At 52.1% G+C, this 140,058-nt stretch overlaps 2 protein-coding genes across 6 annotated transcripts; both read left to right on the top strand.

Moving 5' to 3' along the window:
• On the top strand, positions 25,410-88,871 carry MYT1 (myelin transcription factor 1). Of its 4 annotated transcripts, none has more exons than XM_018057465.1 (23): positions 25,410-25,707; positions 43,037-43,137; positions 51,765-51,819; positions 52,825-52,855; positions 57,975-58,037; positions 58,743-58,990; positions 60,199-61,017; positions 62,236-62,370; positions 62,840-62,930; positions 63,960-64,073; positions 67,198-67,412; positions 69,348-69,472; positions 69,952-70,221; positions 73,180-73,334; positions 74,238-74,300; positions 74,415-74,483; positions 78,635-78,697; positions 78,993-79,076; positions 82,608-82,829; positions 83,888-83,979; positions 84,537-84,640; positions 86,565-86,708; positions 87,023-88,871. In XM_018057465.1, exons 3-23 carry the CDS (start codon positions 51,765-51,767, stop codon positions 87,161-87,163), a joined length of 3,303 nt encoding a protein of 1,100 aa, XP_017912954.1. In that variant the 5' UTR covers positions 25,410-25,707; positions 43,037-43,137; the 3' UTR covers positions 87,164-88,871. The 4 variants fall into 4 exon arrangements, with proteins under 4 accessions (XP_017912954.1, XP_017912953.1, XP_017912956.1 ...); XM_018057464.1 differs by having other exon boundaries at positions 69,285-69,472; XM_018057467.1 differs by lacking the exon at positions 74,415-74,483.
• On the top strand, positions 102,372-120,755 carry PCMTD2 (protein-L-isoaspartate (D-aspartate) O-methyltransferase domain containing 2). 2 transcript variants are annotated; one of them, XM_018057462.1, is made up of 6 exons: positions 102,372-102,495; positions 106,520-106,850; positions 110,758-110,860; positions 111,696-111,867; positions 115,782-115,905; positions 118,021-120,755. In XM_018057462.1, exons 1-6 carry the CDS (start codon positions 102,409-102,411, stop codon positions 118,398-118,400), a joined length of 1,197 nt encoding a protein of 398 aa, XP_017912951.1. In that variant the 5' UTR covers positions 102,372-102,408; the 3' UTR covers positions 118,401-120,755. The 2 variants fall into 2 exon arrangements, with proteins under 2 accessions (XP_017912951.1, XP_017912952.1); XM_018057463.1 differs by having other exon boundaries at positions 102,412-105,292.

The raw sequence follows: 140,058 nt of genomic DNA, 5'->3' as shown, positions 1-140,058 counted from the left end.
GAACAACCCACTCATTCCAGATTGCACATGGTTGTGTCCTGCCTGTGCCTTTAGATCCATCTGGGCGGTCCAGGCCAGTCACTGAGAGACGGGGCCTCCTCAGGGGGCGCTGGGCGCGGGCAGGGGGATATCTCTGGCAGGGGGATCCGTGATGGGGAGGTAGCAAGGGCAGGCCAGAAGCCCCACGGTCACGCACCTGTTGCACGGGTATGGTGAACACGTGTGTGCTCCATGCCCCACGCTTGCAGCGTGCTGCTGGCACATGCTGTGTTTATGTTCTCCCCTCAGGCTGACACACACAGGCACACGTGGCTCGTTAATGCACCTCTGGGCCCCCTTAGGTCTGCACGTGGCAGCAGCCCTCCGCCCTGCTGCGTCTCGTTGGTGTGTCCAAGGCTCTCCCACGAGGTTCAGAACCTGGGGAGGGGCCCTTGCCAGGGCACTGCCCACTGCCAGGCCCTCTTTGTGGCCTCTGGGGTCCTGCTGTGAGGGACCCTGGAGAGGCCTGGTGTCTGCGGGGCTCTGAGGACCTGCCAGACTCACGGCTGGGAGAGGTTCTGAGTGTCCTGTGGGAGGATCTCAGAGCAGCATGTGGGAGTCTTGGAGGGGCCACACCTAGGGTTGGGGGGGGTGCAGTTCAGAGGGGGAAGTGCTGGAGTGCTGGGAAGGAGGTAGGGCTTGGCTGAGGGTGCCCAGGGAGGCGGCATCCAGGACTCTGAGCAGGGCTGGGCCAGTACCTGAGCAAGGGGTAGGGGTGGGGGTGGGGATTGCTTCCAGGATGGGAAGGAGACAGCCTCAGCTGTGGGTTGTGGGCCTCCTAAGGGTGGGGTTGCCCTGGACCTCCGCTTAGCCCTGCTGGTCCACGGAGCAGTGATGCCCTTCTGGGGGCAGAGGCTTTGTCCAGGGCTCTTGGGGGGCCCTTTTGTTATCACCCTGGCAGTGGTGTCAGGAGGGGCTGCTGCGACCCAGTGGCCCTGTTAGGGCAGTGACTCTGCCCAGCCTGGAGCCTTTGGCTTGGGGCGGCGTGGAGTTTCTGTCCAGGGACTGAGCTGGTTGGAGCTGTGAGTGATGACTCGGGTCTGGGAGCCCTTTGTCTGGGCCCTTTTGGCCATGTGTCCTGTGGGACACACATCTCTCCTCCCTGTCTGCCCTCCAGAAAGCGCTGGGCTGGAGTCTGGGGCCATCCCGTCAGCGTCACAGTGCACTCAGCTTCATGTGTCCTTAGGGACAGCGGTGAGAGGAGCTTCTAGCAGGAGATGAAGACCCAGAGCAGATTTGCAATCTAGAGGTTGCTAGAGCACAGGCCTCCCACAGCTGTGGGCGTGGAGGCCATGAGGGTGACTCTGGGTTGGCGCAGGGCACAGGTGAGGCCTGGGGCCTGGACACAGCTCAGCTTCCCTTGCCTGGGACCTCAGCCCCCATCCACCTCTAAATGTGGGCCACGGTAGGGAGGGAGGGATAGCCTGCTGACCTGGTTGGCCTGGCCTACGGGGTCCTACAGCTCTGTGGGGACAGTCCAGTTTCAGGGCCCTAGGCACTGTCTTTTTGGTGCCAGGAGAGGACAGAGATTTGAACCCAGACAGGTAGCTCCCCTTACCTCGCCCACCACAATTTTAGCTTCAGTTGGCATCAGCGGGGAACACGGGTGGGTGGGGGCTTCACCTGTGCAGACTGCTCCCTTGTGTCGCAGGTGGTGGACTTGGCAATGGGAAATAGGAGGTCAGAGGCCAGGCTGGGTGAGGGTGTCTTGGGAAAGCCAAGGCTGTATGGGAGGGTCCCTGAGGGGAGATCAGGGTCAGCAGGGGCTGTGGGCATGGCGTTCATGGCTCCTGCCTTGGAACAGAGCAGAGCCCAGGCCACCTGGGGATGTGTCGGGGGTCAGCCGGGACCCGGCTTCTTGGCGGCCTCTCACCCTGGTCAGGGCCACCTTCCTGTGCCCAGGAGGCCCTGTGGGTGCTCCATGGGCTTCTCTCTCCTCACGGGACTGAGGCCCATAGTGTGATCAGTGGCCTCGGAGCTGCCTGTGAAGCCCAGGACCTGGGGGTCCTTCCTTCCCAGACCTATTCTTAATGCTCCAGGAGCAGCCGGGTCTGGAGGAGGTGCGGGCCCCATGCCCAGCCCTGGTGAGTCAGCGTCAGTGCCAGCTCCCACCTGCCCCTGCCCCCGTGTGGGTGCTTCTGTCACCATGGCGACCCTGTCCCAGCAGTTCTCACTCAGGCACATTGCCTGGTGTCCACTTCATGTCCTCTCGAGAGCCTCTCTGCCTGTGCCTCTGTGACCTCCAGTGTCCCCTTTATGGAGGGAGGCTGGCCGGCCCTCCCAGATTACCTGTGACTGTCCAAGTTTCACCCCTAAAGATCCGCATTCCAGGAAACCCCTTGGTCCTGGACGAACCACTCACCAGGGGTGGGGTGGCCTGCCCGGATGGACGTGAGAGGACACTTTCCCCAGAGGGAGGGCTGCATGGTGTGGCCAGAAGACAGTCCTGTCCCCCACCTCCACCTAGCCTGTCCCTGTCACCATGGCGACCCTGTCCTAGCAGAGGCCCCTCTGCTGATACGTTTGGCCTGTCTCTTGTTTCAATGCCGGCTGTGTGCCAGGCACTGGTGGAGCCCTGGGGGTTCGCGCTTCTCCACTGCACCCCCCCCCCCACCTTGCTGACTACTTCTCAGGTGAGGGCAGGGGCTCTGGCGGATATCCCCCTGGTGAGTGCTCACTGTCCTAGCACAACAGGCAGGTTAGCTGCTGCTGAAGCTGCCACCATCAGTAGTGTCCATGGGAGGACATCCAGGCGGCTGGCCCCAGTGCCCATCCCCACTGGTGCTCCCAGGAGCCTGGCAGATGCCGGAGCAGCTGAAAACTCACAGCCCAGCTTCATTCCCAGCACGGAGGAGCAGGGACTTGAGCAGAGCTGGTGCTCGTGCTGTGGACACAGGTCTCTCCTGAGGTCTGTCCACACCTCTGGGTGGCAGTTGGGAGTGTGGGTGGGAATTAGAGTGTTTGAGCCTCAGTGTGCAGAGGTTAGCTGAGATGATGGGGTGAGGGCTCTGTGATGTTGGAAGGAACCCCATCCAGTGCCCCCTGCCCTTGTTGCCCTGGGCCTGGTCCGGGCTTCCAGCTTTGGGCTCAGATGGCTAGGTGGGTGCTTGGAATGAACGCTGGCTTTGCGTCAGCTGTGAGGGAGCAGAGGCTACTGACGGGTCAGGAGCTGCAGGGGAGAGAACTCCCCAGAGGTCTCGGGGTGTGGGGAAATCATCGCCTATGCAGGGAACTGGGAAACCAGAAGGCCACTAGCCCAGGCTGTGGAGCTCTGTTGTAAGGGAAGCTCCTTGAAGCCCTCTTCTTCCAAGAGGCCCTCTTGGATCAGCTTTGCCTGGTGGCCACTGGAGCTGTAGCCATTTCCCCAGGGCTGGGTGGGTGGGTGGGTGGGAAGGGTCTTTCTGTTTCCTGCAGTGCTGGGTTCTCTTCATGCAGCTCAACCCTGACCCCCAGTGTCCAATTCTGAGCACTGCTGCAGAGGACTTGGGATCGATGGCCTGGGGGGTGACCCGGGGGAAGGTCCTGTGGCCCTGGCCCAGGAGCCCAAAGTCTGGCCTGGACATAGCCAACCAAGGGCCTGTGGTGGAACCCTAGGCTTGGCGGCAGGACTTCATTCAACACAGGAGTGAGCTCCTGTTGAGGGGCGTGACTCTGGGGGTTCCGGGGCAAGTGGACCCACCCCCAGGAATTCCCATCCAGAGTTGATCTTCCTTGTGCTACAGGCTTGTCTGGATGGGCCAGCCCTGAGAGGTGGCCTTCGAGCTGTGGTCCTAGGATTGGGGAGGAGTGGAGGAGTGTGACGGGGAGCAGGTGAGGCTGGGGGTGGGGGAGGGGTGAGACACTGCACTGGAAGGAGACTAGCCTGGGGGCCCTTTCTCATCCTGTGGGGACCCTCTCTTCGCCCACCCTCATAATCCCCCAGCCTGAGCTCTGTCTGTGCCAGTGGAGCCCCAGGGACTTGGCCACATTTCTTCCCTGGGGTCCATGGCCATTCCAGAAAGGGCTGTCAGCCCGACCACACAGAACTGGGCCCAGATGGCCCTGACCCGTCCCACAGGGTCCTGGGGACCCCCTCCCTGTGTCCCCAGACCTCGACTGCCCACTCAGCCTTCAGAGGGATTCAGTGTCTCCCCGAGTTTGCCCTTATGATGGCTGCCACAGTTCTTGTTGGGGTGGGTGGAAGACACCCACAACATTCTTAGAAGGGCTGTCCCCAGCCCTGGTCCCCCAGCGTTTCAGAATTACTTGGGTGTTCCCACCTCCAGGCCCCAGGGTCAGAACCTCTTGTCCTGAGTGGATACACTGCAGGATTGGGGGTTAAGCAATTAAATATTTTAATATATTTTATTATTACTTTTTTGGGAGGGACGCTAGGCCATTAGCGCAGATGATTCAGGAAGAAAAGGGTACAACAAGGAGGGTTATGGTTGAAACAGACCTCCCTCCCCAACTTCTCCACTGCCCCTCCCACCCCGCTTCTCTCTCCCCTACTTCCCCGACGCCGCACTTCTCCCACCCCCACACCTGCCACCCCTCCCCTGCTTCTCAGCCCAGGGACCTGTGGTCCCTCCGTCAGCGGCCTGTGGAGCCCCAGGCTGTCCTGAGCATCACAAACAATAAGGCTGTCCCATCCACGGTGCTGGTTAGTCCTCGTTGATGGACATTTCACTGATCTTTTTTTCATGGACAGTGATGTCCCTGAACCTGCGCCTTTTCAAGTGGCAGGTGGGCTTCAGGACAGAGCCATGCACGTGTGAGTAGGCTTTGCTTTGAGGTCTGCCACTGTGCTTCACAGAACACCTTCACAGAGTTCGCCTGATACCTGCCCATGTCAGTGGGTCAATTGCTTGTCCACCACACCCTCCCAACATAACCATGCTAGGAAAGCTTTGCATCTTTGCCAATCTAAGAGCAACCCTGCTCTTCAGAATTCCATTTCCCCTACCATGAGTCGGGTTGAACAGTTTAATTTATTTTAAAGTTGTGTTTTCCCTTGTTCTGTAACAGCCTTGACTCATTTTTTTACTGGGTGGTTGGACCTTGTCTTATTGATTGGACAGGCTCTTTACATAGTGAGGCTTTATCCCTAAATACTTACAAACACTTTTCCTCACTTGTTATTTGACTTTTGCTTTGTTTATTTATCTGAGTTTTGCCATGTAGGGAATTTTAAATCAAGTGAGGTAAGCAGTCTTTCACGATTTGGGCTTTGTGAGCTTGTGGTATGCTCTCCATGCTCCCTCCTAGTACTTTTATGGTTATTTTTAAACATTTACATCTTTGACCCATTTAGAATTTATTTTGGTCCAAGTTAGGGATCTGTGTCAGGGTCCAGTTAGAGACATGTCATCCTGAAATTGGGAAATTTGAGGAGAGCTGAATAAAGGGATTAAGATGTGGTCAGGGTATAGAGCAACTACTCAGGAGAAGTGGGGTCCACCCTAGACCCGAGGGGACCTGAGAAGCCTGCCCAACAGGAGCTGAGACCTGGGAGCGAGGCCTGTGCAGAGAGGGCTGTGGGGCTCCCGGGGGCTCCCTGTTAGCCAGCCCCCACCAATAGCCCACTGGCCCACCTGAGGTCACGCTGGCTCTAGGCAGGTGGGACTGGCTGGACACCGGACACAGCACAGGGCGGTGCACCGATTATTGTGGCTACGCACTGACTTGCCTGGTGGCCTTGGACAGAGCACCCCTAGGGTGCAGGATGGAGTTAGGGGCTAGAGGGCTCAGAGACCAAGGGAAGGGTCCATGTGGAATGAGCTGACCACGAGCTGTGCCCGCCTGTGATGGCCTTTCCTGCTCTGGGCTCCCGGGTGAACCAGTCTTTGGAGCAGTGGAGGCCCGAGGCTGGTGTGTGAAACTGAACAGAGCAGGGTGTGTTGGGGTGGGGAGGGGTCCCTGTTCCTCCCAGGGAGGTAGTGCCCTGTGCTGCCCCTTGAGTCATACTCTCCTTTGTTCGTTTGCTCATTCAGCACACTTGTGTCGAGCCCTTGCCAAAAAGTTATGCTGCTCCTTGACATAAAATTCAACAGGAAAACAACGTGAAGCCCCGAGCACTGGTAGTTTTCCCCAGGGTGACTGTTTGCCTCCTCCTGGGAAAAAAAAAAGCCAAATTCTTAAAACAATTGTTTTGGCTCTCTGCTTTGATGATTCCCTAACGTTGGCCCTGACTGTTAGAAATTCAGTGTCTAGGTGAGGTCCTCATGGGAGGGGCCATGAGGTGCAGATGTTGCGGGGGGAGGAGGAGCCTGGGTCCAGTGATGATGACTGATCACTGGCTGATGACTGCACCCTGGTGTCCCGGGGAGGGGGACCCCAGGGCCATTGAAGGTGGCAACGAGCAGAGTGGGGACAACGTGAGATGTGGTGCATAAAGGAGTGCCCCCCACAGTTCCCGGCCAGGTCAAAGGAGAAGGTTCCCTGGGCCGCCCGTGGGAAAGGTCCAGGATCCACAGGAGGCCGCCAGTGCGCTGGCTGGGGAGGGGACCTGAGGACAGTGTCTGGTCCTGCTGGTGACAGCTGCATTCGGGGAACCAGAAGGCGGCTGAGGGGCTGATCATGTTTTGCCTGGGCTGTACTGGACACCAGAACACCAGGACTGTGGGGCCTCCCTGGGGACAAACCTGTGCAAGCTGACCACACACTTTGTGTGTCGAGGCTGAGCTGAGTGGTAGCTGCCTACCTGCCCCCGCCCTGTGTCTGAGGGCCTGGGTCCCCTGCCCCAGACCAAGGGAGCCATAGACACAGAGGGCTGCCTGCTCCCAGGCAAAGTGTCTGCCTCCATCCTGTGGGCCTACTGCCACTGGGAACCCCCTTGTTCCCGACACAATCATCTGCACACCCTGGGCCTTAACTGTCCCCTGATTTCTATGGCGGCCATGGCCCGGTGTTTGGGGCAGGAAGGGTGTTTGGGGCAGGAAGGATCCATGCATTGTTTACCTAGAGTGAGGCTCCTAACTCCTTGCTCTGCATTTTCATGGTGAATTTGTTTTCTGAGTTGCTGTTGAAATTCTGGAAGCAGAGAAAATGCATTTGCTCCATCACTTTCCGGATGTGACAAGTCCTATAAAATCTATTAAAGCCTTTAATGAAATCCCTGCTCAGAGCTACTCTGTGAATGAATGTGGAATCAGAATTTAAATTAAAATGCTGTTTCTGTAATCTGGAGGCTTTGCCTGGGAAGAAATTAAAGGGACAGCTCACCTTTCTGCCATTGTTCAGGCTTGATGGGTGCTGTGTTTGGTGGCCCTCTGACCGGATGTTGGGGGCCTTCCTCCCACTCTTCCCACAGAGGTGAAGGTGGGTGCACCTGTGGGCCGGTAGCCACATGGGGCTGGAGATAACACCTTTACTTCTCAGCCCTGCACTGACAGAATCCAGCATAGGTGTCAATTCCCGGAAAGCAGAGTGGGAGCATTGCCAGGCTACAGGGGGGTGGGGGGAAGCTAGGAGGGTCAGTCTGGGGTGGGAAGAACAGGGGCAGGGGTAGGATTGGGAGTGGCTGGACTGTGAGCAGAGGGCACATTCCTTCTCTCCCTGTCAGCTGAGTCCTGCTACCCTGGGGACTCCTAACACGATCAGCTCCCAGGTCTCTCTCAATCCCCTCCCCAACTCCATCCACCTCCAGGTACCCCTGCCTGGGGGGAGAGACACAAACTTGCACAGCCTGCCTCAGGACACCAAAAGGTACTTGTTTTTCCTGTTTTCTGTGTGGCAACATTGCCTGTTTCCTTCCGTGATGAAAAATTCTAAAAAACAGCCAGAACACATGCAGCAGAACCTAGGGGCAATTCTTCCAAGAGGAGGCCCAGGGACCCTGCGGTATGGGCAGGGGGCCTGCGTGGGGAGCAAGTTCAGGGGTTAGGGTGGAAAGTTTCATGACTGAAGGATGGAGGGGAGCCCCATCTGAATGTGGATACTCCAAGCGCGAGTGAGTAGACGTGAGTGGATGCTGCAGTGAGGGCCTTGCCCATGCACCTGGGCCACCCGAGGCACCCAGGGTCATCGGCTGCACCCAGCAGCAGGGAGACAGGGTCACTAAAAATGGATTCATTGTGACAAAAAGTGGACCTGAGCAAGAAAACACAGGTGTGGGTTAATGTGTGGGTAAAAATCAGCCAGGTCAGCCCTGATACACCTCAAAAATAATACTGAGCAGTAAAAGCAAGTTACAAAGGATTTTGTTCAGCGTGATCATATAAATGTAATCTGCAGGGAATGTTATGCATTGTTCTTGGTTATGTATGTAGGTGGTAAAACAATGAAAACACGCGGAGAGATGATACAAACCAATTTCAGATACGCTCCCTATGCGGAGGATGGCAGAGCCCTGAGTGTTTGTCATCATCTATGTGTTTGAATATTTTCATGCTCAAAGAGTATGGGGGATGGGACAAGGAGGCAGCATGCTGAAGGAGGTTGACCCCCAGGTGGTGGAGGGAGTGAACAGTCAATGGGGGCTGGGCAGAGGGAGGACTTTGGGGGTTCCAAGCAGAGTTAGGAAGGAAGAAGAGCTAAAGAGTCCAGGGCAAAGGCATCTGGAGGAAGTGGAGAGGGCCAGGTGGGTTGTGCTGAGTGGATCACATCCAGGCGGAAAGGGCACTTGGGAACCTGAAGCCCAGGCGGGATGTCATGTGCCCAGCACTGGGAGCAGAGGCCACAGGGGCCCTGGGAGGGATCACTGGCTCTTGTCCAGGCTTTGGAGGTCTGGTACCTCTCAGAACAGGACTGGGCACAGAGAGATGGGTTTGAGAGGGCTGGAGAGCTGAAGAAAGATTGCATTCCGAGGCTGAGAGGGCCCTTAATTATGCATTGTACACAAGACGTTTCACCAAGTAAACAGAGTTTTAAAGGCTGGCTCAGTCATGGAGAGCTGTTTCCTATGGCTCAACAAGTTTATAATAAACACAGTTAAACTTTTATTTATGGCGCAGCTGCTAATTGCACCATAAACATTTTTTCATCAAGCAATTGCTGTTTACTCACTTGCCAATCAGCTCCTTCTCCAGCTCCCTCTCTCTGTGTTCCCAATATCCCCACTTTCCAAATCTGCTGTTTGAAATGTCTGTCTCCAGGCCCGCCGGCCCCTGGGCCATGCCTGCCCCCCGCCATCCTGGGCAGCCTTGCCCCCGCCCCAGCCCACTCTGTCCTGCCATCCCTGCTCTGAGATTTTCTCATATCCGTTGGGACCAGGCCCAATGCAGGAGGCCCTACAGAACCGCCATGCTGACCTGTTCTGACATTTCCCCTCTCCTGGTTCCCTGACCTCAGAGCCCCAAGCAGACCTCACCTCTTCTCTCTCCCCGCCTTTATCACAGTCCCCCAGCGTGTCAGAGATCTCTCCATCCACCTCTCTACAAGACTGGGAATGACATAAACTGACACCTGGGTCCCCAGGGTTCACCATTTCCTTAACCAGTGACCCTGGTGTTCGGCTCCTGCCTCCATCCCCCCTCCATCCCCCTAGGAGACCTGCTAACACCTCTGTCCCATCCTGACCACCTCCTGTGTCCTGGGCAAGCTGAGGACCCTTCTCTAGGCTGGACCCTCAGGGGCTCAGGTCCCGCCTTCCTGTGGCCCCTCCATAGGCTGGCCCCAGGGTGAGGCTGTGTGGTGCTGAAGCAGAGTGGAACTGAGCTGTAGACTCTCTGAGTGGCCCAGGCCTCCCCGGCAGCATGCAGACATGCTGACCCCTGCCCCCAGCAGACAGCCCCGGGCCTCAGTGTCTGAATGCTCTGAGTGACCTTCTGGGTGGGGTTTCTAGAGTCCTCTCCAGGCACCTCAGGACAGACACTGGCTGGCTACATCCTGTGTGCAGATCCCCTAGGGCCCCCTCTCCATGCTGGGGGCCCAGCAGTGTTGCCAAGCCAAGTTGGGAGGATAGATTTGCATTATTGGAGTCTCTCAGGAGGAAAGGAGTGAACCATTCCCACCCCACCGGCCCCTTCATTTCTTAGATCCCACATAATTGGAGCACCTGGATGGCTGAGGGGGTTGTCCAAACTGAAGCTGGCTGGTGGGAAAGGACTCCAGGTCCACCGGCCCCCGCAAGAGGCTCACTCCATTGAAAGGGAAAGAGACAGGGCCTCAAGACCAGTGGGTATATCTGGTGGAGTCATGTGGGGAGCCCCCAGGCTTTGGCTCCATGCCATTCTTAAGCTGATCATAGTCATGACTCCTGGCCCCCCAGTGGCTGGGGCCGGGGCGGGGGTGGGGGGGTGGGGGCTGGGTCTTAGGGCTGTGCAGGTCCCTAGTTCTACAGCGATAGCTGGTGGCTGGGCTGGGGCATGACTGGCCCTCCCTGGACTGGGCAAGCCCACTGCTGTTTTGGGCAGCTGAGTGCATGTGTCAGAAGAGAGGCTTAGGAAGGAAATCATGGACTTTGTGCTGACAGAGAGTGTGGAGGCTTGCACACTAACCGGGGAAACAAAACCCCATGCCTGCCTTTGTGCTTTGAGCTGGTGAGGGGTCATTTCCTACCCACTCCCTTTCCCACTTGTGTCCCGGTCCCCTCTTTTGGGCTCCAGGGGACGGTCTAGGGCAAGCTGCTTTCCTTTCTTATTTTACTTTTGGCTGTGCTGGGTCTGCATTGCTGTGTGCAGGCCTTCTCTAGCTGTGCCGAGTGGGGGCCACCCCCTCGCTGGGTGGGGTTAACTCTGCAGTGGCTTCTCTTGTTGCGGAGCGCAGGCTCTAGGGCATGTGGGCTTCAGTCGTTGCTGAGCGTGTGCGCATGGGCTTAATTGCCCCGTGGTACGTGGAATCTTCCCAGATCAGGGATCAAACCGGTGTCCCCTGCATTGGCAGGTGCATTCTTAACCACTGGACCACCAGGGAAGTCCCAAGCTTCTTTTTGGCTCTCCTGGTTGGGTGGGGGAGCTGAACTGTCACACAACGCCAAGGTGCCCTGGTGAACAGAGGGCTGAGGGGTCTGAGGGTCCAGGAGCCCTGGTGCTCACCCCTGGGCCTGCGGCCGATGGGTGAGGACATGCTTGTCAAGGGTGTTGGTGGATGGGGGTTGGGCTGCATGTGGCCCCTGGGGCCTGATGTTTCACCTCAGAACCCCTCGTGGATTCTGTACGTGTAAGGACACTGGGTCCTGTCCTGTTCAGTCAGCTCTGTCCAGTCTGAGTTTGAGTCTGACCCCTTCCAATGTGGCAGGGGCTAGGGCTGGGCAGGGGGTCAGGAAACAAAGAGCTGCCCTGGCTACGGCCCTGGGTAGCTGAGGGGTTTCAGCTTGGCCTGGGGGATGGGCGCTGAATTCTCCAGCCCATCCTTCCTTTCCTTCACCCCCCAGGCTCTGTTTTCAATCAGTTCAATTAGTACAACTTTAAAGCAATTAGGGGGAATCAGCTGAATGAGTCCTGCTTGTCGTCCCCCAGCCCGGCAGCTGCTGCGCCAGCCTGGCCGGTCCTCTTCCTCAGAGACTCAGCTCCGGCCTCACATTCTCCAGAGGGTCTGCGGTGGGGTGGGGGTGGGGGCAGACCCTGAGACATGGCCGAGAGTGGGAGTGAATGGGGGCAAGGAGTAGAAAGGGTCCACCTTCCCTGGGACCTGGGGCCTGGGCTTGCTAACAGAGGGGCCAGAGTAAGCGTGCTGGTTAGAAGCTCAGCCCTTGAGCCAGGATGCTGGGCGCAAACTCAGGGCCCCTCCTCTTGCCTCTCCCGCCTCCTCCTCCCTCCCTTCCTCTCCCTCTTCTCTCTGGCAGTTGGGGGCAGCATGAGGGGGAAAAGAAGGGGGAGGAGGGGGAGGAGGAGCAGGGGGATTAAACCTCTGCTGAGGGTACTGAGTATGTGACATTCGTGGTCATCACAGCTGCTCTCACTTCTGTGTCTCTGGCTGAGGGAAGAGCCTGCAGCAGTTTTCTGAGGAGGGGGATGTACCAGCCTCTGCCCCCACTCCATGGACTCCAGGAGTTGCAGCTTGGCACCCCTTGGTGGGGCAGCCTCTGTTCAGGGCTCTGCCCTCTGCCTACAGGGCACTTTTGCCCCTGCATGTGTCAGAGGCCTTCTGGGCTCCAGGGGAGCTGCCTGGAGGAGGTGACCCCTCCCTGCTGGGGACAGCCTTCGATGGAGGCCTGTGCCTCCCCTCCAGGGTGTGTGTGGGGACAGGCCAGGTGCAGGGATCTGACTTTATAGACAGAGCCCTTTGTGTTGGTGCCCACCTAACCCTCCCCCCATCTCCTGACCCCACGCCACCCCTCAGCCTCTCAGCAAAGGCCTATCTGGGGAGCCTCTGCTGGGAGACCCCCCACCAGCGCAGCTCCCTCGGATGTGTATAGGGGTCAGCAGTCTACCTTCTGTCTACAGTGTCCTGTCTTCCTTCACCTGTTCACCCTGGCCCAAGACTGGGGCAGGCCCTCAGCTGGGCATTGGGTGAAACAGGCCCCTGTTGCCCCCTCGTGCCCTGGGAGCTGGATTCTGGACGAATGATGACACAATACTCGGTCATCAGTGATAAAGGCCCCCAGGAGGCGGGGCTGGGCCCAGGAGAACACTGAGGGTGCTGACATAGTCTGGAAGTGCCTAGGAAAGGAGCTGCGTGGGGCAAGGCCTGGCAGGGGAGAAGGAGCTACCCTCCTGTATGTGGCCCCACTCCAGGAAGGGTGGGTGGAGGCCTGTGCTTTACCCTGAAGTCCAGGGGCCTGGCAGGTGGTAGATGCTGTTGGGAGGGTGCAGGGAGGTGCTGGGCGTGGGCCAGGAGAGGGGTAACCCTCCACCCCGTTCTCCAGCTAAGGAAGGGCTGATAGGGTTCCCTGTGGACATGGGGATGGTCTGGAGATGAAGGCAAGTGGCCCACCCCCAGCTGCTAACCTGACATCTATGTCCAGCCACCCCGTCCTGCTCTGACTCTCTACACCCCTGCCACAAGCAGCCTTCTCTGGGCCCCATCAGGCAGGGCTGGAACGTGTCCTGTGTCCCACAGCTGCCACTTGAAGAAGGACGTGGCAGCCCAATCCAGTGTTCTTGCCTGAAGAATCCCATGGACAGAGGAGCCTGGAGGGCTACGATCCATGGGATGGCAAAGAGTCAGACACGACTGAAGTGACACTGGGAGGGCTCCCTAAAGCAGGGACGCTGAGAGGTGCAGGGTGCAGGGGAGCAGAGCTCACAACCCAGCAAAATTCTAGGGAAAAGCTGCGACCACCCGTGGAGCTCCTTTCTGACCTGCTGTGCCTGTTCTGGGGTTGAGGGCCTCGCGGTGGTGAAGGGCTGCTTCCTGTTCCCCTCTCCACTCCTCCAAGCCTCCTGCACAAACGCAGGAAGGTGGAGGGGTCTCCGGAGATGCCTAATGGCCAGGACATTCTCTCCCAGTGCTGACTATCCCCATTACAAGGTTTTCATTTCCTGATGAAGCAGTTTCCAACATACTGGCCCCATGTCACTGGGTGAATGTGAGGAACCATAAGGAGAGGCAAGGAAATGAGACACTTGGGGATATCGTCTGCAGAAGGCAGTCCGGCTGCAGGCACCTCTGGGCTGGGCCCTTGCATAGCCTCTGCTCAGGTTTGGGGGAGACCCCTCAAGCACAGACAGGCACCCAGCCTGAGCAGAGCAGACCAGACGCCCACCTCGCGTGGCTTCCCAGGGCAGGTGTTGGGTTGGGGCTCTGACTGGTGGCCTCAGGTTTGCGGCCTGTTCCTTGGTGTGGACAACTGTACCTGTCAGGAGGCACAAAGGCTGCTGGGAGCTGAGACCCAGAACACCTTGCTCTGGGAGGAGCTCACGGCCTGTGTGGAGGAAGGCCTCACAGTCTAAGGGGGGTATGTAGGCAACACGATGGGCCCTGGGTTGGGGGCAGTGGGCATCTGTGGACCTTGGCCTGAATCTGGACGCATACCTACTAGATGGCAGCTGATGGGGGTGGGCCCACATGGGGCCCTGCCATGGTGATGGGCTAGACCTGTAGCTTTTGTGCTTGTTTCCAGCCATGCCCCTGCACAGGGGCAGGAATGGTGTGTGCAGGCAGGTGTGCATGCACACGCACACGTGCACAGATATGCAAACACAGGTGTGCACACACACGCACAGATGCTCACACAGGGACTACACAGCAGGAGGCACACACGTGAGTGCACACACACTCATAAGTCTGGACTCACCCTTGTGCAAGGTGTGTACACTCTCGCATGCCCACAGACGTGCCCAGCCAGAGGTATGCACAGGTGGACACGCACATCTTGTACTCGAGTGTCCCTCAGGAAACACACAGGCTCCCAGTGTGGAGAATGAGTGAGCACCCTTCTAGGCATGAGGTATATCAGAGGTTGGGCAGGCCCTTTCCAAGGAGGTGCTGGAGGACAGTGGGCCCTGCCTTGTGGAGGGAGGAACATCCCATGGGACACGGTCAGGCCGACACACATAGCTGAGGTCACGGCTGGGGTGACTGGGCCAGTGACAGGGCTCTGTGTGGCCTTAGGACTCTGCGTCTGTCTGGCCCCCACCTCCCAAACCCCAGGTGTGCACGGCATGCACATGAGCATCTGTCTTGCACTCCTGCGCCCCGTGGGAGATGTTGGGAGATATTGGCATGGTTTTTGACTTTCCAAGGAGCCCATCTCGGCTGAAGCAGGACGGTGCACTGGGCTGTGGCTCCCCTGTCGCTTGATTCCACAACCCTCAGAGAAGCCCTCTGACCTCTGTGAGCCTACAAAGCAGGTCAGGTCAGTCTTACCTGAAGTACGGTGACATTGCACTGAGTAACTCTGTGGGCCTCTGCTGGGGGTGCTTACTGTTGCTGTTCTTCCTCCTGCCACTATTGGGCACAAACTCAAATGGGCCCATCATGGTGTTCTCGTGCAGCTTTAGCTTCAAGCTCAGCAGGGACTACTGTGCCAAGTCACAGCAAGCCCGCAGTCCGAGCATCCCGTCCCTCAGCCACAGGCTCTCCAGGCCCAGGGTGGGGACCACAGCCTCTGCTCCTGGGATCCTACTCATCCCTTTTGGGGTGGGGGCCTTTGGCCACTCCAAGCGCATGGATGTCACCTCAAGGTCTCCAGGGTCTTCCCTGAGGCTGCCCTCCTCCCTGGCCCTCCTCCCCAGCCCTCCCTCCCCCTGTGCTCTGCGGGATTTGCATACAGGTGCCCCCGCCTGGTGCAGCTGAGGGGTTGGGGGTGGAGCCAGCGGCCATACTGGGAGGCCAGCAGCACGGGAGCACAGGTGGTGGGACAATGGCCCCTCAGAAAGTGGGTTTTATTCCCTCGCTGCCAGCTTGAGCTGCAGCCGGGCCCCGTGCTGTGGAGGGGCGGGGGGGAGGTGGGCTCTGGTGTGGTGGACTCTGAGAGCCTTTCCACATCAGCCACTGTCCGAGCCTCAGCACCTGGTCAAAAATGGGGCAGGGGGATGGGGTACAGCCTGCCCGGGCTTGTGTGAATTGCCGCCTGTGTCTGCTTGCAGATGGACGGGTTGGGGGGGGTTCCCTGCAGTTGCTGGAGGACCCTTAGCCCAGTCTGCACTTTCACAAAACCTTCCCGTGAAGACTTCTGGGGCTCCCCCAGGTGGGGTGGCGCTCAGCCAGACAGGCTGGTGAGCTGGGCGGGTCAGTGGGCGACAGCACCATCTTGTCTGAAACATGGGTTAACCCAGCACTTATCTCATGAGAAAGCTGACTGTGAACGGGCTGAGATGTGAAGGCAGGTGTCGGCGCACACCCTGAGTTTTGTCACGCAGCTTTGGCATTCTCTGTCTTCCTACAGCCTGGAGGCCTCCTGGTCACCACCCGGGGGAAGGACCCGGCTGGCTCAGGGCTCATGGCCCCCCCTCCCAGCAGCCTCTTCTCCATCTCCTACCCGAGCTGTGCTCCTGGGGGTGGGGGTGGCCATGTTTGTCAGCCTGTTGCTCTTGTCTTGCAGACTCAGGGATGCCTGATGTGTGGGGTTCAGGTTGATGTTGTCACACGTGCCTCTGGCACTGGGTGGCCTTGCTTGGATGTGTCTCGGGCTCTGGAGGTGTGTGTAGTGGAGTCAGGGTCAGGGAGATAGGTCAGGGGCACACAGGGCTCTAGGGCCCAGTAGACTGTCACATTGTGGTCCCCAGTGAGATACGTCCCCGTGCCTGAGCTTGCACGTAGCCCTTCCCATTTGTACTGATCCGCACCAGCAAACCTTGTGCTCATCCATCCATTCATTCGTACATTTGCTGTCCCCCATCTGTCCATCCATGCATTCACCCACCTACCCACCCAAACTTCCATCCACCCAGCCGCCCACCAACCCATCCACCTACCTATCCATCTATCCACATACTCACCCACGCACCCACCCACTTTTCCCGCATCCATCATCTCCCCACCCACCCTTCCATCCACCCACCCACCCTCCCACCCTTTCACCCATCCATCCACCCACCTAACCATCATCTACCCACCCACTCACCCACTCATCCACCCATCCACTCACCTCTCCATCCACCCACCCACTCATCTGTGCATTCATTCATGCCCTCATGGCATGGACAAATCGAAGCCTCATCCGGTAGGTTCTGGGCTCTGCCCTTGTGTGCAGGAGGGAAGAGAGGACAGTACAGGGTTTGGAAGGTTCCCAATTGCTCTAACCAGTGAGAGGCTCTAACCAGATAGAATGTCTAGAGCGTGAATTTGGTTGGGGCCCAGGGGACGCTGTGGCCCTGGGACCCCCAGCATAGTTGCTAGGCCTGGCTTAGTCTAGATCACCTGGTAAGCTGGCCAGTCCTGGTTCTTGGAGGCTATGCAGTCGATGGTCCTTGGGGCTGCCCTAGGTGGATTTCCTCCCGGTGCCTGCCCAGCCCCCCGTGGCCATCTCCACTGCCTCCTGCCTCTGGCTCTTCTCATGCTCTGTCAGATGCCTTCTGCTCGCTCCAGGCAGGGACCAGGGTGAGACCTTAACACCACCCACTTTGTTACCTTCTCCTTGCCCCATTCTCCCTTGGGAGCCTAAGGTAGGACCTTCCTCACCCTGAAATTTTCCCCAGCTTGGGGAAGGGCCCCCGAGGCCTCTCCCTGTGGGGCTGAAAGCCCAGATCCAGGATTTGGCTCCAGACACTCCTGGGCTCCAGTCTTAGCTCTGCCCTGGGAACAACCAGGTCTGCAAGGGGCCCCCAAACTGTCAGTCCTGCACAGGGCGGGGCTGCATGGCTCCCCCTCCTCATGGGTGTCCTACCTGGCTCCTTAGATGGGATTCCTGTGCCTGTTGGGGTGATGAGTGTGGAGGGAGCTTCCACCAAGATCTGTCCCCTGGTAGCAGTCCAGGTGCCCCTTCTCCTTCTGGGCTCAAGGACCCTGGCCCTCATGCCAGGGCACTGTGTGTAGGGTGGGGCTTTACTTCTCAACTCACCAGGGAAGCCAGCTGGTTATACTAGAGTGTGGTGCTGACACCAGCTTGGGTTTGGTTTCCAATTCGGGGTGCAGCTGGAACCACCTGGCATCTGTGTCTGGGTCCAGCCCAGGCATCTCAGGGCTGAATCTTGGAGTGGGGGTCCTCAAGCCTCCCGGCCTGTGCCCAACCAGTGCCCACTGGTTCCTCCAAGCTCCATTCCATTCTTGCTGCTGTGGGGGCTGGATGTCCAAGTGAGGGTGTCTCCCCACTGGGACTCTCTGGGGGCTCCCCTCCCCAGAGCCCGTGTTGACATTTGTGGGCCGTGCTCTTGTGGCCGCTAATAAGCAGAGGCCACCGGCTCGGCCTACCATGGCAACCGCCAGGGCCTCGCTCTCACCCAGGCTCTCCGGCGGCTTTATCTCTGAGGCCATCTGTTCCGAGAGCAGAATTCCAAAGCCATTTAAACAGAGCCTGCAACTCTCTGTCCTCCTGCTCGTGTGCGCACACATGCACGCGCACATCAGATGAGACACGACCCCTGCAGGGTGCAAGCCCTCGAGAAGGACAGGATCAGGGGAGGCGCCTAGCCCACCCTCACTTTTTCCTGGGGCAGCTGCCAGCCCCGAGCCCTGGGGCCTGTCTCCCGCCTACCCCTTTGCAGGCACTGGACTTCTTGCTTCCCTCATCTCTGTCCATCTGTCTGAGCCCATCTGATTTCTGCCTCCTCTCTCTGCTGCTTCTCCCTTGTGTCCCTGTGTGTCCACCATGGTGCTCATCCCTAACCCTGGACTCCACCCCGCACTGCCTTGCACTCCTGTTCTCGCACTGTAGCTGTACGTCCTCCTCTTGCCCCTCGGTCCTGGCAGCGCTGAGCCCTCAAGAGGCTGTGGTCCCTGAGCAGCTGGACATCCTGCAGAGTCCATGGGCCAGTTGCTTGCTCCTTCCCTGATCTGGGTCCCTCTGTCTCCTCTCTTCTTTCCTCCCTTCCTTCCAGATGGCCAGAGTTGGCTGGGGGGTGGGGTGGGCAGGCAGGTGGCTACCAGACTCTGCTGTCAGCTTCCTAGGGCTACACACCTGGGGGTGGACGTTGAGCTGTAACTACACCCCCTTGCTGTCTGAGCCCCTTGCTCTCTGATGCCCTTACTCTGATCCCCTCACTCTCTGAGCCCCTCACTGTGAGCTAGCAGCCCTCTGATACCAGACTGCAGGGAGGGGACATGAGACCTCTCTGGGTCCATCTGGGCCCGGATAATGGGCTGGGCTGTGTTCCCCACCTCAGTTACCCCCCTGGCCTGAGCTGAATCTGCTGAGAGCCCCACAGACCCCAAGACCACTTGGCTCCAGCCTCAATCTAGAGGCCTGAGGGTCCTGCAACCTGCGATCTGGGAATAGCTGCTGTCCTTGCGTCAATATGCACAGAATCCAGCTGCTTCAGGGCCTGTGTCCCCAGGAGACTGCTCTTGCCAGAGTGCTGCCTCTTCTGCCTCTGAGCAGCAGGCAGGACTGTTCATGGCTCAAGTCATCATCTCTGGCGCCCCTCCGGCTTGTGGAAGCAGGGTGGTGCCTGGGCCCCTGCAGGTGCTAGCTATTAGCAGAGCCAGTAGGGGAACCACAGGGCACACCCCAGGGAACATCTGGGCACACACATGATGATCTCCTAAAGCATGACCAGAAACGGTGCTGCTGGCCACGGTGCCCACTGCCCTGCCAGCCCACTCACCTTATGGCCCCAGGAGCCCACGCCTGACCCTGGGAGCAGGTCCCGCTCCTGTGTCACTTTGTCCCGCAGGGCTGTGGCCTGTGTCAGTCTCCCTGGGAACATGGCCAGGGAGCCCGAGGGCTTGCCTGGGGTGGAGTGGCTGTGCTCAGCAAGTGACCTGGCTTCTGGTCAAGGGAAGGGAGGAGCTATAAGTGCCCCTGCTCGAGAGAGGCTGGGGTGGCTGCCATGCTTGACAGCCCTAAGGGCTGGGAGCCCTCCCTGGGGCCAATGCTCCTGAAATGCTAAGGGACCCGCAGGTCCCCAGGGGCCTGGTTGGAATGTGATTCTGACTCAGTCCTCAGAGTTCACGTCTCATGTTGGGACTCCTGTGCTGCTCCTGCTATTCCTGAGCACACTGAGTTGGGGGAGGCAGAACTAAGGAGTCCGAGGACCTCCTGCAGCCCCCAAGCCTTCAGAGAAGACACTGACTTTGTCTTAGCTGACTCTGCACTTGTCCAAGGGCTTTTGTCATGTGCTGGCTTACAAGGTCATTTGGTTTTATTAAGGGAAACATCGCAAGTGTTCCCAGGCTGCTCCTGTTATTACTCTGTCATCAGCCTTAGTTAACTCCATCCAAGGATGCATTTCCCCCAAGGTTTGGGAGCCTAATGGACTCAGAATCACTCACCACAGGGACTTGGTGTCTCTGGTGCTGGGAGGGAGCCTTTTGGTCTTCCTGGTGGTCTCCTAGGTTGGCAGGCCGGGGATGGGAGGTGACAAGAGACAGCAAGCAATGACTCAGCGCCAGCCAACAGGAGCAGCCCCATCTGGGGACCTGCAGGGCAGTGGGCAGTGTTCCTGATGCCCTTGCTTTACAGGGGAGTCACAGGAGGGTTGGCTAACTCAATGGAGGTAACTTCTCTGTAAGCATATCTCTCACTGCAGATGAGGGACCATGATAGACATGGAGGGGACCTCCCAGCCAGCCCCAGCCTCTCTTCCCTGTTTACCCCTGTTCCCCATGAACCCCTGTCCCTCCATCTGCCCCTGCCCTCCCCTCACCTTCCCCTCACTAGGCTCTAAGCACATTTGCCCTTCCCCTTGCTGCCCTCTAACCAGGTGACTCACCTTTATTTCTAGTCTCATTTGGCCCTGAGCCTCCGACTGAACCCATGACCTGAGGACAGTAGGGCTTTCAGTCCCCACACACCTGCTCTCCCTTGTCTGCCCCTTTCATTGCCCCTCCCAGGGCTCAGGCCAAACCCTGGAGTCCCCTGTGTCCCTTGATTGGACACAACAGACCCTCAAGGAGCCTGGTCCTTCACCCAGCCTCTTTCCTAGAGTGCGCAGCTCCCCCTAGGATCACATGCTTGTCCGTTTCCTGCCCAGCCGCCCTCACTGGAGGCCTCACAACAGGCGTGGAGACAGTTGGCTCTTTGCTGGTGGTCACAGGGCTATGAGGGAACAGGGGATAGCCTGGGTTCCGTCCAGATTTCCGTCCTCCTGTCTTCAGGAGAGTGAAGCCCGGCCCCAGCACCCACCCCTCCAGCTTGTGTGGTAGCCTGGGGCCTGTGACTCATCACCCTCGGGCTTCGTAAAGAGGGATCCACAACCCCAGGGACCAGATTTGAGGCCTTTGCCCTTGAGGAAGGTCAGAGGGGCCCCGGGTCTCATCTGCCCTTCCCACCTTTACAGGGGATTGTCCTCAGGCCCATCTCCTGGGCCTCCCATAGAACCTGAGTGTGGCCGCAGGCTGTATGGGCCTCACCTATCAGGGGCAGACAGCTGCGCACAGAGGGAAGTACTCAGGCTGAGGATGGGATGGAGACTTGAGCTGTCACCTGAGGGGTGAATGGGAGTTTCACCCAGCATCAGGGGAAGCTGGGGGCTTCAGCCAGGTCTGGTGATGGCTGAACTTGTAGCTCCAAAGACTTCCACGGGCATCAAAGGGTCACGGGCATGGGGTGGGTCATGAGGGGTCACCACAGAGAGGCCTAACCCACCCCCCACCCACATGTGCCCCCACCCCGCCCTGCTTCTGTGGCCCCCCTCCTGACCCTCCATCCCTGAGGGAGCTGCTCCTCTCTTTACCTTCCCTCCACCCCTCAAGCTCCGCACCTGGGGGGTGGGGCATTCATTGTTCAGGGGCCACAAGGGCCTGCCCTCTCATAGTCAATGTTTGTGTTGAGGAAGGTCAAGGCCAATTAGACCTGACCCCACCCACTTGTCCTGAGTGGTCTTCAGCCAGGTTTCTGACCTAACTTGGTCTGGGGTGAAGAGGAGGGAGAGGAAAGTGAGAGGACGAAGAAGGGTAGGGATAGAGGAGAGCCAGGCAGAAAAGTGGGGAGGGGAAGGGGAAGGGGAGCACCTTCAGGACGGCCCCTCCCCTCCCTCACTTATTGGTCCCTTAGTGAGAAGAGGCTGTGTCTCTGCCTCCTCCCACCTGCAGGCAGGGCTCATTGTCTGGGGCCTGGGGCCCCTTTGTGTGGGGAATGGAGCCTCATTGGCAGGGCATCAATTTGTGATTATTTGCTCCCTGGCCCCCGATTGGCTGCTCGAGAAGGGAGCTCTCCAGGGCCCTGGACACAGAAGTTTGTGCCACAACTTTTGCAGCATGAAGTGACCGCACGGGGCAAGTTTCTGAGTGAAGGTGTGCCCGCTCAGCCAAGATGACACTCTGCGGGACCTTCCTGGGTGCGTACCCCCACCCCCCCACCCCCGAGTACCCCTCCCCCGGCTTGTTCACAGGTTTCTGCCAAGACGCCAAAGGGACTAATTAGCTGTGTGTCCCCATCAGCTCTCAGTGCTCTTTTCTGGGCAGCTGAGGAGGTGACAGACACACGCTCCCTTCAGAGCAAGGCCAGGGCCCTCAGAGACTGATGGAGGGGCTTGCAGAGCCTGTGGAGGCTGCCCTGCCTGTGGGAGGTGGGGAGGGCAGTGGGTGGGTGTGTGTGTGTGACCTGCCTGTCCACTCGGGACTCACTGCAGCAAATGGTTCATTGGGGCTGCTGGTGCTTGTGTTTCCATCACACGCAAAGTTACTGTGTGTGGGGGAGACTTTAACAGTGTGATACTCTCCCAATCAAGTGTGTGTTTGTGTGTGTACGTGTGCACACAGTGTCAGAGGGTTGGTGTGTTTGCTGTCTCAGCACGAAACACTCTCCATGGTACAGCCAGAGTGTGTGTGAGTGTGTGTGAGTCAGCCCAGGATGCTGGTGAGAGTGTTCTCGGTTTTGTTTGCTCCATCTGCCAGAGCCTGCCTGGGGCAGCGCCCCCCCTCGCCCTCAGCTGTTCGTATACAATATTAATGCTGACCATCGCGGCTCCACACACAACGGCCCTAATTGTCGTCTGCAGCTTTAAGGCGGGCGCCCATCTGCAGGGACGCTTTCAGAGGGAAACAAGAAAACTCTCACCCCCAGCTGGTCACCGGAGAAGGTGGTGCCAATTACAGATGCAGAAAGTTTAGACCAAAATTACTTGAAAGAGTTTTTATGAAGCAAATGAACTGACACTTGGAATGTCTGTGTGCAGATTTGCACAAGTAATTACACTTTATTTGAAATGATCTTACTAGCTAAGCCATCTTTGAGCCTGCCTCCCCAGCTCCCACAAAACACTTCCTAAGCGAGCGCTGCAAGTTTGCTTTTGCAAATCTGCCCATTTTTCTCCCCTGTGGCATTTGAGAACCCGCCAATCAAGCAGAGGTTGCTTCCCTGTGGATCTTCCAAATTCTAAAATTACAAGTGTCCTCCTCACAGATCTTTTATGAAAGAAAGCTTAGAGGAACAAATGCGCTCCTTGCTTAGTTGTGGCAAAGGAAACATTTTATGATTAAAAAAAATCCTGACAGTTTCCCCCTGTGTAAGAGGGAAAGTTTTCATGACACCTTGCTGCTGTCACTTACACGCAAGGCTGGGAGACTTGGTTTGGAATCGCCTCTCCCGCCAGGCTTGGGGACTGTCGAGTGCCAGTCCTGACTGCGCAAACAAAGAGCCCTCGGGCGAGGGAGCGCTGTCCAACGTGCTGATCAGATCCAGGCGCGTCTGGACCCTACCACTCAGGCTGACAAAGCTGTGAAACCTTAAAACTTGCGGCTAAGTCCCTTCCTGGCTCCCTTCCTTTGTTCTCTTGGTGGAGTGGGAGGGAGAATTTGAACCTTTATTCATCAAAACCTGTCTTCTGAACCGGCTCTTGCAACGATGACCTCCTGGGCTGTGGGGAGGCTCCCAGGGCTTCTCCCAGGTTCTCGGAACAGGCAGCAATTTGAAGTTGCTGAGCTCCCTGAAGTTGGAACACTCCCTGAGCAGACTCAGGTGGATACCAGAGGCCGCACTCCGGACGACCAGGCTGCCTGCCTCCGGAGCCTGTTGTTCAGCGGGCAGGTGTAAGAGCTGCAGGTTCCTGAGTGTGTGAGCGGATGGAGTCTGTTACCTGCCATCCCAGGTCTTTCTGTCACACACACTGATCTCTCCCTATGTTACCTCTTGCTTGCTGCTGTTTCCTGCGTCTGAGTGTTCCGTGTCTGAATTACATGCTTTCATGAAACACTGGGTATTGTGGGGGAATCGGCTGATTCAGCACTGGCTCTCCCTTGATTCTGTCTCCAGCCTGGAACAACAGCGCGCAGGGTTGTCTGAGCCTGCAGTCTGCCGATAAGAGTTTAATAGAATTTCTGAATGCCAAAGGTTTGGGATATAAAATATCCCAGTTCTTGCAGTGTGTCCAGAGGAGGCAGGAAATGGCTTTTCAAAGAGCTCTTAACTGAATGTGTCCTTCTATGCTAATGGGTGTGAGCTTCGGAAAGAATAAAAACAACGTTAGGCAGTTGTGGCCGGGGCCACAAGCTGTTCTCATCTGGCTGATTAATATTTCATCCTCAGTTTGACCAGTGAGGGCTTGCCTTTATTTCCTATTGCTCAAATTAAGAAATTGCTTTGAGTGCATTTTGTTTTTTATTTGTTGAGAATAATGTGTGTGTAAGAACTGAACATACTTATTTTCAGCATGAATCTCCTTGGTTTACATGCAATGTGGGAGCAGCTCTGCAAGTTGAAAGTAACTGCTTGCGGAAGGGTTTTCCGCTGCCCTTCAAAAACGTTCTCTTAGAGAAAGCTAAATGTTTTGGTTCTGTCTCACTCATGCTTTTGGTGGCCCGAGCCCTTCAGTGCTGATTGATGTAGGACACACACACATTGTGTTCCCGCATAACATACCAAAAACTGATACCTGCTGTCTGTTGCAATCTCTGCACTGAATTTCTGGGCCACGGGTCTCTCTGGCCGTCTCACCGGCCTGTGACAGTCCATTCTGTGCAAGTTTCTGGAGTTTGGCGTGTGTCATGTTTCACAGTGCAGTTTCTGACAGTTGGGTTATGATAATGAACAATTGTTTGCTAGCTTTGTCTGTAAGAAGAGGGACTTCAGATAATAAGCAAGAATCCCTAGCTCCTGGGTACTCTCACTGAGGAAATTCCTACATTTATTCCTAAGTGCGGGGAAAAAAAAAAAAAATCAAGCCTAACACCTAAGAAAGTAGACAGTTGGATTACTTAAAGAGTGGGTGGGCACTTCCATTGTGTGTGTTATCAATTTTTTCTCTCCTGATTTTCATTGGCTAGCTCCTTGCAGACAGTTTGAAAAAAACACTCAAAAAGATGGAACTTGAGTGGTGTGCTTCCTTCTGGCTGGGAAAAACTCAGAGGTTTCAAGGTGTAGGATACATGTGTCTTCCAGAGTGCGCAGGCTTTCTGTGAGAGCGTTTTATGATTTTCAGACTGGAAACAAAAAGGAAACGTGTGATAAAGGCAAAGTCTCTTTTCCTCACCTGCTCTTTGTGTATATGACCCTTTTTTGGTCTGTGGCCATGAGAACCTTATGCACTTAAACAATATATACATATCCATTTAAGTCACTGATACTTAGATATGCAGATAAGCCACTGTGCACCCCTCCTGGCTCATCTGAGTAATAAATTCTGCAGTCTGCTCTTTATGATGGTAGGTCATATTCCTAACCACCAATAAATATTGTAAAGTACTTTCGCTGCAGCCGTGCTAACCCAGGGCATCTGTCATTCCGGTTGCTGCTATTAGGAATTATTGGACTGAACCACTGGTGGAGAAAGCAGAGGGGGGTGAGCCTGGTGGTTGTGATGCGCACTGCCCTTTTGTGTGTTTTGCATAAAAAACTCCAAATCGTGCTGCATATTAATTATGAATCAGTGTGGGCAAACGCGGGCACCTTCTGCTGGCTGAGGCTTGGAGCAAGAGACAGGGGCTCTGAGGGCCTGGGCACCTCTCGCTCCCCGTCAGCAGATCCATCTTTCTGATGCTATACTGTAAATTTATTTCACCTCGGAGAGTAAACAGATATATTGGAGCCCCAAGGGTTCATGGGTAGCGTATTTACAAAGGAGTCTCTCCGCCAGCCCGTGCCACCGCTGCTAATGAGAGCGGTCATTAAGTAAATGAGACGTCGCCTTCAGCTGGCTTAGGAGTTCGCACACTAAAGGGAGAAGATATTTAATTGAAACCCGCACACAGGCTTCCCCACATGTGACCGCTGGAAGCGAGGCAGCCGCCTCGCCTCTCCTCCCGTCCATCCGCACCCCCCATGTAAATTTCATGATTGCTTTCCGTGATGTCATTTTGAAAGAGGACAGACAATAGCTGTGGGGAAAGGTAAGTCAATGTTATGTTCTTTTGCTGACAAAGGCAGATGCCCAGTGCTTGGAGATGGGGAGAGGGCGCGCGCAGAGTTAATTTCTAAGATGAAGGCTTTCTTTGCTGGAAGAACAGGTCTGAGGATGGCTTTTTAAAGCCGCTCTGTTGGACCGAGGCTTTCTCCTCCTCCTGGGTCTGCCGGCGGCTGTTTTCCTCCGCGTTCTCTGTCCCTCCTTGGCTTGCTCACGCGCTTGGCTTCTCCGAGAATTTAGTGAACACATTGTGCGTCTGAAAGAAAAGACATTGGGGGACCTGGTGTTGAGACGAAAACTTTATGTGCTTTTCTGGAAGAGGAACACAGTTGTATCTGCAGCCAGGGGACCTAGCAGCTGGGTTCCCTGGGAGAACGCTGGCTCCTTAGGCAGAAGACCGCTCTGCAGCGGGGACGCCGTCCGGACCGCGTTTGTGCCCCCACCCAAGACCGAGTAGAGATGGTCATGTGAGCGCCCTGTCTTCGCGTGTCACGTATTTCTAAACTTAAGGGTGCGTGTCTGTGGGATAGACTCACTGTTCCCTTACGCTCCGTTTCTCGCTATGTGATCGGGGTCACGAGTGTGTTTGTTTATGGTGTTAGTAACTGGATTTTTGTATTTAAAACTACAAATCAGGCTTAGCCAAGAAGTCTCAGTGAGCCTTGAAAGATATGATGCCTTTGCCTCTAAGGTGATGTGTTCCGGGCCGTGGACTTTGTCCGCTGGGTTCACTTTCCTCTTTGTGAATCAGGAAGATAAACAAGCCGCCAGCAGCTCCCGGGTTATGGTGTGGTGTGCCCTTGTCGCGAGAGTTGCTCCTTCTAAGTCACAGAGGGCTTCTCTGCTCTGGGCATTACCTTTGCGTCCAGGGACATCATTGGCTGGTAGAGTTGGGCTTTAATTTCTGAGACAAAACCTTTGAGAGGAGGGTCTGGTAGCAGGGTATGGGCTCGGTCCTGAGCCATCAGACTGTGTCACTCTAGTGGCGATAACGGCTGTGATTGTTATGCTTTTGGGAGATGGAGTTGAGAAATTTTGCTCCAGTGGTTAAAAGAAAACAATCAGAGAGACCTGAGGACTGAGGCTAGTGGCTGAGTGAACAAAAGGCAGGAGAGCACTGGGGCGAACCTGGAGGAGGCAAACCTCAGTCTCGGGTGAGAGGATGTGCCTGGACTTGGCCTCCTGGCCCAGGGAGGCCGGGCGGGTGCTGGGGAGAGGCCCAGGTTCCTCACCACCAGATCTCCCCGCCCTGGCCCTGTGGCTGTGACTCTCACATCTTTCCATATGGCCCTGCTGATTAATGGTAAACAAAAGAACGGGGGAGCAGCAATTGGAGTTTTGTGGTGCTGGTGGGGAGGGCTGGACCGGAGTTGTTGGCTGTGCAGAGGAGGCTTGCTTAGGGTTTACAGGGCAGTTTGTTTGCAAAGAGAAGGAAGTAGCTTCATGACCCCTCTGTCCTGCAGAGCTGGAGATGGGGGCCCCGACCTCCTGGGCACTCACAAGGGTGTCTGCTGATCCAGAGGCCGAGTGGAGCCTCAGAGCTGGCCATGGAGACCTTTTATTCTGCAACTCCTTGGGTTCTGGCCCTTTTGAACTCACACAGGGCAGAGGGGCTACCTAAGTAGGCAGGGCAGGGGGGTGATGTCGTGGTCCTTGTGACCTCAGGCGTTTCCCACAGGCCTGGAGGCAGCCCCAAATACTGGGAGCCAATGCTCCAGGCTCTCTCGGGAGGTTCTGGCAGCAGCAGCGGTCACCTGTCACTCTGAATGCTTCTGATGCCTGAGGGAGGAGGACCTGCTCTGAGATGCCCCCACACAACGGGCAGAGTCTTTGGGGTTGTTAAGAAGCTCTGTCCCTGGGGTCACAAAAGATTGTCCTGGAAAGTCTTGTCTGTGCCCAGAGGCATTAGGGAGAAGCCAGCAGAGAGAATGCTGGCACAGGAGTGTGCTCTGGGCACTCAGACCCCACCAGGGAGCTGACCTACAGCCACCCTTTCTGCATGAAGCTTGGCCTGTCCCCTGTCCTTGACTGGGGTGGGCATTCTCTCTGATGCTGCCTAGAGTCAGGGGCCTTCCTCTCTGGACCCCACTGTCCTCTTCTGGCCTGGAGTCACCGAATGTGCCCACAAGGACCCGGGCTACACTGTGTGATGGAATGGGGGCACAGGGGGTCTGAGCCAACTCTGGGAACTGGCTTGGGGGGCCTGGGGTGTGTGTGTGTGCAGCCCACCCCCCTGCTGGTGGTGCCTGGCCTGGGTGAAGGCTGCATGGTTTGGAATGCTGATTCGCATGGCTAAGCGCTGGGCAGAGAGGGCAGGATGAGGGGCCTGCAGACTGAGAGCGTGTGAGAAGCGCCCCTAGGCCTCTGGCTGCCTCCCTGATGGCTGGTGGGGGCTGAGGTGCTTCCGCTCTGGTGAAGAGAGGGTGAGGGAGGGTCTGCTCACACCCACCCCTCCTCCAGTGGCCTGAGCTAGGGAGGAGGGCCCGAAGCGACCAGAACACCCAGGTCAGCACTATGCCTGGAGTGGGCAGAGGGGTAGGGCCCAGGGTGGCTGCTGGGAGGGCGGGGGCTGCCTTGTCACCTGACCCCCCACTTCTTCGGAGAAGGGGATTGGGCGACCAGTGAGGCTTGGGTGCTAGAGAGAGAAACGCCATCCTGGGCTTGGAAGACCCGTCTAGACATGCTTCTTGCTGGCTGTTACCCTGTGGAAAGCTGGGCCTGGGAGCCGAGAGGGGGCCTGGCCTGGGGCCCTCCCTCCACCAGCTCCCAACCCTCCTATCTTCTCCTTCCATATACACTCACTCATGAATAAACCAGAAGCTAGTTGTCTACAGAGGTAGTTTAACAGGACTTTTACAGGGACAGTCTTTGGGAGCGGGCATCATCAGGAGATTGGTCAGCCTGGGCGGAAAACGCTGTTTCTCAGGAGTGGGAGCAGTGCCCCGAGCTGCCCCCATGCCTGCCCTGCTCCCTGGAGACCCTGGCACCCTCTTGGGCCCCTCCTGGGTGCTGGCCAGGCTTTGGGATCCTCAGGGTACATCCTGCTCTTCACAGATGGCAGAATTTCCCCCAAATGTTGCTTAAAAACCCTCAAAACAAACCGGGAGGCATTTTCCACCTGACTTACAAAAGCTTTGCTCTCAGACGAGTTCTGGGCTGGCTCCAGAGAGAGCAGAGTGGAGACTGCTCGCCAGGAGGGAGCACAGTTCTCTTGGTCGGCCTCGCTCCTGTCAGAGCCTGCGTCTGGGTGTCCATCCTCCATCCCTCTTTCATTCTTATTTATGGTTTGTAAGCGCAGTGTCAGTTTAACCAGATGCACTGAAAGTAAGTCCGAGGAGGTGTAACCCGCCTCCATGAGGATTACTCCGGCATGGAGGGCCAGAGCCCTTGCCTGAATGCTGGCGCTCTGAGACCCCAGGACCCTTTCCGCTGCTCAGGCACCTGGAGGGCCGCGTGGGTCCTTGCGGACATGCCTGATGTGAGGGATTTCTCAGGATGGCAGCCTGGGAGCAGGGCCGTGTGCGTGTGGGGTGTGCCGGGGACAGGCCTTAGGCACCGCGGGGTTCAGGGTGGCGGGCAGGGCGCGGCGTGTGTCCATCCGGACGTGCCATCTGGCCGAGTTGCCGCCAGACAAGCCCTCACGCCTGGCTTCACACCTTGATCCTGGTTGACGTGGGTTTGAGGGCTCTGGTGGAAGCCACCTGGGGCCTCTCCTTTTCTCCTGTTTCGTGGCCTAAAAACTCCACACTAAAGCAGCGCTTGAGAGAGAGCTCCCCTGGGCTCCAGGCTGGACAGGCTGCCCTCCTCTCGGCCTGCACTCAGCACCCCTATCTCTCTCGGCTCAGACTCCAGACCTAGGGCCCTCCTGCCCCCCAGCTTCTGTCCAAGGGGGCAGGAGCTCACTGCTCTGGTATTCCTCACTCCTGTGCCCGCTTTCCATGGTCCGAGCCGGTCAGACACCCTGAGGTGCAGGCCCAGGCGGGACCCAGCTTCCCGCACATCAGGCTGAGTCTCCTGTCTTCACTTGACCACAGGCTATAAAGTGGCTCAGCCACTGTCCTTGCCGTGAGCTGCCCAGTGCTGTCTGAGTGAAGGCTGCCACAAGGCATCTCACAGACTCAGAGCTGACCTGGGACATAACTGAGGTGTTCGGGGACAGTGAGTGTCCTAGGGCTCCCAGACCCAATGGTTCAGAATGGCCTGCTTGCTCACTGGACTCCTCTGAGCAGTAAATTGGTTTGTTAACCAGTGATTTTCACGTGTAATTGTGCAGCGTCTCATATGAATTCCAGACCTGCACAGCTTGACTTCCCAGGACCCTAGACCTCCCGGGAGGCCATCCGGACCACACTGGCCCTCACTGCCCTTCTTGGTGCTTCCCAATTGCCTGGGAGATGTCCTTAGTCTGTCTTCCAACCTGATTCTCCATCCCCTATCCAGGCCACGCCGAGACCCCTGGCCCAGCTCCTGTCTCCTTTCACCTCCAGCTAGCTCCTCTTTCAGCCCCAAACAGATGCCATTCCGGTCCCTCAGTGTACCTCCCAGGAGCCACAGTCAAGCCCTAAGTGTTTCGTTGTTGAAACACCTCTGCTATCGCGTTGCATCAGCCTTGCGGGTGTTCCCACCTGCCTTGGAGAGGGGCCTGCAGGCCACCAGGTTCAGGGTGCCCAGCGGGCAGTGCCCCTGCACTTGGTTCTGGTCCACACACGGGTACTGGCCTGGGTGCCCTTGTAAACTTAGCCCCTGGGCTGTCAGTGCTGGACTGGACACAGCCAGAGAACCTTCTGAATCCAGGTGGGAAGAAGAGCTACTTAAGGGTCCACTTCTGAGTTTTCCCTCCAGAATCTGAGTGGATATGCTGTCAGCCAGGGTGGAAAGTTAGACTCCATTGTCTAGGCTGAGGGGTGTTTCTTTCTTTATTATTATATTTACCCTTCTTTTTATTATTTTAAATTAATTAATTATTCTTAATTGGAGGATAATTACAACATTGTGGTGGTTTTTGCCATACATCAGCATGAATCAGCCACGGGTATACATGTGTCCCCCCATCCTGAACCCCCCCTCCCACCTCCCTCACCCTAGAGGGGGTGTTTCTGTTATTACCTTCTAGTGATCTGGTTGTGTTCTGGCTAAATAACTTAGATTTTTGTGTATCTCCTTTTATTTCACGAAGCCCAGCCCCCAACCCTAGCTTCCTGAGGTCTCATTTTGCACCAGAGCAGGTTAGCTGTGAGGTCCCCTCCCCCAACACACATAAAGCAGCACTCTTCACGATGTGTGAGCGTCCTGAGGAGCTGTGAGCTCACCCGCCTTCCATCATCCGGAGGCTCTGATGCTTCCGGAAATGCCACTGAAGCCAGCAGAGAAACCCACGGAGACCTGAAGTCAGCACATCAGCCCAAAGGGAGAGAAAAAGTGGGTTGGATTTGACCTTGAATTGCAGCTAGCAAACTTTGTAGCCCCCTCAAAGGCTCCAAAGTGGTGTGTGATGGCACGAGTGAAGACTTCTGGGTCCTGGCTTCACTGAGCCAGCTGCAAGTCACACTTTGCGTTTCTTGGTTCAGAACCTGCTGCCTGGCGTGGGAGGCCTGCGCTCTCATGCTCAGCCTACACCTCTGGTGTCTGGGGGACCCGGAAAGGGCTCTGCTGTGACAGTCAGAGCCCCACTCCTGCCCTGATGCTGTCCCAGAGAGCATTCCGACAGCTCCTGAGCATGCGTGTCAGTGCAAGGGTGGGGGTGGAGGGGCACAGGGCCTGGAGAGGCTCTTCCCACCCCACCATGCCCCCTCCCGGTGATGGACCCCTTACTGCCCAGAGCGTTTTGGAGGCAGCTGCCTCTGGTCAGTGTGGTTTACGTTCTCTCCACATTCTGCCTTATTGACGTCCTGTGTGCTGTGCATGCCCATCCAAACTGGGAAGCTAGTGTGTGCAGCCCCCTGATATTTCTCACTTAAAGGCAGGAGAGAGGGGGCTGTCCCTGAGCAGTGCAGGAGGCTGATAGCTGGGCATCTCTGCTGGCCATGCCTACCCCGAAAACCAGCCACCGCCCGGGGGCCACTCCGAGCCCTGGGTCTGGGGCTACAATGTCAGCCCCCTGGGATCGCTGTCCGCCCCCAGACAGCAGTGCTTCCACGTCTCTAGTTAGAAGGATGGGGGTAGGAGAAGGAGAGTGGACTACTGTCAGAAACCCCTCCCTCTGGCTGTGAGGCTCTGGAGCTGCCAGGACCTCCCACCCTCCTGCCTGGTCCCCTCTCTTTCTGAACTGGACATGAGCCAGGGCAGAGACAGGCCTCAAGGGACCCTGGAGCAGCTTGGTTTTATTCTGTTTGTACAATGAGAGCCCGTTCTAGTCGAGTTAACTGCAGGAGCCTAAGTGTGTGGTTTCCAGCAAGGGAGAAGTGGCCATTTTCCCTCTCCTGGGCCGGACAGTTCTGACTCCTGCAGGGGAAATTCAGGGGACCCTGGGAGCTGTGGGTGGGCACAGGCCATGACTGACATCTTCCCTGGCTCCTCCCCAGCCTGCGTCCTGACTTGGTCGATCAGTGGGTCAGGGAGTGGGGAGAGGCCCCCAGCCCAGGGCCCCCATGCACCGAGTAGCATTGCTGTGCCTGTTTCCTGGGCTTCTCCAGCCCCCTGTCCTAGTCATTCCTCTTGGCCTCAGGGGTTGAGGGAGGGCAGAGAGCTTCCCATAAGCTGCCTGCCCCTGACTCCTCGTCCGGGGGTGAAGCGTGTGTGCCTGGATGGAGGTTGAGGTCGGGATCACTCGTCCTGACACCTGGTGTTGAATTCCGTCTGTGTGGGGAGGTTTTATAACAAATCCTGTGCGCCTGCCTGGGGCACACAGGCTGCCGCCCACGCTCCCACTCCCTTGCACCTGCCCGGGCGCCCGAGTCCTGGCTCCCACCATTGTGCCTCTCCCAGGACACTCAGCCCGCCCTGCGGCTGCGAGGGTCCCCACCCCTCATCATCTGGGGGCCCTCCCCTGCTGGCAGGCTCCCTGACAGGCCGCCTGGAGAGCCAGTCCTGTGATGGGGTTTGAAAAGTCATCATTACTGCCCGGCTGTTTAGCTGTTGTTTTTACAGCGTGGGTAAGTTTAAAAGAAATAATAATAATCATATAAGAAAGACTCAGCCACAGTCAGCCTGCAACATGCTATTTGCATTTTTAAGGAAACACTTCTTTGAGACAGCCTGGGTGAAAGGTCACTATTTGCATATAAATGGAAAAGAAAGTGTACGATGCTGGAAGTTACATCTATATTATTTTCTCAGCAGTGAGCTGCTGTTGGAGAGATTAGGGGACGTGGCTTGCGTTTGGCTTTTATTGAATAGAGAAAGCACCAGCGAGGCTGATTTAGAAGCAAAATAATGAGAAACGTGCAGAGCGATGGAACCGCCGACTCCCCTGCCCCCACTTCTCTCCTCTCATTTTCACCTAAACTCAGCAAAAGCAGGTCTGTCTTTGCCCCACTCAGCAAGTCTTCATTTTACTTCTCTCTGAATTCCAGCAAAAAAGAAAAAAGAAGAAAGAAAAAGAGCAAAACTTGCCCTCATTTCCCCATCAGTCCTGTTTGCATTTCCTGCCAAAAGCTGATCTGATGGGTGGTACACCAGTGCTGCCTCCAGACCCTGGAAACCAGGTCACAGACAGGCCTGGAGCAGAGAAGAGGTGGGGATTGGAGAGGGGGAGGGGCCACCCAGGTCAGCGTTCCTGGGGGCGCCAGGCACCCCACCCGCCTGCTCCCGCCCAGGACCTGCAGTGTCCAGGGCAAGAGTGCCACTCCCTTTAGGATTTCCAGGCTTGTCAGACTCCCCCGAGGGCCTGCCCTGCCCTGGCTGTCCCCAGCTCTCCAGCCGGTGCTGGGAAGCCAGCCTTGACCCAGGACATTTCAGCCTTGCTGTCTTCTAGGAACAGTCCTGGGACTTGGGAAGCAGGAGGGCCCTGAGGAGACCCTGGGGCTCAGCTTCAAGCTCTCGTCACAGATGCCTCCACTGACTGTCTGTTACTGAAATCTCACCCCCAACCATGTTATTTTAAAAATATTTGTTTATTTACCTGTGCCGAGTCTTAGTTGTAGCAAGTGGGATCTTTAGTTGCGGCACATGGGGTCTAGTTCCCTCACCAGGGGTCGAACTTGAGCCCGTTGCCTTGAGAGCTCAGAGTCTTAGCTACTGCACCACCAGGGAAGTGCCAAATGTAATTCACAGAAACTTTTCAGACACAAAACAAACTGTTTTTTTCTGACCCATTCTGGAGGTATATCTGCCAATCTGTGCTCTTCACCCAGAGGGGTTTCCAACGAAGAAGTTCTCTAGAACCACCATCACTTGGGGCGTCTGGTCCACGATAGCGTCTCAACAGTGGGCTCGGGACCACATGGTGTGTTGGTCTTGGTCAGGCGAGACTTGCCTTGGCGACGCCCACTGTAGTTCTTTCCCTGGTTTGGGTGTTGCCATCCCAGTGTCTCTAGCTGCAACAACACTTTCCCCTTTGCAATGAATAAGTATTGGGTTGGCCAAAAGCTCATTTGGGTTTTTCCGCTAACCCTAACGCCTTATGGAAAACCCAAGCAAACTCTTTGGCCAATCCAGTTATTTTTGGGGGGAAATGCCGAATTCTTCCTCAAGCCACCAATTTATTCATTTTTATTGATTTCTGAATAGACTGATGATTTATTTATCCAGTGGATTATAATCATTATTTTGGTGCTAAGATTGTCCAGTGCTGGCAACTGTGTCCTTCTGATGTGCATGTGATTCTCTGAGCTCTCCCAGACTCGGGCCTGGAGCCACCCCTGGACCTAGTGTGGACGTGCTCCCAGACTTTCAATGCACGTGTGTGTGACATGCACACACACCTGGATTTTCTTGAAAACCACAGGTTCATCCAGACAGCTCTGACTCCAACTACCCCCAGGATACATTCTAGATTTCTCCCTCTCCACATGTGTAACTAACTCCTCCCTCACTGCTGTGAGAAATCGGGCTCCTTAATATGCTTATTATTTGATTAGCCTGGTTTCTGTGCTGGGCTGCTCCTTACCCTTCCACATGCGCTTGCCCCGTCTGTGGGCTCTGGCACTCGCTCTCGAAGGGCGCCCAACGCTCCACTCCAGGCCGGGCCTTCAGGGGCCCCGTTTGCCCAGGATCGTAGGTTTATGGGATGTGGGGCAGGACAGACCTAGCAGGACTCACAGCCTCAGGACCAGACTCTTCTGCCCTGCCAGTTGCCCGCGTGATGCTGCCAGTCATCTTTATTCATTTATTTTCACTGCTAGGGTAATCACACACACCAGATTATTTCTCATACAAGCTCTGCTTTTCTTGTAGATAGTTTTCCCTGTCCCTTGCTAACTTTCTTAGTGTCCATTGGGGAGCGTGCTTTTGAGACAGTCTGGGAAGGGTTTTTATTCTGTTGGGTTGGTGAACGAGGATTGAGATGAAAGTAGGAGAGAATTTTCCTTTTGAGTGGGAGCTGTGTTTATTTAGTTGTCCTTGGGACTCTATGGGGGATGGGGTTCGGGACCGCCCATCCAGGATTCCAAAGTCCATGGATGCTCCAGTCCCTTGTATGGAATGCTGGAGTATTTCCTGTAACCTACACACATCCTCCTTAGATTTCAGACCATCTATCTCTAGGTTACTAATAACACCTACTACAATGTAAACGTGGGCTTCCCTAGTAGCTCAGGTGGTAAAGAGCCTGTCTGCAATGCAGGAGACCTGGAATCGACCCCTGGGTTGGGAAGATCCCCTGGAAGAGGGCATGGAAACCCACTCCAGTATTCTTGCCTGGAGAATTCCCATAGACAGAGGAGCCTGGCGGGCTACAGTCCGTGGGGTCAAAAAGAGTCGGACATGACTGAGCGGCTGAGCGCAGCACAGCACAATGTAAACGCTGCGCAAATCGTTGCAAATCAAGTATTCTTTTTGGAACTCTCTGGAATTTTGGAGGGAGTGTTTTCCATCCATGTTGGTTGACCCTATGGATGCAGACCCTGCAGACATGGGGAAAACTGTACTGGATTTCAGGGCCCAGGCTTTCAGTGGGTGTGGTCACTTCAGGCTTTAGAGCGAGGTGATGAGCTTCCAAGGGTGCCTGAGGCCTGATGAGAGCTGAGGAGGCTGGCCTCTCCAGGCCAGATACACAGGTGGGACACAGGGCCTGTCTGCCTGGTTGGCTCGTCGTGGGAGGAGGGTCCTGATGTGGTGGAGGGGGGCTGTGTGTTGTGCTCTGGGCCTTGGTGCCGCTGCTGTGCAGAAGCGCTGGTCTTCTCCTGGCCTGTGTCCCCAGAGTGGTTGTGGGGTGGGGTGGGGCCTGAGACACCTCTCCCTGCCCCCGACGGCCCATTCCACATCCTCTGCCTATACCCCTGGACGCAGCCCTACCTGGGCTGCAACTGGCTCTCCTGGTGGGCCCCAGATCACAGGCTCACAGACGCCAGGCTGGGAGAACTAAAGGCAGCCCACCAGACCTTCTTCCCCTACAAGATTCTCCGGGGGCGGGCGGTGGGTGGGGGGTTGGGGCCGGGGCTCGCTGCCCCTCCCCTGAGGCTCCGCACCACTAATCTAATTTCTGTTTCTATGGGTTTGCCATTTCAGGACATTCTGTAACTGAGGAAGGGTACAATATGTGATCGTTTTTGTCTGACTTCTTCTAATGAGCCCGATGGTGTTGAGGTTCACCCGCTTTTTATTCCTAAATACCATTCAGTCATATTTTATATTGTCCATTCAGCAATCAATGGACATTTGGGTTGCTTCCTATTTTTGGCTAGCGTAAATAAACCTATGATGAAGAGTTGTGTACAGGGCTTTGTGTGGACATGTATTTTCATTTCTCTTGGATCTGTATCTGGGAGTAGAACTGCTGGATTCTGTGGTAAGTCTATGTTTAATATAATGATGGACCACCAGACTGCTTTCCAAATTAGCAGTGCCATTTTATCCTCCTGCCAGCAGGGTACACGGGCTCCAGTGTCTCCACATCCTGCCCAATACTTATTGTCTGTTTTTTTTTTTTTTTTTAAAGCCATTTTAGTGGGTGTGTCGTAAGATCATGTTGTGGTTTTGACTTGCGTTTCCCTGATGACTAGATGATGAGCAGCTTTTATTGACCATTTATATGTTGTCTTTGGATGAATGACTGTTCAAATCCTTTGCTCACTTTGTTTTTCGGCCACACCCAATGGCTTGAGGGATCTTAGTTCCCCAGAAAGTGCCAAGTCCTAACCATTGGCATGCCCACTTTAAAACTGGGTTGATTTGTTTTATTCTGGAGTAGTATGAGTTCTTTCTGCACTCTAAATTTGTTATTGTTGTTTGGTCGCCAAGTCATGTCCGACTCTTTGTGACCCCATAGACTGTAGCACACCAGTCTCCTCTGTCCTCCACTATCTCCAAGAGTTTTCTCAAATTCATGTCCATTGAGTTGGTGATGCTACCTAAGCATTTAATCCTCTGTCGTCCCCTTCTTCTGCCCTCAATCTTTCCCAGCATCAGGGTCTTTCCCAATGAGTTGGCTCTTCCCAGCAGGTGGCCAAAGTATTAGAGCTTCAGCTTCAGCATCAATCCTTCCAATGAATATTCAGGTCTGATTTCCTTTAGGATTGACTGGTTTGGTCTCCTTGCAGTCCAAGGGACTCTCAAGAGTCTTCTCCAGCACCACAATTCAAAAGTATAAATTCTTTGGTACTCAGCCTTCTTTATGGTCCAACTCTCGCATTTGTACATGACTACTGGAAAAACCATAGCTTTGACCATGCAGAGCTTTGTTGGCAAGGCGATGTTTCTGCTTTTTAATATGCTGTCTAAGTTTGTCACAGCTTTCTGTCCAAGGAACAAATGTCTTTTAGTTTTGTGGCTGCAGTCACCATCCACAGTGATTTCGGAGCCCAAGATCTGTCACTGCTTCCACTTTTTTCCCCTTCTATTTGCCATGAAGGGATGGGACTGGATGTCATGATCTTAGTGTTTGGAACGTTGAATTTTAAGCCAGCTTTTTCACTCGCCTCTTTCACCCTTATCAAGAGACTCTATATTTCCTCTTCACTTTCTGCCATTAAAGTTATATCATCTGTATATCTGAGATTGTTGATATTTCTCCTGCAATCTTGATTCTAGTTTGTGATTCATCCAGCCCAGCATTTTACATGATGTACTCTGCACAGAAGTTGAATAAGCAGGGTGACAATATGCAGCCTTGTGGTACTCCTTTCTCAATTTTGAACCAGTCAGTTGTCCCATGCCCAACTCTGTTGCTTCTTGACCCACATTTAGGTTTCTCAGGAGACAAGTAAGGTGGTCTGATATTCCCATCTCTTTAAGAATTTTCCACAGGTAACATAGTCAATGAAGCAGAAGTAGATGTTTTTCTGGAATCTCCTTGCTTTCTTTATGATCCAATGAATGTTAGCAATTTGATCTCTGGTTTCTCTGCCTTTTCTAAACCCAGCTTGTACATGTGGAAGTTCTTGGATCACATACTGTTAAAACCTAGCTTGAAGTATTTTGAGCATTACCTTGCTAGCGTGTGAAATGAGTGCAACTGTACACTAGTTTGAACATTCTTTGGGATTAGAATGGGAACTGACCTTTTCCAGGCCTGTGGCCACTGCTGAATTTTCAAATTTGCTGACGTATTGAGTACAGCACTTTCACAGCATCATCTAGGATTTGAAATAGCTCAGTTGGAATTCCATCGCTTCCACTGGCTTTGTTTGTCGTAATGCTTCCTAAGGCCTGCTTGACTTCACACCCCAGGATGTCTGGCTCTAGGTGAGCGACCACACCATCGTGGTTGTTCTGTTCATTAAGACCTTTCTTGTATAGCTCTTCTGTGTATTCTTACCACCTCTTCTTAATCTCTTTTATTTCTGTTACGTCCTTGCAGTTTCTGTCTTTTATCATGCCCATGCTGGCATGAAATGTTCCTTTGATATCTCCACTTTTCTTGAGGAGATCTTTATTCTTTTCCATTCTATTGTTTCCCTCTATTTCTTTGCATTGTTCATTTAAGTAGGCCTTCCTAGCCATTCTCTGGAACTCTGCATTCAGTTGGGTATATCTTTCCCTTTCTCCTTTGCCTTTTGTTTCTCTTCTTTCCTCAGCTATTTGTAAAGCCTTGTCAGACAACTGCTTTGCCTTCTTGCACTTCTTTTTTGGGGGGATGGTTTTGGTCACTACCTCCTATACAGTGTTACGAATCTCTGTCCAGAGTTCTTCAGGCACTCTGTCCACTAGGTCTAAGCCCTTAAATCTATTTGTCACCTCCACTGTATAATCATAAGGGATTTGATTTAGGTCATACCTGAATGGCCTAGCGGCTTTCCCTACTCGATAAAAGTCCCTTATCAGGTATGTGATTGGCAAATGATTTCTCCCAGTTTGTGGGTTCTTTCTTCACTTGATTGGTGGTATTATTTGACTTCCAAAAGTGTTAAACTTTAATGATGTCCAGTTCATACATGTTTTTCTTTTGTTGCTTATGATTTCCGTGTTGTATTAAAGAAACCACTCCTAACTCTAAGTCAGGAAGATTTACTCCTGTGCTTTCTAAGAGTATTACCTGGGATGTTTAGATCTCTGATTTATGTGAATTTCTACGTATGATATGAGTTGGGTCCAACTTTATCATTTTGGCTTTTTTATGTCCCTTCATCTGCCATATCAATTTTAGAATTAGCTTATCAATTTTTGGACACAAATGAAACAGCCTGAGAGGCCAAAAGTGGCCAGATACTGGTGAAATTCAGAAAATAACAGGCAGAATTCTGGGCCAGGACTAGGAGCCAAAGACTGAGAGCAGGGAGGGGAGGAGTCAGAGGGGGCGGTGATAGGACGGCCAGAGAAGCAGAGGGAGGAGAGGCTGGGGATGGGGCTGGAGCACCCCAGGGGAGGAGGGAGGGCTGGGTGTGCATGCAGGTTGGGCAGGTGACCGGGACTTTACTGAGACTTTTCAAGGGTGCTGCTTTGGTGGAGGGCTGTGAGCTGGCGTGGGGCGTGGGGCCAGAGTCAGCTCGCCGGGGGTCACTTAAGAAATCAGATTGTGAAGGGTGTGGAGACGTGGAGCCCTGGGTCTGGGTGTGGAATCCAGACAGATTGAGCTCTGTGAATGTGGATGCTTCAAGCCTGTTGAAGAGTTGAGAAGCCCCAGGGAAGGGCCAGTGAGGGGGATGAGCAAGCATTTGAGAGGAAGACGGGCTATAGTTGCTACGCCGAGGACACTTGTTTATGAAAACAGCTTTTTTTGTTAACTGTCTATTTGCTGATGGTCTGCTTGGTTGTGCCAGGTCTCAGTCGCAGCACGAAGGACCTTGTGCCGCAGGGGTCTGCTCTGGTGCTTGGACTCTGGTTGTGCTGTGCTGGCTTAGTTGCTCTGCGGCCTGTGCAATCTTAGTTCCCTGACCAGGGATCGAACCTGTGTCCCCTGCACTGCACGGTGCATTCTTAACCCTGGACCACCAGGGATGTCCCTGAGGACACTTTAATTGGCAGTGGGAAAAAGAGCCTGTCAAGCCTGGAGGGAGAGGTGGACTCAGCCAGGATGGGACAGAGTGGGGAGAGAGGAAGGCAGGGGCTCAGGGTCTGACTGGTCCCATCCATGGGAGCATGGGAGAGCCAAGATGTGGGCTCCTTCCAAGCGAAGACTCTCCCCCTTTGCTTGTTGGATGAGAGGCAAGTCACCAGACACATAGAATCTAGTGAAGACCCTGAAGACATCTTGACAGGAGTCTGTCGTGAGCCCACAGGGTCTCTATTTCCAGAGCCAAACAGTCCACATGCCAAAGTGGCATGTGCTGGGGACGCCTGATCCGACCCTGACTGGCCCTGAGCATGTGCGTCCTTTGAGACTCTGGCCCCAGGAGGGAGATGCCCTGCCCCGCAGCTCTGATGAGGCTGCTCACAGGCCCTGGTGGCTTTTCTGAGCTTGTCCGTCTGCTGGAGTCCTGTGACACTGAGTTGGGTGGGGTCAGATGCTGGGACAACATGGAGCAGGTGCTCCTGAAGGGACATCACGGCCAAGGCCACTGTCCTCGCCACATGCTCCCATGTAGCCCCTTCGCTCCGTGTGTCTGGGAGCAGGGGTTCAGAACTCACTAGAGACCTCCTAGCCCAAAGAAAGGGATCTGGAAGAAAACCCTCCTCACTGCCGAATCCCGATAACGAGGACAGAGGCAGCCCTGCTCGCGGTCCCTGTGTGTCAGGCGCTCTGAGTCTCCGATGGCTCTCCTCTCACCCTGTGATGGAGACGGTGGCTGGCAGGGCAGCTGCAGGTGTGGGGGCTGCCTCCACGGGCTGAGTGTCCATCTTTGTTCTACTCCACGCGTCCATACACGAGGGGTCTGGTCTGTGGTGGGGACAGTCTCCCAGTGGGAGACCAAGAGGGCCCCCGGTTTCTCCCGGCAAAGGAGAAGCACTGTCACGTTTTACTGTAGTGACTGTGGTTTGCTCTCCAAAGATTCCCGGGAAAAGGAGGGATTGGTTGAAGGACTCCGTCAGTCATGGATCCTTGTGACATGGTTCTGGTCTTGTGTGTGCGCCTCCTGCAAATGTCTTCTGCATCCTGGGGCAGTGCTGTTGTGAGGGAGTGGTGCTGGGGCAGGCGTCCTTAAGCCCTTGTGTGAGCCCCGAGCAGGTGTGGGGCTATGTACACATGACATCCACAGGAACGTGGGTGAGGGGGAGAATTCCCTCAACGGGGCTTCTCCTGGGGAGAGAGCAGAGGCCCCTATGAGCGGGCTCTCTCCTGGCAGAACACAGAGGGCCCTTGGCACAGACTTGGCTCTCCCACTGCTGGGCTTCTCTGGGGTTGGAGTGCTTTTCAGACACGTGCTGGGGGTCTGTAAAGAGGGAACCATCCCTTTCAAAGATCTCAGGTTGCCCCTTCCCTCCAATTCCCAGGGAGGCCTGCCAGGGCTAACCACCGTTTACATATGTCACCATGACGAGGAATTTCACCAGAGCCTCGCAGATCAGCCCAGGGTGCGGGTCTCTCGTGGGAGGCACATGTGGAAAGGGAACCCCACTTGGGGCTGGGGATTCTGGCCTCCATTGTCACTCTGTCACGAGGAGCAGGGTCCTTGTCCCTGTCTTCAGGTGCGGCACATACCCCATGACCTGACCCATCCTTGTTGACTCATCTCCCGAGTTTCCTCCCTTCCCTCCCCTCTGACAGGGACTATCTGCTCCCTCCTCACCACCCTTGCTGTTTGCCGCACACCTCTTAGGGATCCAGGGCCCTAGGCAACTCCTGTCACGGTGTGGGTGAGCCTGTTTCCTCTCACCGTCTGCTAATAACCACGAGGTACCTGGCCCAAGATGTCCAGTTCCCAGCTCTCAGGCTGAGTTCAGTGCTCACCTGTTCAGGTCGAGTTCAGGGCCCTGCAGGTGACCCACAGCTCACTGAGGGTGAGGCACGCAGTAGGCAGTCACAGCAGGTGGTTTAACCCATTCCTCTGAAGGGGATGCATTAGGCTGTTTGCCAACCCATCTGCTTTCCTGTTTGTGCTACTGGAGTCACAGGAGGCCCTTAAATAGATGGAGGCATTTCCAGACAAGAGGACACTGTGGCCAAAGCCACAGGGCTGCCCGGGACAGGACCAGTAAAGTTAGAGGAAAATAGTGTTTGGGAATGCACGTCGAAAACGTGAGAAGACAGATGAGAGGTGTGACAGCACCCAGCTTAACCTGCCTTCAGCAGAACCAAACTCACCTCCAAGGAGAAGAAAAACGCAGGAACATTCATTTCCTGTTTTTATTGTTGGTTACTTCGTGACCTTCCTTTGAAAGCTGCTGTTGTAGAAAGCTGGTTGTCATGGAAACAGGGAGTGCCGTGCGGGGAATAGGTACACAATGCATCTCTTTGTCCGGTCCAGATGATGCCTTTAGCCTCTGCTTTGACGTGTGAATTTATGTGAGGAATTAAATATTAACTGGAGGTACTGCCCTAGAGAGAGGCAGATACAGAAGGAGAGGAAGGATGCTGGCCACCTGGGCAAAGCAGAGGCAAAGCTTTGGGCCTCACCTGACTGGCACTAGCCCCCCGTTCAGAGTGGCCATGTTAGAGGAAATCTGCCCCCACTCCCCGACATGTCCCATAAAAGAGTGCCACAGCCTATTTGGGTCTGAGGAGTGTCCCAAACAGAGAGTGATTTTCCCCGAAGAGCTCCTGTCTTTTGTCCCTGAAATAGCCATGGGGCCATGACCTTGGGTGTCTCTGCAGGACAAGTGCTGTGTACAAGAGTGGGCCAAGTTTCTCTATTTCTCCCCTTGAGCTGGTGTTCATTAGGTTTTCTTTTTCTGACTCTCAGAAAATGAGTTCCGGGGTGAGCTTCTGAGTCAGAGGTGGACACACGGAGACAAGGCCGACAACTGTAGGACCCCGAGACTCTTCCTGGGCGGACGCGGCAAGGTAAGGCACTCGGAGGGCAGCCCCTGGGCCTGGGCCCCTGGGTCTTGGCAAGAATCCTTCTAACTCCTCAGCATGGAGTGTGGACGTGACTTTTGGTCTAGTTGTTATCAGTCCAGCTTAGGCGAAGAGTGAGTAGGGGCTAGGACCATTGATGATCTGGACACTTTAACATTAAAGGAAGACAGGTGACTCCGAGTAGGCTAAAACTAAAATGTGATGGCAGGTCCCGTCTGCCAAGTCTCTGCCCTGAAGCCCTATCACACGCGGCTCTCCAGGCACACTAGTCCCTGCTCTCTGTTCTCCCTGGGCAGCCTTTGCCGCAGGAACCCCTGAGGTCTGCTGGCTTGGTTTACTGTCGTCTTCCCAAATGGGGCCTGTGGTGCCCTGCTCATACCTGCCTGGATCTGGCTGGTGGAGGTGGCCTGGAGTGTCCACTTCCCAGTGGTGCTCCAAGCCCAAATATCACATGCTCTTACAGCTGCACCAAGCCTGTAATTCTGGATGTCCTCGCTCCCCATGACATGGTCTGGCAAAGCCCCTCCCCAGGCTCAGGTGACCCTCAAAGATGGAAGTGGGGTGACAACAGGCTTGATGGGCATCCCTTCCCAGATCTCAGATTCCGACCTCTCATATACTCTGACATGAACACACTCTCCATCAAGGATCCAAGCCATGACCCAGAGCATGGCCACCAAGAAGTGGCGGCCCAGAGTACAGAAGGGCAGGGCTGTGAAGTTTGAAGTGGCAACTTCTTTTGAGGGTGCTTGCATTTTTTCTCTTAAAGCCCAACACTTTCCTCCTGAATCTGGGGACTGAAATGTACAGGGATGGGTTTGTCCTCGCATTGCCTCTGGCTCCTCCACTCACAGTTTTATCCCTTTGTGACCATCAGTGCTTTGCTGACCCATGTTTGAGTCTGGTGCAAAAGGGAAAGCCAGAAATGCTGGCGCAGTCTTTATTTACAACTTTGTTCTTTTGTTCCTCATGGAATATTTGCATTGACTTAGATGTTCTAATAAATAAATAAATAAATAAATAAATAATTTTAAAAAGTAAATATTTTAAAAAGCAAATGTTTTTAGAAACTATCACAGGCATTTATGTTCACCAATCTACAGAATATTAATTTGGAAGACATCATAATTGGTTACTTTCTCAGTTTTCACTAGAAATTAAGGTTTTTAAGAGTTGAGGACTCTATAATTTAAATATGTAATTAGGGAAGAATTTCAGTATATAGTAGGAAAGTAGGATGTGTGTTTTCAATGAACAAGGTATGAGGAATGGAATTGCATTTTATTAGGGGAAAAGACAGATAAGGCACTGGCAACCCACTCCAGTACTCTTGCCTGGAAAATCCCATGGGCGGAGGAGCCTGGTGGGCTACAGTCCATGGGGTCACAAAGAGTCGGACACGACTGAGTGGCTTCACTTTCACTTTTCATTTTCATGCATTGGAGAAGGAAATGGCAACCCACTCCAGTGTTCTTGCCTGGAGAATCCCAGGGATGGCGGAGCTTTGTGGGCTGCTGTCTATGGGGTCGCACAGAGTCGGACACAACTGAAGCAACTTAGCAGTAGCAGTAGCAGCAGATGTTCTAAAATGCTGCATTAAAATTGTTATCTAACTGATCACTTAGTTTTGTTTTCCCCTTAAATTTGCCTCTGACTGAATGTGCACTCGCCTCACCCATCCAGCATTCAGACATCACATGACCAAGAAGCTCCTTGATCTGAGGCCAGAGGCTCTGGGTGCTTTGTCTCTGTAGTGGTGGGTGCTGTGGATGTGATGGGCAGGAAGGCTGCACTTGCTCAGGCGTGACAAGACTGGAGGGTGTGGGACCTGCTGGGAAAAAGCTCAGTGGCCGTGCTCAGCTTCTCCCCCAGGGCCAGTGTTTCACAGCTGCTCCATTATGGTCATTTCCTCTAGTTTGGGCAGATAAGGCCCTAGTTACTGCTCTGAGCAGAGAGGCTAAGACCAAGAGTGGGCCAGAGGAGGAGGGACTGTGGGGCTGGCGCCAGGGGCACCGTCTGACTGAGGAGGTGGAGAAGGGGTGGGGGCACAAGAGGGCAGAACACATATAACAGAGGCCTGGCCTGAGAAGGAAGTGGGGAGCTGAGGAGCTCGTGCCTGGAGACATCCTGTGTGGGAGGCAGTCACAGCTGCCTGGACTCTGAGTTCAGCACCAGGCATGTGGACAGCTCACAGGTGGGTGTGGAAGTGGCCGATAGAATTATGTTGTTGTATGCTTGTGAAAGTGCTGGGCATTGGGCTTTTTTTCTTTCTCAACTTAAGGAGAAAAGGGTAGGTATTGGTCAACCGCTTCTTGACCTTGAAGAATGAAGTATTTGGGCCCCAGATTATGGGTGTTCAGTGGATGGCTAGAGATATGCAACCCTGGAGCATAGTGAATGCATGAGTGCTCAGCAGGGCCTCCTTACTGCCTTCCCTACTGGATGCTCCTGACAGGGGAAGGGGTAGCACTGGGTGTGCCCGCTGACCGGCCTCATTGGATGTGGCTAGATTGCTACCCCTCAAAAGTTGGCAATTCCATTTGTGTTGAAGTTTTAAACAGATGGGCCCAGACAAGGCTGCTTTATCAGGATGTCTATTACATAGCTATAATTTTAATGTAGGGGTTACAGTGAGCCATGATCTCATGCTTAGAGATGTCAGGAGAGTCCCTCCCAAGACGGGTATTAAATAATTCTCCATGGGGTGTCCTTTCTACAACCCAAGGAGAGGGCTGGTCTATGCAGCTGCTTATGGATTGAACAATGGGTGGAGTGTCAGAGAATTTCAGATACACACTGGGATGTTCCCAAGGGAGGGACACTGATAGGAACCAGAGAGGTGCTGTGGTGGTTGTCAGGAGGTGCAGGGGTGTGCCTGTGTGGTTTAGCCTCAGCTGACTGAGAATGGAGAGCAGGATGTGTGCTGAAGGGGAGGTCCCTGAGACAGTAGGACTTCTCCAAGCAGAAGGCAGCTCTTGGGGCTGCCTGGGCTGCAGGCTGGGGAGGATCCTGCTGGAAGGCTTGGTGGGGAGAGGGAGCAAGGGACATACTTGACAGCTGCTCTTATGTCCTTAGGGGAGCGTCTCCCCAGATGTGGGAATGTGGATATGCCCAGGATTCTGACCCGAGGCTATGCAACGGTGATGTGCCTGCTGGAGGCGCTCTTGGCTGTGCACACAGGACCAGATCGTGTCCTCCTCTGCCCCCTCCTTCCCCCACACCCCTTGGTTTCATTCGGTTAGGTATCTCTACCTTCCTCGTTGCAAAGTCATCCCTTCATTCTAGGCAGGTTGCTTGGTCTCGGGAGTCAGCAGAATTCCTTGTTTGGGTCTTCCCAGAGGAAAAAGAACTCTGTCACTCAAATAATCTTGTATGTTTAAAAAGTTGTCCCAAGTTCAGGAGAAGGAAATGGCAACCCACTCCAGTATTCTTGCCTGGAGAATCCCATGGACTGAGGAGCCTACTGGGTTACAGTCCACTGGATTGCGAAGAGTCAGACATGACTGAGTGACTTCACTTTCACGTTCACTTTGACATGGAGAGAGGGTGAAGAGGAACTAAAAAGCCTCTTGATGAAATTCAAAGAGAAGAGTGGAGGAGTTGGCTTAAAATTCAGCATTCAGAAAAATAAGATCATGGCATCTGGTCTCATCGCTTCATGGGAAATAGATGGGGAAACAGTGGAAACAGTGTCAGACTATTTTTGGGGCTCCAAAGTCACCGCAGATGGTGATTGCAGCCATGAAATTGAAAGACGCTTGCTCCTTGGAAGAAAACTTATGACCAACCCAGATAGCATTTTAAAAAGCAGAGACACTACTTTGCCAACAAAGGTCCATCTAGTCAAGGCTATTGTTTTTCCAGCGGTCATGTGTGGATGTGAGAGTTGGACTGTGAAGAAAGCTCAGCACTGACGAATTGATGCTTTTGAACTGTGGTGTAGGAGAATATTCTTGAGAGTCCCTTGGACTGCAAGGAGGTCCAACCAGTCCATCCTAAAGGAGATCAGTCCTGGGTGTTCATTGGAAGGACTGATGCTAAAGCTGAAACTCCAATACTTTGGCCAGCTCATGCGAAGAGTTGACTCATTGGGAAAGACCCTGATGCTGGGAGGGATTTGGGGCAGGAGGAGAAGGGGATAAAAGACGAGATGGCTGGATGGCATCACTCGATGGACATGAGTTTGAGTGAACTCCATGAGTTGGTGATGGACAGGGAGGCCTGGCACGCTGCGATTCATGGGGTCCCAATGAGTCGGACACGACTGAGTGAATGAACTGAACTGAACTGAACTTTGATATGGGCTGCCTTTTGGCCTTAGGGCCTCTATTGCTCTTTGTTTCCTTGATAACTTGTAAAGTCTGGTCTTTTGATCTTTATCTGAAGAAACTACCTTGTAATACAGTATTATATACTCACACAGAATTCAATAAGGCACCCTTGTTCCACCAGAAAAAGAAAAAAAAGTTGTCCCAAGTTCATTCTAATTCCCCAGCTTTGCAGGCTTTTGGATGTGTTCTAAGTAAAATGGAACATGGCCTGTTTCCTCCAGCCCAGGGCCAGCGTGGGTCCTCTGTGGCCTCAGGGGCCTGGACTCTCCTGTGACTCGGGGCTCTGGGTTCTGCTCTGTTGGTCTTAGCCACCTTCCCCAGCTCCAGGATCTCAGTAGACACTTCTGATTGTCCCCATTTGTCTGTCTGTCTGCCTGTTTGTCTGACCTTACATAATACACCCTGAGCAGTGAATGAGGTCTCTGCAGGGAGACACTGACCTCAAAAACATGAACCAGTGAGCTTATTTCAGATGGAGATGAGCAGGCACAGAGGGAGAGTGAGAGAGGGGGTGTGAAGAGGGAGGACACAGGCCTGGCCCCCAAGAGGTGCTGGTCACACAGGGGTGCACCTTCTCTGTGGGTCAGAGGTACTTGCTTCTTGAGGCCTTCCTCCCTGAAATGTCCTCAGGTCATCGCTGATCCATGGGGCCTCCCCACCCCTGCCTGGGCTCGTGGCTGAGCAGCTCCTTCCTCTTGACATCCCCCTTTCCCTGGAGTGAGACACCTGCTGCCTCAGGTCCCATAGCTGGTGCTGTTCAGGCCAGGGCTCCCTGCAGGGATGGGAGAGGCAGGTGATGTCCAGGGCCACACAGGGCCAGGCTCCAGCATGGAGTCTGTCGTCCAGCCCTTAGCTGTGTGCAGATGGGCAGGGACATGGTTCAGGGTGGAGAGATGGGAAGCTCTTCAGTTGTGAAGGCCTGGGAAGAACCAGGAAGAAAAGAGATTGAAAGAGAGAGAGTCAGAGAGAGACAGAGAGACAGGCAGACAGAGGGATGGGGGAGGCACCCCTCTAGAAACTACCACCAGGTCCCTGAACTAGGCAGGGGGTGGGCAGACTCTTTGGGGAAAAGGTGAAGTTTGGTGCAAAGCCTGCTGGGCCTGACTGGATGTTCCTGGGGGAGAGCCCACGCTGTCCTGTGTGTTCCTGGAGTCCTCACAATCACAGCCCAAGAAGCTGCTGGTTCAAGGTCACTCAACACGACCTTGGTCCCAGAGTGTGTAAACGTCCAGCTTGGGGAACTCAGGTTTGGCAAGGGTGCGGCGGGACAGGTCTGAAAGGGGCTGGTCATGTGAGAGCTGTTTACATTTAAGAAGAGCTTACATGGTTTACTAAAACATACAAAGCAAGGGACTTCCCTGGTGGTCCAGTGGCTAAGACTTCAGGCTTCTGCTGCAGGTGGTACAGGTTTGATCCCCACTTCGGGAACTAAGATCCCAGGTGCCACGTGGCACAGCCAAAAAAAATTAAAAATAAGAAAACAAACAAACAAAAACGCAGAGCCAAGCATCGCCACTCTCTTGAGCCCATCTCGTGACACAATAAGGCAGATTCAGAGGAAGGACAAAGAAACCGCTCTTGCTGGTCAAGAGATGTGGCTAGTGCTAGTGTTTGTAGATTGTTCTTCTGTAGTTTTCCTACTGAGGCCAGAATGACTGAAGTATTAACCAGAGCAAAGAGTGGGTTTGGGGAGCACGGGGCAGCTATGGACAGGCAGCCGGTGGCAGACAGCACAGACCTGTCCTCGCGAGGCCTCTGGCCCCTTGTGGGGGACGTCTAGGCTGCTTGGCCAGGACAGGGGCCTTTCACCCTCCAGGCAGGAGGCCACTTAGCTACGTGAGGGCTTTTCAGAAACAGGCATGGTTGGTTTGTTCTTGGAACAGGGGGAGAATTTTCAAAAATAAATCAGTGAAAAATTGGGAAGTGTTTCATTGTCTTAGCCTATCTTCCCGTGGTGGCAGAGGTGGTGCAGCCAGCAGCTGAGCAGTGCTGCCCACTGACACGTGGGCGCACGGGTGCTGCGGCCAGAGGACATGGACAGTCGCCCTTGGAGGAGGAAAGCAGGGTAAGTCCAGTGGAGCTAGTCAAATAGTTCAGAAATCCAGGTTTACCTGCTTGCGCGTCGGTGTGGCTTCTGGTTCTTACAGCTGATGCTCATGTTGAAAGGCTAACCCTAGTTCCTCCCCCCTTAGTTCAGTTTTTTTCCCTTTTACATCAAAACTCTGTGCACTGAGGAGAACTTCTCACTTATTGACCATTTGATGCAGATAAATTGCAAATGGAAAGGTGCTCAGCAGAATGAATGGCACAGCTGTCAGCTCGCCGACGTGAGCTCCCAGGGTGAGAGCAGCCTGCAAGCATCCTGCAGCCCTCTCCATTTTGTGCTCTTTGAATAATTTATCTGCAGGAAATCCAAATTGCCAAGGCCCGCTTTAACCCAGCAGAATGCTTGCCAATTTCCTTGGGAAAACTGACAAAAAAAAGAGGTGTAGATTGCATTTCGGCTGAGAGTGGCTGGGCAATCAGAGCTCGGCCCCTTTGTGCCGCTGCATCGGAAGCCACTGCGCTGGGCTCGCGCAGACGACATTTGAAGGCTCATAAATGTAATGAAGTCCCTTTGACACCTGCTCCTCTCTTCACTTTAAATGTGAGCCATTGGTCCATGGGGAACCTCCGCTTTAAAAATAGAAATTATAGTAATTGTCTTCTGTGCTGTCGGGAGGCTGTAAATGCATGGCTCTCAGCTCTACTGCCTGCAATCGACGGCTGCAAGGATTACCCCAGGTTGGGATTTTTTGTCCTTAACAAATCACATGTATGCTCATGCTGCTTGGGGGCAGGGGGGCTCACTTTGCAAGTTCCAACTTATGAACTGGGGGGTCCATGGGAAGGGTCCCTCTCTTCCTTCCTGGGTGGGACCTTAGATGCTGGACCTGTGTTGGTTTCTGGGGGACAAAATCCCTTTCTGCTGCTCCTTTCTGGGCATCTGGCTTTGCTCTGATGGCCATGCAGTGCAGGAGGGTGGGGGCGGCTTCCTCCCCTTTCTGGCCACAGGGCACACCTGCTGGGTAAAGGCCCCTCCTACCTCCTGCCCAGACCCAGGTTGAGGATTCTCTGTGATGATCTGTGCCCCTGGGGGCATCCCTCCCCTCCCAGGCTTCTGCCTCCACTCCCTGAAGGACAGTGTGGGCAGCATTCCCATGGAAGTGGGTCTGGGGCAGAGAATGGGGGGCGGGAGCTCTGATTGGCTCTGGCAAGTGGTTGGGTGACAGTAGGGTCTGGATTATGTCAGGCACCAACCCCCCTTGGGGGCTCCACTCACTCTTTCCTGGGGGAATTGGCATCTCTAGGAGGGTGACCTGCAGGTTGGGTCCAGATGACCCCTCAGCCTGCACCCCTACTCCAGCCTGGCTCTCATCCCTGACTCCTTCCCACCGCCAGAGCCAGCGCCGTGGCACATGGCTGATCAAACTCAGATGAGCTTTGAGTCCAGGAGATGTGCAGGATCTCTAAGAGTTAGCACTAAACAAAAATCCTAGTCATAATTTTTTCTATTGATACTGTTGAAATGATAATGTTTTGGATAAATCAAGCTAAGTAAGGTTTAAAATTAATCCCACCCATTTCTTTTTATGCTTTTAAGGTGGCTTTTAGAAAAGTTTAAATGATGTATGTGACTGACACTCTATTCCACTGGGCAGTGTTGCCTGAAAACCAAACTCCTGGCTGTGGGGAGTACCCCATCTCATGTAGGAGTGGCCAGGTCCCCAAACTCAGGCTGTGTCCCTGGGATTTCCCTGGACAGCACCCAATAGAGAGTGGGAGCCATCCACTCGAAGCTTTGTGGAGTTCTGCTCAGGTCCCAGGCGCCTGTTTCTAACAAGACAGCCCTCGTGTGCCAGGATCAACAGCTGTGGGTGGAAGCCGGGTTCTCAGCACGGTGGGGTCAGAGTCTGTGGCGGGCACTGTAACCAGGAGACCATGTGTTACGACATCGTGACGGTAACAAAGGTTTAGTGGGTGAGGCTTCCTCCTCGGCCGTGAACCTGGGGGCAGGGGGTGGGGGCACGCTCGGGCCCGGGGTCTCCCCCCAGAAGCACGGTGCCTCACCTGCTGCTCCTGGTTCTCAGCTCGTTCCTGCCCTGTGAACCATTCCTGGTCTCCTGGGTCAGATTCACAGGCACCAGCAACGCTGGAGCCAGACGATGGCGTAGGCCACACTGCAGACACAGGGGTGGTTCTGCTGGGTCCTGTTAACAGCGCAGTTGTTTTTACTTGCAGATGAGCTTAGAAAATGATGAAAAGAGAGCTCGTACAAGATCCAAGGCCCTTCGAGGTGAGTGCTGCCCTCCCCTCCCAGCTGACTCTGGCCAAGAGTCCTGGGTCCTGAAGCTATAAATGCCACTCCCAGCAGCTGTCCTCAGGAGAATAGAGTCCTGGAGCAGTGCCTTGGCCCTGGGATGTGCCTCCCCTGCTCTGGGCACCTGGGGCTACAGGTACCTGGTGGCTTCAGGCACCTGGTGGCTTCAGGCCTCCTCAGCCTTGGGCTGCCTAAGAGGGCTACCAGGGAGGCTTTAGGCCCAGAGGCACCTGCTGGGGTGGAAATGAGGAGCAGACCCAGCTCTCCAGAGGGGGAGGCAAAGCTGCGTTAGACCTGCTCTGTTTGGAAAGGAAAGGCCGCCAGCCTTGCATCACCAGTCTCTCTGCTCCCAGGATATTAGTCTTGGTGCTGGAGGGGGTGGGGATGTCATTGGTTGAACTGGCAGTGGGGTGGGGAGAGGGGCTGAGGCCCTTCTTGTTCTGCAGGGATCGAGCCCTGACCCCTTGGCCAGCCTCACCTCCCAACACCACGGGGTTCATGCTGCTTCTGTGTATGTGTGGCCCTCAAGGAGGGGCCGGGCGCCCTGAGCTTCCTGTGTCTGCCGGCCAGACTCCTGAAGTTTTTGCTCCAGTGGCCCATCCCTGAGGGGCCAGTCTCTCGGGCCACCTTCTCTTCTTTGTCCAGCTTTATCTGCTGGGGGGTTTCTGACCAGACACTGACTTCTGCATGCAATTAAAGAAAGAGACCCTGTCCTGCCTGGATGGCCCACAGAGCCTGTCTTGTGTAAGGCTTCCGTGAGTCTGTAAATCCAGGAGCCCCCAGGGAGGGTTTGGCAGGGGCACCGGCTTGGGGGACGGTGGATTCACTAGACCCCAGAAGATATTCCAGGAGGCTGGGGAACGTGGGGTTCAGGTCTCAGGGGAATTGCCTCCACGCTTCAGCCCACTTGTGCTGTAGGACAATGTGCCTTTTTCAATTCTACTTGCACACAAGTTTCCTCTTTCTTCTTCTCTCACTCAGCTCCCCTGGAGCCCACAGGAGCCGACCTCAGGTAAGATGTGGTACTCGCCGGTGACCCCCTTTGTCCTAAATGACCTGCCGGGCACTTGGAGTTGACCAGTTGCCCCTGAGCCCCCTGCTTTCTGTGACAAGGCACCTTCCCTCCTGGCCTGTATCCAGCTGTATTCACCCTGCCTTGTCCTCTTGCCCCGCGTCCTGGTGCCACCGTGCAGCCAGCCTTGCGCAGGGGCACAAAGGTGCTGACAGCTGGTCCCCAGGACTTCCTGGCACTGTGGTTCTCAGCCAGCAACAAGGTGCTGTCTTAGTGGCTCCTTGACCAGAGACGAGGGTCCAGCTGCCCCACGCCCGAGTCTTCCACTGGAGTGAGAGCAGCCGTGGCCTGTGTGTCGGCTGAGCTCTGTGACTTTCCAGATCCCGGGCCGGTCTCACGGGGCACATCCTGAGCAGGAGGGAGACAGATGCACAGGGCTTTGCTGGTTGAAGCAGGAGGAGCCGGCCCTCTTCCTTGGAGGCAGACTTCCCTGTCTGCAGGCATCCGTCCTGGGCTTGGCTAAGGCTTTGTGTGTGGGGCGTGGGGAGGGGCTTGGGGAGGCCAGAGAGACCACACCCCATCCCTCCGCAGTGTCTGCGTGTTGGGACACCCAGCACCACCCACTTGGCCTTTGGACCGGAGGCTCTGTGGATCTAGGCTCTTTCTCAGGTCTCCCCACCAGCCCTGGGCTGTTTTGCCCAGGCAGAGCTCCAGTGAACAGTGTCCAGTGAGTGGCCAATAATACCAGCCTCCCACACGCCCCGTTTTCTGAAGAGGGGTCGTGCCGACGCATCTGGGTCAGAGCACTAGAGAAGGAAGGGAGGGCCCCAGTGTACCTGGTCCAATTTTATAAACATCCTGGGAGCTGGGGCCAGACTTCAACTTGTGACCGAGGTAACCTGCCCAAGGCCACTTGGAGGGATGGAGGGACTCTGAATGCTCCCTCCTGCCCCCGGGGCTGCTCTGCCCATGAGGTAGGGTAAGGTGTGATACCCACACCCTGATGGCAGGTCTGTGGGCTTCCATACTGGTGGCTGGAGACAGCTTTCTAGACACTGAGGGAGGGGCTGCTCTTCTGTGGGGCCACTGCCCCTGTCTGGAGTGACTCTCTCCATGGAGCTGTGCGGGCCTAGAGCATTGGCCACGTCGATATTCTCAGGGGTGAAGTCTCTCACAGGACAGTGAGCACAGCTGGGGCTGGCCCATCTTATTCTTAACCAGGCAGTAGTCAAGTGGTTGGCCTTTGCCAGTCAGGAATATGAGGACCCCAAACATGCCAGCATGTCTCTAGCCTCTGAGGCTGTAACGTGGAGGCGGGAGGGCAGAGGGCCTGGGAGGGGTGCTCAGAGCCCCGCGGGTGGTATGCGCTGCAGTGGCTGTACCATGCCGTCTGAGCTCAGGAACTCTCATGGAAGCACCGGCGGGGGGTGGTATGGCCCCATGTGTGAAGTGGAGAAACTGAGGCTCAGAGTATAACAAACAGTTCATGCAGTCAGAAGAGTTAGTCACACACCCTCCTACATAAAGACTGGTTGTGGTTGCATGGCTGGACGGTGGGGTGGGTGGGGACAGAAGCCAAGCCAGGCCCCTGGGAGCTGCCTGGAGGGTCAGGGCCTGTGGGTGAGTTCCTGGAGGGACCCTGCGTGGTGCTCGGAGCAGCACAGGCTGGAGAGCAGGTCTCCCAGAGGACGCGCTGCTCCCCTGGGGCCATGTGATGTTCACCTGAGGACCTCCTGGGGATAGCAAGGGGGAGGAGGCTGTGCACAGGACTTGAGCTTCAGTAACAGCAGTTACGTTTGGCAGCAGATAGAGTAAGGGAGGAAGTTGGAAAGGCAAACCAAAGGGCTAGGTTTCTCTTGAAACTCTGAAGCCAAAGTGACCCCAAAACAGATTTGTCTTGAAATCTGTGTACACGATCAGTGTAAGGGATTGTGTGACCATCCAGGTTTTGTCCACTTTTGTTGATCTCGTGGTCTCACCCTGTTTACTTGGTAAGGGTGAGACCTGTATGCAATCTGATGGGGAAACTGGGGAGAAATGTTCTAGCAACAAATGTTCTCAGCAACCCTTCCCATTTTGAAGAATCGATGCTCAGAGGAAATGGCTCCTCTGTGCTAAGGAGCCATATGTGGTCCACCTGGAACTTGCCTCTCAGGCCTGAGCAATGCACTGAGATTGTGTGTTCAGCCCGTGGGCAGGGACAGGTGCTGCAAGCTGGACTCCTCCTCGGGGCACACCAGGTCCTGTGGTGGGACAAGCAGATGAGCCCCCATTCTGGAGGAGCCTTTGTGGTGGGGCCTTTATGGTGGGTGCTGGCATGGGGAAAATGACCCGTGGAGCAGATTCACCCCTGGGATGGCAAAGGAATGCTTTCGGAATCACCTGATGGGAGGATGGGTCACGGGGAAGCTGTCCCCGTGGGACTCACTCTGTGGACAAGGGACTTGAGCCTGCAGACCCAGAACCTGTGGGGCTCCTTCCCCCACCACAGTGGCCCCCTCCTCCGCTCAAGCAGCGACCCCGGGAGCAGCTTGCTCTCACATCGTGGTTGCTAGGACACAAGCCAGGTCTGAGCAGGACTCTCAGCTGCCCCCTCCCACCCGTAGCCCGTCAGTTCTTGCTCTGGTTTGAGGCGAGTCCCTGAGAGAAGATGAGAGGTCTGTTGGCCTTTCCCTTTGTACCAGTGGAGAACTAGTAGACCCTGGCCCTTGTCTCCACGGACTCATTTGCTGTCCCACAGCTGCGGGAGGCGGGATAGGACTGAAGGAATTGGGCGGGCCCCTCTCGGAGCACCCTCGGGGTGTCTCCCTCTTCCATGAGAGATGCCTATCTGTCCTGCCTGCACCCTGGTTCCCAGCCCGCCTGTCTTCACCTGAGGGCCTTCTCCTTGAGCCACCAGCTAGCTCCCACTAAGGGGACAGACAGGAGTAGGGAGCCCTCTACCTGCCTCCAGGGGCCGGAGAGAATCCAGTCCCTTAAAGGGCTTCCGCTGGGATGGGCTCCTCTGCCTTGGCCTGAGACCTAGTGTTTATGTTCAGAGCCCCATGGGCCGTTGCCTGACCCTACTCAGTGCTAACTGAGGGCAGGCCCCCCGGGAGCGCCTCTGCCACACTCGGAGCCAGGTTGGGAAGTTGGGGGAGGGCTCAGCATGGTCCCCCATGCTGGGGGGCTAGGCTCCAGAGGCCTGGGCCAGAGCTGGTGCTTCACCCCGCCCTCTGGCCCCAGGCACATGGAGGGCACCCTACGAGCACAGGGTGCTCACTTCAGTTTCCGTGGGTGCTCTCTTGGCTGCCGCGTAGGGAGCAGTTTCTTCCGTTTCTTCCCCCAGAGTGCCCCTTGGCAGCTCAACACATGTGGGCGCATGCCTGGCCTGCTGCCCTGGGAGGAGCTGGCCCTCAGGGCTGGAAGCCAGGCGCCTCTGAACTGGGGGGCGGAGGTGTGGCTTTGAGCAGGTGATGTGTTTGGGGGTAGTGCCAGTACCACAGCAGCTGGCATCTAATTGCCTGATTAACTCTGATTAATCGACTAATTGGGACCTCAGCTTCAAATCCCCAATAACAAGGAGCTTTTGTGGAGTCTTAACGCTAGTACTTGAGAAAGTGGCAGCAAGTGTGGGGCATGGATTTCAGAATGAGAGGCCATGGGCGGCAGAAGTCCTCTGGGTCTGGAAAGGAAACACACAGTAAAGTCTGCATGCTTCCCTCGCCCCTCCCCTTTCCTCTTCCTCTCCACCCTGTCTCCTTTCGTCTCTCCTTTTAAATGCCAGGAGATCAGCTTCAGTGGTGCCATCATGGGGGGCTGCAGGGTGTGTCCCCTGCAGAGACCCTGGCTCTCCCAAAGGCTGCCGCTGAGCTGGGGGACAGGGTTCTGCTTGAACAGATCATTTAAGCAGACTGTTTCTGTTTCTCGGTGGTCCATCAGCCAGGGTGGCCTGCCAGCTGGTGGGGCCCCATAGTCCTCTGTAGTCAAGTGGGTGATCAGTCAGTGTGTCTGGACAGAGGCCACAGTGGTGTACTCCTCTGGGCCCCAGGAGCCCACAGGTATCAGTGGCCACACAACTTTCCTTCCTTGGCTCTGGGAGAGCCTGATCGGAGGTGGGGGCTCAGACCTGGTGACAACAAGCTTGTCCATCCTTGGAGTGACCCCTCCCAGGAGGAGCTGGGGCTCCCCCTCCTCCCACCACGGCCTCTCCATCTCACCAGCATCCATCTGCTGCTCCACAACAAGGGTGATGTCAGCTCCTTGCTCGCCCGTTTCCTTGTACATGCCCTCGAGCCCACAGGACACTGGCCTTGAGCACTTCACAGTCCTGGAGAGCTAACTTGCAGGAAAATGGGTGGGGTGGGCTGAGCCATGATGAGCGGTTCCCAGAGTCTGGTTGGTGGAGAGACAGAAGTTGTGGAAGGAGCAGGACTCCTGGGCTCTCGTCTCTGTCCCCCGGGGTGCGAGCTGCTAGAGGCCAGGCATCGTCCTCCCAGCCCCCCACCCCTGAGGTGTCATGGCAGCTCCTGGGTCACCTGCCCTCATGGCTTCACCTCCTTTGCAGCAGGCTGCAGGTGCTGGAGTGGGGTCTTTGCCACCACACCGTGCCTACCTCCAGCGGGATCCTGTGACTTAGGTCAAGGCTGCATGTTGTGGAGTTGTTCCTGTCTGTGGGCGCCGCCTCAGTGAGCCAGCACAGGGCAGTCTTGTCTGGGCCTCACAGCCTCATGAAGGCCACGGAGAATCCCACGTTTGTGCTTTGTGCATGGGCCAGACTCGGGTGCTGGTTCCAGGAGCACCTTGAGGGCCCTGCTCCCCAGGCCCTGAAAACCTGGTGATAGCTTGCCTGCGGTGGGGAGACTCATCGTGGACAAAGGAATCCTGCCTTGATCTCGTACACACAGAGCTTTAATTAAACACACTCATGAAACTGTAACGAGCCATTCATTTATTTAAATGGGGTGAGTTATTTCATTATTTTTTTGCAAACTGTAAGCAGCCGTCCTAAGATGACCTGTTTGGAGACAATCTTCTACTCCCTGAGGGGACGGTCTGGGGTGGGCCCTAAGATTCTGACCCTGTCCCCATGCCACACGGGGCCGCCCCCAGGTGACTGCTCCTGCTTGTCTCCCCCCAGCTGTCCCACCCCTGGATGCACAGGCTCGGGGCATATCCGTGGCAAGTACTCCAGGCACCGAAGGTGAGGAGCTGGCGGGCCCTCAACGGGTTCCTGGGAAAGAGGTTGGGCTGTGGGGGGGTGGAGCTCCTCTCCTGCTCTGAGACCCTCTGTGGGTCTAGACCCTCTGCGGGCTGATGAGCTCCGGTGGCCTCCTGTGCAACCCTGAGCCTTTCTGGGTGTCTCCCCAGTGGGGCTGCTCTGAGGCCGGAGGAGGCCTTGTGGGCAAACCCGGAACAGAGCCAGCACATGGTGGGGTGACCGTTTTCACTGCTGTCTTCCTGGGGGTTCCAGGGTCCCACTGGACCTCAGGGGCCTCTGACTGTGGTGCCTGGTACAGGGGGTAGATGAGTGTGGGAAGGGTCTGGAGGTGGAAGAGGAAGGCCTGGGTGCTCCTGGGGGCAGTGGGCGCAGAGCAGAGTAGCTTGGGCCAGCCCCCATCCCCAGCCATCCCAGAGCAGGTGACTCTGGCATGGACAGGGCCCCCTGAGGTTGGGGGTCCCCAGACAAGCAGGAATTGAAATTTAAAACACAATCTGGTGCTTTTTAATGTGGACACTTACTGTAAAATTTTGAACACATCGATCTGCCAGTCTTGCTTTTGGATTTTGGTGGAGGGAGGTGATGAGAGGCAAAGAGAACTTTTCAGGATAGGGGAAGTGCTGCAGAGGGTGAAGGGTTGGGGGACTGGGAGATGCTGATGGGGGGGCCCGGCCTCCTCCCTCCCAGTTTGCAGAGCTGCCCTCTGGCCAAGAAGAGGAAGCTAGAGGGCCCCGAGGCCGAGCACCTGGGGTCCAAGCGGAAGGCACCCCCGCTGAAGCTGGCTCTGGACGAGGGCTACGGCGTGGACAGCGATGGCAGCGAGGACACTGAGGTGAAGGACGCCTCTGTTTCCGATGAATCGGAAGGAACTGTGGAGGAGAACGAGGCCGAGGCGCCGGCACAGGAGGAGATTCATCGCCCCGAGCCAGCTGAAGGTGCTTTGTTGCTCTGTCTCCCCTGAATAAAGGCGCTTAGTGTGGCCCTGGAGAATCGCAGCCTGTGGGCGGGCAGGGCTCCCGCGAGCCAGGAAGCCCTGCTGAGAACAAGTGCCTCTTGTCCAACATTTGGGACTTCCTGGGGAGGGGCCGGCTCTGGGGGCTCAGGGTCTGTGTGTGAACACTATGCATTTGGATGTGTGTCTATCTGCATGTGTGACAGACAGACGGACAGATGGATGTGGCTGTGGGTCTGTATGGGGTGGTCTTGGACAGACCTGCCCCACTTGGCCTCAAAAGAGCCACCTGGTAGGGGGGCAGGGGTCTGCTTGGCATTAAGGGAGATGGTGGGGGTGTCCAGCGAAGCTGGGCCGGGCAGTGAGAACTGAGGAGTCTCCTTGCTGTCACCTTTTTCTCTGTAGGGCCCCCAGATCTTGGCAATCACTAGTGTGAAGGTGGGGCATGTCTGTGTCCTGAGACCCTGGAAGACTGTGGGGTCCTGGGGGTGTGGCCGAGGCCGGAGGCCCAAACCCTCCCCTCCAATACATCCATGTTTCTGGTGTTCTCCCCTTTTGGGATCTGAGGTGGATTCTTACTTCACTTTAGAGCCACTGTAGGGGGAGTTCTTGCAACCCGCCTCCCTGCTGGGGACCTGGCTGTGCCCAAGAGTGTGCCAGGTCAGGGGCTTGGCCTCCTGGCTTCCTTACACAGGAGGGAGCTCTGTGCTCTGGCTCAGCCCTCCTGAAAGGGGAGTAGGCAGGCTGGCTCTCACATTCTGGGGTCCTTATCCACCACCCAGAGGGCCCAGGTATGGTGAGCACCCACTGCATCTCAGCCACGGCGATGAAATGACTTAACCTTTAAAAACAGCTTTTACTGCTTCTCAATTATGAAACAGTGCCTTACGCATTCTTTAGGCTCCATTTTATGAAACACAGATTTGCCTGATTTTAAAAAGTGCACATAACAGGGAGGACTGTTAATCAAAACTATCATTGAAAATCTTAGTTTCAAAAGTACAGCAGTGGTTTCTCCAGGCAGACAAAAATGGCTATATGGACCCTGTTTCTGGGGTCTGGTGTCCTCTGGCTGTGGCGGAGTGGGGTGAAGGAACAGGAGCCAGTGGCCTGGAGACACACTCCAGGTGACTCTCAGCTGCCCCTCCCCTGTTCCCATGTGCCTCCCATATGATTTCTGATTTTGTGTAGGAAGGAGCCCAGTAAAGGCGCATTTCGGATCCAATCCCATCAGCAGCCCCTCGGGCTCCTCCAAGGGCAGCTACAGCAGCTATCAGGAAATCATTGCAACTTCTCTCCTAAATTTGGGCCAAATCGCTGAAGAGACCCTGGTTGGCGGAGACTCAGGCCAGGTGGCCACGCCAGGTCTAGTTCAGGAGGCTGAGGAAGAAGCCACCAGTGATGAGGGGGAGAAGGAGGACTTTATTCAGCCGGAGGATGTGGAGGAGGTGATTGAAGTCACCAGTGAGCGCTCCCAGGAGCCGTGTCCCCAGTCTCTGGAGAGTGTGGCCAGTGAGGCATCCAGTAAGCAGAAAGTGATCCTGGGCAATGAGGAGGAAGACGAGGAGGACGAGGAGGAGGAGGAAGATGAGGAGGAGGAAGAAGATGAGGAGGAGGATGAGGAAGACGAGGAGGAGGCCCCTCCTGATGTAATCTGCCAGGAGGATGCCCCCCATGTCCCTGCCCCAAAGAGTCCTCAGCCACGGGGCCCAGTGCCTCCCAGCCCCAAGCCCGGGTACTCCGTCCTGGTGGAGGTGCGGTCCGATGACGGCAAGGACGAGGACTCGCGCTCCCAGAAGTCTGCGGTCACAGACGAGTCGGAGATGTACGACATGATGACCCGTGGCAACCTGGGCCTCCTGGAGCAGGCCATTGCCCTGAAGGCCGAGCAGGTGCGGGCTGTCTGTGAGCCGGGATGCCCACCTGCCGAGCAAGGCCCGCTGGGCCCAGGCGAGCCAGGGAAGGCAGTGAGGCCCCTGGACGCTGCCCGGAAGAGCTACTGCAGCAAAGGTAGGCTGGGCTCCCAGGGCTGGGCAGCCCGGGACCCGTGGACATGCCCTGAGGATTTCACTGGCTGGGGGTCATGGGAGGTGGGGAGTGTTGGCCTGACAGACACAGACTGTGCTCAGTGAGGCAGGAGGCAGGGCTGGGAGCACCAGAAGGGCATTGGCACTGGTCCTCAGGGACCCTGATGCTGAGGCACAGGTGCCCACGAGCCCTAGAGGGGCTAGAGGCCAGTGGCAGCGAACTCAGGAGGGTGGTGCCTGGGAGAGGCTTGTGAGCCCCTTAGGGTGCCTCTGCCTGCCTGGGGGTCAAAGGACAACCTCCTCCCATTTGAATCAGGCAGAGCCCCCAGGGGCCCTGTCCTCCCTGGGGTGGGCATTCAGAGCATGATCTGTGATTTCTGCGTTCTACCAAAGGGGATGACAGCTCCATTGGAAGTTTCCCTGGGTCACTGGCTATGCCCTGGGGACCATGTGTGTCCTGAGAGGTCTTCCCTTCTGCCCCCGGACTTGCAATGACCTCTCTGGCCTGTAGAGGCTTAATGAGGTCAGTAGCTGAGATTTGGGGTTAAGTTTCTGCCTAAGCCTTTATTAGCTGCTTTGATTCCCCGGTGGCTCAGACCTTAAAGAGTCTGCCTGCAATGTGGGAGACCTGGGTTCGATCATCGGGTTGGGAAGATCCCCTGGAGAAGGAAATGGCAACCCACTCCAGTATTCTTGCCTGGAAAATTCCATGGACGGAGGAGCCTAGCGGGCTACAGTCCATGAGTTCTCAAAAAAGTCAGACACTACTCAGCAACTTCATTTTGGGTGAGTTACTTAGCTTCTGTCTCCCCCTTTAGTGTCAACATGAAGGACGAGTCCTGGCAGGGGTGTTGCTGCCGAGCTTCACTTCTCTGTGGAGGCCTGGGGCTGTGCAGGACATTAGCAGGACAGGGCAGAGGGCACCAGCCGCCATCCCGGGGGTCTTCCTTGAAAAGCTACAGTCCCACTGTTTGGATTTTCACCATCTGTGGGCTTTTCCGCTTGGACACCTGGACGGTCCCTCTAGTATCCCCTTGCTGCCCAGCTCTGGTGCCTTTCGGGCTCTTGGGCGGTCTGGTCATCCTTCTCTCTGGACAGCCAGAGAGAAGGCTTGTGAGCGGCACTACCCCCTCCCTGCTCACCACTACCCACCCCCCCAGCTTCCTGGCTGCCCTCTGACCCAGAGGCCCTGTGTGTTTAGATCCCTCAAGAACTGAGAAGCGTGAGATCAAGTGTCCGACACCAGGCTGTGATGGCACCGGCCACGTCACTGGGCTGTACCCTCACCACCGCAGCCTGTCTGGCTGTCCCCACAAGGACAGGATCCCCCCGGAGAGTGAGTAGCTCTGCATGGCTCAGGCTGCCTCTGGTGTTTGGAAGGTGCCCACGATGGGGAATGGCCACACAGAGCCCTGTCCCTCTGAACCGGCGTGTCCTGAAGCCCATACTTGAGCCCTACAAGCATGGGGACGTGGAGCGTCCAGTGATTCTCCTGGAGATGGCAGCCTGGGAAGTCAGGGTCCCGGGAAGCTGGCCATGGACACGGGCACATGGGAGGGGAGGCTGGGCTCTGGAGCTGGGGAGGGGCCACTTTCTATGTGCTGGGGGCTCAGAAGGAGAAAGGCTGTCCCTGCTCCCGTGTGAGGGGCAGCAAGTTGAGAGGAGGGACATTGTAAGGCTGAAGTGGTTTCTGCCTTAGGGAGCCAGGGCCACCGTGGGAGGGCTTCTCTGACTGAGCTGAGCCCGGGGCCTCTGCATGCTCCATGGAGGGAGGTGCTCACTGGCTCCTCCCGGTTGTCTTGCAGTCCTGGCCATGCACGAAAACGTGCTCAAGTGCCCCACTCCTGGCTGCACAGGCCAGGGCCACGTGAACAGCAACCGTAATACGCACAGAAGGTATGGGGCTGGACTGGGCATGGTGAGGGCGGTGGTGGGGGCATGCTGTGGGTGCCCCAACCTGGCACATGTCTCGGGCTTGCCCTTTCCCCCTGTGTGCTGCTCTTTGGGGTGAGTGCAAGGTCAGGACAGACCTTTGGTGGGCGCAGAGCAGCACCTGGAGGGGTGGTCACTGGCGCCACTCTGAGGGGATCCTGAGAGACCAGAGTGCACCTGGAGGAATGGGCGCCTGCAGCCTGGGGGAGAGCCGGGTGGGGACCCTGCCCTGCAGAGATTCGGGAAGCCTCTGGACACTAGCTGTTGCTTAGGGCGCAGCCTCAGCATCTGGGCCTAAGCCTGGTTGCTCGGTGGGGTGCTGAGACCCTGGTGCTTCCATTGTCTGCCATCTCTGGCCACTGCTTCCGCGAGCCCTGGGCAGCTGTGGCTGTGGCAGCAGGTGCCTTTGCTCCAGTGAATGAAGCTCAGCTGAAAGGATGGTCAGAGTCTTTGAGGTCCAATCACTGAGAAGAGGCTGAGCTCCCCAGCACTGCTGTGATGACGTCACCACCCCTGGTTGATCAGCTTCTTAGTTCTAACAGTCGAAGCCGTATCCATGGTGTCTTGGATTAGGTGCTTTCCTGGGAAGGACCTGTGCCCTTCTGCTGTGACCCTGGTGGTCCGTGTCCTCCAGGGTCAGCACCCAGTTCATGGCCTGTGGGTGACAGAATTTGAGCAGCTCTGGTTGGTGGTAAGGCGAGAGGAGCAGGGTGAGAGACAGGCCCATCCCCCAGACCCATCCAGAAGAGAGGCCTTTGTCCAGAGCCTTGTAGAACTTTAGGATGCATTTTATCTCTGTGTGTCATTGGCTTAAAATTTCCAAAAACAGAAACTGAGTGAGCAGCAGGTGCTTTGAGGGCTGAGGACAGACCTGGGGAAAAGCCCCCTCTATAGGAACAACAGCCTTCCCTGGGCGCCTGCAGGTGTCTGGCTCCTGGCTTAGATGGGCAGGGCCTGGAGAAGGGCTCAGCTGTCCTCCTATCCTGTCTCTAGTTTGTCTGGGTGTCCCATTGCTGCTGCCGAAAAATTAGCCAAATCTCATGAGAAGCAACAGCCACAGCCGGGAGAGCCTTCCAAGAATAGCTCCAATTCGGATCGAATCCTCAGGTGAGTGACATGAGCCACAGACCCGGAGGGGTGTTCTTAGACCCAGGTTCATCTGCCTGACATATAGTGAGGCCAAACAAACCAAAACTGGGTTGGAGTTTGGAGCAGAGAAAAGTTTATTACAAAAGCCATGGAAGGAGAATGGGTGGCTGGTGCTCAGAGCATTCGACTTCCCATTGGCTTTCTGGTGAGGTCTTTACAGACAGTGTGAGGGAAGAGGGTTCGAGGTGCATAATAGCTTGTGGAGCTTCTTCTGATCAGCTGATGGTGAGGTGGTAGGTGATTTTTTTAGGAATCTCAGCCTTACAATTCCAACACTCTGGGGTCCACAGGCTTGTGGTCGGCATGTCGTCACCACCGGGCAAGTGTCTTAGTTTCTGCACAGCGACTCAGATACGTGTCAGATTGTTCCCTCTGTCTCTTCCAGAGGAGCTAGGAGCCCTGTTGAGCCTCTTAATTGACTGACTTGCTCTTTGGAGCTTGGAAGGTTGAGGGGGTTTACAGCCTTTTTCCTACAAACGAGAAATGGGGACACAGAGGGGCTTTTGTCCCAGGAAGGCCCTGTAAAGTTCTGCTTGATTTCAGGGGCTGCCTCCTGAAATGCCCAGGGAGCATCTAGTCTTTCTGCAGCTGCATGTGTGTGCATGAGTGCGTGCATGTATGTGTCTGCACACATGTATGTACAGCATGTGCGTGTGCGCATACGTGTGCGCAGTGTGTATGCATGCGTGCGCCGGTGCGCATGCGTGTACTGGTGTTTCTCAGCAATTTTGGAGGCGCCAGCACCTGCAAGGCTGCCCCTGCTTTGCCCTTTCTGAGGGTATTGATATCACTGCTGGATGATTCAGGATTTGTTTGTGGAGATTCTGGTTCTGTTTGGAGAGTGGGCTGCACCAGCTGAGGGCTAAAACCCTGGACTGGGAAGAGGTGCCCTCCAGAGTGCCACCCCCATGACCCCTGAGATGCTGTGTGTTTAGGTGTGTGTGTGTGTGTGTGTGTGTGTGTGTGTGAGTGTGTGTGCATCCATATGAGGTTGCAGATGTAGCTTATTGATGAGAGGGCTTCGAAAGGCCATTCAGAATGAATCTGCTTTGTGCAACCTCACCCACAAGCCCCCATTGGCGTGGGGCCAGAGGCTGGGGAACTTTCCTAAGGCCACATGTCCCCCCCATCCCGCCAGCCTACCTTCAGAATCTCCTCCCAGCAGGACCAGTTCCCTGGCGCCCACCATGCTGGGGGATTCTCCCTCACCGTGTCCTTGTTCAGTGGACTCCTTGCTCCCTTGTCTCCAAGGAGCTAGAACTCACAGGTCCTCTCCTCCAGACTCCTGTTCTACGTCTGTCATAGATACAAGAGTTTAGGAGACCAGGGCCACCACACCCTGTGCAAGCTCAGTGTTCAGCAATCATGAGCATGGGGCATGGCATAGACCCTGGTCTGGAGACCCACCTGTCCCTTCCCTGGCAGGTGCCTGGCGGACACTGAGACCGAGGATTGAGCTGCACACCTTGGCTTTGGAGGGTGGTGTGTGAGGAATCTCTGTGAGGGGCCCACCCTCCCACACTGGGGCTGCCCTTGCAGCCCAGTCCTTGGGTGCCCTGTACTCCATTTGGCTTCTTTCATCCAGGAAGCTGCTTCTTTTTTCCATCTTAATCCCTGTTTCTTCCATCTTCTTGATAATTTTCCTATTTTGAGCCAAGTCACTGACAAAATGTCAAACCACCAGGCGGGTAAGGCTTGGGAAGGCCAGTCTTGGGGCCAAACAGGTGCTGAAGGTGGAGGTGGTGTCCCAGGAAGGTGACTGCGTTTGTTCCCCTGTAAAAATGAGACAACAGTCTCAGCGACTTGAGTTTCTCACGAGGCCTGGATGAGGCCCTGCGCCCTTGGTGAGGAGCCCTGATGGTAGCAGCTGCGGCCAAGATCCTGGAGCCTTCCACCCAGGCTCCATGTGTTCCGTGGGGCCGCGTTTTGGGTATTGTACCCTGGGGTGTGCAGATAATCTTAAAAAGTTTTGCTGGCATCATAGACACCGAGTCTGCTGCTGGACGAAGCCCGGGCTGAGGAAGCCACCAAAACATGGTGCAGGCATTAAGTTTAGGCCTCATCTTCCCTTGAGGGTAGCTGAGAGCTCGCCAGCAACTTCTCAGATACATTGGCCAGTCCAGAGTGGAGGAGGAGAGCCTGTTCATGCTCTGGTGGTATCGTTTTCCCAAGACCCTTCAGAGCTGGCCTTTTCATGGTTTCAGGGTCTTCTTGGCAACAGGCTCCTCATTTCGGGTCATGCTTAAGTTCTTACAGTGCCTGGCACCTCGGGGCCTCTCCATTGGTCCTTCTTCATTCCACCCTTTCCAGAGTGAAGTCACTGCTTGGCTCTAGAGGCCTCCTCTGCTTTTCTTCTCTCCTAGCCCCTCACTGGAATGGTACAGACCCCATGGCCTTTCTCTTCTGCTGGTCTTGCTCCTGCCCCGGCCCCTGGGCTGTGGAGGCTGGTGTCTCCACACCATCTCTTGTACATTTAAAAATCTGAGCTCTTCCAGAGCTCTAGTAACAGTGACTGAATGCTTGCGGCAGTGCTTTCATGCCTGTCTTTAACTGGGCAGCAGCCCCTCCAGGGGCATCTTAAGCAACTTTAAGCAGAGGACAGTGGAGGGCTAGGCCACTCCCTTCAAAAAGTGGTGCTGCTGTGCCCTGAAGCTGATTCTCAGAACCACCCCCATATCCCCTCCAGGTGCCCCAGCTCCCTCCTGTCCGGGGAATTGTATTAACAAGTTATTCCACCACCAGAGTTCCACCTTGACTGCCCACCACCCTAAAGATGCTCCTCTGGGGCTCCCAGCCAAGGGCTCAGAAACCAGCTCTCCTTTTCCCCTCCTCTGGCTGATGCTGTCTGCAAGGGGATACGAGCTGTTACTTCAAGTCTCCTAGTGCTTCTTCCCCATGGCGGTTCTTCCTGCACATCCCGCGGGCAGCATGTAGTGGTGGGCAGGGGAGGGCCTGCCTGGGTCTCAGTCCACACTGGCCTCTGAGGGATGGCTGGGCTAGGCCATGGCAGAGGGTGCTGGGTTGAATAGCACAGGGTCCTGTGTCCTGTCTTCATGCTTCTCATCTCCATCCTGCACCCCAGGCCCATGTGCTTCGTGAAGCAGCTTGAGGTCCCTCCATATGGAAGCTACCGGCCCAGCGTGGCGCCCACCACACCCAGGGCCAACCTGGCCAAGGAGCTGGAGAAGTTCTCCAAGGTCACCTTTGACTACGCAAGTTTTGATGCTCAGGTTTTTGGTAAGCGCATGCTTGCCCCAAAGATTCAGACCAGCGAAACCTCACCGAAAGCCTTTAAATGTAAGTTGGGGAAACTGCTCCGCGAGCTGTAGGGTCTGAGGGGTGGAGGAGGAGGAACCCTTCCCCAGGAGCATGTAGGGACTCTCCATCTGGGGCCCCAGCTGTCCCAGTGGGGACATCTACCACGGTGATGTTCTCAGAGTCTGGGTCTCACCCACATTGCAGCCTTCACGTTCAGCACCAAACTGGATGTGTCTCCTCACTACACGTTGAAAACAAAACACAAGTGTGTTATGGCGTGCATGTCCAAAGAGTTAAGCCCAACATCGCTGACATGGTTTACCCTATGAGTGTGCCTCCCCTAGATGTCCTTTCCCAGGCAGTTTATTCCAGCTCAAGGGTGGAGGTCTAGGGGGAACCACTGTGCTGAGCCTGGACACCCAATAGATGCTTAGACAGGGACCATCTTGCTGGATACAGTATGCCATTTGTAATATTAGCAACAAAATTTCTGGGTGCTGGCACTAACAAAATTCATTCCTACAAACCTTTGAGAACAAGCTCTCCTGTCTTTCTAAAAAGTTATTCCTATACTTAGGTTGCACTGGGTCTTTGTTGCTGTGCAGGCTTTCTCTAGTTGTGGCGAGTGGGGGCTACTCTGTTGCAGTGCACGGGCTTCTCACTGTGGTGGCTTCTGTTGCGGAGCACAGGCTCTAGGTGTGTGGGTTTCAGTAGTTGCAGCTTGGGAGCTCAAGAGCATGTGCTCAATAGTTGTGGCACACCAGCTTAGCTGCTCCTCAGCATGTGGACTCTTTGATTCCCCAGACTAGGGATCAAACCCATGTCTCCTACACTGGCAGGTAGACTCTCAACCACTGGAGCACCAAGGAAGTCCCCTGTCTTTTTTTGGTCACTTATTACACTAATTTGTGAGTTGCAAGCCAATTAGCTTGCATAATACCTACAAAATGGAAAACTGCCCCAGTGTACATAAGATTGGAACTGGCAGCTCATGATGGATGTTCAGACGCCAAAATCAGCAATGATGAGTTTCCTACGAGTTCATACTAGAAACACTAATCAATACAATGGCCAGCTGGAGTGTTTGGCCAACTTGTTAGGAGAGGGCTTCATGCAAGGCACCCACTTATACTGGGGCACTGGAAATTTGCTGGTGATATCATAATTACTCAGAAATCATACCTGAGAGTGATCTTATGGTTACGACACGGTTATTAGAAAAGATGACATTTTATGCCTTCATGTTTCATGTTCTGTTGTTGTTCAGTAGCTAAGGCCTGTCCAACTCTTTGTAATCCCATGAACTGCAGCATGCCAGGCTCCTCTGTCCTCCACTAACTCCCAAGTTTGCTCAGATTCATGTCCATTAAGTGGGTGATCCTATCTAAATCTTATCCTCTGCTGCCCCCTTCTCCTTTTGCGTTCAGTCTTTCCCAGCATGAGGGTCTTTTCGAGTGAGTCAACTCTTCGCATCATTATATTTGAGCAACAGTGTTATTTACTAAAGCTGTGGCTGTTGAGGAGGTGATACCAAAATGAGCCTTTTGAGATATTGTGACAAAATTTGCCTACTTGAATGACACTGCAGACACTCTTCCTATTTACAGACTTTAGTCTCTCAATAAGCGTTCGGCAACAGATAACTTGTTTGCAATATCAGGGATGCTAGCCTGTCTTTGCCCTTTCTGCCCAAGTTATGGTCAAGACAGAAGTGGCCTTCTCAATACCTGACAAGGATGGGGGAGGATTGGGGGATGCGAGCTCATGGCAGTGGGTGGATGACCCAGCCGTAAACCTACCTCCACATAGCTGTGCTCAAAGCCCCCAGCCACCCTAAAGCTCCCCTGTGGGTCTTTGTGGCTGCCTCCCGTTCACGTTGTATATCAGCCTGCTGTTGTTCCCTTTTTGCAGCCAAACCTTTCCCAAAGGCCTCTCCCCCCAGGCCCAGCCCCTGCACCTCATCCTCTTCTGCAGGCTTCGACTACGCCCACGATGCAGAGGCCGCGCACATGGCTGCCACTGCCATCCTGAACCTCTCCACGCGTTGCTGGGAGATGCCTGAGAACCTCAGCACGAAGCCACAGGACCTGCCCAGCAAGGTGGGCGAGGGCCCTGCTGGGAGCCTCTTCTGAGGCAGAGAAGGCGGGTGGGGTTTGCAGTCAGGACTATATGCAGCCTGCACAAAGCAGGCTCAGCAAACCCAGCATCTATGAGGAGAGTACCACTCCTTTTCTCCCTCCTGACCGCTGACCCTGCTGCCCAAAGACACTGGATGGTTCACCTCCCTGAGCACCACGCGCTGTGCCTAGGGGCGCCAAGTGGGTGTACCGGGATGCGGGTTTCCACTGGCTTCCATTGCTTCTGCATGTTCCTGTGCCCACACAGGTGGCCACGTGCAGGGGCTGGTTTTACAGGCTGGAGGCCTTGAGGGAGTGGGTAGAGTGAGTCCACGTCAGCTTCAGGATACTTTCTTCTCAGAGGCTCTTCTCTTCTTTTTGGCCCTGTTCCCTTTGGAGGGAAAATAAGGCACATGTGGGAGGGGATGACGTCTAACCTAGATGTCACCTTTGCAACGCAGGCCGCGGACATTGAGGTGGATGAGAACGGAACCCTGGACTTGAGCATGCACAAGCACCGCAGGCGGGAGAACACTTTCCCCAGCGGGAGCAGCAGCAGCAGCAGCCCTGGCGTGAAGTCAGCTGACGCCTGCCAGCGCCAGAGCAGTACCAGCGCCCCCAGCAGCTCCCTGACCTCACCCCTGTCCAGCCACGCCTCCCGCCAGGATGAGTGGGACCGGCCTCTGGACTACACCAAGCCCAGCCGCCCACGAGAGGAGGAGCCTGAGGAGGTGGGTGCTGTCCAGGTGGGAGGTCCAGGGCTGTCAAAGGTCGGAGGAGGGGGGCGTTGGGCAGGCGCTGGCGGTCAGCTTGCCTTACCCAAGGGTTGGCATAAACACGCTGGCATTTCCAGGCAGAGGCGCTGTGGGTCCTACCCCTTTCCACACAGGGTTCTGCCTGCTCCAGGCAGCTAAGTCCACCTTCCTAGAGGTGTTTTTACCATTGGCTCAGTTTGTGGCCTTGTCCCCTCCAAGAGGGAAGTGGTCTCACCTCTGGAGAATTAGTGGTCAGCAGCAGTGTGGCTCTCCAAGAGTGTGAAGAGGACAGGGGTGGTTCAGGGGATGATTCGGGAAAGGCCTCAAATTCCTCAGTTTCGTGGGCCTCCCACCAGCCTGCTGTCCAGATGAGGGACACCCTGAACTCTGGTGACAGCCTCTCCTCACCATCCCCAGGACACTGCAGGCACCTGGTTCCCTGGACAGAGGCAGGAGAAAATGCCTGGCCTCAGAAGCACCTCTGGCAGCCAGTGGTCTGAGTCCCAGAGCAGTACTGCCTGCCTCTGTGTTGACCCATCCATAGCCTGGGGGCTGGTGGAACATTCCTTTCCTGATGACTCCACCCACTCGAGGTGGGGCTGACTGGGGGCTTCCAGAACAGCAGAACTCTGCTCTGAGGGTACAGCTCCAGGCGGGCTCTGCATAGTGTGAACAGGCCTGAGGGGTCCCTCCCAGCCCTCCCCTTCCTGCCAGCCCCCACCTCCAGGAGGGCGAGGGGGCCAGGTCCCTGCGTGTGTGCTAAGCCATGTCTGATACTTTGTGAGCCCACTGACTGTAGCCCTCCAGGCTCCTCTGTCCATGGGATTCTCCAGGCAAGAATACTGGAGTGGCTTGCCAGTGCCCTTCTCCGGGGGATCTTCCTGACCCAGGGATTGAACCCAAGTCTTTTGTGTCTCCTGCATTGGCGGGGAGTTCTTTACCACTAGGGCCACTGAAGCAGAACCAGGAGGCCCTTGGAATGTTTGTGTCTGGGCAGGGCAGGGTGCTGTGTGGGTGGAGCCGTCCCCTTGGCAGGCGGGGCTGGGGACAGATCCCTGTGGAGGGAGGGGCAGTGGTGGTGAGGATTCTACTCTGAGAACCCACCCCCTCTACAGTTTCATCTCCAGGGGTGGCCGGGTTCCTCCATCTACTGGCCTCACATGCACTCCTACTTTACAGAGGAGCTGCCTGGTCTAGGTCTAGGTCATCTGGCTCATCACATGGCAGCCACTCAATGTCAGGGCTCAGAAGAGGGATACTTCTCTCAGAGTGAGCCCCTGGGGTAGGGAGGCTGGCTGAGGGTCAGCGGGGGCTGCAGGAGGGCTTCTCTCTGCCAGTGGGCCAAGTCTGAGGCCCAGTGGGGCCCTTCTGTTCCTGTTGGGGTCACCAGGCTATGTCCCCACATCTGCTGTCATCCTTGTTCAGTTCTGTGCCTGTGACCTTGTCTCCCCTCCACCCCTCCAGGGGTCCTTCCCCTTTTCTTGGCCCCTAGCTCAAGCTGGTCTCTCTGGCCACTTTCCCCTGCCACCCACCCAGCCCCGCTCCACTTTCCCATGCCCTCTGAGCATCCTCACCCCTTCCCAAGACTGTTGTGTCATCTGTAGGTGACCTGGGTCTCAGAGGTCCTGGGGAGCCTGGCCGTGGAAGCCTGCTGCTGTGCTCCATCGCTGACCATCCACTCCCTGGCAGGAAGCCTCAGTTAACCCCCAGGCCCTTCCCTTCCTCCCCTGTGCCCTGGGCACAGGTGTCCCTGTCCTATTGGGTCACCCTCTGGATCAGGCCTTCCCAGTCCATCTACTGTGGTCTAGGCTCCCCGTTCAGACTCTCCTTCTAGCTCTGCCCAAGACTCCTTGACCATCTTGCCCCAGCCTTTAGCATCACCTCCCACCCAACTCTGGCAGCAGTGCCCCCTCACGTCCCCAAACAGCCCTGGCCCCTGTGTCTGTGGCCCTCTGGGATATGCTTCATGTTCTGGAGCTGCCTCTGCCCCTGTGATTCTGGGAGGCCCTTGTTTCTCCTGAAGGTTGGACTCAAGTTGAGGCTCTTCGTCCACACCGCTGTGCCTTGTTCAGTAGTAACAGTAGCAATAGCATCGCATGGGGCCACGGGCCTTTCTTGCCTCAGCCTCAGACATCCTGGGAGGGCCTGCTACTGTTTCCAGCTCAAACGTGTGGGGTCCAGGAGGTTGGACAGTGTGCCTGGGACACACAGCAAGTCCTGAGACTTGAATCGTGATCCACCACTGGGGCTAGTGGTCCATTACAGACTGACCTGCAGGGCACTGACCTTCCTGACTCTCGTGGATGTCTTCCCTGCCCTGGATGGAGGGAATGTCCTTGTTCACCACTGTGTTCATACTGCCCTGTTCTTGGGTGGCAACTGAACACTTTCAGACCCTGCATTTGAGGTCAAAGTGTTTATTAACGTGCCTGTTGCAGTCAGGTCATCGTGCCGGCTGGGCCCACAGGGCCAGATGGCCCTAAGTTTGCTGCGATTATTTCTATCATACTTTGTACATTGTACCGCTCATCCTTGTAGCATTTCAACAGACACACCCTCAGTGGTAATGGCCCCAAAGGAGCTGCACTTGGTGTGCACTCTGGTGTGCAGGAGGTGACCCAGGGCGGGTGGCCGGAGGTGACACACAGGCCAGAGGCCGTGGAGGGTGTCAGAGCAGCCACCCTGGCTGGCATCCGTGTCTCCCTGTTCCTGGGTCAGCTCGGGCGCAGCAGCTGAGGTGAGGGAGCGCCCCAGCCCCTCTAGGTGCTGCTTCCTGCATCTTGGGAGTGTGTCTTACTCCTGTGTGCATAAGACAGGAGACTCCAGAAAACGCCTCTGTGGACCCTGTTCTGAAAGGCCCCTCTCCCTCAGCCCTGGGCTTGGCGCCCAGCCCCCGCCAGCTGGTTAAAACATCTCCCTGCTGGTCTTTTGCAGTCAGAGCCAGCAGCCCATTCTTTTGCTTCTTCTGAAGCAGATGACCAGGAAGTGTCGGAGGAGAATTTTGAGGAGCGGAAGTACCCCGGGGAGGTCACCCTGGCCAACTTTAAGCTGAAGTTTCTCTCCAAGGACATAAAGAAGGAGCTGCTCACGTAAGTCCCCGCCTTGAACGACAGGACCCCCCCCCCAGGGGACCTCTATAGTCTGGAAAGGAGCACACCCTAGTGGGAGCCTGTGATGACCAGGCCGGCCCCTGCACAGCCCTGCACTGACTGTCCTCCTGCCCTGGCCATGGGCAGAGGCTGAGCTGCCTCTACTAGGACCTTCCTGGGCCAGACAGCAGGGGAGGTTCCCCTCACCCCTGTACCATGCTGGCCTCTAACCTGCTCTTTCAGGGTGATAAAGAGCGAGGATGAGCCTTCATCTGGCCCACAGAGCAGACAAGGGCTGAGGGGAGTGGACGCCTCCTGAGCCCCCACTGTGTGCCAGTCCTCGGCGTGCTCTGCCTCAGAGTTGGTGCCCTCAGCCCTGGCAGCCAGAGCTAGTTTAACCAGACGCCGGGGAGAGGGGACAGGGGACAGCTGCTGGCTAATTGCCACTGAACACCACCTCCCCTAGGAGACGGTGAGAAGCAGGTGATCCAGCCCTCACCTCTGCTCAGAGTTTGTCCCTGGGATTCCTCTTCGTGCCCCAAACCCTGCCAGCTTCCTCCTGCCCTGTAGCTGGCTCTGGCTGGGGCCTTTTCCTCGGGGAAGGCCCTGCCACATCACGAAGGCGCCCCCGCCCCCCTGTCCACAAGCCTGGACACGTGTGCGTGCACAGTGCGAGGGCTTCAGAGCATCTCGACTTTAAGTTGAGCTTCACTTTGGTTCCCTTTTCCTTCTTGAGCTGAGTGGTACGGGAGAAACTTGCAGTCAGAGAGGTGGAGGTGAAGGGTCTGCTCCGAGACGGGCAGGGAGCAGGCGCCGCCGCCCTCCCTGAGTGGACTCAGCCCCGGGGGCGGGTCTGGCAGGGTGCCTCACTCTCTGATCTGACGCTCTGTTTCCTTTGTCCAGCTGCCCCACCCCTGGCTGTGACGGCAGTGGCCACATCACTGGGAACTATGCCTCCCACCGCAGGTTCGTCCCCCGCTTGGGTCCGCCTGGCCTGGGTGCTGTGTGGTGGGTCTTCTCCCTCTGCTGCTCTGCTCCCCCTCTTTGGCTCATCCCAATATCCCATCTCTTCTCTTTCAGCCTCTCTGGTTGCCCTCTTGCTGACAAGAGCCTCAGAAACCTCATGGCTGCCCATTCTGCTGACCTCAAGTATGTCTGCCCTCCTGGCCTCCCATCTCTGGGGTGGCTTCCTTGCTCTGCTCACTCCTTTCATGAGGCTCCAGCCCAAATCAGCCTTCTCGAGGGGTCCGGCACCAGGCCGGCCCCAGCCAGAGGCTCAGGGCCGCGGGGCAGAGAGGCAGGGCCATGGACGGGCTGATTCTGCTTGGCTGGGATTCTCGCCACTCTGCCTGTCTCTGTCTGCTCTGAGCACTGCTGTCTGCCTGTCCCCTCAGGCCCAGGGCTGCTACGGGGTCCTGTGCTCCCCTCGGCCCTGCCAGCCTCTCTGAGGGCTGAGGGTCGGGAGGGCCAACAGGATGTAGGACCTGCCTCTGGCTCCTGGTGGCCCCGGCCCATTCTCTTCCTCTCCTGAGGACCCCTGATGGGCTGCTGTCTGGGCCTGCTTTCCCCTGCCGTGGAGATCTGGGAGAAGTCCCGGACTGACCATGGCTTGTAAGTCTCATTGTGGCTCAGACGGCTGCAAGCTGTGTAGCTCTTGCTAAGTGGACTGGATGCTGGTGATGGCTGAGAAACTCTGTGCTTGTCCCTCCTCCTGCACCCCTTTCAGCTGCTTCTGTCTTGACCCCTGGTGCTCACCCCTGCCCTGCCCACGCCTCACCTCTATGCTCGCCCCTCCTTTTTTGCTGTGCCTGCTCTCTGCTTCTGCTCCTCCTGCCCCTGACAACAGGGCAGGGCAGCCCGGTGGCACCAGCCACTCTGACTGACAGCCTTGTTCAAGTGAGGAGCACTTGCCCAGAGGTTTCCTGGCTCTCAGCGTCCTTCTGGGGCTGGAGTTGGGGATTGTGATGGCCTTTGATTTCATGCTTTTAGTTGAGCTGTGACATCGTGGCTGGTGTGGCCCCGAGCCACATAATGGTGACCCTGTGCTCCTATGCTGAACCGAGGTTGTGGAAGGAGGGCCCCCTCTTGGCCCCTCAGGTCACTCCCTCTCCAGGGGATTTCTCCCACTCTGGGCCTCTGTGTTGGGGGCCTTGCATCCAGGCCAGGTTTCACCGGCTCAGCCTGATCTGGGGCTCTGGTGCCTTTAAGATGAGGAGCTACGGCTGCTGGAAGCTTCCACGGACCTGCACTGACTTAGAACGGGCAGGAAGCTCCCAGTCTGTCTGAGCAGCAGGTCCTGCCAGCCTCACTTCTGTGGTTCTGGGAAGCCTGTCTGGTCCTAGTAGCCAGGAAAAGCGTGTCGTTACCTGTTTTACCAGTGTGGTCTTCCAGTCCCCCAGATGAGGCTGGGCAGAGTTCATGACCAGAAGCATGTTTCCAGTAGTTCGTTCTATCAGCTTTGACACTAGCATGTTCTGAGGCAGGTTCACACATGCGCTCGCTGACCCCAAGTGTCCAGAAATGCAATGAGACCCGCAGGCCTGTGGGCTTGGAATGCTCTTCCCCACCCTCCTCTTCCCTCTTTCCTTCCTCTCTTCTTCTACCGTCTTTCTCAGGATCCTTTCTCCTGTTTTCTTTTCCAATTCGACTTACTTTTCTAACTAATTAGTTTCTGTGGTTTTCCAGCTTGAGGGTGGTGGAATTCTAGAAGTGACCACATGCCCTCAATAGCCCTTTACCTGCAGCGCAGTTGGTCAGGGTTCCTGGAAGTGACACATGGACTTGGCCCTTGGTCTGGGTCCAGAAATGTGGCCAATAGGGAGGGTCAGCACCCTTCTGAGATGGAGAGACTGTGAAGAGCTGTAACGCAAACTTGTTTGGAAGTTGGTGATGGAAAGTGTTCCTTGTATGAAAAAAGTCACTCCTGACTCCCTCTGAAGTGTCCTCCTGTGGAGGCTACTCCTCACCTGCTTCAGGCCACAGCGTGGATGTGGCCTGGCTCCCCCATGTCCTTCTCTCCTTCCCCTGCCCAGTGGGCATCTGGCACCTTGATCAGCTTTGTGGCAGTATCGGGTGAAGGCAACCCATCTGCAGAGGGGCAAAGGCACCCGTTGCCACGCCTCACAAATGAGTCTTCTTTGGTGGCCCCCACCAACACTTGAGTGCAGCGACAGCCGCAGACAAAGTATTTTCTGTGTTTTGATCACATTCCAAGGGCATTCATGCTTCCCTTCCAAGTGTCCCATGTGGTCAGGATCTGGGGACTTGGGTGCCTCGGGCCACGTGGGCTACTCCATGTGTGGGGCTTATGAACACAGCCACACACCCTGCTGGACTGTGATGGGGGAGCTCTGCACAGGTTGGGGGATAGCCCCTGCCCCGGCCACGGGACATGGATAGAGGCAGGGTGAGGTCTGGTGTGAGCCATGCTGCCTAGCTTCACCCTTGGGCCCAGACAATGCACTCAGAAGGGATGGTTGGCCGGTGCTGCCAGTCGCCAGTGCAGACACTTGCTTCTCCAGCCACATGACATCATCTTCTCTTGGACACGACTCTTAGGGAAAAGCCATGACATCAGGCTGGCAAGGAAGGTGGAGGGGGGCGGATCCTGCCTTTCTGGAATGGGAGTGCCCCCATGTGCGTGTTCTCACCGAGTCTCTCCCCGACCAAGACCCCCTCCCAGGTACTGCCAGAGGCTGCACCTTGCAAAAGTGTCACTCACAGACAAGTGTCTTGCTCACAGCCACAGAGGCTGGGGGCTGCTGTGAACCCACCACCCTGGCCACTGCCTACAGCCCTGAGCCCTGTGTTCTGCAGCTGAGAAGGAGCAGGGAGAAGGACTGTCCTAGCAGAGGGTGTCACAGGGCCTGGGCCTCAGTGCAGAGGGCCATGCAAAGGACTGCCTGGCCCTCACGGTGTAGTCCAGAGGACTTTCTTGAGCAGCTGGAGCCTGAGGACCTGAGGCCACATGGAGACACAGAATGTCAGAGCAGGAGGTCCTGGCAGCTGGGGTTCATTTGAACGGGTGATGCTTACCTGGAAGGAGGTGGTGGGTGATTTCCATTAAAACACAGAAACCTCCTTGCCCCAGATGTGGGTTGAAATGTGACCACACATGACTGAGGTGGGGGGCATCATAATCTCATTGGGGTCTAAGTCACCGCAAAGCCCGACAGGAGGGAGATTGACCTGCCTGCCAACTGCCAGGCCAGGGAAGCCTCGATGGGTGGCCCTTGGGGCAGGGACGAGGAGGGTACCTCAAGAAGGTCTGAGGGGCTGGGAAGGAGGCTCCCGGGCATCTAGCCCCTCCATGTTGCCATGCCAGCCTAATGGGGGTGGCAGTGTTGGCCCATGGACATCTGGGAGGAGGATGGAGAGGAGGGGCCTTGGATGTGCCAGAGCCTGGGCGCGAGGCAGCCTCCACTGATTGACAGGCCAACTTCAATGTCCATGTCCTGCCCCAGCTGGCGCTCTGCCCTGCCACCCACTGGGCCAGTTTTGTGCTGAGGAATGGCCTTGGCTCCACAGCTCTCTCTCTCTGTGTGAGGATGAAGCCAGAAATGGCAGATAAGCACCAGAGTCCTGCTGGGTCACACAGGATGGAACTGGGCCCTCACAAGGGACAAGGCATGAGTGGCAGGCGCATCCTGGAGGAGGCATCCTGAGGACTGCCTGCAGGGTTGGGAACCAGTGCTCTGATGCTAGCAGAAACCGATCCATGTTTCGTCCCTGGATGCTCAGGGAAAAATAGCTCAAGCTGGTGTATTAAAGGGGATTTCTACCTTCGACATGATATATTCACCAAACATTTTGGACTTTTGCATTCTGTGCCTCCCCAGCTCCCTTCCACTGGTGCCAGCCACCTCTCAAAAACCTTGGGTGCTCGCCAAGCGGGGGTGATGCCCCAACACTGCCAGGGCTGGGGGTGGTGCGTCTCAGGTGCTCGGTACAGCCGTCTGTGAGCACAGGTAGTCCTTCTCCAGAAACCTCAAGCGGGATGAGCCGGTCCTTGGTGCTAGGTTTGCATCCCGAGAGCACACTTACAGGTCCACAGGTGTTCTGGAGCCTTCTCATCCAGCCTGGTCCTTTGCAGGAGGCCGAGTTGGGAGCCCACCGTCCTGCAGAGGAATGTGCTCTCTCCCCTGGCCCTCCTGGTTCCCCCAGAGAGACTGGGTGCCAAGTTCTGAGGCCTGCAGGTCATGACTATGTGAGACCTCAGTGGTGGGGATGTCGTGGGCCAAGTATGGTCTGCGGCCGAGTGACTTCCGCAGCTCTGGTCTCAGCCACGCTGTCCTCCACAGGTGCCCCACGCCCGGCTGCGATGGCTCAGGCCACATAACGGGGAACTACGCGTCGCACCGGAGGTGAGCCTGCCCCAGGTGCCCTGGGTGCCGGGCCAGCAGTGGGGTCTCCTCAGGCTGATGAAGTTCCAGGCTCCAAGTGACACATTAGTGCCGCTGCACCCCAGCCTGTTTCTTCCCTCGAGTCTGAATTGTCAATGTTCTCAGAGCTGATTGGGATACCCTCTGGCCAGAGCTGGGGGCCGCTTCCTGGACATGGCCTTGCTGCCCACAGAACCTGAGGGGTGGAGGGAGGCAGGTGGGTTGAGAAGTTGCTGTCCTTAAACCACTGTGACATTTTTTCCTCTTGTAAAACCAGCTTGTCAGGCTGCCCTCGTGCCAAGAAAAGTGGAGCCAAGGCCGCACCTGCGAAGGACGACAAGGAAGACCCTGAGCTGATGAAGTGAGTGGGGGTCCTGCTGGCCGCCTGGCTGTTGTGCAGACTTGGGGTTTCCCTGTATTTTGTCATTTTAAAAGCTCCTTCTAGACTCTATTTACTTTAATACAGCTGTGACAATGCCCGTTTTTAGGATGCGCTCAGGCCATGCACAGGGATACCCTTGCAGGTGGGAGCCATGTGCGTTATGTGGAGGTCACCTGCATGCATGGGCTCCTATCGGGACTTCCCAGGTCTGCGGTGTTTGACGGGCCGAAGGAGGCAGAGTGCCCTGCCGCCTGTGCACCCAGGGCATCTGGGCCTGGGCCTCAGGGCGTGGGCCGCCCCGGGCACTCACGGGCACTACAGCCTGCATGGCTTCTGGTCTGGTGGGAGGGGTCAGTGTAGGAGTCAAGGAGGAGAGGGTGGTTAGAAAGACAGGGAGCCTTTGAACTGTGTGCATCTGTGTGTCCCCACGCCTCTGCAGGGAGCTGATGTGCAGTGAGGGGGCCTGGGAGGGTCTCTCTGAACTGGGAGTCGACAGTCCTCTTGGGAGGAGAGAGACACCCTGGGCCTTAAGTGAACAGTGTCCCTGACCTCTACTGACCTTCTCCCTGGGGGTTGCTGCCCTGTCATGAACCCTGACCCGAACTTACCTGGTGGGACTGGTATCAGGGCAAACTTATCCTTCCAGAAGGGGCCCTGCCCCTCAAGCTCCCCATGTGCACGTACCACAGGTGTAAGCAGGTGACCCACCACCCAATTTTCCCAGGACTTTCAGAGCTGACATTGGGTAGAGCAGGCAGTGGGTCTTGCCGGGGCAGGTGAGGCCTGGAAGAGAATGACTCTGGCTGCCTGGTGGCCCAGGGACTGGAGTAGCTTGGCTTGGCAGGTCCATGGGAAGCAGGTCTGCAATGACAGCTGGCACTCACCTCTGCAGAGGGGCTCGACCTGGCTGGAGTTGTGCTGGCTTCTCCAGGGAGATCAGCCCAGCTGTGGCCCAAACATCTGCTTGGCCACAGAGAAGGGGCCAAAGTGACCAGTGTTATGCCCTTCAAAGAGGACAGCCCCACCAGCTGTTGGCTGTAATAAGGCAGTGACTTGTTTATTTAATTTATACAGTAAAACTGTAATGAATACTAAATCAAAATGCAAAATACTGGCTGTCGGTATTGTGAGTGCTGCCTACCGAATGAGAGGGTGGATAGAGAATATTTTTTTCTTCCTAGAATCTCGGAATTTGCCTGTGATCATATAAACACATTGCTGTTATGGATTTAGCAGGGATCCTGCTGGTGTGATAAGTGAATTGTGCTGCATTTGCAAACGATTAAAATCAAGATCAGCATTTTTCACATTAACTGGCAAAAATGGTTTTCCTCTTCCTGATGTGCTGTCAACTTTGCTTAAAAAAAAACAACTTGAGAATTTGTAGCCAAGTGGAGAATGTGACTTCTAGAAATAGTTCAGCATTTATAGGATGGATGAAGTTTCTAATGGCTCCATGGCAAGGAGAAGAGGCCACCCATGTAGCGTCCCTGTTTTATAGGATCTCCTCCCTAGCCATAAACTTCACCTATATTTATAATTGATGAGCGTCTTTACACAAGTGCAGACAGCAGCAGAACCTTTAATCAGTGCTCCAGTTCCTACTGCTTGAAGTGACGTGGCTGGCAGGCACTGGCTGTGATGCGTAGGGGCTGGTGGAGGCAGGGTCCCTTTTATGACATCTTGTGTCTGCAGCTTTTGAGATTAAGTCAGGTCAGCGCTTTGTGGTAAATCCCTTTGGCCACAAGTAGATAACTGACCGTTAAAGTCTATGGAGGTTCCGATGTGGAGGTTGGGAGCTGCATGTCCATCACCCTGGAGAGGCCTCACTGTCCCCAGATGCACTGGCACTTGACCAAACAGCTGTGCCTCTGACCGGGGGTCCCCTGGGTGTGCTACACGACTTAACGAGAGGTCACCTGACACTGAAGATTTGGACCCAGTGTGTGGAGGGAGAGACCCTCCTGAGGTAAAAGCCCATGAGTGCACTTCCTGGGGGCGCCTGCAGCCCCTCCTGAGGTAAAAGCTAGGATTCTGCAAAGAGAGTGGGAAAGCAGAGCCTGGGTTCATCTGTGTAGTGTCTTGAAGAGGCGCCTCTCACTTGGCTTTTTGATCCTGTGACATCAGCCTCACAGGCACCTCAAAGGGGCCCAGCCCAGGAGTCCTCTGGAACAGCACAGTTGGGAGGTGTCCAAGTGTGGGGGGTGGACATAGAGTGGAACCTCCCCAAGCCCCCTGCAGAGGCCCCTGGTAGTGACTGGGGCTGTTCTGGACTGGGGCTACGGTGGTCTTGGACCAGCTCATTGGACAGCCCTCATGTCTGGGCCCACGTGGCTGGGCTAGATAAAAAAGAAGAGCCAAGAGAGGGGACAGGTGAGGATGGTCCCAGCCAAGGAGTCCATTTTTGAGACTGAAAGGTTACTGCTGCAAGCTGTGAATGACACCGGGATTCATGGCTTCCGGAGGAGAGGAATTTGATCAGCGGCCAGAGATGAGGCTTGATCACTCGGAGCTTTTGTGTGGCAAAGTTTTGTTAAAGTATAAAATGGATAGAGAACATGGCTGACACAGACATCAAAGGGGATAGAAAGAGTGCCCCGTTGCTAGTTTTTAGCAAGGCATTTTATACCTGTTGGCAAGCTGCTAATCAGATAAAAGAAATGCCTCAAGACTGAGAGTTGCACCAGGGCCCTCTCCTACAACACACATTTTGAGATAGAATGGGACAAGGGGAGTCATCTCTGGCCATAAAACAATTGACAAGAATCTTGAAGAAAGGCAGATTTTCAAGCAAATACATAATTTCATTAATGTAGCTTAAGAAAACATTTCCATAAGAAAAACACATTGGTTAGCTCAAGGTTTGAGATAAAGTTCAGTTCAGGTGGAACCAGGTGTTGCCACGACAACACAGGATTAGAAGAGAAAAGAGAAAAAAAAAACGTCCGCCACTTGAACTTTATTTCCTCCTGCTGCCTGGGGACCTCCAGCCTTCCTACCCAAGCTGTGAACCCTCTCAAGATGAGGGCAGAGTGTGGGGGCCACCAGGCAGCACATCACCCCCAGCCTTGCCACCTCTGGGGGCTTCCTGCCTCTGACTTGTCTGTATCCCAGAGACCTCTCTGTGAACTGGGTCCTCTGCGACTTTCGGGTCTTCGGCCGTAGAAAGCTTTGACAAATGTCCAGTGCTCAGAGCAAGCTCCCAGCAAGTGGTCTCTGGGGTGATACAGAAGTGATGCTGGCAGCAAGGTCTAGGTGTGGACCAGGAGGCCGCCAAGAGTCAGCTCCAGGCCCCCCGGGGTCACTGCTGCTGGGGGACAGGGAGAGAAGGTGGGTGCTGGCCCCCAAGCCACACAGGGGATGTGAGGCTGAGGCTGAAGAGGGGGTGCGAGCCCTCTGCTAGTTTGTCCAGGGGACCCTAGCACGTCTCTGGGTCTGGCTTGGTGGGGTCTCTGGGCTCCTCTTCCAGCTCCAGCACCCAGTGTTCACCTCTGACCTCTCTGTGCCCAGGTGCCCGGTTCCAGGCTGTGTGGGGCTTGGTCACATCAGCGGCAAATACGCCTCTCACAGAAGCGCATCCGGCTGCCCGCTGGCAGCTCGGAGGCAGAAAGAGGGTTCCCTCAATGGCTCGTCTTTCTCCTGGAAGTCCCTGAAGAATGAGGGGCCCGCCTGCCCCACCCCAGGCTGTGACGGCTCCGGTCATGCCAATGGGAGCTTCCTCACTCACCGCAGGTGATTGTCCCCACCCCACCCTTCTGTCACCCAGGAGAGACCCCAGCTGTGGCACTGTGGCACGGCTCCCAGGGATGTGCCAGACCAGGGCACAGGTGAGAACAGTAGTTTCTTGAGGAAAAAGACCCAAACTGATAGCCACCTGGGGGAAGCCATGGAAACCTGCTGGGACCACGTGACGGCCTGTGTGACGTGTCACCCAGGTGTCTACTGTCCTAAGACCCCTTTATACATCCCATGGAGTCCCTCTGGCAAGAGAGAGCAGAGCCCCCCTGTGTCTGGGACACACTTTCTCAAAGCAGGCTGAGGCTTTTCCTGAAAAGCGTTGTCACAGCTCATACCCTGTCCCTCCTACTGGGGTTTCATCTTTGAACTTGGAGCCCAGGCCTTTCCTCTACAAGGGACCCCTCCATGCCTGGGCAGTGGGCCCGGGCAGCACTGGCCAGCTCTGACCTGCCCTGATACTGCCCTTGGTGCTGAGGGTCTTGCCCCATCAGCCCTCTTCCTCTCTGTGCTGGGAAGCCGCACGAGTCACTGCTTGGTCCTGTCAGAAACCTTTTTTCTATGTTATTTTTTTTGTCCTCATCTCTCCACCTTTAAAATTAATTAGCTCATTTATTCCACAAGCCGTTGCTGAAAGCACATCAAATACCAGTCTCTGGAGAACAAGATGACAACCAGCCCTCCTGGAGCTGAGTGGTCAGGGCAGGTGCAGAGACAGACTTTGCAATCAACAAATATGTTATTAGTTTGGCGAAGGACGCTGTGGGGAAGATAGGGCAGGCAGGGGTGAGGAGGTCTTTTCTGAGAGGTGGTGCTTGCCCCGAGCCTCTGGGAACAAACCTTCAGAGCAGGGGCCTGAGCTGGGAATGGCCCGCGCTGTTGGAGGAGTGAGGAAGCTGGGGGCCAGGAGCCAGGACCGGAACACCAGGGATGAGTGACAACGCTCCAGACAGGATAGTCCTCCAACAGCCTGGCTCTCACTGGGACTTGTGACCTTAGACTGGCTTGTGAGGCATGACCTTGGATTGGTCTTCATGCATGACCTTTGCTTCCAGCTTGTCTGGCTGTCCCAGAGCGACCTTTGCAGGAAAGAAGGGAAAACTCTCAGGGGATGAGGTTCTTGGCACGAAATTCAAGACGAGTGATGGTGAGGCTGCCCCCTGCACCCCCTGCATGTGGTCCTGGGACCTAAGTGGGCGGGTGGTTTAGGCAAGAGATGGGTTGGGAAGCAAAGCCCCTCCTGGAGTGAGTTGTGGTGGAGACAGAGCTCTTGAGCTGAGCTGCCAGGGCCCCTCACCTCGGCTCAGAACCTCTGGCTGCCCTGTGCCCAGCATGGCCATCATAGCTCTAGCCTGGGGCTTGGTGAGCCCTATTGGCAGCACCAGAAGCCGTGTTCTCGGGGTGTGTGGACCTGTGTTCTCAGGCTTCGTGAGAGGGAAGTGGAGGAAACCAGCACCATCTGGAAAGGCTTCCATTTTTAACTTAGCAATTAACACTTGCCCAGGAGGTATCTGTTTTCCCACCAAGACCAGGGCCTGGAGCCCCACAGCTGACACGCAGCCACTTTCCCAGTCTGAGATGTGGGCCACGAGTCACTGGGGCTTCTACTCCGAAAGGGCTCCCCAGGCCCATCTAGAAAGCAGGCCTTGACTGACCCCCTCCCCTCCTTGTGAGAGCCACGACTGAGGTTTCTTTCTGGGGTAGTGCTGGACAACGACGAGGAGATCAAGCAGCTGAACCAGGAGATTCGAGACCTAAACGAGTCCAACTCTGAGATGGAGGCCGCCATGCTGCAGCTGCAGTCCCAGGTGGGTGGTGCCGCCCTGCCCTGTCCCCACCTGCCCTAAAACCCTTGTCCTTCCCATCCTCCCCCTTTTTCTGCTCAGTACGTGTTCCACCCATCAGGAGTCCTGAGGTGCCGGTAGGCACCATCCTGTTGGTTTGTAGGAGCAGAACCGCAGCGTGGGTCATCAGAACCTGACTGGAGCTGTGTTCCAGCCCAGCATGGCCATACACCTGCTAAGTGACCTGGTGTACTTCTTGTTCCGAGTGTGCCTTGATGCCCTCCCAGGCAGATGAGCATAATAGGAGAATCTGTCCTATTCGGTTGTCGTGAGACGAATGCATTCCTACAAGGAAAGCAATTCACACAGGGTCTGACCCAGAAGAACCGCTGTGCTGAGGGACAGGGTTACAGATTGCCTTGAGTCTGTGTCCTATCCCTGAGTTCCCCAAAATGAACACTCAAAACGAAAACAAAAACAAAAACAAACCGAAAAACAGTGAATTTCTTATTTTGAAAAGAACATGCCTTCCTTGGCTGCTGAGTAGGGGCTGGAGCAGAGATAGGGGCACAGAGGAGCAGCCACACATGGCCATGTCCCCAAGGACAAGGAGGTGACCTGGCCCTGTGGGGGTGGAGGGCATGGGGACTGGGGAAGTGTGAGATGCTGGAGTCCTTGTGTCTTCTGCGGCCCCTCCTTTCTGTGGCAGACGGGCTTTTACGCCGACCTCCTCTTACCCAGAAGCCGGTGTAAAAATAGCACCAGCTGATGAGGATCAGCAGGGATTTCTGTCCTGCCCTGCAGCGTCTCCCCAGTTCAGAGGCAGTGCAAGTGGAGAGGGGGTACAGGGGCTGCCTCTGGGCACCGAGACGCCCTTCTGGGTGGCTTTCCCCATATTCTTCCCTGCTGTTTTCCTTCTCGAAGTCCAAGGCATCTCCCAGTGTCAGTACCCTTGGAAAGCACCTCTGGTTTCTCTTTATTGGCCAGCACCCACCTACTTATAGAGAGATTATTCACTGAGTCCTCTTGGAAGGACTTTCCCCTCCAGGGAGTTTTGCATTACATGCCCTGCTGGAGAGCAGGGAAGGCAGGCTCAGGACCTCTGCTCAAACCTTTTAAAGCCAAAGGCTTGTCACTGGGTAAGGAAAACGTGATGCTCCTCCCCAACCCCTCCTAAAAGTGTTCCTGCACCCCAGGGATGGCCTGAGGCGCCATCCATACTGATGAGCTTGCCTCTGCCCTGAGTGAGGCTGGGGGCTGCCCTCCCAAGCATGTCTGCTCCAGGCCAGGCCCCAGGGTGAGCTTCTTGCCCACCTTGCCTACAGGGCTCTGACACTCTGAGACTCATGTGGTGCCTGCAGCACCCAGAGCAGGCGAGACTGCCCATGGTCGGCAGCCCGGTAGAGTTGTCCTCTGTTCTCTGATGTTCCATGTGGAAGCCTTGGAGCCCCTGGAGAACTTTCGGACTCCCTCCTGGCGCCCTGTTGGGTCCAGAGAAGACATGCTTGTGCTGGAAACCCCAGGGTGAGCTTTGACGTGCTGGTCCACTCAGCTGAGAGTGGCAGTGGTCTGTGCTGCTGCCTTCATAGTTTTGATGAGGCCCTTGGTTGGTCTTTCTGGTGGGGATGTTCCGCCAGTTGGGAACAGTGTTTCCACCACAGAGGAAGAGCAGGAAGCCAGTGATGGGCTGGGACACGAAGCCAGCGTCTCCTTCTGTGCTCCTCTCCACCCCACAGGACAGCTGGGCTCAGAAAGCCATGGCCCCCAGCCCCTAGCTCAGTCACTGTCCGCCCCCTCCACCCAGGGACCAGGGCACTGCCAACCCTCACTGTGGCAGGGCTCCTGCCTCTTCGCCCTCTCCTGGAGGGACATGAGACGGCCCAGCGGGCATGCCGGGCCTGCTCCCAGGAGGACACTCCAGGCAGCAGCTCTCGTCTCTGTCTGGCAGATCTCGTCCATGGAGAAGAGCCTGAAGAACATCGAGGAGGAGAACAAGCTCATCGAGGAGCAGAACGAAGCCCTGTTTCTGGAGCTGTCGGGCCTGAGCCAGGCCCTCATCCAAAGTCTTGCCAACATCCGCCTTCCGCACATGGTAAGCAGTTAGCAGCCCTGTGGCCTCCCCAGCTGAGCTGGCACCTGTATCCTGGGGCTTCGGGGAGGGCAGGCACCCCTCTGCCTCTGGAAGGGCCCCACCCCGGGCAGATTGCTACCCATGGTGGCTGTCGCACCCTGGGCAGCCTGTGCCATGATTGTCTTAGCCCGAGTGCTGCCTGTGGTGGGTCTGTGTGCTCATCTCTGGCAGCGTGGGCTTTCTGGGTCTGAGGCTCCCCCATCCTCTCCCATTACTGCTGGAAACCCTGGGGCCCCTGCATGGACGGGCCTCGCTAAACCAGTTGTGTTCTCCAGGAGCCGATATGTGAGCAGAATTTTGACGCCTATGTCAGCACCCTCACCGACATGTACTCCAACCAGGAGTGCTACCAGAACCCCGAGAACAAGGACCTCCTCGAGAGCATCAAGCAGGCCGTGAGGGGCATCCAGGTCTAGGCCTCCTTGTATGAGGAGCCACCATGCTGACTCGGGGCGCCCAGGGCACCCCGACTCACCTCTGTCTTTTACCTCCCTAGCCCTGCCCTCCCAGTGGAGATTCCCACTCACAGTGACTTCTCGTTGGCAGCCCAGGGTGGCCTCGGCAAGGGGGTGGGAGTGTTTAGCCAGAGGAGTGCCTGGAAATCCTCGTCTCCCTCGATGTGACTCACGCGCCGGGCCAGAGGCCTTGACCTCTCAATGTGAGTGCGGGGCGTGAAGTATTACAAAGTGATTTATTTTTGCTTCTGAAAGCTCGAAGTCTCCAATGGAAACTCACGGACAAGGTTCTCAGGGAAGTTTTGGAGCTGCAACCACAGTATTCCTTTGTCTGTCAAGGCCGAGGGGGCAGCCTGGCCGGGCGGGTGGTGCGTGTGACGAGTCAGCCTGGAGTGGCCAGTGCGCCCATGCGGTGAGGCCGCTGTGACAAGTGTGTTTCCTGTTGTCCTTTAATTCACTTTTATGTTAAGCGTGGAAGAGAGCAGCGTTCCAGAGGGTAGGTTAGGAACAGGCCTGGAGGAAGCTGGCCCAGGGCCCCCTGAAGACAGCGCTGGTTCCACAGGGAAGCACCTCTGGCGGAGCCCGCAGACCCTGTGCTCAGGGTCAGGCTCCCTCAAGGCTGCAGCCTTTAGACCCAGGTCGGGGTCCAGGTCAGGGCCTCTGGCTGTCTGTGTGCCCACCTGGCCTGTGACCCACCACTGCCCATCACCGGGTCATGGCTGAGCTTTACCGAGGTGGGGGAAGTGACAGCAAGGTCAGGCGATAAATTCCTGACTGGAGACCACCAAGGTGTCACTTCTGTTTAGATCCATTCGAGATTCAAAAGAAGATAAATTTTGATTTAATGTGTTAAAAACACAATGTTCCTAACATGTAAATAGAATCCAAGCCAACTGTGACTGCGATTCCAAGTTAGTATTTAAAAGTAGAGAAATTGCACTTCCTGGAAGAAATGAGAAAGTAGTTAGTTTAATTATTCTGTAAATTATTTAATTTTGTCAAAATGTAAGTATTTATATTCACAACCTCTTATGTTAATGTTGGCTATTTATTTAACATTTTTATTTATTAATTTTATACTATTTTACCTAGACCCCACACCAGGACATATGAGAGGGAAGTAAATGAAATCAAAGCAAACTTAACTATTTGACTATGAGAAGGGCCACAAAAAATCTTGCTGTAACTTCTAGTTATGATTTTAATGCAACTGAGTTATTTTTTATATATTTTGTTATTTATTCTTTTAATAATGGAGTTTTTAAAAAGTATTTTGTAACTGAGGAATTTTGATAATTTGGGGATATTTCCCCTTTGGTCCAATGGAAAGAAAGACTTTTCGGTTCTCTTCATCCCTTTGGCTCTTTGTTTCAGGCACGGACGACAGCAAATGGCATTCTGTGTTCATTGTTTATTTAAGTGTAGTGCAGCTGTGTGCTCTGGCGTGTCTCTTGTGTTGCGTCTGTGTGCCGGTTCTTGATGGCTGAGTCCTATCGCTGTGAGGGGCGCTGGCTGCAGGCCGCCCTGAGCAGCTCCCGCTCTAGGCTCCTGTCCTCTGACAGCTCTGATACTGTGATCCTCCTTCCTCAGGAAACGCTGACCCCACAGCACAGCACTTCTCAGTGTGTTTGCAGGGTGATTTCCTAATAAAAGTCCACTCTGACTGTGAGTGGGAGCCGTGTCTGTGGTGGGGACGCCGACTCTGTCCCGGGAGCTCTGGGAGTCACTTTCCTGGAGAGAGGGCGGTGGGTGGGTCCTCTGTGATGCACACGTAGGAGCCACGTTTCCTTTGTGGAACTGCCCTCCTCGGAGGTCTGAGTCACAGACAGTGCGTGTGTGAATCGGGGTTTTCTCAGGGTCAGAAGTCTTTCTGCTGGCGTTGTTGGCCTGGGGGGTGGGGGGGTGGCGCTGTGAAATGAGGGCTGCCCCAGACCACCTCTCCTGGCTTCAGGAGGAAGTCCTGTGCAGGGGAGAGTTTGGACATTCCGGAGGGAGGCAGAGTTGACAGGAGGGGAGAGAAAAGTGGGAGGGGGAGGCAGAGAGACCTCTCTGGTGGCCTTTTCAGAGCTCCTGCATTCAGCCATATGTGAAGGCGGCTATGATTGCAGCGGCTCCTCACTGCTTTACACTTTTGTGTCAGCTGTGGCTCTCCCAGGTGAGACTCAGGTATGGGGCTTCTAGTCAACATTCACCCTGAACTGTCAACATGCTTTGACCTCCCTGGGCATCTAGCTCTTGAGGGCAACCTGGAGCTCCCTGCCTGACCTATGAATAAAGCGAGACTTTTAGGAATGCTGGGCCTTACTCCCAAGCCCTGTCCTAGTCAGATGGCTGAGGATCTGGAGGGTTCCAGCTACTGGCTTTGGAGACCAGAGAAGGTAGCAGCATGGAGGGGTGTGTGAAACCTGTGCAGCCTCGAGGAGGGGCTCCTGGAAGGCATGGAGGATTGGTGGTCCAGGTCGTGACCATCCGTGTCAGTACCCATCCGTGGGTGCTGGGGTGACAGCATTCTGGGGCCATGAAAGTTGGCTGCCTGATGGCAGGTGACGAGCAGAGGCCAGGACTGTGGAGGAATGGGGGGATGGCCACGTCCATCCTGCATCGTCTCGCTCCCACCCTCTCCCAGGACTCCGCCTGCTCCCTGCCAAGTGTTTAGCGGGCTGCTTAGCCTCCTGACTCTGAAATGTTGCACTTCAGGGGACCCACATCCCTGCCCCCAACCCCGCACCAGTTTAGCCAGAGCCTCTCCCCAGCGCCACAGGGCGTGGCCTCAGCACGTGCTTCCGAAGCCTCCAGCACCTGAGAAGCACCGATGCCTGTGGAGGCGGCAGTGTGCAGGAGCAGGTGTGCTTGCCGTGGTGGCCCCCAGCCAGCTTCATCGTGGGGTGCTCTGCCGGTGGGCTCCGCGCAGCCTGATTGGTCTGAAGACCCAGGAAGACAGCATGACTGGGAAGAGGGCCCCGGAGGTCACCCTCCAGAGCAGGTGAGTGTGCATATGTAGGGGGACCAAGGGGCTGTGGGGGGTGGGGACAGGGCTGGAGCAGGGTTCTCTCCACTAGCTGCATCTCAGTAAAGACTTCTGTGCGTAGGTGGGGACAGGTGGGCCATGGTGAGAGGACAGCCGGGGAGAGATCAGTTCCAAACCAGCCCGGGACTGGCCTTGGGCCTGGGCTCCAGCCACGATGGACTCAACTTTGCCCTTCAGAGCTGCTCCGGCCCACGGCTGGCTGGGGTGCACCAAGGGTGTGCCCCTGGAACGTGGGTGGCACCCCCTCCTGTGGGATCCTGGAAGACCTCTCAGGGAAGCTGTGTGTGGGATGTGGCTGGTGGGTCGGAGGAAGGGCTTGCTGGAGAGGGAGCACTGAGCACCTTGAGCGTGGGTGTTGGTGTGTAGGACCCTGATATTGAAGAACTATGGCACAGAGGAGGCTGCTTGGTCCTGTAAGACCTGTAGATTTTCCCAACTCTGTTTCAGTTGCCAGAGTTCTGGGATGTACTAGGAAGCCTGGTCTCAGGGTTCTGGGCCCTCAGTATCTTTCCTTTGGAAGCTCTCGGCTTCTATCTACCATAATGTCCTGGGCTTCTGAGAGTTTGTCCACTGTGGGGTCAGCAGACTGAGCTTAAATGGGGCTCTGCCTTCACCCACTGGTGTCTGTGCCTGATGCTGTGGGCAGAGGGACCATAGTAGCCGCCCTGGTTTCAAGCAGAGGCAGCATCACCGTGATGCTAGAAGGTTGTATAGTTCTGCAGTCTGATGATGACATTAGCTGTTCACCCCCTAAAAGCTGCTTCCGCCTCTTGCTTGAAGGGTCTACTTCCAGGGTTGGAGGAGGGTCTTGGTGTCATTGGCATATGCTGCTCAGGACTTATTTGTGCTATGGGGACCTCATCCATAGCCAGGCCTCCTCTCCCAGCCTGTGGCCCCTTCTTTTACACTTTCCAGAGAGTACAACTCAAGGCTTTATCTGGAGGGAGGGGAGCATTCCCCAGTGCCAGTCATCTTTGTTACAGGACCCCTCTTCCTTCTCCAGCATCACCTGAATCTGCCAGTTCCTGGCTTCCTGAGGAGTGGACGGCCTTGGTCCTGAACTTCCCACACTCTGGCTGTAATCCAGCCTTTGGGTCTAGAAGTCATTTGCTACACGTTTATGTATTTTGGCTTCTAAATCACATTGTTGTCCCCTCTTTCATCTTCCCATTCCTGCCAGTTTATACCTTAAAAGTTGTCAGTTTAGCCAGATCTTGAGAGGGTGCCAAGGTAGATAGGTGAGTCTACCTGCCCTCCTTACCTGGACCCACAGGTGGAGAGCACCTGGCTGTGTGTGGAGGCTGCCTGATTGCAGGAGAGACTCTTCCTTTCACCACTGTGCCAGTAAGGCTCGTGGCTCTGTAGAGGCTGTTACAGCTGTGGGTGTGGAGGGTTCCTAACATAGGTCCAAACTTGCCATACAGGTCAGCCAGTGTTACAGATGCTTCCTTTCTCTTTGCTCCTCCTTTGAAATGGTACATGGCTTCTCTGACAGAACTCCAGTCCCCACATCAGCCAAGTGCCTGTCAGGTTAAACCACACAGTGGGCCAGGTGACCCGTGACTGTAGGCACCCTACCAGTGCTGGCAGCTGGCCTTTGGGAGAGGCCCTGCAGTCTTCTCTGTCCCCCAGCCCTCTGCCCCCACTAGCCTCTCCGCTTTCCCTGTCCCCTCATGTCAAGGGTGTGTGGGCTGCTGAAGTCTGGCCTCTCCCCTCCCGACACTTTTTAGGGCTCCCCATCCCTCGGTCTCTGGGCCCTCCTCCAACCTGTCCCCTTGCACTCTGCAGAGGTGGCCCTGGGTCACCCCCTGGCCTCTGCCCTCTCTTTCTCACCCTCCGTACAGCAGTGTGCCATGTGCAGAGAATGCCTGCACTGCTCCCCGAGGCTGCCTTTCCCAGCCTAGCTCTTTCTGGGTCTCCACTTGAATGTCCCACCTGTTGCAGGAGGGCTGATCAGGGTGCCCATAGTCAGGCCACAGTGGGCAGGGGGATGGCTGCACTGGGCAGGAGGAGGGCCCAGGGCCCAAGCTGTGATTAGGAAGATCCAGCTGTGCCCCTGGACATCTTGGCTAGGGGCAGCTCAAAGGTGGGAGCCACGCCTGGCAGAAGCCCCAGGGTTAAGAAGTCTCTAGACCTGCTTGGAGCATCAAACAAGAGACCTTGAGCCTAACCCTCCTGATAGGGGGCTCCAGGGTGAACTCCAGCCTCAGTTCCCCACCTTCTGGTCCCTCCTTCCAGATGCTGAGGGCCTGAGAGGAAAGCAATCAGTGCTTCTGATTTGTAATTAGCATCAGTTTAAAATGTGAAGGGGGCTTCCCTGGTGGCTCAGATGGTAAAGAATCCACCTGCAATGTGGGAAACCTGGGTTTGATCCCTGGGTTGGGAAGATGCCCCAGGAGGAGGGCATGGCAACCCGCTCCAGTATTCTCGCCTGGAGAATCCCCATGGACAGAGGAGCCTGGTGGCTACAGTCCATGGAGTCGCAAAGAGTTGGACACGACTGAGTGAGAGTGGCCATAAAGAGACAGTGTTTGTCTCCCTTCATCTTGAGCTCATAACAGATTGAGTCTTTTTTCCCAGGATGAGGAGAAGGCTCATTACAGATCAGAATGTCTGTAATGTGGCCTGAGGCACCTGGATGCCCCAGGGCAGTGTGGGAAGAGCCAGGTGGAAGCTGACCTCTGTGTCTTGGACAAAGATGGTGATGTAGCCTCAGGCAGCCCCACCTGGACATAGGGGGTCTGCAGCTTTATTTCTAGGTTCACACAGTCCATGTCCTCTGAAGGGAGGAGGGCAGACCAGCCACATGTTCTGATCTGCTCTCTGGGTCCTCCTGGAGAGGGTCTACCTTCGCTGTAAGCTGGGGATGGTGGCGGCCACCAGGCAGCTCACATCTGCTGTCGGAGTGGCCTCGTGAACAGGAAGGCCCAGGGGCCCCTCTTCTGTTCTTGGGTGAGGATTCACTGTCACTGGAGTGACCATAGGTTCCGCACAGAGTGGCCAGGCCTGTCCATGAGGTGGTCTCCTCCAAGGCACACATTTTTGGTCATAAGCAGAGAGGAGTAAGACATGGTCCTTGCTCTGGGACCACATTTTCCAGAACTTTCCTGATTATTCCAGAACCGCCTCCACACTGTACCCTCCCTGGAGGCCCCTCCACATTCTCGTTGTTTCCGGAGGGTACGGCGGGCTCCTGACCTCATCCCCTGTGCTGACCCTGGGGTGAGGGGAAGGTCTGTCCTGTGTGATTCCCACCAAACTCAGGTCTGGGATCATGACTAGACCTACAAACACGTTTCCTTTGTGAAGTGCTGACTGCTGGGGCCTTTTAGAGTCCAGAACAACTTGAAATTGAGAAATGACATGTGCATGTGCAGAGGGTTTCTCTACCTGGTCCATGGCCCTCTCCAAATTCTTCAGTGCAGCAGGGACACGTCCCCACTCACAGTCCCCACGTGTCCTATGATTATGACACTAGGGGCAGTCCAGACCCTGGGCAAGTCAACCCCTCTGTATGGCAGTTTCCTTGTCAGTTCAGGGGGCGTACAAGCTGAGACATGAGTTCACTGCAGTGGGGACCAGGCCATTCTGAAACATCTGGACACCCCAGACCTTCTATCGCAGTTCCCTGCGAAGCCAGCTCAGAGGCATCTGTGAGAGAGGGTAATAATAGTGGTCTGCTCCAGGTCTCAAAGTTCACCCCCTGCCCACAGAGCTTTGCCCCAGAGGCCATCCAGACTCCTCACTCTTGCTGGAGGTGATCTGGGGGCACTTTCCACAAGGCTTATGCACCTCTGGGTAACCAGTGGTGTTGGGGCAGGGGATTCTATTGCCCGCCGCCAACACCCTGCCATGTGTTGGAGCCGTGGGTCAGAACTGGCGACCTTCAAACATTGTTCAGTCACTTCAACCCTTTAAATGGAGTGTCACCTGGAGCCTCTGAGCTGCTCTGGCAGAGGCTGAGGGTCAGGACTGGTGCGGTCATGCGGAGCCAAGCACAGACTTCATGCTCAGTGGGTTGGAGGAGGGCCCAGGAAGCATATCTGGACAGGTACAAGGAGCAACACATGGAGGTGAGTTAGGAGCGTTGGGTGAGACCCCCTCATGGGGCTCTGGTTTCTGATATGGTTATGTCATGATTTCTCGTAACATCTTATGAAAAACCCAAACCAACTTTTTACATTACACAGGTGTCAGCTCTCAGGGTGTGAGTCCAGGGCCACCTCACAGCTGTGGACCTTGAGCAGGATACTTCCGGCCTCTATGCCTCAGCTTCCTTCTTTATACATCGGTTCATAGCACATGCTGCTGAAGGGGTGTGGGAGGGAGTGATGGGAGCCCACACACCACTTCTGACACTCTGTGAACACCTCTAGCCCACCTCCTCTTCCTGCAACCCCATCAGCACCAGCCACCATTCCTGGCCCCAAGGTCAGACCCCTGCTGTCTGATCACCGTGACCAGCTAAGCTCAGGGCTTGCGGGTGCCACCTGGGGCAGTGCTGTGCCACCCACCTGGTGACCATAGGTTGAAGCTGTCTGCTGCTGCCGCCCTTCCCTAGTACCTGGTTTTGTCCACCAACAGCTGCAGCCAGAGGTTCTGGAGTTTGCTCTCTCCAGACCAGCCCGTGACTCTAAGGCTGTTACCCGCTCATTCTCTCCCCTCAAGCTTTCCCTCTCATGAGTCACAAAACATAGTGGCGGGTGGCTAAGTGGCTGGATAAGGAGGAGGGGACCCTTGAACCTGGGAACAGCATCCTAAGAAATGGGGCTGTCAGCTTCTTGGGGGGTGGTGCTTCCACCCCAGGGGTCCTGCAGACAGGCTTCTGGACCCTGGTCTGGCATCCCTTGTGTAGAAGGACCCAATTCTAAGGTTCTCCAGAGAAACAGAACCAAGAGGTAATATTTGTATCAGCTGTGTCTCTTTCTGTAAGCCTACATTTATATCTGTATATCAAGAGAGATGTGTTTTCAGGAACTGGCTTACATAGTGTTGGGGTGTAAGTCTGAAATCTGCAGAGCAGGCCAGCAATCTGGAGACCTGGGAAAAGGTGATGTTTGGAGGCAGAATCCCTTCTTCCGTGGCCCCAGGAGCAGGGGATGGGGGGTGGGATGGGAGTGGAGGGGTGGAGAGGGATCTCCATCTTTGCTCTTAGGGCCCCAGATACATGGATGAGGCCTTCCTACATTTTGACACATAATTTGCTTTATTCACAATTAACTGATTTAAATGTTAACTACATTTTAAAAATACCCTCACAATAATACCTAACTTGTATTTGACAAAATATCTGAGCACCATAACTTAGTCAAGTGGACACATGAAAGTAATCATTGCAGATTCCTTCCCTGTGCCCGGGCATTTCTAACCTTTTTTTTAAGGTGATTTAAGATGAGATGTTATTTTTCAGAATCCCTTTCCAGTTATTTTACATACGTGAATACATGTAAGTTCACCAGTATTTTCAGATCAAAATTAAAATGTGGTCACCTTATAGTACAAATTGTAGAGAAACGTTGACTCATGTCCAAAACCGTGGTTAATTTCACTACAAATGGCTTAAAATGAGGAAGATAAAATTTTTTTTTTTTCTCTTCACACAACCTACCTTGGATGCTTTCAGCACACAGTGGCGACGCCTTGTGGTCAGTTTTGTGTCTTGTCATTGCTGTGGCCTGAAACCAGGGTGTGGACCCCTCCTGGCTCACTTCTCTGACCACCAGAGTTAGGAGAGATGGTCCAGGTGTAACAGTGTTCACTTGGGCTGTGGTCCCCACCTTGACCACCCATGCACCCACTGCAGTGAAGTTTGATGCGTCTGTGGGCAGTAAACTCACTTAGAGGCCCAAGATGCCAAGAGTAGGTGAGAGCCCTTCCTTTGCCTGAGGAGATATCGGAAATGAGGCTGGTGGCTGGGGGGTGAAGAGTGGGAGGCGTGTTTTAGTTACTGTAATTGCAAAAGCAGTTCTGCTGCTGCTACTGCTGCTAAGTCGCCTCAGTCATGTCTGACTGTGCAATCCCATAGACAGCAGCCCATCAGGCTCCCCCGTCCCTGGGATTCTCCAGGCAATAACACTGGAGTGGGTTGCCATTTCCTTCTCCAATGCATGAAAGTGAAAAGTGAAAGTGAAGTCGCTTAGTCATGTCCGACTCTTTGCGCCCATGGGATTTTCCAGGCAAGAGTACTGGAGTGGGTTGCCATTGCCTTCTCCAAAAGCAATTCTACCTCATAGTGGAAACAGACAACACCACAGTAAGTAAAGTAAGAAGTGACATCCTTATCCAGGACTGAGGTGCACTAAGAAAATAATCTTACATATTTACCCCCATAATTATCATTTCTAGAGCTCTTCATTCTTTTGTGTAGATCTGTGTTTCCATCTCTTATTGCTTTCGGTATGAAAAACTAGCTTTATCATTTCCTGTGTGGGTCTGCTGCTTCTAGCTCTTGTATTTCTTAAAAAAAAAAAATTGTCTCCTTTTTAAAAAAACAACAAACTAATATACTTCATTTCTGAGAGTAGTTTTAGGTTTACAGAACTATTGAGGGGGTAGTACAGAGACTTCTCATATATACTCTCTTCCATGCAAACAATTCCCCCTATTATTAACATCTTGCATTTATGTGGTACATTGTTACAACAGATATACCAATATTGATACACTATTAAAGTTCACAATTTACATTAAGGTCACTCATGGTGTTGTACATCCTACGAGTTCTGACAATGCACATGCCCTATAGCCACCACTACAGTATCACACAGAATAGCTTCACTGCCCTAAAAAGCCTGCGTGCTCCGTTTATTTATCCCCCTTCCCCCTAGCCCACAAGGTCTTCCCTTGTGGCTCAGCTGGTAAAGAATCTGCCTATGATACGGGAGACCTGGGTTTGATCCCAGGGTTGGGGAGATCCCCTGGAGAAGGGACAGGCTACCCACTCCAGTATTCTGGCCTGGAGAATTTCATGGACTGTATATAGTCCGTGGGGTTGCAAAGAGTCAGATACAACTGGACGACTTTTACTTTCACTTTCCCCTCACCCCATCCCTAGAAACCACTAATCTTTTTACTGTTTCTATAGTTTTGCTCTTCCTAAAATGTCATATTATACAGTGTGTATGGAACCACACAATCTGTACCCTTTTAAGACTGGTTTCTTTCATTTAGAAATAAGCATATAAGGTTTCTCCCTGTCTCTCCATGGCCTGGTAACTCATTTCATTTTAGTGCTGAATAACATTTCACTATTGCGATGTACCACAGCTGTGTACAAAAACTGGCAATTATGAATAAATTGCTATAAACATTCCTATGCAGATTTCTGTGTGTACACAGGTTTTCAGCTCCTTTGGGTAAATACCAAGGAAACTGCTGTATCTAATGATAAGACTGGTTTGCTTTGTAAGAAACTGCCAAAGTGTATTTCAAAGTGGCTGTACTATTTTGTATTCCTACCAGAGATGAATGAGAGTTCCCAGTACTCCATTCTAATTAGCGTTTGGTATTGTCAGTGTTTTGGGTTTTAGCCATTGTAACAGGTGTGGAGTATATCTCATTATTTTAATTTGCATTTCCTGATGACATAGGATGTTGAACATCTTTTTGTATGCTTATTTGCCATCTGTATATCTTTTTTTGCTGAGGTGTCTGTTCAGATCTTTGGCCCATCTTTTAATTGGGTTATTTAGTTTTTGCTGCTGTTGAGTTTTTAAGAGTTCTTTATATATTTTGGATATAAGTCCATTATCAGTTATGTGTTTGGCAAATAGTTTCTGTCTGTGACTTATCCTTTCATTCTCTTAATAGTGTCTTGCACAGAGCAGAAGTTTTGAATTTTAATGAAATCCACTTTATCAGTTTTTTCTTTCATGAATCACGTCATTAATACTATATATGAAATATCATTGCCAAGCCGAAGGTCTCCCTGACTTTGTTCCAGAACTTTAAGGAGATGACTGTGAGGTTTGTGTGCAGATCCGCTTCTCTGTTTCAGCTGTTCTAGGACCATTTGTTGAAAAGACTGCTCTTTCTCCATTGAATTGATTTGCTCCTTTGTCAAAGAACAGTTGACTGTATTTGTATAGGTCTTTTTCTGAGCCCTCTATTCTGTTTTATTGACCCATTTGTCTATTCTTTAATCAATACCACAACTGTCATCATTACTCATTACTGTAACTTCAAAGTAAGCCTTAAAGTTGAGCAGTGTCAGGCCTCTAATTTTATTCTACTCCTTCAATACTGTGTTGGATATTCTTTTTTTTTTCCTTACCACATAAACTTTAAATCAGTTTGTTGATATCCACGAAATAGTGTGTTGGAATTTTGACTGGATTGCATTGAATCTACAGATCAAAGTGGGAAGAATTGACTTTTTAACAACATTGAGTCTTCCTACCTATAAATACGGAATCTCTATTCTGTTATTTAGGTTTTCTTTGATTTATTTAATCAGAATATTATACTTTTTCTCTTATCCATCTTGTACTTTTTTGGGTAAGATTTATACCTAAGGGTTTTTTGTTTTTTTTTTTTGGTGCTAATGTAAATGTTATCATGTTTATTATTTCAAATTCCAGTTGTCCATTGCTGGTAAATAGGAAAGAGAGATTTTGTTTAAGAAAAAAGACTTATCCATTTTATTTTTGGCTGTACTGTGTCTTCATTGCTGCTTGTGGGCTTTCTCTAGTTGTGGCAAGCAGGAGATACTCTAGTTTCGGTGTGGAGGCTTCGCATTGTGGTGGCTTCTTTTGTTGTGTGGCACAGGCTCCCGGCGGCTCGTGGGCTTCAGGAGTGGCAGTGCATGGGGCTTAGTGGTTCCAAGGCATGTGGGGTCTTCCCAGACCAGGCACTGAACCTGTGTCCCCTGCATTGGCAGTTGGATTCTTAACCATTGGACCACTAGGGACATTCCAAAGACAGATTTTTGTCTATTAAAATTGTATTCTGGAAACTCGCTACAGTCATTTATGACTTTAGGAGGTTTTTGTTTATTTGCTTGTATTTAATAGATTTTGGTGTACATTCTATGTAGACAATCTTGTCATCTATGAACAAAAACAATTATTTCTTCCTTCCAAATCTGTATACTTTTGTTCTCCTTTCCCTGTCTTATTGGATTATCTAGAGCTCACAGTACAAGTGGTGAGAACATTCTTGCCTTACTACCCATTTTATGGGAAAGTATCTTTTCACCAATAAGTATGATGTTGGCTGTGGTTTCTTGTGGATGTTCTTTATCAAGTTGAGAAAGTTTCCCTCGAATTCTAGTTTGCTTAGACTCTTTATAGCGAATGGGTATTGGATTGGTCAGATGTGTTTCTGTGTCTATGGATATGATCCTAAGACTTTTTCTTCTTTAGCCTATTGATGTAATGGATTACACTGAAATGTTAAACTAGCTTTGCATCCCTGGCATAAACTTCATTTGGTTATAGTGTGTAATTCATTCTATACATATTGGATTAAATTTGTATACATTTGATTTTTATGTCTATGTTCTTGAGAGATATTAGTTTGTGCTTTCTTTCTTGTAATGTGTCTAGTTTTAGTATTAGGACAATTCTGCTCTCTTAGAAAGAGTCAGGAAGTATTACCTAGCTTCTATTCCCCAGAAGAGATCATATAACTGGTATCATTCCTTCCTTAAGTATTTGGTAGAATTCACCAGTATACCCATCTGTGCCTGGTACTTTCTGTTTTGAAAGGTTATTAATTATTGACTTAATAGATGTAGGACTACTCAGATGATCTATATATCCTTGTAAGAGTTCGTTAACTTGTGTCTTAAAAGGAACTGGTTCATTTTTTATCACATTTGTAAGCTGGAGTTGTTCACAATATTCTTTTATTATCCTCTTCATGTTAAGAGGAATCATAGTGATGATCCTTATTTTGTTTCTGGTAATTAATCATTTGTATTTGTTTTTCTTGATTAGCCTGGCTAGAGGTTTATCAATTTTATCAATCTTTTCAGAGAACCACCTGTGATTTCAACCATTTCTTCAACTGATTTGCTTTCAGTTTCATTTATTTCTGCTCTGATTTGTATTATTACTTTTCTTCTGCTCACTTTGGATTTAATTCATTCTTTGATGTGTCAGCCCCAGCCTATTGATGGTAATGATCTCAGCTAGGAATGCCTTAGAACTTTCTGGGTGTGTATTACTCGTAGTGAGCCCCAGAGACATCCCCTCTACTCCTGCCGCTGGGGCAATTGTGGCTGGACTGCCCCTTGTGGTTCGTATATGATCACTGGATGCACTTCAGCAAAAACCACGAGCAAATTCTGAGGAACAAGATTTATCACTCACAGGTCCTGGAGGGAACATAACAAACATCAGGGTCACACAGCAAGGTCAGAGTGGGAGAGGGAGAGCCTGGGGCTCTGTCTTACTAGGGTCTGAGAGTGGAGTGTCTGGGATTTCACGGGGTCACTCCCTATGGTGTGCACCCCAACCCCTGAGACCAAGAATAATCCCAGCTTACCCAACTATTGATGTGCCTGGTAGCCTTGGCAGGGCACTGACATTTCTTTCATAGACGGGGAAACTGCGTGGGCTGCATGCGGTCAGGCAGCAGGGGCATCTAAACCAGTGATACCAGTGAGTGGCAGCACAGAGGGAAGCTCAGTTGTGCTGACAGAGGAGTGAGGCTCACGCTGTGGGGTGGGAGAGGGCACGCTGGTGGCACAGGGACCTGGTCTTGGCCTGTGCCTGGACACAGTTGTGACGTGGCCTTTATCACAGTGCAGCTCCTCTGCCAGGTGTCCATGTCCAGGAAGACAACCACGGGGCCTTGCTGTGAGTTAGGCCAACTCCCGCCATCTGGGCTGCTCCTCTCCTTCCTGGAGGGCATGCTAGTATCCACTGCAAGGAAATGAGCTCTGTAAAGTGCTCAGCATGACGCTCTACAAAGGCTAATACTGATGGTACGTTATCTGTCATGTATATTAGGAAGACCACTGGACAGAGCCCAGGGAAGGCTGTGAGATGTGAGGTGGGAAGCCAGTGAAGAGGCCTCGGTAGGAGACACGAGGGAAGCAAGGCCAAAGCAGGCTGGGGTGTATGGAGGGGGTATCTGCTCACAGCAGGGAGAGGTCAAGGATGGCTTCAGGGCCTCTGTTGCAGACAATCACAGGCACTCGGGGAGGAAAGGCTCAGAGAGCTAGTGTGACTGGCACAATGTTGGCAGCAACCTTAGGGTCACTGCCACCAAGGGAAGCAGGCCTTCCCTGGAACCATGGAAAGTGCTGAAAACTATGCTCTGAGTGGAGCTCAAGTCTGGGGAGGAAAGTGGCGGCAGGAGGGGCCCAGGCAGCAACGCCTGTAGCTGTAGAAAAACAGGTAAAATACAGGGCTGTGTCTAAACAAAGGGTTCTGTTGCTAAAAACTAGTTGGAAAACCTATGTGAGGTTTGTGCTGAGCAAAAGTAGGACTGAGGCAGATCTCACAGAGTCTACTGGGAGGGCCAGGCAGGTAGCCCACAACAATGGGTGGCATCAGGGGGCAGAAGGCCCTAGGGCTGCATGGGTGGCTGGGGGAGGTAACCTGGAGGATCTGCTAGTGGGCCAGGACGCTGGGGCAGGCCACTTCTGAGACGCAGAAAGATCCTGACTGACGCCGGGACAACTCTCCCAGGAAGGGCTGAGCAAGATGCGGTGCGGGTGAACGCGGCAGTGAAGCAGTGAGGGTGGGTGAGCAGGTATGGGAGTGGACCCTCGCAGGGGTGGGAACGCCAGGGGCTCCTGGCCACTTCAGCTCTCCCTGGCCTGAAGCCATGGGACTTCTCTTGGCACAGCTGGATGCTTCTTGTCTTGCAGATCTTCGCTTGAATGTCCCTTCCGGGTCGCTCAAGCCACAGTAGCCACCACCGTGCCAGTTACTGTCCATCGCCTCTGTTTTCATTTCTTCCTCACCTGTCGGCCCCCCTCGTGGAAGGTCATTTCCACAGGAGTGAGCCCTGCCGGTCGTGCACACAGCTGGGTCTTGGACCGCACTGGGGCCTGGAAGTGACAGCGTTCACCTGAGGCTGCCCTTTGACCTCCTCATTCGAGCAGCTCGCTGGGCGGGCGGAGAGCTCAGGACTCGGCTCCAGCTGCGCGGTTGCCCCTTTAGGCGCTGGGCCGAGGCGCACGCGCATTAGGGCCGTTACGCGCGCAGGCGCAGTGGGGCGGCGGATGTTTACAGCGGCAGAGGTCGGAGCCGGGAATCGGCAGGCGGCGGGGCGAGGGGCTCCCGGGCGAGGGGCGGCGGAGGAGCTGCAGGTGCGGTCCGGCTGCCGATCCCGCGGGCTGGCCGAGGCGGGAGGTAGAGCCGCCAACGTCGCGGCTCTCGGCCCGGCCTGCGGGGGTGGGGAGCGGTGCGTCCCCTCGGCCCCTTCTCCCTCCCTCCCTCAGCTCCATACCTTCCCTCCCGCTGGGCGCGGGCTCCTGGTCCCTCCCCCGGGGGCGCTTCCTCCTCTCCGAGTCTTCCGGTCCTTTTCCGCTGCTCTCTCGCCCCCACCCCAGCATGAACGCCCCTCCTCATCCCAGGCGGCTCCCCTCCCCTCTCCCGCCCTCTCGGGGGTCAGCTGGCGCGGGTCCCCGGGGGTGTCGAGGTCTGTCTCCGTGCGCAGTGCTCACACCCCTTGGGTTGACTTAACTCTCCAGACGCGCAGCTCGTCCCTAAATTACTAAGTAGGAAACATTTGCCGTTAGCGCGGCACGTAAAGAGTTACCGAGGTTTCAAACAGGTTGTGCCTTTTCAGAAGGTGGAAGAGTCTGTTGAGTTGACCCAGCCTTGGGGACTTGGCTTCAGGCAAGACCTGGAAGAGGTCTTCAGTTGCGAAGGGAGCTTTCCTGGCTGTGGTGCCTGTGTTTTGTGTTTGCCAGGGCCTGTCTCCCCACTTGGTTTATGTGCCTGCTAACGTTTTCTGCGTCTTTTTGGCCAGGGAGGGGCTGAAGGAAGCAACGGTATTGTTAGTGTTGGGTAGGCCGGCAGGTTCCTATAACTCAAGTCCGCACTTGCCTCTCTTGGGTGGGAGGACGGTCGAGGCTCCTGAGACCACCGCCTGGCCTCTCTGTGCTTGCACTTGGCCGGGAGAGACTCCTTGTTCTGACAGTGTCGGTATTTCCAGCCTCGATTTTAGAAAGCTTTCTTGTGTGTTAAAAGAAATTCTCTCCATCCAATATGTGTCCCACTGCTCTGGTTTTTTCAGGCCCATGAATAGTGTGTATATGGCAGACTTTCAAGTATTTGAAAAATCCCTTGCATTCCTTGTAGGAGTTCTGGTTTTCACAATGAGAAACGTCTCCATTTCTTCCCTTATTCCTCCGGCAGGAGGTGTGATTTTGCTTTCGTCTCCTCAGCTTATCTTCCACCTGAGTTACTTTGTCCATGTTGCCCTTAGTAAGTAGCCTGATAAGTATATACTTGAATCTTGGCCCCCTTATCAGAGCTTCATTCTGTGTTAACTGGCCCCGTGACAGCCTCTTTGGCTACCAGTCTGAGACCTTCCTACTCTTGCTCAGCCAGCTCCTCCCCGTGCCCTTGCTGTTGGTTTTGGAAGGAGCAGCCTGAGAGTAAGGTTGTCCTGCTGGGCAGTGCCCAGTTACATGGAGTGTTGAATTAACGGTTGCAAAGTGTAACCAGTCAAGCATCCAGAAAATGATATGCCATTACTTTGAGAACTTGGATTAGAGTGGATTATAAATCTAGATTTGGTTTGTCAAAGCCATCTCTGAGGTTGTTGTTGGTGTTTTTGGTGGCATTAGAGCTGATCACATTGATGGTTAGTAATAAGCAATGATTGTTTTCAGTGTGAGGAAGTGTTAGGTTGCCAGGCAAAGTTAATAATAAATATCAGATCCTACGAATGGTCACGTGCAGCCCACTAGTGGCAGCAGATAAGGTTACCACATAGTTACTTAGCCTGTTGTTTTGGATAGGGGTACCAGTGTGTTCAAAGTGAAAGAATTTTGCTCCCTTGCGAATTTTTCAAAGCAGAATTTGGTGTAGGGTTTAAAACACAGGCCTGTGTTTGAATGCCAGCTCTCCTTACAGACTGGTGTGTGATCATGAGCAAAGTAACTTTTCAGTCCGAAGTTGCCTCACAATGTTGTGAAGCCAAAATGAAGTCGTGACTGGCAGGTGGTGCCTGTAAAAAGATTGTAGTTATTTTTACTAAAAAGCTAGCCTTTGCATGTGGATTAAACTCTTAAAGTGAGGCAAAGTTGAAAATAAGGGATAAATACTTGGTAGACAGTGAAACATACCCATCATATACTTGGTGTTTGCTTTCTAAGGATAGAACGTTACACTCTGGGGCCTTCTAGGTGAAGAGGTGGCTTTCACCTCCACCCTGGAGGATGTGTGAGAGCTAGACCTTTCCCTGAAGCAACCACACAGGACTCCACTTTTAACTAGTGACCCAAATCTTAGGATGATTGTCCTAGCCTAGGGGTATAGGCATTAGCCGCAGAACTAAGTAGTTCATCCAGGATTGAATTTGACCTCATTAACACTTTATCCTCTCTGGCTGAGTTAGTTGGCGGTGGTCTGTAACCACCAAGGGCTCTGAAACAACTTAAAAACAGGGTGAGAATTAGATAACTGAGCCATCCTAGTGATTTGAGAAGTCTCCTATTCTGCTTTAAAATCTTGACGATGAAGATGAATCGCTCCAGTCATAAAATGGAAGAGTGCTTGTGTTAAGCCCCCACCTTTCACACACTTTGTATCCTTTTGAGAAGCTGAAGATTCATGCATGTGGTCAGTAACTTTCATTCCTGGGGCATGCTCTCCCACCGCAGTTGCTAGTTTTGTGTGTGTGGTGTGTGTATGGAATTTTTCTAGAGGTAGTATTTGTGATTCTCATTCTGCTGTTAGAAGTCCTCAGGATTGTGAGAGAGAAGCAAGCATAAACTTTGTAATAATAAAAATGTAACGTTATGGACATCATCCTGATTCAGAAAATATATCAGCCTTTCTGATGTCAGTTTTTTTCTTTTTTTCCCCCCAGCAGTTAATATAAAGTGTTTTGTAAAACATTTTCCATTTTATATGAAGTGAAAGTTACCTGTGGTGAGTATAAAATTGGAGTTGTTCAGGAAGAGTGAAACCTCTACAGATGCAGGATCATTTTCCCTAGGAATCAGATGAGGATTCATTGTACTTTAGTAGTTGGCTCAGAGAGAAGTGTGTATTGATACATTGTACTTTAGTAGTTGACTCAGAGAGGAGGACATGTTACTTTTTCTTCTTGAAGGCAATTTGGAAGAGAGCAAAAATGTCCTTTTTATTGTTGAAGAGGTGAAATGGTGGTATGGTAGCTGCTTCTCAGGAGTTGAGGGAATTCTAGGAGTCTCTTGCTCCTGAGCTGCAGCCTTGAGACAGTTCTGTATTTGTTAAAATGAGGTGTTTGTCACAGTATGTTCCAGGGGAAAGAGAGTTTTGTGGATGTTGTTTCGGCCTGAAGTTTTACATCAGAACATCCAAATCAAAGATTGAATGGTTTGCTTGACTTGATATTTATGGGCATGTGGGACCATGCATTGGAGAAGGAAATGGCAACCTACTCCAGCGTTCTTGCTTAGAGAATCCCAGGGACAGGGGAGCCTGGTGGGCTGCCGTCTATGGGGTCGCACAGAATCAGACACGACTGAAGTGACTTAGCAGCAGCATCAGGCAGAATATAAGACAACAGTTGAATTTGAATTTCAAAGTAACAGTGAATACCTTTTTAATATTCATTGACCTGAACTTAATTTTTTTTGCTTTTAAAGATTTATTTACAAAAGATCTATAGCACTTGAAATATTCAAAAAAGATCCCTCTTAGAATGATTTTTTAGTAAATATATCTGCTCTCTTTTCATGTTTACATTCAATTATTTTTTCATATGTGGAAATATCCTTGTTAAGAGATGTATAAGCAAGATATTTTTAATCCTAATTGCTTGACTTTCTAGAATGATGACTTTTAGTAAAGTCTTGAATTCTTTAATGATGTTTTTAAGTTGTCAGCGGTGTGTTAGGTATCACATGTTCATTTGTATTCAGTTGATATTATAAGTTACAACTTACTTTTGGATGAATATAATTAAATTTGAAATTTAACTTTTTTTTTGTTCTGGGTCTGGCATCCTTGGAAGTGGAGGGAGGTAGTGTAAGGGGCTGGGTGTTGAGTGAGTATATTCCATTTGTGTTATTTTTAGAATTCAGAATCTGAAATTGGTGTGTGTTTAGGACTTTCATTGTTCTGCTCTAACCTTCAATGTGAATAGCTCTTTTGAAAATTCTGAAACTGCAGCTTTGCCTGAGTGTGATCTCAAAGATGGGAGGCGCGGTGAGTGCTGGTGAGGACAACGACGAGCTGATAGACAATCTGAAGGAGGCGCAGTACATCCGCTCTGAGCTGGTGGAGCAGGCTTTCCGAGCTATTGACCGTGCAGACTATTACCTCGAAGAATTTAAAGAGAACGCATATAAAGATTTAGCGTGGAAGCATGGCAACATCCACCTCTCTGCTCCGTGCATCTACTCGGAGGTGATGGAGGCCCTGGACCTGCAGCCTGGTCTCTCATTCTTGAACCTGGGCAGTGGCACTGGCTACCTCAGCTCCATGGTGGGGCTCATCCTCGGTGAGTCTGGCTCTGTCTCACGTGCAGGAGGGAGAGCCTGCTGGCAGCCTGTCCTTAGTAGGGGCCAAGTTGTAACTGCCCTTGGCCTGCCTAGCCATCATGGTGTCCACACAGTTCTTGGGTTGGAGGGTAATGGTATTAATGGAGAAATTGCCGTAATGAACAGAAGAGTCCCTCTGGAGCTTTCCTATTGCCCCCACCTGTACCTCCAGCATCTGACCGGCACAGCCTCCTCTTGGACAGCAGAGAATCTAGAGATTGTATAAATCTGGACGTTATGGTGATTTCTCGATTAATATAGTCACTCAGTGTGCCTGTCATTGTCTCTAAACTGGAATAATTAACTTTAAAGTCCCTGGCAGTTTAAGTTCTTCCAAGCAGTTTTTGTTTTTTGTTGTTTTAATACTAAAGGAGTTAATACTTGTAAGTTATTTTCAAATGTATTCCAGGGGTAGGAAAGATTTCACAAGTTATGCTGTTTGAAGACATTTAGCCTGTTTTCTCAAACAAGTAAGTTGTGAGATTATACATGGAAACTGACCATTTTAATGCTGAAACATTGTTACCAGATTACTGAAGATTTTAAAGATTCCTACCTCATGTTAAATGCGGTAGTAGGGGACAGGTGTCTGTTTTCACTCAGGGTCAGGTGAACAGTTCTGTGAGAGGAGGGCCAGGAGATGCTCTGTGCTTTAGGAAAGGGCACTGCGGAGGAAGTGGCCTGGTGCCCCTGGGTGGAGGAAGACATGGCTGGCCCGAGGCTGCTGGGGTCTTGGTACACGTGGATGTTGGAACTGACAAGGTTTGCTAAATATCTTAATTTTTTGGCTTAGGTATCTTAACATTGTTATCAAGTCAGTGTAAGAGTCTGAATATTGGTGATTTCAAGTAATAACAGCTTAAAAGTCAAGTTTAATCATTAGCAGCACATTACAGCATTGTTTCTCTGTGGTTATTAGAGGCACTTTAGAAAACCTTAGTAGTCACAGTTGCTTTTGTGGGTATGGAATGAAATTTTTGGTTGCTTTATAAGTTCATATAATTCAGAATTTGGTAAAGTTTTGAGATTCTGATCATCTGACTTTGGGCTATAAAATATAAATTTGGGCTGTATCCTCAGATTATTAAACATGTAGTTTTTTGTTTTCTTGTTTTTTTTTAGGCTAAATGCTTTTTGAACTTGTTTTGGATTGAGACTGCTTTGCAAAAAGAGCTCAGGTTTTTCATCATTCTGGAATTAGTGAATTGTAATTCCTGCTGTTGGAGCTGAAAATTGGAGGAGCTAAGGATAAGGTGGTATTTGAGGGGAGGGGGAGGGTTATCAAACTGATTAGATTGGAAATGCTATTAGAAAATGAAATGCTTAGGACAGGATGACTTAAAGTCACCTTCAACTGACCTGGTGCATTTGACGTTCTCTAGAAGTCATAAAGAAACAGCTTACGACGGATGTTGTTACTTGCCTTTTCTGAGCCCCCACTTTCTCTTTTCTGGGGGTTTTGCTGGATGTCAGGGAGGAGAGTTCTGAAGGAAGGAAAGTTGTGTTTTTGGTCGTAATGGACACTGAGTGCTGCTTTGATGTATTTGAAGGCAGTAACTTGAGAGTCTGATTTCACCGGTAGAATCTTGGATCTTCAGGGAGAAGGATACAGACCCTGGACCGTTTTCACTCTGTGTGCCGTAGGTCTCCCTCTGTGGTTTATTCAGCTTCATGCTGCTCACTGCCGAGGTGAAGACTTGCTGCTCTCCCAGTGCCTGCAGTCTTTCATGTGGCTTAGGGTGACTTGGGGCCCTTACTCTCTCTGCCCTGCTGCCTCTCTGCCACTCTGCTGTGCTTACGTTGCGACTCCTTGACTTGCTGAGGGTGCTCCTTTCTCGAGGTTCCAGTTGGCAGGACGGCGGGCGGCGGGGGGAGATAGAGCGCTTGTGAGCTTCACCTGACGTTGTGTGGCGTGGGAGCTGCTCTGTCTCAGGGGCCTTGTGGGACCAGCTTCAGTGTTGTGTCCTTGGTACCACCATTCTGACCCGTCCCGTACTTCCTCCTCTTTCAATCATCTTTTTACTGGAGTGGGTCAGGGGATATGTGTCGTTACTTTGTTTGGTGTGTCTTGTCCTCAGTAAGAGTCTAACAGAGCTGAGGGGCCAATGAGAATATGATGAGGGGGAAGTCAATGCATGTTTTCTTGACCTCTGGCAAGTGACCCAGAGAGCAGTGGGATTGGACAGGAAGTAATGGGGATGTGGTGTCATAAACAGTGGAAGCATGACTTCTCAAGTAGGCTGTGTTTTGATGAGAGGCGGTTTTAGCAGCCACTCTGCGTGGGAGGTGTTGAGAAAGGAGAGCGGGTGAGTCGTCCGGTAGAGGAGGGAAGCCTGCACCGGGGGAGCTGCTGCACTGGGAAGGGGCCAGGTGAACAGTGGAAGCAGAGACGTGTGTGCAGTGCACAGATGGCTGCATTTACCAGTATTTCTGTTGGATGTAGGGTTGAGTGTTACACTGTGACTTTATATGTATGTCTTCTAAATAAAGCTCTACATGCCGTGTTCATTTTCTCATGCAGATTTTTAAAAAATCAAGGTATAACTTATCCATAGTAACTTGACAAAGTTGCATGAAGCATGTATGAATGAAGTACGAAGCTTGATGACTTTTTACATCCTCCTCCATGTAAGCACCACCCAGAACAAGATGCAGAGTAGAATCTGTGCCCCAGAGGTTCCCATGGCCACCCCTCCAATAGTAGGACCCCACCCCCTCGAGGGGGAAGTATACTCACCTCCATCACACAGATGAGTGTTGCCTGTTTTGCCCTTCATACAAATGAATTCTTAAAACCCAGAGATTCAATGAAGCTGTTTTGTGTCAGTAGTTCTCACTGAGATTTAACCCGGAGGCATTTGTATGTGGAGGAAGCACTTTTATTATTAAGTGGGCTCCTAACTTTCTCATAACTTTAGTTCAGTTATTGATAAATTTTTCTTTTCTTCATTCTTTCATTTATTTGGCTGTTCTGGGTGTTAGTTGTGGCATATGGGATCTAGTTTCCTGAATAGGGATGGAACCTGGCCCCTTGCATTGGGAGTGTGGAGTCTTAGCCCCTGGACCACCAGGGAAGTCCCTGATAAATTTATTTTGATTAAAAAATATTTCATTGTGACTTTGGAATTACAGTTTTATTTTGATGATGATTAAAACTATTTTTTGAGGATTAAATACCACATCTGAGTGTTTGGGGAGACCTTTGTTGGAAAAAAGACCTGTGTCCACTTTCTTTTGCAGACACGTTTCTTCTTTAATTCATTGTGTTGTTCAGTCGCTAAGTTGTGTCTGACTCTGTGTGACTCCGTGGACTGCAGCATGCCAAGCTTCCGTGTCCTTCACTATCTCCCAGAGTTTGCTCAAACTCGTGTCCATCCAACCATCTCATCCTCTGTTGTCCCCTTCTCCTCTAGCCTTCAGTCTTTCCCAGCATCAGGGTCTTTTCCAGTGAGTTGGCTCTTTGCATCAGGTGGCCACAGTATTGGAGTTTCAACTTCAGCATCAGTCGTTCTAGTGAATATTCAGGGTTGATTTCCTTTAGGATTCACTGGTTTAGTGGCACTTGTAACTCTTGGTTTCAGACCTTGGCTGTTTCACCGAAAAGATGATTCTTTAAAAGTTTGAGGACAGACGGTCAAGGCTTTAGGAAGCTGTGAGTTGGTAGTGCCATGTAAGGAGTATTAATGATGTGGTGAGCAGAGGCTAGTTTGCATATTTAAAGAATGGATTGGGTGATTTCGGCCCAATAAATGTGAATTTCTGAAATTACACATGTCCAGTGAAATGTGTTGCAGTCAGTGAAATAGAAATAAAGAGTAGGGGTTCTTGTCCTGTTTCCATATGTTTTCTTATTCTGAAACCTTTTAGGCCCTTTTGGAGTGAACCACGGGGTAGAACTCCATTCAGATGTGACAGAGTATGCAAAGCAGAAGCTGGAGTTCTTCATCAGGACAAGCGACAGCTTTGACAAGTAAGAGCAAAACTGTCCATGGGTCTGGGTGTCAGTTATAACTTAAACTTTGGATTAAGTGGAAAGAAATCAGTTTATTACTGTTCATGTTCTGGCAGTTGTGATTAAACTGTGGCAGGTGAGTCAGTGATATGTGTGTATATGTTCTAGTTATTTAAAAAATATTTTGTGTTTTTAAGGACCTTAAGTTTGTTTGTTTTTTTAATTATGATACCTAAATAAAGGTAATTTATTACCACTGTAAGAGAAGGAAATAGAATGTTAATTTTTTCAATTTTCATGTTTCCAATAGAGGCAGCATTTTATCATGTACTTGTTTCTGAAATGGAATTGTTACAGTTGTCTTTAAATGTACCATGCAACTAGCTCTTGCCATTTTAAAACAAGGCATTTAAGTTCTTATTTTGGGGATTAAAATTTTTAGAAAAACCAAATATATTTTTTCTCTTTTTACTCTGTTAGTAGATCTTGAATAAGATATAAAGCAAGATAGGATAGTAAAAGATAATGAAGATGAAAGATAAAAAAAAAAGATGAAAGATAATAAGATAATCATAACAGCAAAGATAGTGATATGCGTGGAGCTTGGGTGACTTAAGCTTGGATTGTGTTTACAATACTGACTTTCATAATATTTTCTTTGGAATTTCTAGAGTTCTGTTTATTACTCACGTAGTTCTTTCAGAAATCTGCTATCCCAGCTTCTGACTCTTAATTTTATTATGTCGCTGTGGGATTGTGCAGTGAAAACATAACCTATGTTTAACGTAGATTTACTATATAGACTTGTTATAACATGATATATTTAGTTGTGGAAAACATCTTTTGTTTTCAGGTTTGACTTCTGTGAACCGTCCTTTGTTACTGGCAATTGCCTGGAGATTTCTCCAGATTGTTCTCAGTATGACCGGGTGTACTGCGGGGCAGGCGTGCAGAAGGAACACGAGGAGTACATGAAGAGCCTCCTCAAGGTCGGGGGCATCCTGGTCATGCCGCTGGAAGAGAAGGTCGGGTCCTCTTGTAACCAGCGGTTTTGTGCACTCAGCTGTCTGCTGAGGTCTGTTCGGGGGAGTTGACAGGCATTTTCCTTTGTAACTCTCCTTACAAATCCCTTCGTCTTGCAGATGAGGAAACAGGCTAGAGAGATGGCCAAGGTGGGGCAGGTCCTGAGGACTTGCCTAGGTTCTGATTTGATTTATGTTGGAAGAGACAGGACACCTGAATACTTGGCCAGCAGTTACAGAGTCCTTCCTTATTTAAGATCTTGCCTGTTCTTTCTTTCTGATGCCAGCAGTGTGACTGGCCCTGATCCATTGTTTTGTTAAGGGCCGTAGAATGATACCTCCTCATTCTGTCATTTCTCTTCATTTAGAAGCCAGAATACGCAGGTGGAGAGAAACACCCTCGTTAGTTGTTTGTTTACCCTGAGGTATACTTTATAAAAGGAGGGGCAGGATAGATTCTGATTCTTATTAACCTTTGTTTATCAGTTTTTCTCAATAATTCGTTTTCTAGCATCTGCCAAAGATAGTGACCAGTGAGGTTTTGGTTGATTTTTTTAGCAAAATGAATTCATGCAAAATTGTGACCCTTATCAGAGTTCAGACTGTCTCACTTTGACCATGGCTGCCTCTCCACATTGGCCCTTGGGCTCTGCAGCCTCAAGAATCTTTGATAGTTTTGTTAGTTTCTGGTAAGAAGACGTTCCAGACGTGTGTACTTTTTTTTTTTTTTAACCACAAACTTGGAATTAACTCTTTCTGAAAATGAATAATCCCTGTTCATTTTCAGTTTGGTGGGAATTGGTGTTTAGACACCACAGTTGGGATCTCGAAGGTGCTCGTGGGTCTTTATTAGTTTTTCTGATGGACCGCTAATGCCTGGGAGTCAACCACCATCCACCACCCCAACACATACTTTTTTTTTTTGCTTTGATGTTTTGGAGAGAATAGACACCATAAATTCATATCAATTCTTCCAAATCAAGATCAGGACCAGGGTTTTTTTTTCCCTCACATTTTAGTGTTATATCAGTAGCACTTTTTTCTCAAACCGAAAGTCCTGATGCCCAACCACCCGGCTTACTGTTTATCTGCAATGCATGGTGTAATCAGCAGCAATCTTGATTTCTGAAACTAGTGCAGGATTTGTCTTGTTTTGTCAGGGAGTGGCTTGGGGGCCTCACTGTATTGTCCTTATATTCCACTAGAGATGTTCAGATTACTGTGTTTTAAGTTACTGGGAATTACACCTCTGTGTGAAGTTATGGCGCCAGCCCCAGAGAACTGCTCATTTGTTTTCTTTTCAGTTTTGAGAGGTTGCCATTTTGGGGATCACAACTTTATAAAATAGTTGTAAGATTCCAAAGTCTAAGCAAGGAATACTCAGAATTTTATTCTGTGTATGTCCCCTCTTCTCTGCTCCCTTCACCTATAGGTGACTTGTTTCTTGTTTGGTTTTGGTTTATCTTTCATTGAAAAAGTAGAAGCTAAAAAAATTTTCAGTGAGGGTACACACTTTTTTACTCTCCACCCACCCGTTCATACATATGAGAGTTGATAATTTTAAGTTTTATACATCATTTATTTTTTTAAAAAGTGATGTTCCTTATAGCTAGAAATTTTTTTTTGTCCCTGTTTTAATAAAATTTTTGTTAGTGTGTAAGAATGTGGCTTTTCAGATAGGTGTGTATAAGGCTGTGGCTGTTTCAGATAGAGATGTATAAGGCTGTGGCTGTTTCAGATGGGGGTGTATAAGGCTGTGGCTGTATCAGATAGGGGTGTGTAAGGCTGTTGCTATTTTGGATAGGTGTGTATAAGGCTGTGGCTGTTTTGGATAGGTGTGTGTAAGGCTGTTGCTATTTTGGATAAGGGTGTATAAGGCTGTGGCTGTTTTGGATAGGGGTGTGTAAGGCTGTTGCTATTTCGGATAGGGGTGTATAAGGCTGTGGCTGTTTTGGATAGGGGTGTGTAAGGCTGTTGCTGTTTTGGATAAGGGTGTATAAGGCTGTGGCTGTTTTGGATAGGGGTGTGTAAGGCTGTTGCTATTTCGGATAGGGGTGTATAAGGCTGTGGCTGTTTTGGATAGGGGTGTATAAGGCTGTGGCTGTTTCGGATAGGTGTGTATAAGTTTGTGACTGTTTCAGATAGGCATTTGAATTCTTTCTAGCCTTTCACTGTTAGAAACAATGCTGCTGTGAAGAGCCTGCATAGACCGTGGACATTATCTTGGTTTTGTCTGAATTTTGATCTCCTGCAGGAGTGCCTGACCAGAGGGTGTTTAACCTTGGCCATTTCAGAGGCAGGTTGCCAGGAGCCGGTTCTTATTACTGTTTTAGTAGTTTGCAAGATAGGGCCAAACGTCCCTGTGTTTGCTTTTCTTTCTCAGAGTATTGTTTTAAATACGTATTTACTTATACAGATGAGTTTAGAAGTCTGTGTTGTGTTGCAGAAATACATTGTGTTAACATCTAGATGAATGAGGGATTGAAGGCATCTTTTCAGTATTCATGCAGATGAATACTCCAACATGAAATAGGGATTTATAGTTTTGTTTACGGGTTTACACATAGTTTACTGATTATATTCAAATATTTCATCTTCATTATAACTAGAAGTTCTCCTTTTAAAAAATTAAAAAAACAAAGATTTTGCTGGTATATAGGAATGTGGTGAGTTGTTGATGTTTGTCTAGTACACGGGCACTTAGTTCTTTCAGTTCTGATATCCAGGACACAGAGTCTTAGTTTTTAGAGGATTTGCTAGCTTAGATATTTTTAGATGAGAGCGCAGTCATCGTGGCTTGTCAAAGCTGACCAGAAATCCTCCTGTGAGCTGTTCAGGCCCTTCAGAACCTGGCACAGTCATGGAGCACGTGCGTGGCCGTGTTGCCCAGTCGAGTTCTCGTGGTGCTCCTTGTACTGTGGTTCACATTAACCATCTGGCTGACCTACACTGCAGCATGTCAACCAGACGACCCTGTGTCCCATGGGGGCTGCTTCCCTGGAAGCACTGTAGAGCGCCTCCGAGAGTGAGGCCAGGTGCCCACATCCAGGGTGGCCCGCTCGCCTGTGGGGAAGCAGCGCTCGTTTGTGATGGAAGCTGCTGTTCGGTGGGGGCAAGGTGGTCTCTTCTTGTAGCTCCATCCCCACGAGCAGCAGCCAGGCCTCAGTCTAGGTGGCAGGTGGTTGTGTCTTCAGTGACTTTTACTTTAGGATCACGCTGGTCTCCCTACGTTTCCCCTACAACAGTGACTTCTTTGGAGAGTCTGTAAGAAGCTTGTCTTATCAGATTCCCCACCTTCCTTCTCTCATTGTTTCCTTAACTTCTGTACTAGGAACTGGAGTACCTTTGCAAGAATATCACTAAGTTAGGTGTCGTTCTGGTCACGTCACATCGGAGGCCTGTGTTGCCAGGTGTTTTCATCTTTAGTGTCTGTGCTGTTTTAGATGTATATAGGAATGATGGCACCCCACTCCATGCATTGGAGAAGGAAATGGCAACCTACTCCAGTGTTCTTGCCTGGAGAATCCCAGGGACAGGGGAGCCTGGTGGGCTGCCGTCTATGGGGTTGCACAGAGTCGGACACGACTGAAGCGACTTAGCAGCAGTAGCAGCAGGAGTGATTATATTTAAATATAAATTGAAAGTGAAAGTAAAGTGAAGTCACTCAGTAGTGTCCGACTCTTTGTGACCCCATAGACTGTAGCCTACCAGGCTCCTCTGTCCATGGGATTTTCCAGGCAATAGTACTGGAATGAGTTGCCATTTCCTTCTCCAAGGGATCTTCCCAACCCAGAGCTCGAACCCAGGTCTCCCACATTGTAGACAAACGCTTTACCGTCTGAGACACCAGGGAAATCCAAATATAAACTACCAGTAGTCAAATCTTTTGAATATTCTCATTTTAACCTCTGGGACAGCTGACTAAGATAACGCGCACTGGCCCTTCCGCTTGGGAAACCAAGAAGATTCTGGCTGTCTCCTTTGCTCCGCTGATCCAGCCCTGCCAGTCCGAGAACGGGAAGTCGAGGCTCGTCCAGTTACGTGAGTGCAGAGATTCTTACTTACCTTTTAAGTCTTTTTACTCTTTCTAGAATTTGAAGGGAAACAAAATTCATCAGGAACCTTTTAATATTAAAGAGCATTTTTCCACTCACTGAAGCCTTAAAGTTTTACAAGTGATTTTTAAAAAATCACTTGAAATCATTTAAAAATTATAATTGGTTTTTAGCTTATTTTGAGTTATTTTAGGTCATTTGTGCTTAACATTCAAGGGTGAAAAGAAGCTCTCTAGAAAGAGAAAAAAATAGAAGAGAAGCGTGAGCTGAGGCAGGTGACTGTCAGCGGGAGGACCCGATGTGTGCAGTCAGGTTGTGGGAAGCACTGGGTGGGCAGGTGCTTAGACCTGAGTTCATCATGTAGGTGGTGGAGCCTGTCCCGTATTTTAAGTAGAAGATGTGGCACCTCTGGACTCCTGGTGGTCAGGAGAAGATGACTTTGTTGAGTGCTTGCTTCCCTGAAAATGCCTTCAGAGCAAGTAGGCAGATGTGACCTGCAGTGGGGAGGGCACTGCTGTCCAGAGCCTCTGCAGAGTTTTGGAAGGTGAGGGCTCAGGCTGGACCTGAGACCAGTGTCTTGGCCACGCTTGGACAGGATCATGATGGGATGGAGGGCACCGGAGAGGCAGGTTTTAAGGCCAGGGCTTCAAAGCAAATGTGGCCCAATGAACAACTATGATGCTATTTAGGGCTCCTGAAGTGAACATTCCAGTTATTTGTAACTTTATCTCCTGGGCCAGAGGTTCCTAGACTAGTAGAGTCACGTTGATGAGCGTCAGCTTTTGGATGGATAGGCAGGTGATCAGACTGTGGGCAGGAGCCAGTCAGGAGATCCTTGGGATTTTCCAGGCAGGAGATAAAGACCAAAGCCAAGACACTGGGCTCCAGAGCGTCAGGGACTCAGGAGGCACGCAGGGCCTCTCTGAGGCAGGATGTGGGAGTCAGAGCTGGCTGGCATGTTGTGAAGGTGGGTGTGTGGGAGGCTCTGACCCCAGTCAGGCCTGGATTGGGACCCAGGGAGCCTTTGGCTGCTCTGTGTTACCTGAGGCTATGGGATGGATGTCAAATCAGGGATCAGTAGGCATAAGCAGAGGGGAACCTCTCTAGGGAACATGCCAGGCTGGGTGGAAGAGGAAGAGGCAGCAGGAGAGGCTGGGGCCAGGGGGAAGAGGTGGCTTCCACCAGTGGGACGTTGGGGTGAGCTGGAGGCCAGAGCTGGCCGTTGGGAGGGCTGAGAAGGCATCCTCGGGGGTCACAGCAGGAGGAACGCCGAGTGGCATTGGAGCAGGATGCTCTGGTAGGGTGTCTAGGAGCAGGTGGGTGCCAGGGCTCCTCCCATGTCAAAGGAGCCTGGGGTCCCTGCGGGGCAGCTAGTGCAGAGCCAATTCTGTGAGGGCCTCTGTGGTTTGGGTAAGAGATATTGCAGGCAACAGGAGCCCTCTCTATAGTGTGGGTTATTATTTTTTGGAGAAGTTAGGTTCAAGGGGTAGAAAGTGAAGCTCATTTTCAGTTTAATGTATTTAAAACATAATTGCTAATAATTCTTCTCCCCTCAGAAAAACCCTTATATTGCCATGTAATTTAATTATCAGATTTTATTTTTCCTTGATGTGCTTTGGGAGTTTTGTTCCTAAAAATGTTTTGGAACTGCTTGTTCTCTACTTTAATAAAAAAGAAATACTTAAATTTCTGATATACTGTGAAAATATTAAAATAGATACAAGAATGCTGGAGCCCCATGGTCACTGTATTTCTGCTGGATGAGAAAATGCATCAGTGAACACGGCAAACAGAGAAATGAAGCCCGATGCCAGAGGACCAGACTCTGTAACCCTGGTTCTGATTCTTCCACTGACTGATTATCCGAGCAGTGCTGCTTCCTTTTCTTATCTGATTTAAGGGCCAGTTTATTTGAAAATATGTTTTGAAAAATACCATATGAATGCAAATTAGAGCATAGATAACATTTGCCTCCAACCCTCTCCTATTCTTGTCATGTGTTTGTAAATGCCAGGGAATGAAAATGAGGTTAGAATTTTTTCAGGTGTCTAGACCTTATGATGTCACGAAGGTGAGGCTGAGTCTTGTTCTTTGCACGCAGCACCCCTGGCGGTTCGCAGCCTGCAGGACCTGGCACGCATCGCCATCCGGGGCACCATTAAGAAGGTTATTCACCAGGAAGCAGTGAACAAAAATGGAAATGGACTGAAGAACACTCCCAGGTTTAAACGAAGGAGAGTTCGCCGCCGCCGAATGGAAACGATTGTCTTTTTGGACAAAGAGGTCTTTGCCAGTCGGATCTCCAACCCCTCTGATGACAACAGCTCTGGAGACCTGGAGGAGGAGCGGCAGGAAGAAGAGGTGACCACCCCGCCGAACACCAAGCCTGAGCCCCCGGTGAACTTCCTGCGTGAGAAGGTCCTGAGCCTCCCTCTGCCAGATCCCCTGAAGTACTACCTGCTTTATTACAGAGAGAAGTAGGTCTGTGGTTCAGGGGAGGAGAGCCAGTCTGCCTGGAGGGCCTCCGGAGCAGGTGCACTGGGCACGGAGGGGCTCCTCCCTGCAGCTTGTCTGTCCTTGACTGTCCTCCAGAGCGCTCCCCCCTCAGTCTGACTTCCGTGAACACAGTCCGCAAGTTAAGAATGTTTTCTCAGAAGGCCGAGAGTCCGCTGGAGGAGGCTCTGACTTCCCGCTTCTCAGGAATCACTGAGGTCTGTGTGTGGAGGCGGCTGGGAGACTGTTCCTTACACGAGATACACTGCATCAGAAAGGAAAACTGAAGTTGAAATCGACCTGTGTTGCTTATAAAATGTGAGACAGAAAGCACAAGTTTCTAACTGTATAAAATCTTTTCTGAGTGGGACACGCTTGTGCCCAAGTTTGAATTTTATAGGATCAACCTTTTAATTATTGGCACTGAGTTTCACTAAATAAGTGAAACGGAGTGAAAATTTCACTAAATATTTCAGTTATCTGGAGTGAAGAGACACTGAAAAGCCCTCCGTTATTTTAAGTAAATTAATGAAATCTTATGTGAGTTGTCACTTGTAATTTAGAAAAAGAAAAATTGGGATGGGGGAGGAATGAAAGTATGAAATTGCCAGGTGTCTATGGAATTGCAGATTTCCAAGGAATTTTTTGTGATACCTTTGTTACCTTTAAAAGAAGTTGAGTAATACGATCAAAGAAAATCCTGAAGAAGGAAATCAGTGTCATGTTAAGAAAGAAGCTACATTGCTTGTGCTGCAGTGACAGAGATGATCATTGATTCAACTTTGAGGTGACAGTTTCTGAGGCTCTGTCCTCAGAGCACATGGAAGGTACTGGCTATAGAAAGTGGATTGGGGATGATGTGGACAGCCCGTGGAGTTTTCTTCTGTTGGCTATTTTTCTGTAATCACATTACAGTACTGACTCATAGATTTTATCTTTTATAATTCTGGAGAAAAAGATTGGTTAGTTTTGTAATTTTTTTTTAAGAACAAACATAAATGATCAGTAGCTCTGTTGCAGTAGAGTGGTTTTACTCAGCAGTGATATGTGCAGTCCATCTTCTCCAGGCCTGTGTGTTGAGAGCTTCCTGTCTTGTCACGTCCCGGGTCTTGAAGCAGAGGCCGTCCTGTTAGTCGGGTGGCAGGATGTTTACAGGTGACACTGCTTCTTCCAAAACATTGGTTCTTGTCAGACTTTTCAATTTCATCCAAAGACTAGTATAAAATCTTAATAGTAAATCCAAAATCAGAGTGCTGATGGAAGATTGATCATCCAGATATTATGATTAATTTTATTCCTTAGCTTCTCAAATGTTGTTGGAGTTCAATGCCTTTGTGGTTTCACTAGCTTCACTGAGTTCTTTTTTTTTTTTTTTCATTTATGCTGTTTTTTTAAATTGAATCATTTTGTCATAGAATACTGTGTGCACGCATAGTTGGGGAAATGTGTACAGTGCCCTAAATTGAAACAGTTGAGCGGTTATAAAGAAGGTTTCTTCATTGCTGTGCTTACCTGCCTTTCACTGGAAGTCAAGCCTCATTCTTTCAGAGACAGAAGCATGAGTCATGTTTACTTGCTAAGGCTTCTGTTTGCAGCTCTTGTTGACATTATTCTAATTGATTTGTAGAGACCTCTGCAGCACATGGACATTTTTGGACATAATGTTAAATAAGTGATATCTGAAATCTGTTGTTATTAGGTGGCTTGACTGAATTTTTTTCTCTCATTGTATATGGATTTCCCTATTTTTCAACCACATTTGCCTTTATGCTGGATTGTAAAAACTCTTTACAAGGCATAAGACATTATTTTCCCCTATATATGTTAAACCCTTCCTAACATTTTGTATCTACATGTTGGTTTGTGGCTTTTACACCAGAATTTGGTTTAAAAAAAGAAAAATATATATTAGGTAGATAGATAGATACTGAGTATATGTGAAACAATTTGGTGTCGATCTATATTATAAAGGAGAGTCATCAGTGAGCTTCCCCATGTACCTACCTTTCTGTAGAGTTCAGTATCAGTGCTTTCTGTTTTCAAAAACAGATGAATTATATAGTCTGTGTTGTCTGCATTGTAAACCATAGACATTGGCTGACTTTTATGTTTTGAGTAGTCTGCATTTTTATATGTGACTTTTGTCTTGAAAGTAGTAAAGCCATAGACATGTGCAAAACAAATGATAAATTTATAAATATTAAGTGTTGTATAGAAATCAGCTGTGTACTTGATATTTTTGCCAGTCTGGAGCTTTCAGGGGATTAATGCAAGAAATAGAAAACAAAGACTTTAATGAGCGGATACTCAAAAGATTCCAATAAAGGTCATTAAGACACGTTAGCCTTCTTGGAATTGCTTTTGTTTCCTGTGTGGAATTAAAATTCTTGGCTACTGTTTTTTTCCAAAAAATCTTTTAAAGTACGTTTTAAAAAGTTAGCATCATGTGTTTTCTTTCACTGTATTATTGCTGAATTCTGTACCATTTTAGCACTCCTGTGGGGGGCCCTCATTTGTAATTAACACAGGAAGTTGGAATAGACAAAGTCAGGCTATGTGAACATAGGTGTCTGTAGAGTGTCTGGTTAGTTTTTTGGTACAATTTCCCCATATCGTGAAAATATTAAATAAAAGATAACTGGATAATGGCAGCATATCTTATAGGGCCATAGAGGTGAGGGTAGGGTTTAGGTGTAAGGTTGGTTGGGGGTCAGGCCAGGGCCACGGTCCAGATTTAAGATCAGGGTCTGAGGGTTGTGGTCCAGTATGTTTCAGTTACCAGGGTCTTCATGGTTGAGAAAAGGACCTCCCCTCACAGCCTTGTGGCTTGCCAAGAGAGACATTAATACTCTAAACATTTGTGTGTCCCTCTTGACATCAACCATCCAGCGCTCTGTGGCCCTGCAATCCTTTGGCCTCCCAGTTGTCACAGACTTTTGACACTCATACTCATTAAGACTCAAAGATACAGGAGCAACTGGGCCTCTCCAGGGGGGGTTCACACTGGGGTTGCCTGGTCTTGGGGAGCCCATGTGGGCTCTGAGAGCTGCCAATCCTGGATTCCATGAAATGGAATAACCCTGGAGCCTCCCACTGCGTCACTGAGCAAGAATTTCCGTACCACCATGGCATGTAGTCTCTGCTCTTTGTAAAGAGGGGAGGAGACGGGATAAATGAGCAATATTGTTCTTGGGGCCTGGGTGAGGAATGCAGCCAGGGCGCAGGTGTGACTCCGGCGCCCCCACCACCAGGGACGCGAGTGAGGTCTGTGCCTTTTGCAAGTGAAGGGCTTCTTGCTGTTGTGGGAGGAGGACCGCAAGGACATTGAACGGGTGGTTGCAGCTCCTGACTCTCAGTCAGCCTTCCTTCCTTGGCCTTCATGTTCCATGGCTGTGCCGTAGGCTGTCAGTGATATGGAACCCACTGTTTTCCCTAAGCCAGCATCTGTCTCAAACCAAAGCCCAGAACCTCAGCTTTCCTTTTGGAACTTTGTTATCATTGAATTGTTTAAGCAGGAGTAGGCTTGTGAGACTACTTAGTAGGCTGGGAGTGGTGATATTGTTCCAGATTATGTGATTTTTTGATAATCAGGTTAGTGGTATTGTTGTTGGCCAAAATCTTGGCCTTCTCTCCCCACTGAAGCTGAGACAGAGTTTGGAGGAAATAAAAAAGAGGCTTTAATTCTCAGCTGGCGGAGAGGGGAACACAGTAGACTCGTGCCTCAAGAATGGTGCCCCCCACCACCCCACCCTATGAAGAGTCTAGGGGCTTATATAAGGCAAGGGCTCACCGTCAGGAGTTGGTGATGAGAAACAAAGGTGATAGGATCTGTATTTCTTCTTGCATTTTTTTCAAAGAGTCAGAAACTGGCTTCAGTAACCCAGTAAGTGAGTCTGGCAGTTCAGTGGCTCTGCAGCCTTCTTTCTGATGCGTAGCTACAAGGGGAAGGGTGTTGTAAGGGTAAACACCAGATAGGGGATGTATGTAGCATAGAGTCCAAGGGAAAAATGTGAATTGTAGCTCCCGCAGAGTTAGGGGGCAGAAAAGCAAACTCAGTTACACACATTCAGAAGTAGGAACTAGGAATGTTCAGGCCTGCTCACTGTTCTCTTTATCTTCTTTGTGCTCAGGAGAGGAAAGGAGAAAAACTCATTGCTCTTTTTTTCCTTCTCACTGATCCTGCAGCAGTATGAGCATGATTAGGATAATAATTTCTAGCACTGGAGCAGATTAAGATTTTGTACACAGTCAGTGCCATATGTATTTGATGCTATAACTAAAGGGATAATCCAAGTGCTTTTTCACAGGCTGCTTTGTGGTAAAGAATCTACCTACAATACAGGAGACATGGGTTTGATCCTTGAGTGGGGAAGAGTCTCTGGAGAAGGAAATGGCAACCCACTCCAGTATTCTTGCCTGGGAAATCCCATGGACAGAGGAGCCACAGTCAACGGGGTTGTAAAAGAGTCACACGTGACTTAGTGACTAAAACATCTACAACAACAAATACCTCCTGTAAACAGGTTGCTAACAAGTAAAACAGTTACTCCCTGAAATGTCCAAAGCCATCAGCATAAATAATATCTTCAGCTAAAAACAGAAGAAAGGCATTGGGAGGTGAAGTCAGTTATGGCAGGTTATACAAAACACAGTAAAGAAGGGTATGATTGTTTGCAGATTTAAGTTGGGACCTCTCCACTGATTAGAGTTACTTGAGTTTTAATTATTCTTGTATTTTTGATGCAAAGAGGGATAGCCCTTAAATATGGAGATTTCTCTGTTGAAAATGTCCTTCATAACAGGGCAATTGCTACTTAGTTTTCTGAGATTTTTTTTTTTTCCCGAAGCTTACTTAAAAATCCTTACACCAGAGAGGCATATTTTGGGGTGGCATATTCTGTTTGGGTTCCTCTCTGTAGCTCAGCTGGTAAAGAATCTGCCTGCAATGCAGGAGACCCAGGTTTGATCCCTGGGTGTGGAAGATCCCCTGGAGAAGGGAATGGCAACTCACTCCAGTATTCTTGCCTGGATAATTGCATGAACAGAGGAGACCGGGGGGCTACAGTCCGTGGGATCACAGAGAGTTGGACACGACTGAGTGACTAACACTTATATTCTACTTGCCTTGCTGCTGCTGCTAAGTTACCTCAGTCGTGTCCGACTGTGTGCGACTCCATAGACAGCAGCCCACCAGGCTCCCCTGTCCCCAGGATTCTCCAGGCAAGAACACTGGAGTGGGCTGCCATTTCCTTCTCCAATGGGTGAAAGTGAAGAGTGAGAGTGAAGTCACTCAGTCGTGTCCGACTCCTGGCAACCCCACGGACTGCAGCCTACCAGGCTCCTCCATCCATGGGATTTTCCAGGCAAGAGTACTGGAGTGGGGTGCCATTGCCTTCTCCTCTGCTTGCCTTGACATACCCCAATTTGCTTATGCACTCATTTATTGAAGAATATCCTGATTTCTTCAAGTTTTTAACTATTTTTGAATAGTGCTGCTATGCATAAGTCCGTCTTGTTTGCATTTGGGCATGGATTTTCAAAGCTGTTTCCTAAATACTGAAAGCACTATTGTTGATCTCCTGCAAGGAGATCAAACCAGTCAATCCTAAAGGAAATCAGTCCTGAACATTCATTGAAAGGGCTGATGCTGAAGCTGAAACTCCAATACTTTGGTCATCTGATGTGAAGAACTGACTCATTGGAAAAGACCCTGATGCTGGGAATGATTGAAGGCAGGAGGAGAAGGGGACAACAGAGGATGAGATGGTTGGATGGCATCACCGACTTGATGGACATGAGTTTGAGCAAGCTCCGGGAGTTAGTGATGGACAGGGAAGCCTGTGTGCTGCAGTCCATGGGGTTGCAATGAGTGAGTGAGCAACTGAACTGAACTTTTGTTGAATCCCAAAGTGAGGCTTGTTTAGCTTTGGGGAAAACTGCCCAACTGTGTTACAGAGTGGCCATGCGTGTGTCCCACCAGCAGTGAGGAGGAGTTCCTGTTGTTCCTCACTTTGCAGCAGTTGATATTGTCATATATATGGAGTTTAGCGGTCCCAATTGGTGTAGTGTGGTATCTCTTAATTTGTAATCCCTTAGTGTTATGATTGGAGAAGGCAATGGCAACCCACCCCAGTACTCTTGCCTGAAAAATCCCATGGATGGAGGAGCCTGGTGGGCTGCAGTCCATGGGTTTGCGAAGAGTTGAACGTGACTGAGCGACTTCACTTTCACCCATTGGAGAAGGAAATGGCAGCCCACTCCAGTGTTCTTGCCTGGAGAATCCCAGGGACGGGGGAGCCTGGTGGGCTGCCGTTGATGGGGTTGCACAGAGTCAGACACAACTGAAGTGACTTAGCAGTAGCAGTTAGCAGTGTTATGATATTTTAATCTAATTTTTATGTGATATTTACTATCTGTATATATCTTTTGGTCAGGAGTCTGTTCAGATCCTTACCCATTTTTTATGGGGTTATTATGTTTTTTATGGTCTTTGTCTATTTTGAGTCTAAATCCTTTATTAGATATGTGGTTTACAAATATTTTTCTCCCAGTTTGTGGCTTGTCTTTAGACTTTCAGAATAAGGTCTTTCAGAGTAGAATTCTTTAATTTGATAGAGTCTGTAAGGCAAGTCCAAGGAGCCTGTGCAGAGCTGGGTCAGAGGACCCCTGCTCGAGACCAGAAGAGGGTGTCTGGATCTCTAGAGGGGGGTTTGGGCAGTCGACTTTCCAATGTCCCTTTATGCCACAGCTGGGACACGGACCTGGAAGGGGGCCTCGGCTTTGGGCGTGAGTGGGCCCAGTGACCTTCTTTGCCAAATTTGAAGCAAGGCCTAGGTGGCTTCCTGTCTTTGTTGGTTGATGGAGGCTTGGAGCCATGTAGAAGTGAAGTGAAGTCACTCAGTTGTGTCCAACTCTTTCTTTTGCAACCCCGTGGACTGTAGCCGACCAGGCTCCTCGGTCCATGGGATTCTCCAGGCAAGGATACTGGAGCGGGTTGCCATTTCCTTCTCCAGGGGATCTTCCCAATCCAGGGATTGAACCCGGGTCTTCCACACTGCGGGCAGACGCTTTAACCTCTGAGCCACCTGGGAAGCCTGTAGAGCAGTGGCTAAAAGGTGGTGTTTGGCCTGATGTCGTTTGGCCTTCTCTAGTTTTGCCTGTTCTTCCCTGTTGTTTAAAACCTTAAAGGCTAAATTTAAAAGGTCTTGTTGAAGGGTTTGAGGGCCTTCTTCTGCCTTTTTTAGTTGGATATTAGGGGATGACTGAGAGAGAAAATGGGTGTTAAGGACAGTGGTGCCCTCTGCTGAAGTGGGGTCTAATCTTGTATATTTTTGTAGGGCTTCCATTAACCTGGCTAGAATTTGTGCCGGATTTTCATCTAGTCCTTGAGTTACTAGCTGGAGCTTATCAAGGATGATGGTTTTATGTCCTGCCTTTTGAAGGCTCACAATGAGGCAAGCAATCATATGATTACAGGCTGCCCACCCAGGTCTCTCTGCCTGATAATCCCAGTTGGGATCATCTCTGGGGACATGTGTATCTCATCAGCATGTGCCTGAGAGGCTTACCATACTCTCTCCTTCTCTTCTGGGAGAAGAGTGGAGGAAAGTATGATGTAAATGTCATGGCAGGTTAAGTCATAAGACTGGGTAAGATACCTGAATTCTTTTAGATACTTAGCTGGCATCTGAGGAGAAGGAGCCAGGATGCTTTTTGATTTGAGATAGGTTGATGAGGGAGAATGGGGCATGAACCCTAACAGTGCCTTCTGCTCCAGCTGCATCCTGTAAGGGGAGGAGAAGAGCAGGGAAAGGAGTGGGGTCCTGCTGTGAAGTTTCCTGCTTTAAAGCTGGTATGGGGAGGGGATCTAGGGAGGTCAGGGTAGAAACTTGGGACCCTTGGGGTGGAGGGTGGGGCTGAGGTCTCAGAGCTCCCTCCAGCACAGGCCGGGGTCGGGGGGAGGTTGGGAGCTGCAGCAGCTGTGGCCTGTGCTTGAGGAGGGAGGGAGGAGGGGGCGAGAGGTGGAAGTTGCAGGACTGGATCTAGAGCGGCTGCAACGGGATGGGGAGCGATAGGGGGAGCTCCTTTCAGAAGGGTGAGCTGTGGTCAGAAGGGTCTAAGGAAGAAGAAAAGTCTGAACGGAGATTGGGAGACATTGTGTTAGGAGGATGTGGCCCTGAGAGGGCTAAGAGTATTTGAGCAGTAGAACAGGATTCACAGAGGGAGGGTCGAGAGCGAAGAGCAAAGAAAGCCTGCACATGAGGGATCTCTGACCGCCTGCCTTTGCGGTGGCAGAAGTTATCGAGATCCTGTAGAGTATTATAATAGAGAGTTCCGTTTTCTGGCCATTGGGACCTATTAATCAAGTCTGTATTGTGGCCAGACAGTGTTAGAATAGTGAATAAGTCTTTCTGGTCTTAACTCCCCTTGGAAGCCCAAGGCTTTTAGGTTTTGGAGAAGGCATCCTAGAGTAGATTTTGAAGGCTGGGATTGAGAATTTCCCATTGTGGCTGAATAGGGTAGACAAGGGTGAGAGAGCGAGGAGAAAGGTCTGAGAGAAAAGCCATCCCCATTCCCAGGACCTTCTCAGAAAGTAATAATAGTCCGCTTTGAAATGAGCGTCCCCTGTTTCAAAGTCAGATGGGGCACAAGGCCAAGGGCCAAAGGGCCGTGGGGATCCTCCCGCCCTTGTAACCGATGGATGAAATGTGGGCCAGTGTGTGGATGTCAGTCCAACAAGTCAAGTGGAGAGTCCTGTCCTGGGGCTCGTCTCAGTTTCTCGGCAAGATCCAAGGGAGGGGACCACCAGAGGTGAACTTGTGAGAGGGGACCTCCCAGTTGCGGTGGATCTTCCCTCCAGAATGTAAGACGAGTGTGGAGAAAAAGAGAGTGAGCCGGGCAGTCAGGCAAGAAAAGGAAATTTATTAGAGGGAAATGAGAGGGTGACTGGCCCTTGATTAGAACCCTTTCTGATGGAGTCTTTCTTATACCCTGCCAGTGCAAAATTCTCTGAAGGGATAGTTAATTTTTAGCCTGTAGTTAGGTCCTGTGGTCATGCAGCTGGAGGTCTGGAATCTGATGGTCTCCTAGCTTTGAGAAGGTAGGTACCAGCGGGAAAACAGAATGTCGTTTGGGCAATTTGGTCAGTCTCAAGGGTCACTGTGATTTTATTCTTTGTTTGCGAGGTCAGCATAATGAGCCATTTTAACCATGAGCCCCCATGTAGGCCTTGTTAAAGTCCACAGTATTTTTTTCTTCTGCATACTGGCTTTTGTGTGTTAAAACTCAGAACTCATGATCTGCAGAGCAAAGCCAAGGTCATGTAGATTTTCTTCTGTGTTTCTGTGTAATTTTGATAGTTTTGCATTTTAAATGTCTGTTAGTAAATTTGAGTGAATTTGGTATAAGTTTGACAGTTTGTATTCACAGTCATTTCATTTCATATGGTTTCCAGTTAATTGTTCTATAACTTTTGGAGAAACTGTGAGATATTTGTCTCTATTTCAGTTTGAATTTTTACCATTTACTGTCTGCTGTAGAATCACCCTCGGGGCAGGGCCTGACCTGTGAGGGAGGCCATGTCTGCACTCTCCCATTGGCTGTCAGGGAAGGCAGAGCTCACCTCCCTGAGCTGGGGTGGGAAAGCCCAAGGGTGTAGCTCTGCCCTCAGCTGATGGGATCCCCGTCTCCTCAGGACCTGCTGGGGCTTCGGCTTGTGGAAAGCTGGGATCTGAGTCCTTGCTGACAGCCTGGGCTTCAAGACAGCCCCGGGGGTGAGTCCACGCTAATGGGAGCCTGCTCTCCTCAGGACCCACGGGGGATTCAGCCTTAGGACCTTGTCGCCTCCAGTTCACTGGACAGGAGCTCGGTCTCCTGGGGACCTGCCAGGAGGTAGTGGGAGGAAAAGGTGAGGAAGAGTGGGGAGGAAAGTTCTGGTGTGTGACTGACTGCCGAGGGTGTCTGCCTTCAGAGGACCCAGGAGAGGAAGGGCTTGAGGTGGAAAACTGGCTCTTCGTGTGTGGTGTAGATGGAGCAGCGTGTTCTTCGGTGTGTGGCGTGGTTTATTGAGTGCACTGCCCTTGCCCTGGTGTGTGTTCTTGGCTCCTTTCTTGCGAGTTACCTGCATGCCTGTAGGGTTATTTTTGGTTTCTTTTCTGTTCCCGTGCTCTGTGTGCCCGTTTTGGGGCCAATTCCACACTTTTTTGGTGAATTAGCTACATCGCATGGGGTGAAGTCTGGGAGGGAGATGCCTGCAGCCTGTCCTCTTTTCTCAGAGCGTTTTCTTTTCTCAGCCTGTTCTCTTTTATTCAGAGGCCTTGGTGTTCCCACACAAATGTTCAGAATGTTTGTTCTGTTTCTGTGGAAAATGCCACTGAAGTTTGACCAGGTTTGTTTTGCAACTGAATGCTGCTCTGGGTAGAATGGACATTGTGAGCATGTTCCTTGTGTCCCTGAGCGCGGGGTAGCCTCCCGTTTATTTGTGTCTGTTCAGTGTGCTTCCACATCCTTAGTTAGATTTATGCCTAGGTATTATTTGGGATTGCTGTCTTAATTTCTCTTTGTTGCTTTGCATGTGCTTTCTCTAATTGTGGTGAGCCAGATTTGGGGGGCCCCTACTCTTTAGTTGAGGAGCATGGGTTCTAGAGGGCAGGCTTTAGTAGCTCACGGGCTTAATTGGCCCATGGTATGTGGAATCTTCCTGGATAAAGGATAGAACCCATGTCCCTGGATTGGCAGGTGGATTCACAGCCACTGAACAACCAGGGAAGTGCTTAATTTTTCTTTCTAATGGGACATTATTGGTGTATAGAAAGGCAGCTGATTTTTGTACCTGGCAGCATTACTGAATTCATTTATTCTAACAGTTTTTTGGCGGCTTGATGTGGAAAACTAGAAGACAGATATCTCACTATTTCTACTACATTGAAGTCTTCTACAGCACCTAGTGGCCCCTATTATAATCTTCCCACCATGCCTCTTGATAACACGTGGACTCCTGTCAAGAGCAACTGGCATCACCACTTTGGGTGAACTGAATCTGGTTAAGGCTTGGCCTCTGTAATGGAGTTTGATGCCTTCTCTGCTGTTTTTTAAGCACGGTTTTGACCTGGTTCTTTTGAAAAGTAGTTTACCTTCCAGTCATTTCAAGTGTATAAAAAAGTGGAAGTAGCAGTACAAAGTACTCCCATTCGCCAGGTCACATCTAATACTCCAGTGCGTTTTACCCCATACTGGGATACCCTAACAGGGACGCAGCACGGAGACCCCCAAAGAGGAAATTTCACGGCTCAACCTTTTAATCCTACCCACAGAACCCGTGCCCCAGCTGTACGGGAGTCTTTTCCCCTCTGTTCAGTTTTCTTTTCCTGCACCTACTGGTGACACTTTTCCCTCCTTTTCAAAACCTTTGTGGATTCAAAGCACACAGGATGATTAGGACCTGGGTGGCCTTTTGTGTATGACTTATTTGACTTAATGTCTTCAGTATTCATCCATGTTGTAACATGTATCATAACTGCTTCATTCATCTTTTCAATGCAATTAGAAATAGATAACATTGAGCATTAAAACCATTTCAATACACAGTCTATAACATTAACTACCCTCACTTTGTTGTACACACATTCTCACCACCATCTCCACAACTTATTCATTTGCCCGTGAGAAACTATTTAATTTCTCTACATTCTTACCAACATTTTGTTCTGTTTAGGTTTCTTGGTTGTAGGTCCTCTGGTATTGGAGGGTATGGTATTATGGTGTTAATTTGTATTTACATCATGTGTAATGATGTTTAACATCTTTTCACGTGTTTGTTGACCATTCGTATGTCTTATCTGGAGAAGACATACAAAAAGGACTATTCAAGTCCTTTTTCCATTTAAAAACTTGTGTTGTTTGCAGGGGCTAGCAGTGCACCCAGGCCCAAGTCAGGTCTGCCAGGCAGTCCTCTTGGCTGCACTGGTCTCAGTGAGTCCAGCTTGGCGTGGTCTCCGTGCAGAGGAAGTTCGGGCACCAGGGCATCACTAGCGGCTTTACAGGGGCGCCACTTCCTCCCTGGCCTTTGCAGGAGAGGGAACTCCAGGCTGCAGATGCCCTGGAACTGGAGAGCAAGGAATCTGCAGCTCCACATGGACGTGGCCTTAGTGTGGCAGGATTTGCTCGGCATTGCCTCCTGAGAAATCTGCATGCAGGTCAAGAAGCAACAGTTAGAACTGGACATGGAACAACAGACTGCTTCCAGCTTGAGAAAGGAATACATCAAGGCTGTATATTGTCACCCTGCTTATTTAACTTATACGCAGAGTACATCATGTGAAATGCTGGGATGGATGAAGCACAAGCTGGAATCAAGATTGCCAGGAGAAATATCAATAACCTCAGATACTCAGATGATACCACCATTATGGCAGAAAGCAAAGAGAATTAAAGAGCTTCTTGATGAAAGTGAAAGAGGAGAGTGAAAAAGTTGGCTTAAAACTCAACATTCAAAAAACTAAGATCATGGCATCTGGTCCCATCACTTTATGGCAAATAGATGGGGAAACTGAGAGACTTTATTTTTGGGGGCTCCAAAATCACTGCAGATGGTGACTGCAGCCATGAAATTAAAAGACGCTTGCTCCTTGGAAGAAAAGTTATGGCCAACCTAGACAGCATATTAAAAAGCAGAGACATTACTTTACCAACAAAGGTCTGTCTAGTCAAAGCTGTGGTTTTTCCAGTAGTCATGTATGGCTGTCAGAGTTGGACTCTAAAGAAAGCTGAGTGCTGGAGAATTGATGCTTTTGAACTGTGATGTTGGAGGAGACTCTTGAGAGTCCCTTGGACTGCAAGGAGATCCAGCCAGTCAATCCTAAAGGAAATCAGTCCTGAATATTCATTGGAAGGACTGATGCTAAAGCTGAAGCTCCAATACTTTGGCCACCTAATGCGAAGAACTGATTCACTGGAAAAGACCCTGATGCTGGGAAACACTGAAGGCATCCCCAGTGCCTTCATTCTCCTTCTGAAGGCAGGAGGAGAAGGTAATGACAGAGGATGAGATGGTTGGATGGCATCACCAACTCAATGGACATTAGTTTGAGCAGGCTCCAGGAGCTGGTGATGGACGGGGAGGCCTGGCGTGCTGCAGTCCATGGGGTCACAAAGTCAGACATGACTGAGTGACTGAACTGAACTAGGGTCCTGATGTATGCAAGCTCTTGCCAGTCATTTTAAAAATTATCATGTCAGTGTGTCAATTTTTATGGCCCTCTTTTTGATCTCCCAGTTCTTGAATTTTCTTATGACGTTGAGTCTCCATCCCCTGACCTTTTCTCTGACTTCAGGCCATTGTCTAAGGACCAGAGTCTGTTCTAAAGTTAATGGACCACCTGGTGTTTTTTTACCTTGATCAGTTTCTGATTGTCCTGTCATGGGTTTGGGTGATTTACAGTCTTCAGGTCAAGGGGGCATGGAGGCATTCTCTTTGAATGTCAAGAAACTGGAACAGCCAGTATGGTTATAGATTACTGGAGTGAAATGCTCATGTGAAAAATAAGTGAAGATTGGAATTAAATTTTTAGAAGAAGAAACCAAGGTCTTGTTTTCTTTTGACCCTACACTGACTACCTAATATTTTTCTACCTCACTAGGACCAAGATGGCAATGAATCTGACCCTAAGCAGACCCCAAGTCTCATAGTATGTTGATTTTAGTATATTATTGATGTAGGAGATAGATGGGCTCCATTTATAACTGGACATAGACATTTATAAATGGCCTCCTGTTTGCATTTCATGTGACACAAAAAAGTGGACTTCAGGCTGGATGCTTACAACTGTGTTAGCATTTCTGAGAGAAGAGATAGATGCACTTTGGTCCAGGTATTTACAATCAGCCTCCTGTTTGCCCTCTGAAATGGAAGTAACAACTGAGTAAATAGCCAGTGTTTGTCTCTTGTAAACACCTTAAGGTGATAGTCATGGCAAGGACAAAGAGGGGGCAAAAGCCTGTATGAGTAAAGGATTCAGGGATCTCTGCCCCCACTCTTTTGGAGCAAGGGAGACACTACGCATACACAGAAAGGCTTCTTGTGAGTCAGAACTCGAGATAATGCCAGGCCATAGTGAGTCTTGCTCCTCCCAGAAGCCTTCACTTCGAGATCCATCTTGGCTGAGGGGTGAGTGTGCACCCAGGGGAGGGTCCCAGGGTAGGTCAGGTGTGGGAAAAGGAACTAGATAATTGTGCTGAAGGTAGACAAAGACCTGGAAGGGACCACCCTCTATAAATGACTTAACTGCCTCTTTACTGCGCGCCCCCTCACTGGGGGGTACACCCACACCCTTTTCTGCCTTGCTTCTATCTTAACAAACCATTTTTCTACGTGCTTTCCTGCTTGCTGTTATCCTCTGTCTCTTACAATAAAATTTGCACCTGCATTTACAGTTTCTGCCTCCGTGGTAAAAGCATTTTTCACTGAGGGCAAAGATCCAGGGGAAAATAGCTTCTAGCCTCTAGCCCTTGTTGGTCTGGTGGCTGATTCCTGGTTCTTATCCAGGTTTCCCAAGTTCAGTTCCTCGGCAGGGAATTAAGATCTCTTCACGTCCCCGCTCACTGCTAACTTGATCATTATATTAAATGACCCACCAACCATTGGCCATGACCCAACATGAAGAACCAAAAAAAGGTGAAAAGGAGGCGGCACCCCACTAACTTGGAAAAACCCTAAATGTACCTGCCTCCCCAGCATTAGCCTCACTGCTCCTCCCTTCGTCTTTGCTGTTTAAAATCAAGCCACTCTCTCCAGGTGGGTGAGAAGTTGAGCTGTGAACTTTGTTTCCACTTCTCCACTCTTTGGCTCCTGAATAAACTCTGTGCTGAGTTGGTTTCAGCTTTGGTTTCATAATTACCTACTTGAACCCGAAAGGAAAAAGGAAACCTTCCTTGTGGAAGGCAGAGAGCCTCGGCCACACTAGGGCCTGAGCAGGGTCCATAGCACTGAGTTGGTAACAATCTGTAGGGGGACTGTGGTCTCTGCCTGTGGGGTGGGTGGAGGGCACACTGCAGCCGCAGCACTGGCTCCGTGGACAGTCAGCCCCTCCTGGGCCTGGACTGTGAGCTCTCGTCCCCACACCCCGACACCACCTGACAGTCTGACTCGGTGACACTGGCTGCTGGGCGTCCAGTCAAGAGGGACCCAGAAGCAGCACCTGGAGCCAGATCAGACGTGCTGTCTTTTCACGGGCTGTGGATGTACTGGGTATTAGGACTTTGTGTGTAGAAAACAGAGCCGCTGGAAGCTCATGTGTGCTGCGGATCTGAGACCTACATGCAGGGCAAGAGTTCCCACTGGCCCCTGGGTTGGAAGCTTCTGCACAGGTGAGGGCCACCATAGTGCTTCCTTGCCAAGTTCTCCAGGCCTCCCTGGTGGGCACAGCTGGACCCACACCCCCCGGGCTCCCTGACCCAGAGCCTGAAGAGCTAATGCAGGGCCTGGGGACAAGAGTGGTCACTCCACCAACCACCAAAACCAAGCCCATCCCAGGCTCTGCTACAAATCTGTTCACATTTGCTCTCCAGATCCTGAAGACAGACCTGCCGGAAGCAGGGGCCATGAGTCCCATATTGATGGTGTTCTGTGGAATTTCCGTGAGACCCCTTTCTGCCCTATTCTGAGCAAATGACTAGTCAGTCCATGCTACCATCACCCCACAAGCAGCCTGAGAGGCTGAGGTTCCGAGAAGACAACCCACCCAGAAGGACAGATGGGCAGCCATGGAGTGGGTGGGGCCTGTGCCCGCCACCTGCCCAGGGTGACTGCTCATTCATAGCACGTTCACATCTGCCTCTCACCCTCTCCTGGGGCAGCAGCTCAGAGAGCCTCGTCTTAGGGGGACTCATTCACCTTCTTTCACCAGGACTCTTATCTCACAGTCGTGTTTCTGGGCTCATCCGAAAGGCTTGTCACTGTGAAGCGGATTCAGTCTCACATCACCAGCGCTGCTTTCCTAGCTCACACTCACCACCTGCTCGTCCACTCCCAGCTCAGACCAGAAGGGCCCCCTTGGGGCCCGGGTTCCGTGGCTCTGCCTGGGTGCTCACTCCCTTCTGGCCTGGTTCTTCCTTCTCACGTCCCTTGCAGGTCCACCAGGAGCTCCCACTGCCTGGGGCAGGCTGTTTGCTCTGTCCTGGGGAGGTCTCCATGGTTGTCAGGTGCAAGAGCCAACAGGTACCTGTGGGGCCTCCCACACACAGCATCGTGGCCAGCACCCGCCTACTGCCCTCTTCACTCTGGATGGGCCCAGGGTGGGTTCAAGGGCCCCACTGTGTGTCTTGGTACTCAATCTCATCCCAGTGCTGTCCGCGGGGAAGTTGCTAAGCTACTCTGTGCCTGCTGCACAGAGAGGGTGCTTGTTCACACACCCCTCCCAGGAGCACAGGGTTCTGGTGGACAGGCTCCTCCAAAATTGGATTAAAGATTTACTGAGCATGGCCCTGCCCATCAGAACAAGACCCAGTTTCCCCCTCGGTCAGTCTCTCCCATCAGGAAGCTTCCACAGGCCTCTTAGCCTTCTCCATCAGAGGGCAGACAGAATGAAAACCACAATCACAGAAAACTAACCAATCTGATTGCATGGACCACAGCCTTGTCTAACTCAATGAAACTATGAGCCATCCCATATAGGGCCACCCAAGATGAACGGGTCATGGTGGAGAGTTCTGACAAAACATGGTCTACTGGAGAAAGGAATGGCAAACCTCTTCAGTATTCTTGCCTTGAGAACCCCATGAACAGTATGAAAAGGCAAAAAGATAGGACACTGAAAGATGAACTCCCCAGGTGCCCATTATGCTACTGGAGATCAGTGGAGAAATAACTCCAGAAAGAATGAAGAGACAGAGCCAAAGCAAAAACAACACCCAGCTGTCGATGTGACTGGTGGTGGAAGTAAAGTCCAATGCTGTAAGGAGCAATATTGCATAGGAACCTGGAACGTTAGGTCCATGAATCAAGGCAAACTGTAAGTGGTCAAACAGGAGATGGCAAGAGTGAACATTGACATTTTAGGAATCAGTGAACTAAAATGGATTGGAATGGATGAATTTAACTCAGATGACCATTATATCTACTACTGTGGGCAAGAATCCCTTAGAAGAAATGGAGTAGCCATCATAGTCAACAGAAGAGTCTGAAATGCAGTACTTGGATGCAATCTCAAAAATGGCAGAATGATCTCTGTTCATTTCCAAGGCAAACCACTCAATATCACAGTAATCCAAGTCTATTCCCTGACCAGTAATGCTGAAGAAGCTGAACCTGAATGGTTCTATGAAGACCTACAAGACCTTCTAGAACTAACACCCCCAAAAGATGTCCTTTTCATTATAGGGGACTGGAATGCAAAAGTAGGAGGTCAAGAGATAACCTGGAGTAACAGGCAAACTTGCCCTTGGAGTTCAGAATGAAGCAGGGCAAAGGCTAACAGAGTTTTGTCAAGAGAACACACCGCTCATAGCAAACACCCTCTTACAAAAACACAAGCGAAGACTCTACACATGGACATCACCAGATGGTCAATACCGAAATCAGATTGATTATATTCTTTGCAGCCAAAGATGGAGAAGCTCTATACAGTCAGCAAAAACAAGACTAGGAGTTGACTGTGGCTCAGATAATGAACTCGTTACTGCCAAATTCAGACTTAAATTGAAGAAAGTGGGGAAAACCACTAGGCCATTCAGGTATGATCTAAATCAAATCTCATGATTATACAGTGGAAGTGACAAATAAATTCAAGGGATTAGATCTGATAGAATGCCTAAAGAAATATGGATGGAGGTTTGTGATATTGTACAGGAGGCAGTGATCAAGACCATTCCCAAGAAAAAGAAATGCAAAAAGGCAAAATGGTTGTCTGAGGAGGCCTTACAAATAGCTGTGAAAAAAGAGAAGTGAAAGGCAGAGGAGAAAAAGAAAGCTATACCCATCTGAATGCAGAGTTCCAAAGAATAGCAAGGAGAGATAAGAAAGCCTTCCTCAGTGATCCAGGCAAAGAAATAGAGGAAGACAATAGAATGGGAAAGACCAGAGATCTCTTCAAGAAAATGAGAGATACCAAGGGAACATTTCATGCAAAGATGGGCACAATAAAGGACAGAAATGGTATGGACCTAACAGAAGGAGAAGATATTAAGAGGTGGCAAGAATACACAGAAGAACTATTAAAAAAAGATCTTCATGACCCAGATAATCATGATGGTGTGATCACACACCTAGAGCCAGACATCCTGGACAGTGAAGTCAGGTGGGCCTTAGGAAGCATCACTATGAACAAAGCTAGTGGAGGTGATGGAATTCCAGTTGAGCTGTTTGAAATGCTAAAAGATGATTCTGTGCAAGTGCTGCACTCAGTATGCCAGCAAATTTGGGAAACTCAGCAGTGGCCACAGGACTGGAAAAGTTCAGTTTTCATTGCTATCCCAAAGAAAGCAATGCCAAAGAATGTTTAAGCTACTGCACAATTGCACTCATCTCACCTGTTAGCCGGAGAAGGCAATGGCAACCCACTCCAGTACTCTTGCCTGGAAAATCCCATTGACAGAGGGGCCTGGTAGGCTGTAGTCCATGGGGTCACGAAATGTCAGACACGACTGAATGACTTCACTTTCACTTTCCTGCATTGGAGAAGGAAGTGGCAACCCACTGCAGTGTTCTTGCCTGGAGAATCCCAGGGATGGCAGAGCCTGGTGGGCTGCCGTCTATGGGGTCACACAGAGTTGGACATGACTGAAGTGACTTAGCGGCAGCAGCAGCAGCACCTGCTAGCAAAGTAACACACAAAATTCTCCAAGCCAGGCTTCAAGAGTACGTGAACCGTGAACTACCAGATGTTCAAGCTGGATTTAGAAAAGGCGGAGGAACCAGAGATCAAATTGCCAACATCCATTGGATCATCAAAAAAGCAAGAGAGTTCCAGAAAAACAACCACTTCTGCTTTATTGACTATGCCAAAGCCTTTGACTATGTGGATCACAATAAACTGTGGAAAATTCTTCAAGAGATGAGAATACTGGACCACTTGACCTGCCTCCTGAGAAATCTATATGCAGGTCAGGAAGCAACAGTTAAAACTGGACATGGAACAACAGACTGGTTCCAAATTGGGAAAGGAGTATGTCAAAGCTGTATATTGTCACTCTGCTTATTTAACTATGCAGAATACATCATGAGAAATTCTGGACTGGATGAAGCACAGGCTGAAATGAAGATTGCTGATAGAAATAGCAATAACCTCAGATATGCAGATGACACCATCCTTATGGCAGAAAGTGAAGAACTAAAGGATCTCATGATGAAAATGAAAGAGTATGATAAGGTAGCTTAAAACTCAAGATTCAGAAAACCAAGATCATGGCATCTGGTCCCATTACTTCATGGCAAATAGATGGGGAAACAGTGGAAACAGTGATAGACTTTATTTTGGGGGCTCCAAAATCACTTCAGATGGTGACTGCAGTCATGAAATTAAAAGACATTTGCTCCTTGGAAGGAATGCTATGGCCAACCTAGACAGCATATTAAAAAGCGGAGACATTATTTTGCCAACAAAGGTCTATCTAGTCAAAGCTACAGTTTTTCCAGTAGTGTATGGATGTGAGAGCTGGACTATAAAGAAAGATGCTGCTGCTGCTGCTAAGTTGCTTCAGTTGTGTCTGACTCTGTGCTGCCCCATAGACAGCAGCCCACCAGGCTCCCCCGTCCCTGGGATTCTCCAGGCAAGAACACTGGAGTGGGTTGCCATTTCCTTCTCCAGTGCATGACAGTGAAAAGTGAAAGTGAAGTCGCTCAGTCATGTCTGACTCTTCGCGACCTGATGGACTGCAGCCCACTAGGCTCCTCCGTCCATGGGATTTTCCAGGCAAGAGTGTTGGAGTAGGGTGCCATTGCCTTAGAATTGATGCTTTTGAACTTTGATGTTGGAGAAGACTGTTGAGAGTCCCTTGGACTGCAAGGAGATCCAACCAGTCCATCCTAAAGGAAATCAGTCCTTAATATTCATTGGAAGGACTGATGGTGAAGCTGAAACTCCAATACTTTGGCCACCTGATATGAAGAACTGACTGATTTGAAAAGACCCTGATGCTGAAAAAGATTGAAGGCGGGAGGAAAAGGGGACGACAGAGGATGAGATGGTTGGATGGCATCACTGACTCAATGGGCATGAGTTTGAGTAAATTCCGGGAGTTGGTGATGGACAAGGGGGCCTGACATGTTGCAGTCCATGGGGTCGGTCGCAAAGAGTCGGACACGACTGATTGACTGAACTGAACTGAACTGAATAAACAGTGATGTTGACATCTTTTTTTGTGATTATTTTAAAGGGTGTGAGTTAGACTTACTTCTTGAAATTGGCTTCATTAATGGCTGCCTTGTTTTGAATTCTTTTCCAATGACCACCCCTAAGGCATTTCTCCATGCCTTAGGAGAACAGGTGTGAAATGAAAATATCTCCTGCCATATTAATAAACAAGAAATGTCACAGCCATCAGTGATTTCTCACCTCCAAATGTCAATGAGGGCTCCCACATAAAGCAAGATCCTCTATGACCCGCCTCCGAGAGTAATGGAAATAAAAACAGAAGTAGATAAATAGGACCTGATTAAACTTAAAACCTTTTGCACAGCAAAGGAAACTATTAACAAGGTGAAAAGACAACCCTTAGAATGGGAGAAAATAATAGCAAATGAAACAACTGACAAAGGATTAATTTCCAAAATATTACAAGTAGCTCGTACAACTCAATATCAGAAAAACAAAGAACCCAATCAAAAAGTGGGAAAAAGACCTAAACAGACATTTCTCCAAGAAGACTTACAGATGGCTAACAAACAAGTGAAAAGGTACTTAACATTGCTCATTATTAGAGAAATGCAAATCAAAACTACAATGAGATACTATCTCACACCAGTCAGAATAGCCATCATCAAAAAGTCTACAAGCAATAAATGCTGGAGAGGGTGTGGAGAAAATGCACTGTTGGTGGGAATGTAAATTGATACAACCACTATGGAATGTGGTATGGAGATTCCTTTAAAAAACTAAGAATAAAACCAGCATATGACCTAACAATCCCACTCCTAAGCATATACCCTGAGGAAACCAAAATCGAAAAAGGTACATGTATCCCACTGTTCATTGCAGCACTATTTACAACAGCTAGAACATGAAAGCAACCTAGATGTCCATTGACGGATGGAAAAAGAAGTTGTGGTACATATACACAATGGAATATTACTCAGCCATAAAAGGAATGCATTTGAGTCAGTTCTAATGAGGTGGATGAACCTAGACCCTGTTACACAGAGTGAAATAAGTCTGAAAGAGAAAGATAAATATCGTATTCTAACGCATATATACAGAATCTAGAAAAATGGTACTGAAGAATTTATTTACAGGGCAGTAATGGAGAGACAAACATAGAGAATAGACTTACGGACTTGGGGAGAGGGGAGGAGAGGGTTAGGAGAGGGTGAGATGTATGCAAAGAGTAACTTGGAAACTTATATTACCATATGTAAAATAGATAGCCAATGGGAATTTGCTGTATGGCTCAGGAAACTCAAACGGGGCTCTGTATCAACCTATAGGGGTAGGATGGG

This window comes from Capra hircus, chromosome 13, assembly GCF_001704415.2.
Source record: "Capra hircus breed San Clemente chromosome 13, ASM170441v1, whole genome shotgun sequence".
Taxonomy (NCBI): domain Eukaryota; kingdom Metazoa; phylum Chordata; class Mammalia; order Artiodactyla; family Bovidae; genus Capra; species Capra hircus.
The sequence above is the reverse complement of the archived record's forward strand: the minus strand, read 5'-3'. Positions and strand labels throughout refer to the sequence as shown.

What these genes read in the sequence shown, in the direction of transcription:
- MYT1 (XM_018057464.1), top strand. Translation starts at nt 51,765, where the DNA reads ATGAGCTTAGAAAATGATGAAAAGAGAGCTCGTACAAGATCCAAGGCC. An exon ending in AAGTACTCCAGGCACCGAAG is followed by an intron (nt 58,038 to 58,742) that starts GTGAGGAGCTGG and finishes CCTCCCTCCCAG; the next exon opens with TTTGCAGAGCTGCCCTCTGG. An exon ending in GAAGACCCTGAGCTGATGAA is followed by an intron (nt 79,077 to 82,607) that starts GTGAGTGGGGGT and finishes CTCTGTGCCCAG; the next exon opens with GTGCCCGGTTCCAGGCTGTG.
- PCMTD2 (XM_018057462.1), top strand. Translation starts at nt 102,409, where the DNA reads ATGTTTACAGCGGCAGAGGTCGGAGCCGGGAATCGGCAGGCGGCGGGG. An exon ending in GGGCGGCGGAGGAGCTGCAG is followed by an intron (nt 102,496 to 106,519) that starts GTGCGGTCCGGC and finishes CTGAAACTGCAG; the next exon opens with CTTTGCCTGAGTGTGATCTC. An exon ending in ACAAGCGACAGCTTTGACAA is followed by an intron (nt 110,861 to 111,695) that starts GTAAGAGCAAAA and finishes TTTTGTTTTCAG; the next exon opens with GTTTGACTTCTGTGAACCGT.